Raw genomic sequence first — 133,932 nt, forward strand, 5'->3', positions numbered from 1 at the left:
CGGCATGAGAACAGTCTTTCTGTTGATGAAACAGGACACTATCTTTGGAAATATTAACCAAAAAAACAACATAGAAAGTTGTTTCAGGATGTACTCTTGCAGGAACGTTCAGTACTTTGTTTATGTGCAAACGCCTCCCAAATCAATGGCATTCAGCCTCACCTGCACTTTGTGTTAAGTGCTTTTTGGCAAGTGGTTGTATTTTAAAATGCCAAACATGGCGAGGGACTAACATTATGTCTGCTAATGTTTCACTCAGTTCTATTTGTCATTCAGAGTACTCTAGGAGGTTTTCAGTGATTCGAGCATGTGTGACTTTGAGCTTGATTATCTAAAACTGAAATAACTCCCCCCACAAAACTCATCCCAGTTAGAAGCATAAACTGTAAATAAAAGACGAAAGTAGTCATGATGACATCAGTCATTGGTTTCTGAAAATTGTAAAATTGAACATTTTGAAATAAATAAGCCTCACCATATTTGGACAAGAGGGTTGAGCATATCAGCTAAGGGCAGTGCTATTATGTCCATGTTATTAACTGAAATGCTAGGTCTGTCTAGATCAGGAGTGGGGAACTCCAGGCCTCAACGGCCTGTGTCCTGCAGGTTTTAGATATCACCCTGGGTTAGCACACCTGAATCAAATGATTAGTTCATTACCAGGCCTCTGGAGGACGTCAAGACATGTTGAGGAGGTAATTTAGCCATTTAAATCAGCTGTGTTGGATCATGGACACATCTAGGACCTGCAGGCTCTTGAAGCCTGGAGTTCCCCTACCCCTGGTCTAGATAAAATAGGCTTAAAAAAAGTGTATGCAGCAACCAGCTAACTCAACAGCTGATTAGCTCAAGTATTCCCTGCTCAAAATTATTATTTATTTCAATCTAAGTGGGATCATAATTTATGAAATGCACATCGTGCTATGGGCATTGATGGAGCAGTTATCAAAGTTCTGGGTTCAGAACTCTCCAGAGCTCTTCTTGCACACATGCATATTAGGTTATCTGGTGATTATAGATTGTCTGCAGGAACAATAGTCTATCTCTTTTTTTCTAGGCCTGTGAAAGACTGGTGAATTCTTCTTGGTATGCTCCACTTTTGTTCTGTGTTAGCTAGGATAAGCTCAAGCTATGCTAGTTAGAGAAGCAGTTAAAAATGGTTGGAAATCATAGCGTGTTGACGAAGACCACAAGTAACAAACCCTAAAAATATAATATTGAAGAACTTTCTAGTCTATTACATTAAGACCTTTGTTTGACAATAGATTGAACGCATTAAGGACTTTGATGTAACTGTTGTTGTGATTTGGCACTGTATAAATTAAACTGAATTGAACTGAATTTTAACAATGTACCTACAACGTCTTCCATCTTTTATACACAGTCTTTGATCAGTGGCTTAGTGACTCTGTGACTAATGCCTTGGCTCTGACCATTCAACTTCTCACTCGATGCTCAGATTTCTGTCAAACCAATTCCAGACAATCAGGTCAGTACAACAGAACTGAGCCCTGTGGTGCATGGCACCCAGGCGTGAGGTCTTCCTTTTTTCCACAATGTATGGGAGGATGACAATGAACAACTCTGCTGGTCAAGAGTGCCGCAGGCCTGCATTTAAGTCAGGTTTAGTTTCAAAATAACAGTTCGCAATTGTTTCCTTAAATTCAAGACAAACATGGCCCCTGCAGCTATCAAAAATTCATTGTGAGAGTACAGATCCTGGATACAGTGTCAGTAGAAGTATAAAGTTGAAATAAATATCTGCTCCTCTGTGACTCTCTGGTGTGAGCTACACTCACTTCCTCAATGCCTTTTTAACTTATCGTACATAGTTTTAAAGATATTTTTTTACTTATTATTGTATTGTTAAGGCAGAGCCTTTTATTTGGTCATTTCACTGCTTTCATCTGTCATTTTTATCAGATGCCATCTGTCTTCAGCTTAAAAACTGGTGAACTCAATTCTGCCAGTCTAACTGTCACAGTCGTATTAATTTCTTCCCGTTTCCGCATTCACTAACTCTCCTGTCATTTCAGATCCTACCACTCCCACTTGCCCTGCAGTAACACCAACTTTTCCCACCATTTAGAGTTACCTGATTCCCTAAACCTGGGTGTTCACTGGACTTTAACTTTGGCCTGTCAATTTTTGGTCCTTTGGCTTTTGATTTCTTCCAGTTAATACCTTCCCTGAACTCAGCTCTTCTCCGTTTTCCTTGTTTGTTTCTTTGTTCGTCTTCAGTAAAGATGAACCTGTCTGAACTCCATGACTATGAGTTGCCTATTTACTTAACCATGAAAAAGCGCCAGTTGTCTTCAGTTATACGCATGCCGGTGAAGGGTCCACTATAGTCTACTCGACAATGAAACACAAAACAAATTAACATTAACTAGTCATTTGTCTTTGTCATTTTAGTTGTAAGCCTAAGCAAAGGTCACATCTTAGTTGACACATCCACTGCAAATTTCAAATGTTTGGTTGCTGAAAGAATTAGCTAAAAAAGTTCCACTGTGAATAATAAATAGGTTTATGAGATTTACATATCGTTGCCATCTGTTTCTATTTACGGCTCGATGTTTCTGTCTTTGTCTTCATGTTTTGTTTTGGCAAACGCTTTTCTGTGTATCTTTTGCTTTTACTTCTTTACCGCTTTCACCTCCCTCCTTTCTGATAGCCTTAACTGACTCAAAATGAAAATGAAAGCAGTGTTTGATAGACATGCGCAAATACATCCAATATTTTGGAAAAACGGGATTAGAGTCATACCAAAGACGTGACAGTGAAACTTAGAGAGCGAGGTTTGGACCAGAGTGTCTCTTCTTCTCTGGTTAGCAGAAAAAGAAGCAAAGAAGTTCAGCGAATGGACACCTGTATTTAAGAAATTCATTTTTGTTATGACTCATAACTCCTGTATACAACAATCAAGCTAAATGTATCATTTTGCATGATCACTAACCTTCAAGCCCTTTTGTTCTTGTTTGTTTTTCCTTCACTGGAGAAAGACCCTTAATTTTATATTTTAGATTCTTTAGGATAATTTAAAGACTTATAAAACTTATAAAAACGGGGCTCCGATAACAAACTATGGGAATGACAGGGCATTCATCCTCCCATTCAGGACGGTCACAAAAGCTTGCACTTCTCCTTGATGACTATGATTAAAGGGCACATGTTTGCCACAGGTATGTAACAACCACTTCAAGATGAACTTGGCTCCCCTCACGCTACCAAGAATGTATGGGAGCTGCTTAGAAAGGGGAGAAAACTACCACTGTGTAGAGAAACTACTCCTTCATTTGTGTCCCTCCTACAGGCTTCTCGCTCAACCGCATGCAGCAGGTCCACGATCAGGCTGCATTTTCACCGCTCGTTCAGCCTGAGAATATATGAGCTTGGGAGGACCCTGGGATTGAGAGGGAAGAGGAAAGGGCGCTATTTTGTCTTCTAAGAACTGAATGTGCTGAGAAGTTAAAGAGAGAGCTTTTGATGATATCTGTAATGACTAGGTACAGACTTTTTGTAATAGTTTCAAAGAAACATTTAACAATTTTTTAAAACTGTATTGTCACAGCTTCTGCCAGGTGTATTATCCTTAACACCTGGTGATGATAGTGACCCACACCATATTTCACACCAGGAGTCAAATCATATAATGACTCCTGTGATGATCAGAAAAAGATCTGTATGACCCCCTCCAAAGGAAACCCCCAACATTAAAAACCCACGACTCCCCACCATTTTTTTTTAAACTGAAGAAGTTTTATGGTCTTTGCAACCCTAAAGATGTCCAGTTGCCTTCTTTTGTCAATTTCTCAAAACTTTGGACAGGTAATTGTTTACGGTATTTACTTTAAAACAAAAGACAACATGGAGATGACAAATTCACTCATCTAACCCAGTGTCAGTGAAACACATACCCAGCTATGAGAAAGTGGGGAACCAGTCCTTGACAACATCCTGAAAAGGATCTTGTTGTGGTTGTTTTGGTCCATACCTGAGTGAGACTGGGCTGATTACATCTGCACAAACAAGGAAAGCATTTAATTGGACTAAACAATAATTCAAGGTAGCTCAGAGTAGAGCTGATGGATGGATGGATGGATTTATGCGTGGGTGTGTTCCCGTGATTGCATGTGGCTCATACTGCGTGAATGTGTGAATGGTGTGGTGAGGAACATTAATGAAATGGAGCTGCTAAGCAGAAGGAAACGATGGAGGGTGGGATGGAGGCAGGTGTTGTGACCCAAGTATGACATAAAGTCATCATTCTATCAGACCTATGAAACTGGCAATGTTACCTGTCCCATGACTGAAAGGAGCTCAAGGGTAACAATCTTCAACATTCAGATCGGAAAGCAAGTATCTGATACAATCTTTTCCTAGAATTCTGAAAAAATAGTGGTGTGAATATCATATGTTTGCCTTTGTTGGTGTCAGAAATTGCAGATGCATATCTCTGTTGCCACAATAGGCCGTTCTTCCTGCTCTGCTCAAGGTGACTCTGTTCACCTGAGCATCAGCGCCTCAGCGCTCAAACAGTGACTCAGCATCATTGTGTGTAAACATCAGCTCGGCTCCCTCTTATGAAAGAAGAAGTGTGTGGGGTGGGTGGGAGCAGTCCGTCATAGAACTCTAGAACAGTGTGACCCCGATGCAGTGCCAGTGCGTCACAGGTAAAAAACCCCAAGGAGTTGGATTAGTGACGCAAGCTGCCACGTTCTCTGGCCTCTGTTTCTCTCCCTCTGTCTTTTACTAGGGTCCATTCATTCATAAAAATAGCGTCAAAACTCTAAGAAACACCTGACAGTGAGTGCTCACTGCAGGAAAATAGCTTGAGACATTTTCAATTCTACTTAAAAGAGGAGCATGTGCGCACTAGCGTATGCTCTCACCCTTGGGTTATTTCGTCAACGTGATCAGTGGTTTTCTTTTTCCTCAAAGTTTCTCACTCATGCCAGCAGTGGTTTACACAAGAAACTCGCACTAACCTGAGAACATTTCCATTGTAAACAAAATAGGAGTCACCCAACAGGTTTTGGGAGTAGTACTGCATAAACAAAGGTGGTTTTCTTCTTTCCCACAGGGTTTTTTAAAAAAAATATTTTTGTTTGTGTGTGTGTGTGTGTGTGTGTGTGTGTGTGTGTGTGTGGTGGGGTGGGATGGGGGTCAATTTCATTAATCACAAGGGTAAGGTAACCTGTGCTGCTTCCTCTTTTCTGCCCACTTTCACGGTCCCTCGTCTCGTCTCGTGTTTATCGCTCCATCCTCCTCTTCTGCTCCCTCTTTTTTTTCCCTTTTTCCTTACCTCTACCTGCTTTTCCTCAACTCCCCATCACTCCTCACCCCCCTTCTCCTTGTTTACCGGTAACTCGTAGCTATGGCGATAGCTGCGGTTGTCACGGTGATTGTGTTACAACTAGGACAGCTAGTTCTGAGAAACAGGAAACAAGGGATTCCCAATAATAAGCTGCTATTGTTCCCAAAAGGCTCTCTCAGTGCCACTCTATTCCCACAGTGTGCTCACACACACAAGACCACACACATGCACCAGGAAAGAGACACCAGATACACACCTGCACAAGAAAGGTGCAAATATGTACACACAAGCACATGCACAAACAAACCAGTCATATCACGTCACGCAATCACAGTTTCACACCTGGCATGCACCGTTAAGAGGTCAAAGGAACAGAATTCCAAGGATCCCTTCAGGCAACCTTAACTTCAAACTGTGTCCCATTTTCATACCTAACGCTAACAGTGCATTCACTTGTTCCATGTATGGGCTGGTTTGGGAAGTTTTTAAGAAGGCTTGGATGCTTCCAATGAAATGTTTTTATTTTCCAGAGCATGCAAACAACAGATTTATAGCTATACAAAATACAAGGTAAGAGTGTTTATTAGTCCCACAGTTGGGAAATTGTGTATATATGACACAAAAGATACAGTTTGATAAGTGAATGATCGTTATTAGCAAGAGGGAGTGAAAAACATTGTACAATCTGATTGAAAGATATTGCACATTGAGATATATACTGTACCAGTCAAAAGTTTGGACACACCTTCTCATTTAATGGTTTTTCTTTATTTAAATGACTATTTACATTGTAGGTTCTCATTGAAGTCATCAAAACTATAAATGAACACATATGGAATTATGTAGTAAACAAATAAGTGTCAAATAACTCAAAACATGTTTTATATTTTAGATTCTTCAAAATAGAATTGAAATGGTTCTCCAACAATTTTGAAGGGGTTCCCAGAGATGCTGAGCGCTTGTCGGCCTTTTTGCCTTCAGTCCAATCTCATCCCAAACCATCCTAAACCATCTCCATTGGGTTTAGGTCAGGTGACTGTGGAGGCCAGGCCATCAGGCGCAGCACTCTATCACTCTCCTTCTTGGTCAAATAGCCCTTATACAGCCTGGAAGTGTGTTTGGGGTCATTTTCCTGTTGAAAATAAAATGATGGTTCAATTAAACACAAGCGGATGGGATGGTGCAGGATGCTGTGGTATCCATGCTGGTTCAGTGTGCCTTCAATTTTGAATAAATCTCCTACAGTGTCGCCAGAAAAGCACCCCACACCATCACACCTCCTCCTCCATGCTTCACAGTGGGAACCATACATGCTGAGACCATCCATTCACCTTTTCTCTGTCGCACAAAGACACGGCAGGTGAAACCAAAGATCTCAAATTTGGAATCATCAGACCAAAGCACAGCTTTCCACTGGTCTAATGTCCATTCTTTGTGTTTCTTGGCCCAAACAAATGTCTTCTGTTTGTTGCTTTTCCTTAGTCGTGGTTCATTAGCAGCTATTTGACCATAAAAGGCTGATTTGCTGAGTCTCTTCTGAACAGCTGATGTAAAGGTGTGTCTGCTACTTGAAATCTGTTGTGGCATTTATCTGGGCTCTAATCTGAGGTGCTGTTAACTTGCAATTTCTGAGGATGGTGACTTGGATGAATGTATCCTCAGCAGCAGAGGTGACTCTTTGTTTTCTTTCCTGGTACGGTCCTCATGTGAGCCAGCGTCATCGTAGCCCTTGATGATTTTTGCGACTACACTTTTGAATACATCTAAAGTTTTAGCAATTTTCCGGACTGACTGACCTTCAGTTTTTAAAGTAATGATGGACTAATGATCACCCTGTTCATTGGAGATACTGTTATAACAGTAGACCACACATTAAAAGATGGCTGATGCCATTGCATTGGCACAAGATTTTTTGGGAACGTGAAAGTCCACCAGCAACTGCTTGATTTTCCCAGTGTTGATTTGGAGACGGTTCAACTGGTACCAGTTGACAAAGTCCTTGGTCAGTTCTCTGTACTCCCTGCTGTCCCTGTCAGCGATGAAGCCAACAATTGCTGAGTCATTTAAGAACTGTTGCAGGAAGCAGGAGAGATTTCACCACACAGATGTCTGTGGTGTATATGGTGAATAGAAATGGAGCCATGGAACTGTTCCCTGTGGGGCACTTGCGTATTGCATATGATCCTATCAGACACAGTTCTGGATTCTTACACATATACATTGACAGCTAGCACGGGGTGTTTGTGCTAATATGCTGTGTTTAGTTTTCAACAAACGTGGCACTGTATTTTATAGCCAAACTTTGCAAACCCTTGGCTGCTGCCATGTCCGTTTTTTTCTTTAAGATGTAGCGCTTGGCTTTCTTGCACTTCTTCTGAACATTGCACAGTCCGACCTCAGGGTGAATGTAGCATATCCACTCCTGGGAAGATTGGCAACCACCTTAAATGTTTTGCATTTGTGAATCTTTCTCACTGCCGGTTGATGGACACCGTTTCCATTTGGAAAACTCACACTTGATAAAGATCAGTTGCAAGTCTAGTGCTATCAACTTCATTTGATTAGCATGTGTCTTGCTTTATTTTACTATGTAATATTCATGATTTGTAGGTCTTAGTTTGTTGTACTTTGCCTTGTCTTAGTTTCTTTTAAGACCTGCTAAGATCCAAATTATTTTTATGTCTTGATACCTCAAACCTGAGAATTTAAAGAGGGCATACTTTTTTTCGACCATGACTGCATGCTACCATTGAACAAAACTCAAAACAGTCATTGCATAGACATGTATAGTCTCATTTTATTATTGAATTTTGCTTCTTAGAGCAGGTCAAGATTGCACATTGCTATCACCATGTTTAACTATTTTTGTACTTTCTTCTTGTCATTCTTGGAGACAAGACCTTCAAAACCTTGTAAAAACCGTGTTTGTTTTAAAAGCTCTAATAACCTTCATTTGCTTTGTTCAGGTCTTCATTTTCCTGAATTTGTAAAAAGTTAGTACAGCCCACAGAGCCACAGCAGCCATATTTAGTGCATGGGAAAAATGCTGAGCTGAAATAAACATATGAAGCAAATACAAGGCTACAGAGCTGAGGGTGCTGCTGAGCGGTAGATCTTCACTCACGCTGCTGCGTAAAAGATGCAGCTGCTCCTCGGGCTTCACTGCAGCCTGGCACAAAGTCCCACAGGCTTTTCTCTATAACCCATCCTACCACAGGAAGCTGAGCTGGATCGCAAAGGCTTTTGTTTAATATGAAGTGAGTGAGTGCAATGCAGTATAACCTGCACCAGGGAGCTCAGATGCTGGCCAAGCAGAAGTAGGTCACATCCAGCGTCACAACGGCGAAGTGGAAATATGGTTGAGCAGTGAGGCGACTGATTACGGCCTACTTTCTGTCTCTTTCTGCAATCTTGCTGTTTTCAAAAGTTATATGGCTCACAGAAGAGGTTTGACACAGAATATATAACCCTCATTTAGAGCAGCCTGCTTTTATGCACAAACAATGGCATTCCAGCTTAGAGACAGCCACTTAAGGACTATAGACCTATATTCCAAGGATGGCATGTACATTTGATTCACTAGATGGCTATTTAAGAAGGGTTCTCTTTTTATATCCAGAGGTAAACAACCAAAAGCACAGAGGGGTCAGCGGATCAATGCAGCCTACTTAAAGATGAGGATAGTTTTCTTTTTCATGGGTTTTTTTGTATTCTGTTTGGAGGTCGAGTGAGAGCACATAAACTCAAAATAAATCACCTTGCACTCCTGCTTTCTGCCAAGTATTTGCTAAAAAATAAATAAAAAACACAGAGGAACACAAAGTGTCAGAGTAATACAGGAAAACTCTGTAAGACAGCCAAAGACAAATACTAATGTGGGCGTTTCCGTGTTCAGGTGGATGGCAAAGGTCCCAGGTGACCTTGTTACCTAACAGGCAATGATGCTGCCAGGGCTGTGGACACTTCCAGATCTTTTCTAAGATATTGTTTAGAAAGAGTAGAAAGCTTAAAGGGGATCAGATTAAAAAGAAGAAGAAGAAGATTTAAGTAAGTAAGAGGGGGAAACCAGAATTACAACAGGATCACTGTTTGGAGGGAAATAGTTCAGGTATTGTAGGCTATTCGCTGAAGCATAATTATAATAATTCCAAAGTGAATTTGATTCAGTGATTTTCTATGACTCTGCACTTTGATGTTTCTTTACCCCTTCAGTAATGCATGTGTTTGAATTCTCTGTTTGCTCATCCTGATCTCTGCTGGCTATTTATTGCTGCTTTCTTAACTTGACAGCAGAAAGACTGATGTAACTTCTGCGAACATGAGAGTACCTTAAATCTCTTTTCGTTTAATGGTCAAAAAGGTCACAGAAAAAATGGTGACTTTTCTGTTTGCAAGAAGACTTCCTGTTATAAACACGCTTTTTGGAAAATGGCTTCTGGCTCCCTTTCTGACCTCAGTAATACTTTCCTGATGATTTTATGGGCCCAGTTGCAACTGAGGTAAGCTCATTAGCTAACCACTTGTCACAAGTGGTTGGAAGCCACTAACCAATGGGTGATATCATGGTGGCCATGCCCATCTGTCGTATGGTCCAGTTCAGCTACTTTTCAAGGCTTCTACAGTAAGCTACTTGCAAGTAGGCCTACCCTGCTGCTGCTCATTGACTGTCTAGAGTTAATTACATTGGTTTACAGAGTGCTGCTTTGAAGCCTCTGGTGAAATTGGATGCCTGGAGTAGAGTTGATGAGCTGCCATCTGATGGTAGTGGTGGTCTATTAGCTTACTAGCTATGCACACACAGTGCTGAGAAATTTGATGTTTTTTCTTCAAAGCTTTTTAAAAATATTTAGTTGCATGTTAATTATATTTGTATTAGTTGTATGTTACTTTGCACTAACTATTATCTGTATGCAGCTTGAAAGTGTTAGGCAATAACTTGGTACTTCACCCTTTCATATTTTCCAAATATGGTCATTTCTGGCTCTAATTAACCAATTAAAATTGTGGTAGCTAAAATGCAAATGTTGAGGCTTCACAATTTAATAGATGTTGTTATGGTAGCTTTTGTCATCTTTTATTTACAGCCTATGGATTTTTCCATGTTTAATTTAAACCTACTCTATATATATTGAACTCCTTGTTGACTTATCTGCCTCAATGGCTTACCAACAAAGTGTGTCAGTATAAACGGTTGTGAGGATCGGGTGTTCTACCTGTTTTGTTTTGGATCTATTTTTGGAGGTTTCCATTGTGAATAAACAATGTATTTAACCTGGACTTACGTAAATCTCTGTTGACAGAGATATGTGGTACATGCAACATTTACATAAAGTACAATGCTATTTCTGTGACATTTAGGCTGCAGGCAGAAGAGCCAGACCTCATTCCATGGTGTCGTTACAACATGCATTGACTGCAACTGCCTGGGTTTTTCTTTATGGCTGATAGCACTGCAATAAACTTGGAAAAAGACTTGAAGACAGTATTTAATGCAACGTAAATACATTACTCATAACATTAAGTTCCACTTCTGGGTCTACTTATGGACCCATATTTCATTCTTAGGTCAATATTTATATTCTTACATAAGTACACCTGTAGTCTTACACCATGCAGACAATATATGCCTCTGCAAGAAACCAGTGCCATTCAAATGTTGCAGCTCTTTCTAGAAGGAAAGTGCATCTTGTAGCCAAAAGTTAGACTTAATAAACACGCTGGGGCTTAAAACATCCGGATGACATGCTGTCAAAAACTGTGTCATGAGGATTAACATGATGATAAGTTATCATCTCTAACCACTGCTCAGTCCTTTTATTTGCTTAGCAGTGAGTGAGTGAGTGAGTGACATCACTGCAGGTCAACCGTTGGTGACTTTGGTATGCAAAGACCCACCTGTCAGCACCTGAGTCACGGAGCATACTGATGACATCATGGGGAGGCAAATTTTGCGTGCGTGTATTTCTAAGACACTGGAGTGTGTCAACATCGCCCATTACATTTTCCTACATTCCCTTGTCGCCCTGAAGCACACACCCACCCTTTTCACCACCCGTGCTATATGCTTGAATGTTATATGCACGCATGTATAAGAACACATACATGCTTTGATATTCCACACAAACTCTTGGAAAAAACATTCTTTGCAGGAATATGATAAGACATGATATGACAGATGGATCGTGCTGGTTACTGAAGCGCAGAGGACAAATATGAGGCATGCTTGAATGGGGAGGGGGGGGGGATACCCACAGGTCAGCAACTTTCAAACTGAGCTTCTACTTGTTAAGAGGCCTATATATGTAAAAAGCTTATTCTGAAATACTCAGCAGGCTTTTGGGGTTCATTCGTGGGCCAGAGTACAAACGCACGTCACAAGACGCTTGAAGGGAAAAGAATATCTACTGTGACCATACATGAAAAGTCCTACATGCATGGATATTATCATTGTGACAGTCATTTTTAGCCTGTTACGGTTTAATTTATTTCTCTGAACATATAACATGAAGCGTGAATAAAACCCTGTAACACAGGGCAATATTCGTTTGTGGATAGGAGGGGATAAGAAGCTGCAAAAAACATGGGAAGTGCTGTAGTTTTCAGTTGGATGAAATTACTATTGTTTACAGGAGCATGAGGGCAAGAGTTCAGGCAGCATGCTCTCTTATATTAAAAATGAATTATTTATTCTGTGTTTTATTGTATTGCGTAAATGGACTGCTATTTATGTATCACACTCCCTGCTTTGGACTACAGGACTACTTTTACACTACAAGCCTTTTCTTTATAAAATCGCTTGCAGAAAGTAACAAGTCATGGTTAATACTGGGGCTTGGGTGTTATAGTAATGCAAATATTACTGCAAATTATACTAAAAAAAGGTATTGTTATTTGTAGCTGTGCAATTCTGCAGTTAAAATCCCTCAGTTCATTCCCAGTGCCCTGTGATGGGGACTTGAACATCAGAAATAGATTAGCCCACTTACAATGAAAATTTAAAAAAAAATCTTGTTCATGATGTAGTATGTTAACACTACTGGAAGTAAAAATAACTTGAACTCCAATTTTGAAAACAAAACTTTCTTTTTCTTTTCTTTTTTTATAAAGCTGTGACTTGTATTATGAGTCTGTGGTCTGGGAGAGATTCCTGTAACTCTCTGTCTGCAAAATACAGCATATAATGACCAATGTTGGACAATTAATTATATAGTTACTTCTTCAAAAAAGTAACTGAGATATGCAAACAACAGTTTTTTGCAGCTATTTACCTAAAAATGCAGCCAAGGCGTTTTTTTTTTAAATAAATATTTCAAACTATTTACAGAACAATCAGCTGTTCTGCATCAAATCTGATGCCACACAAATTATTTGTGCCACTCCAAAAAATAATTTCTGTCCACTATGAGATAAAGGAGAACAACAGCCTGATACCTGCAGGCCTGACAACAGGAGATGTATCACTGCTGTAACACCTGTAACATTCAGCAGTCGCCTCATTGTTCTGACACACACAAAACTATTGGCTACACTACACACTAACTACACAAGATTTGCGCTAAACGTTGCAAATCTCTCACGTCTCAAAACACCGCCGTCACTCCTAAAACTTCCCCCCTTCCTAAACAACTAAATGCCATGTTGGTTTATCATTTTTTGATTGGTCGACATGGTACATTTTTCGACCAATAGGAAAGGGTAGGGTGGGTTTTTTGGTGTTGTTTTTGCTCACAGGCGGAGAGTGATTTCGAGCGTTTTCCTTACAAAACACAGTTTTTACCGTTTCTTCCCGCAGTAAATATAAACAACGATAGTATTCAGGAAGAAAACCAAACATTCCATATATTTTTATCATAACTCCGGTTTTACGTGGCCTATCAACACAATTTAAAAACTGGTAGAAACTCCACACTCAGTTGTTCCGTCTGTCCTGCTCACATCTCCAATGGTTGTTCACATTGTCATTAACGTGGCTTCGCTCCACATCAGCCACGCCGCTTTGCTCGCTAAAACACTGGTGTCTGCACATAAGGACGACGTTGATTAGCTGCGTATATACGAATGTGAATCGCATCATTGGCTGGACTATGGGATAAGGTGGCATCGTTCTAGCAGCCAGTCACTTACTGACTCACACTGACTCACTTAATTTCAATTCAGGTTAGATTTTTTTTGGTGCGCAACGCAGATTTTCTGTGTGCAGAGACCTTGTCAGCAGTGCGCGATTGCTTAGAGGGAACATTGCCCATGAGGTTGCTACTTGGCTTTGAAACACATAGGGAAGTAAATTCACACGTACCACCTGCCTAAACATTGTAGAACTCCCAATGGTACTCCCTTTAATTGGGTTAATGCATGACACTGACAACACTGTTCAGTATAAAAACAAGGAGATCAAGATGGTAAAATCACCTCCTAATTCATCAGATCGCAAGCAGATTGAACATTTGTGGAATATGGAACATCCACCTGGCTGCTGCTACAGTAACAGAGGCATGCATATATACAAACTGAGAACAAGCTTAGCTTTCCACGTAGATACTGTATATGCTTGTGCGCTTACTTGCGTGCTTGCATGAGCTCCGCCTCTCATGTTTTAAGTTGTCATGAACAGTCAGCGTTGCTCAGGATGACTAAAAATAGAATTGTAGTTGTCTGCTCAGTGAACTGCTCAGCATTGCTTAATTATTCACGATGTGGAAAAGGCTGAGGACTGCCATTTTCTGCCTCTCTTTCGCTTCCTTCCTCCTGCTGGCTGTGTTTTGTTTCCAGTTACATGAAGTGTTAGATGGATGAAAGCCCCTGCGTCACCACTGAGTGCGTGTCACTGTGTCATTCACTCGCTGCTGGAAGATAATAATATCTTCTAGGCTTTTCCCCTTATCACGCTCTGCGTGCGTATCCGCGTTCACGCTGCTCATGAATAACATCCAACGTCAGAGGAGTAGGCAGTGTGCACTCACATGCTTGTTCCCATTTGGCTTCACTGATGCCGAAAACTGACTATAATATGCACTATTAAATGCCTGAATCTTCACAAAGCATTCATTAAATCATAGTTCTGATTTTATCCAGGCCTTAGTTACAAAATCAGACCCAAAAGATCTCTTGCTGAGATTGGCAGGATATCCTGTCTCACTTAAAATGGAAATGGGCTGCAATTCCCTTGGTTTTAGTAGTGATGGTGATCTCGCTTCTGGGCACAGATTTATATAAGAGTGTGCCTGACATCCCAGTAAAATCAAGCTAGCATTATCAATAAGTGGAAAGGCGAGAATTTGAGTTAGTCCTTAAAGTACTTCTTACGCAACCAACCAGTATTGCATATTGTACCAGCATTATTCTCTAAAAACAGTTAAGCCTCACACTTTTTGTGATTTCAATTTGTGATTTAATTTTTTTCATTACATTATTCCCTCTGACTCAGTCCAACAGTCTGCCTTCAAAGTTTGACCCGATCCAGTTAAAATCTTCAAGAAAACTGAGAAAGGAGAAAAGGAGTCTCGCAGAAAGAGCAATCATACATAACTACTAATGATTGTAAGCCACAGAGAGTATAAGTAAGATGGATACAGCTATCGTGAAGTTATCCACTGGTTTGTGAAGTCCCATTTTAAAGCCTTGAAATCCGCATTACAGCTGTTTGCCTCTTGATTTCATAAAAACAGATGCAATGTGTAAGGGTGCATCTGACTGCAAATAATGCTTCATGGTGTTGGAGCCAATGAGCATTCCACAGATAATTCTCATTTTTATACATAGTATGGCCAAAAAAAGTAGAAAACAGACATTTATTCTTTTACATTTTTAATTTATTGAGAACATAATATGAACAGGAAAGTAGTTAATGAGGTCAAGAAATCTGTTTCCTCATTCACTTTCTTAGCACTGGAAGTCTTTTCGCTACCATGCTATGGTGGCCTTCAGACAGAATGCAGATTTAAAACACTAACACAGTGGCTTCAACATATGTCCATATCCATTGAGTGGATATTTACACCAGAGTGTATAAAAAATATATAAGTCTTCACTTTCTGGAGCTAAAAGCGACATTTAGACAAGGGGGAGCGCAAAGTTAGCAAGGAACCTAGCAATCTTTGCTAGCTAGCCTAGCTGCATCTTTAAACTGTATGGATGTTATTTCCAGATGCCTTTTGATTAAGTTCTGCACTATTGTAGTATAGTAAAATGTACTATTAGTACGTGATTAGTTTGTTACAAACTCCTGGATAATTAGTAAACAGTAGCTAGCTTGGTTAGCATCAAAACCTGTTAACACACTAATTAAATAGTTGAATTTTACTCATCAAGACTGGACCACAAACGTCTTGGGTGCACTGTGGCAAGCCATATTGTTTATTAGAGAAAAGGCTAGCAGTTATCGGCTACATCTACCTGTGTCTGCACAGATCAGTCAAAATTACCACAAATCTGACTAAACCCCAACAAAATACAGTTACCTTGGTATGAAAAGGTCACCTACAGAGACCAAAAACACTTGCACTGGGTTAAAAAGATTTTAACATCAGAGTATAGAAATTAACTTGCTTTGGGAGACAACTTCAAGTGGCTGCTTGAAGAACCAAAACTTTCACTCGCGCGTTATCTTTCAGACTAGAGATTAATGCTTCATGTTTACTGAGGGGTTTGTCAGAGCATCTCAGACTGACAGCTCATTGGATGTTTAGGTCTTGTCATTTTGTTGATAAAATATACTGAATAACATTAGTCAGATTCTTTGGTATTATTGTCAACTATTTATGTTTTTTTATGCTATGTCTTCTAAATGTTGCTTCCACAGAGCTAATCATTTTGTTAAACAGCTGATGTTTAATGATAATAAATGGATTCTGATTCTGAGCTCCAGTGTATCAGAATAATAAAGTTGTTGAAGGAAATTGTGTAACAAGCTCCACACAGTCACACAACCTGAATACTAAAGGACCCTTGAATGACATTGTTTGATGTCACTCGCCCTGTGTGAATAAACCTCGTCATCCATGGAAGCCATCAACGAGAGAAGTCACTGTCTGGCGAACAGATTTTATGCGTGCACACCGTTGCATTATGTCCACCCCCACCATATCACATTTTGTTCTTTAGCTGTCACCTCTTGTAAGGTTAACACGTCTCACCTCTCCATGACTGTTTACTTTCACTTTCTTAGCCTTTTTTTTCCGGATCTCTCCCTTCTGTTGGGTAACGCCCGGTTTCACGTCAGTCTTTGTCATATTAGCTACGGTTATGAATGAGGAAGAGAATGGGAGTTGCAGAAAAATATATTTCTTTCATTCAAGAAGCATTAGCATATGAGAAACAGGTCTAATAAATGCATATTCCCCCATAATTTATGCTGACAGCCTCTGTCTTCCAGCTGCGCAAATTCATTCACATCACAAGCGTCACGTTTTCTTTGTTTATCAGTTCATATACTCAATTAGTACACGTCTTTGTAGTGCACTCGTACTTTGTTGAGTGCTTGCATTTTAGTGCTGTCAGTTCAAACACAGTGAGTTTTTCACTAAGTGGTAATGATGTACTCAATGATCTAAAAATAACAGCGGCAATGGAAGTGATCAAAAGGTGTGTATTCCCCAAGCAGAGAATCTATACTGTAAACATGAAAACGTGGCGTTTCCAGATAACTTTAAACTGAAACTCTGAACATATGATGCTCCTTGTTCTTTGACCTAATTTTAGCATTAGCTCCAGAATACTCTAACATACAGCAGTGTTCGTGGTCAACTTAATGGCTGCAAGGTGAGCAAAATCTCACCTTTTGCTACTCAGATTCTAGTTTTTTTCTGCAATTTTAGGTCAGTTGTGTGAATACAGTATGTCAAAATGACAAATAATGACCGTAAATTCAGACACACGAGGTTGTGCTGAAAAGAATGATACCAAACAAGGCCAGGTTAAGAGTTTTTCAAATGGTGAAGTATAAAGGTAAACTCAAAAGTAGTCAAAAAAGGGCCAATTAGACCCCAGACTCCAGAGGGTTAAATAAATAATCACATGGTCTAATATGTCGTGTTTTGTAGGTCATCTGAGGTTGTATTTATCTAATTTTAAGTCCTGATAAGGTCCAGATTATTTTTATTTTTGCTTTAGAATTTAAAGAGCATTCACTTTTATTATTTATTTATTTTTTACAATGACTCCATATTGATTCATGCTGATTGTGAGTATCCACACAGCTATCATTACCATCAGTAGAAGATGCTCTCTTCAATCTGTTCCCTGTGGCACAAATACAATAGTTACAACAGGAGGTCAAGAGAAAAGCAGAATTCAGCCAGAGAGTTCACTCAGGCCGTTCACTGGCAGCATCCATCCAGCACGTTTGCCCTCAGTCACACAGACACGCACACAAATGAATGAACCCCCCTGAACCTCTGCCACATAAACAGGCAGGCATGTCTGGAATGCCCACGTGCATTTACAGACATGTTTTTTGTGCCACCGGGAGCATTTGTTTGGTTAATCGGTTAGAGCAGGCAGCAGAGTCTTTTGTTATTAGCTGGGGCACTGGGTGGGGCCTGATGGCTGAAAGAACCTATGAGCATCAGCAACATCCTGCTTTTTTCATCAGGGAGTGCAGGATGCATTCTTGTAGCATGGAAGCGCCTGTCACCTGATGTAATACCAGAGAGAGCGGGGAGCAGAAGATGGCCCTCATTTTTTTTTAGCTGTCATGGCTTCTCTTTTCCGTCCAGGCCTCTGTAGTCCATCAGCAAAGGAAATAAAATCAGTGAAAAATCCTTTTTCTTGCCCTGATGGAAGTTTAAATTCAGGAGAAAAAAATCTGCCTTACAGAGTCATCAGCCATATAAAAACCAAATACTACAGATTCAATAACTCCAGCTCATCTAGGCATCTAGCCCTGAGTGGACCCTGTGATGTTGCTAGAAGGGAATCCTTTGGGTCCTGTGGGTTGCAGGGTGGGGCCTTCATGTACCTGTCTTCTTCAGGTTCATCCCATAGGTGCTCAATTGGATTGCCACCTGGGGATTTTGAGGCAAAGCCTCTAGATCTTTGTTGTGTTCTCGAGATGCTGGAAACTGCTCCCTCCGGGAAGTGTTGTTGCTATAAGGAAGGTTTTCTTGGTCGGTAATAATGTTTAGGTGCATGTCAAAGTAACAGCTTAATGAGTGTCAGGACCCAAAGGTTTCCAAACAAAACAATCCATTATAACAAGATATTCAAAGTGTGTCTATGAGTATCCGTCAGTGTGCATCTTTACGATTTCAGCATCAGCTGTGAAATACCATTGCATTCACAGGCTAGTTAGTTGGGGAAAAGTAATACAAAAAGCTTTGTTAAGAAGTATTTTTAGCTGCTGTAAGTAGTTGGTGTCTCGCCTGTTAAATCTTCACTGTGAACATCCTAGCAAAAAATGTTTTCAAAATTGTCCCTGGTGACAAACAAAGCATTAGCAGCGGACTGAAGCTGTCATCAGAATCAGAAAGACTTTATTTATCCCCAAGGTGCAATTAACAAACAACAGAGCAGCATAACGTTGAAGATAAGGACAATAAGAACAGGCAATAAGAGTGAAATAATAAATACACAGAATATACAGTTTTAAAATTACACAGTTTTGAAGGTTTGTGTATGTGTTAGCTGATTAGCATCAGCTGTTTCATTCACAGTTCACAATGACTGGCTCATTCACAGCTGTCAGTCGAAGTCACATTCGTGCAGGCGTACAGCAAAGTGACTCTTCTCACTTTACTCCTTTTGCTGATAAACACTAACCAGTCTGCTGCCTCAGTATCTGCACCAATCAAACGTGAATACACATACAAGCAACTGGGCACCTGTTACTTCTAGGCAATGCTGGCAATAGCAATATATAGATATAGAGATATGTACAATAGAACAAAACAGTAGATACAGTACACTTTACAGTATTGTCATATACAGCATACTAGAGTCTTTAGTGTTCATCAGAGTGATGGGCTGTAGAAAGAAGCTATACATATGTTGCTTGTTTTCATGTCCTTTCTTTCATGTTTTTACCACCTTCTTTTTTGTCCTCTGCTTGTCCAGTTTCCTCAAAAAAGTTTCTTGTGTCTGTTCAGAGAGACCTTACCGTTGTAACGGGCTGGCGCCCGCAACTACACATCCCCGCACATGTATGCACGGACGGAGTAGAGCCGTGGAGACCTGGCTTGTATGGTCTGATGTTGCTAACGTCAAATAAAAGTCTGTTGTTCGATTTAACTGACTGGCTTCGAGTTATCCGGCTAACCTCCGCACCACATGCCCGCTGTACCTGCTAGCCGCTCCTTACTCGCCAGACTGCTGTTACACACTGCACGCTGTGCTGATATGTTACACTTTCATCTAGCAGCTCTTTGGGAATCACTTTGTTGGTGCAAAAATACTAATACTAATGTAATGAATATTAAACTGTCTTATGTTGAAATTTATTAATTGTTAAGTTGTTTTTAAATGTAGACACAACACTGGTTCATCCCTTGGTTAAGGTGCTGTTTTTTATGCTTAAATGAGTCATAGGTCAGTGTTAAGTGACTTATCAAAAAAATGAAATAAAGATTTTCTGAAAATATTCAGCTGTAAGCTGTGGACTGTAACTACATGAAGCACCAGCTGATGTCCAAAGAAAACCTTTGATAGACCTACAGAAAGCCTTGAGAACTATTGCTTAAGATGACGTTAAGAAAATGACAAGAAAGCCTGGCTCTTTGGAAGCAAGATATAAAGAAAATGAGGGTTGGCTCAAGACTTTGACACAGTCCTGCATGATATGGAGAAATTGAGTCTTTTTAATTGACAATACTATTACAAAACAGAGAAATTAGTCAACAAAACCTTTTACTGCTGCAACTTCTGCACAAATTAAATGACTTAATCACTTAATGATACAAATCCCCTTTTAACCTTACTTCACTTCATTTGATGTCTTCACTTAGGATTAGCATACATTTAATTGAAATCAATGAGGAGTATCTGCAGGTCCAGCACAACTAGACTTGAAGCATGGCTCTTATTTTTCACTTATCTGAGAGGTTTCCTCTGCTGACTGTAACACAATCTCAGGCATTTTAACCTCTATGCTCTGCCAAAGCTTTGATGTCACATGAGAGCAACTGAGGTCAGATGGCACTCATGTGAGATTCATCAGAGTGGCAAAATGTCTTTAAGGCCAAACCAACATTTCAAAAGCACAAGCAGGATGCATTTCATTTAGTACCAAAAGACCAAATATGATCCCCATGATCTGCATACAGCTGTAGTAAATTACAGGTTTCATAAAAGAACAACTGTTCAGATTATAGTTTGCATTAGGCTTGAATAACAGCCAGAAACCTTGCATTTCCCTCCAGAGTGAGTTAACAACAAGGTTATTGTCTTACTCTTTATGTAACATATCCCAGGAAAGAGAAGGAAGAGACAGGGAGGGAAAATTCCCCTTCAAACAACCCCTTCCAGTGTTACGCCCTTGACAGCATGGACATTGTTCAACAGGTGCTTGAGTGAAGGTGTGTTACAGTGGAGATGCCAAAAAAGGATAAAGCAGAAATATCATCTAAATTTCGCCTGCACCTCCCAAGATTTATTCTTTGGTTCTCTTTCACATAAATTCAGCTGTATGTCCAGTGGAGGAGGAAGGTGAAACTTGATGTTACCAGGAAAGAAATGTGGGAAGGTTCAGAATTTAAAAAACAAACAAAAATGGAAACAGATGCAGATGATATTGATATAATGCTGTGAGGAAACGTGAGCGAGAGTGAGCAGGATTCAAAGGCCTGAGCATTCTTGTATGTGTGTGTGTGTGTGTTTGTGTGAGGCTTAAGCTACCTCTGTTCTCAGTCACCCTTTTCCTCAATATCTTAAATTGCACTGTGTGGGACAAGGGCCTTGCTGCTTGGGGTGAGATGTGGCAAGATGCGTCCAATTTGGAGGGAAATCTTGATTTCTAACAACTGCTAGTTATGCAACCAAATCGTAGCTATGGGTGATAGCTCGAAAGTCGTGCAAATGCTTTGCTATTACCAGTTTCTGTTTGTTATGCAGCATCCTTACAACCGTACATATATTATTTGAATGCTAAAAAATAATTATGCAGGGAGTTTTGGGTCAGCAGTGTAGGAAGCATCTTTTTTGATACATGATCTATAAGTGGGTTTATGTATATTTTGGTAGTTGACATCACAGAGACTTATATCCAAAGAACAAGGGACAAGCTGTATGTGCTGTATGTGTACGTGATGTGATTAAAAAGGTTCTACTAACAGGCCTATAAAAATCCAAAAACATACCTAAATTAAAATTGGTCTTCTTCAACGTCACCATTTTGGTCATGTCCAGATAAGATGTCAAATTCAAACATTAAGTTCTCAGAGAGCTGGGCCCACAGCTATTACCCACTGCCACCTGCAAGTGCCTAATGTGCTGAAAGGCTATGTCAGGGGGCTGGGTTAAATTCCATCCTAGGACTCTAACACTGTATGGGTTTTTTCCCATTTGCTTTCAAAAAAGGCTAAAAGCCCAAAATTAGAAATCCAGGCATGCATATTGTTTCTTATGATGTTTTGCACAGGCATTGTGTACCTGTGTATAACTTTTATTTGGTGAATACTGCAAACTGCAACACTGTTGACTGTGTACTTCTTTGCTACTGCTCCTGGCAGAATGTAGGTAACCCTTTTGGATGCACAAATCACCTTAATTCAATGAAAAGTAGGCCAAACTAGCCAGATAAATTGCTTCCACTCAGTTTGAGAGCCAGACGGATTATCTGTAGTTATACGCCTCTGCCAACCACTCAAGTTGCAGGTTTCGCCACTGATTGTCTAGACTCATATAATATCCAGTATGTAGTAGAAGACTTAGAGGGAGTTAGCTGAGATTAATGAAACAAAACAAATATGGTCACAATGTTCCCTTCTGTTCCCGAGTTCAATAACGGCCAGAGAAATGTTTTCGAACATCGAGATGTCACATGGAAATTGACTGCATGGTTACACAACTTCATGATGTTATCTGTTTATTGTTTAGTGTGTTAGTATTTTTATTGGTGAACTTTTGTTTTCTAGTGTATGATTTGGTATGTTACAGCCAAACCCTTGTTTTGTGAGACTGCAAATTTAAATCAATTCATCTTTGTAGCTGGGCAGACCGTGCAAAGGCATTTCCCCTCCAACCATCATCATCATCATCATCACCATCATTAAATGCAATTGCATTTTGCCTATTGCATTTCCATATGGACTGTTTACCTCCATCCAATCAAAGTTGGCTAAAAATAAATAAGTCACTACTCCTTGAACTACAAATAGAGTACATTTCTCAGGTGCTCAGTGTCAGCTGTTAATGATAAATGTTTCTTCACGTGGAAGAAAATGTTCTTACTGCTTCTCGCTGTTTAAGTTTAAAGTTTGCCGTTTGAAACAGGCTCATGTTATGTAATCCCTGCTCTGGTAGTAGTCCATCTGGGACTATTGTATTGGCACGTACAAACATGTGCAAGAGTGTGTCAGTGTGTGGGCGACAGCAAGATGGAAAGAGTCAAGTGAGTGAATGTGTGTGTTTTTAGAGTGCTTCTGTGTATGTGTGTGCGCACCAGCTCCCTTCTGCTTTGAGTCCAATCGATTAAATCAAATTCACTTCAGAATCGAATTTAGTTAATTCTAATTTTCCACCTGACGATTTGAATGGCCGAGCATCAGCGTCATCCTTGTTGCCAGCATGCAAATACTCCATCGTGCGCGTGTATGTATTTTTTATGTTTGTGTGTGCGCTTCTGTGTGCGGGGGCAGCAGCAGGCTGGTGAGTGGGCTGTTCACTGCCTTCCATTCTCTTCACAATCACTTCCACTGCGTTTTCTACCAAAGCCATTCACAGCTATCACTAAAGAGCCTCAGAAACAGGATGTAGGCCAAACAGGAGCTGCTATTGGCCGCAGGAGCCAGCCTAGATTCAAGCATTATGTAAACCTGCCAGCTAAAGCTTTGTAGTCACACACCTAATTTAATCGTTTTTTCTTTGTTAATTTTTTTAATCAGTGAATTTCCTTCTAGAAGTACTTCCTCTAGGCAGTACCACACTCCATCTTGGCAATGTATCTGGGCAGGTATTTAGAAGCTCCCATCTAAAATTTTCTAAACTTTAGCTGTCAAAAGTGCACATATAGTATCACCAATCAAACCTAATGAAAAAAAGCTTTATTTTTCCACAAGGTATAATTCAATTGCACATGCTCAGTTCATCTTACAGCTTCATTAACAGCTCAATCCAGTGGTGACAAACTCATCTCACAAGAGACCAGTTGAACGCTCCTTGAAACCACCAGTTGCCAGGAACAAACTGTGTATTCCCTGAAGTGGTTGCTGGCATTCGCTGTGAAATTGACTGTTAAGACCCTAATCGTGTTGGTCTAGAGACCAGTTATTGCCACCAAACACAGGTTGCTAGGGAAAAATGTGTATTCTCCAGCTAAATGGCAAGTGGTTGTCGGAAGTTGCTTGCCCATTGTTGGCTGAAATTGCTTGCAAAGAGGTATACAGTGCAGCTTTGAACCGCTCTGGTGACCATTGCTTTGGTAGCCAGGAGGTTTTTATGGAAGATGCTGACTTCTCTGCAAACATTTGCCAACTCCTTGCTAAGAATCACACAAAAAACAGAAGCAGATATCGTTCCCCTTCAAAGTAAAAGCCACACTTTTTGCAACATGCTGGTAAAGTGGAGCTTTAACTTTGAAAATAAACATTCTCTATTTCCAGTTTCATTATTGATCAGTCGTTATAAGGCAAGTGTTTGCAGAAATGGTTTGCAGCAATCTTCTAGTGACCTTGGAAATCACAAGGAGTGTTTTGATGCAGCACCCACTTTCTGACTGATGTCATCTACCAACAGCCAGCAACCACTAACCAACTGGTTGCAGAATACACATTTTTCCTCTGTTACCAGATAACACTGAAGACCTTTCACCCAAAGCGGCACCTCGTATGCACAGCGTTTTATGCAAGGATCCAGTCATTGCTTCAGTTAGGCCACATCAGACTCCTTACGTGTGCCTCTTTAAACGAGCACAAACTCAAGACTTATCCAACTCAAGATCATTACCCCAAGGGCATGTTCTAACACAAGAGAACATAACAGGAAGTCATGGTGTTCTTGGTGTCCTTTACCAGCGTGTTGTAAACTAAAAAATTCAGGTCCTCAGGCAAAGAAGCTCGTGCAGGCAGCAACACAGAGCAGTAAAGCTGGATGATTTCTGTCTACAGCTGTGTCCAGCCTTTGAATTGCACGTGTGTCCAGATGTTCCCAGCTATTAACTCTGGGCCACAGTGGGACAGCGGACAGTCTGCGTCTTCCAAAAAGGTTGCCCCCTAGTGGTCAGCTCTACAAAGACAGGGGTATTCGGAAAGCACCCTGAGGAAAATCTGCCATTCTCCATTAAAGCAGCGCTCCCCTGATTTTGCACATAAAATTAATTTCGCTCAGTGTACACTCAAATCATGTGTTTTGTGATTCTGATCTATAAGATCATTACACTTGGAACATTTAAAGCTGCTGTGGCTTAGGGGAAGAGCAGCTTTCCCAGAAATCATCAGGGGTTTGGTCCAAATGTACAATATCAGCAATCAAGAGATAAAAATGAGGCAGTTAACATACCTACCATGGGAATTGGACACACTTTGTTAGATTTTATAAGTAATTGCATAATTTCAATATTTTTTCTGTAATATTTTTTTAAAAGAAATAACAAAAAAGAAACAAATAATTCATTTAAGTGAAGTAGGTGCTTCAGCTGATTTAAAGTTAAGGTGTCTTATCTTCTTCTCCAGTCAGTACCCAATTAGCATCATTATGTCCAATAAGTAACATTGCCCTCCATAATAAAGAAAAACTGTAGAGATAGCAGAGTTATCATCAGAGCGATGCGGGAAGTAAGAGACTTTAGCAGAGCAGGCCTAAGTGGGGAATGAGTGGCATGTCGCTGAACCTGCGGCTCTATGTGGCAGATATACGTCTAAAAGTGCTGAGCTGACAGAGAGGTGACAGCCAGCGCTTAGCTGACCCAGCAGTGCTGCCCTGTCTCCGCCTCACTCTGTCTGACTGCAGACTCATCAAGCATAGCCCTCAATACAAAATGCACAAAAGTTAGGTTTCCTGCAAACTGTCTGAGCCACACTTCATAATAAAAAAAAAGACTGAGTGTGATTGGTATTAATAAACCATCAAACCTTCAGCCTAAAGCAGGCACCGTTTCCTTCACAAGAGCTGTAGTCACAAAGCGAGGATTTTTGCTTTTACCCTGAGGTTGTTGACCTGAACGTGAATCACCCATTGCGCTGACCGAAAGTAGCCCTGCCGGTTGCATAACTGCCATCAGTGGGGTGGTCAGCGTGGCTAAGCTGCCTAGCCCTCCTGTGATCGCTGCTCTCTCTTTTCTAGGGTTCCCATCCAGAAAAAACAAAACCATATGAACCGATAACAGCCAGGAAATGAGTTTCATACAGAACGACACAGAAGCCGGGCCTGTTTCATATCCAGGCGATTATAATAAGGGGAAAATGGAATTGATGGCTGTTGCAAAAGGCTGCTGCTTGCTTTCATGTGGCCACGTGGCTTTGAAGATTCATAAGAGACTCTTGTCCTCTCTTATTATGTCGCAATGAGACAAATCCACTAAACTGACCAATAAAACATGGATCAACTTGAGTCACGTTTAGGAAGCTGGATGAAGATGTGACAGTGATTTGGGGACCGACCAGAAGCAGAAGGCCATATTTTGACTCTGCAGCTGTCTGGGGAATTGAGTCCATTTCTGACATTTAAAAAAACTCCACTAATTAGACTTATAAGTGAAGTTATATATACATATGGTCATTCAGCAACCTATTCATCAGCCAAAAAGCCTGCCTCCAGATCAACATGCAAGTCCATCACAGTTTGCAACAAGGAGCCAAGGGTGTTTTCTCACCCTTATATGATTTCTTTAAATCAGCGGTCTCCAACCTTTTTTGCGCCACGGACCGGTTTATGCCCGACAATATTTTCACGGACCGGCCTTTAAGGTGTCGCGGATAAATACAACAAAATAAAACTAGTACCGGTACCGAAAAAAAGAAGATTTATTCATAACACACATGAAAAGACCCAGGGAAACCGAGTTAACGATAAAAACGATAACAAAATGATGCTGAAAACCGATAAAAACCCTGAAAACCATACATTTCACACCTCAACTCTCGCGGCCCGGTACCAAACGACTCACGGACCGGTACCGGTCCGAGGCCCGGGGGTTGGGGACCGCTGCTTTAAATGACACAAATGTCAAAGCTGCATGAATCTAAATATTTTTGAGTAAATCGATCAAACAGCTGCATATGCTATGAGAAGGGTTGCTCATTGGTGGAGGTTCTGGGTCAGTCGCACTGGTCCCATCCTCCTTGTTCCCAGCTTCCTGCCAACTGTCTCTTCACTTCCCTTGTTCTTCCTCCTTGAGTCGTGCTGGCCTGGCAGTGCGTGCCTAAGGTCCTACTGCCTGGCCTCTGTAGGTTGAGTGTGTCCTTTCTGCTTCATCGGGGGCTGGGTGGATGCCCTGTGGTGCCACCAGGGCTGTGCCAGCTGGTGTCCTTCCTGGGTTCTGGTGCTGTGGGATCTGTTTCCTGGTTGTCTGTGCTGCCAGTATGGGTCCAGGATGAGCTGTCTCGCCTCTGCTAGATCTTGGTAGGTGTGTGTTTGGCTCTTGGGGAGGCTTTTCTGCATGATATCTGGTTCTAGATGATGATCTCCATTGCAACTAGATCTTGATCTTCACTGTACGTTAAAGCTGCTTGGGATCTTTGGGTTCATGTGATGTTTGTTTGTTTTCATTTTTTAGATGTCATTGTGGTATATTTTTCCTTTGTAGATAATAGATGGTTGCAGATGTATTTGGTGATGTTGGGATTGGAATAATGGTGAAGCACACTCTTCCACGTCCAAATGAGACATGTTAATGTCACCTTTTCAGTCACGTGTTTCCAAAACCTCAACAACTATCTCCTTAGTATTGTAGTATAATGGGGCGTGCCCACTGGATTTATGACCTTAGTTATGGTCTCAAACTCATTTAGCAAAACATGATGTTCAAGCAAAAAATAGTTGATAAAGCTGTTAGTTGTTATCATATGTTATCTATAGTCAGACTCACAACTTGATTGTGATACACAGTCAATACACACAAGTGAATGGTTCAAAAAGTAAAGCATTTAGCTTAAAATGCAACATAACTCTCTATGGAAATGGTGGAGATAACAACATGATCAAAAGCACAGTGTATGTTAGTTGTTTTATCGAGCCACGTTTTTACCCAAAAGTACCAAGAAATCTTTGTAAAAGGGACTTTTTGCAAGGATCTAAAAGACCCACGAAACTGTCATCATGCAACTATACAACAGATTGCTCCAGTTTAATAAGTCCACATGGCGAAGATTCAAGCCATGCTGTTGCTGATCCTGATTTAATGATCCACAAATGTGGACATTTAAGTCAATGCTGGAAAAGGAACCAGCAGAAATGGCCCAGTTGAGTAATTTTATGAGCTGAATATTGTGTTTAATGCTTGGTGTACTAAATAAAAGCTGGAACTGGTGACTAAGATGATTCGTCTATAAACTCATCAGCAAAATGTTTACAGAGGTCATAACTCATTTTTGAAACCAGAGGTGTTGCTCTCTGTTGGTCATCAGAAAGAAAATAAGGTATTTCAATGATGGCCATCTTTTGTATACATGCTCACCGATTATCAAAGTACAGAAGTATTCACTGTGCATGCTGTTAGAGTTTAACCATAAATCAGTTACATAAGAAAAAAAATGCTTGAAGCTAAACACAGAATCAAACCTGTGACCTTCCAGCCTCGCCCCTCCACCTTAGCGCCCAGACTGTATCGTCTTTTTGACGCCTCCTTACACACCACCACCTTGTTCCTTCTCCTCCCTGTTTACACCCTCCAGTGTCAACACCGGCTCAGCACCATGGCAACACACACCAGTGTGAGGAGAAAGGAACACCAGCCTCCGCCGGTTAAAAAAAAAAGAAACAACTTTGAAGTCGGGTCCAACAGCAAGAGAGAAAAATGCCTTTGATGTGGCTTGCTAGCTCATGTTTTATGTTACTGCAGGTGTTAAAATGGTTAACAGTGCAAAATTCTGCCTACTCATAGCAAAAAGTTTTACAGCCTCAGTGTGAAGCAGGTCGTGCTATCACAGGTGAGTGACATGCCTATTGTCAGGCTTAGGTTTTACCTTTAAACTGATCATTTTGATCAACTAACGGGGAAAGAGCATTCAAATGGTATGCAGCTCCCAGCAATAAGCACATGCCTCACTGTGGAGTCCTGCGTTTATCTAACCAACCAGGTGCTGAACATCTGCTTGGAACTGTCAGCTGGGTTTACTTATGCGAGCTTCTTGTTAGGCTCTGGAGATATCCAAGCACGAGTCATCTTTTCAGCATCAAAATCTGTTCGATTAGTTATGAAGTGATATGGTGGACTTCAACAGAGGGGCCATATGGCTCAGCAAATGCACGATGTCGTTACATTTTAATTTGCTATATTTGCATGCTATGTATTTCATTTTTAAAATAATAGATCTAAACACAGCATTATAACATTAGATTCTTCACCGCGGTCTCCTGGATGATAAACTACAATCCTGATAGGAAATCTAAAATGGATGCAGCGAGACCCGTGGTTATCACTGTGATAACCAATGAATGCTTCAAACAGGACATGTTTATCTTTTAGCCATTCGTCTTTAATGAAGTGAAAGTACATATTTGAACCAAAACTGTGAGTTCCCTCTTAAACCTAGCCATCACATAACCTAATCCCATGCACATCTTTGAAGTGTGGAAGACAACAATGGTCACACCTGGATTTGAACCCAGACTATTCTGGGCATGAGGTTATCGTGCTAACTACTGCACCACTGTGTTTCTATTGTTATAGCCTACATGCATAATTGAATGTCCCTAGTGCCCATACCTAACCAAACGGGGGGGGGGAGAGAATGAGTGACAAGTGGAAGTGCAAAGAAAACATTGGTACATGATAGGAATTGAGTGTTTTAAGGCTAATATTAAGTGACACTTTAAAATGAAACAAAGCAGCCGTTTCAGACCAAGCATCAGAATGTGGCAAGGTGGGAGCGAGAATGTGTCGCACGTGCACATCTGGCCAGCCACTAATCTGAATGTTTGATTTGAGTCAGTGTGAAAAACGAGACAACACACTGCAGGGAGGAGATTCATTCAAGTGCTCGTTCTCTCTTGACTTCTCCGTCTCAGCGATCTCTTTAAAACGAGATCAAAGTCGCCCTTCTGTCTCCTCTCATTCCTGACGGGCGCGAGAGATCAGAGGCCAGACGACCGAGTCGCACGGTGGTGCTGCGCACATACGCACGCAAGCCAAATCTCATCATACTGCTATATGCAGGCGCAGAATACACACAGATACCTGCATGCGCACAAAGACACAAACAGACATGGGCGCTGGCTTCAAGATCAAACAAAGGTGGGTAGTGTCAGTCTGTTCAACCTGTCTGTGAAATCTCTGCACGGCACAGAGTGTTCCTGCTACTGCAGCTCCACTCCCTGTCTTCTCCCACCCTCCCCTCCTCCTCATCCTCCTCCTGCTCGGCTGATAAACGCAGCTCTGAGATGTAGTGAGAAAATGATGAGTCCTAAACTCGTGCTATCATTGTGCTTTTAATAAAAGAAAAGAGCATGGGGTCAAAATGACAGTTATATGTAATCTGTGATAATAAAGCAATTAACTGTGATAAATCAGTGAAAATCGCAAATCTGTTGCCATCTGCTGCAAATCTGCGGTCAGCTACATTCGAAAAAATTCATTTTAACTACTTACAATTGGAGACCAGACAGAACCTGATAGATTTGAAAGAGAAATTCTGAAATTCCTTCACAAATATTGACTTGGTTGATATTCAACTGCAGAAAGATTCACACGCTCTTCAACCTTGGTTTTATACTATTTTAACTAGAAGAAACCTGGGTGGCAATCAACTGAGTTGCAAGGAGGTACGCACTCATCGGTCCAGACTGACTCATATTGATTGTAACATGTTGGAAATCTGTCTGCGTTTATAAATTAGGTTTCTAAATATGAAAAATTGCAATGCATTCAAAGTCAAACACTAATTTTTCCTCATTACAGGGCATTTTCATACTAGTGTGACAGCGCTATAAGGAGTCTCAAGAACATCCATCACCACACGAACATGAAACATCCTGCCAACTGAAACATTCACTTCAAAGCTGAGCTGTCTGTTAAAATAAAAACAAAAAACAAAAACTGATGATTCGTGATGGTAGGGATGATTCATTCATGGCCGTGCCCTGCAGCAGATTGGCGATCTGTCCAGAGGGTACCAAGCCTCTCGCTGTACGACAGCTGGGATAGACTCCAGCCCCAGAATTGGATAAGTGGGAAAAAAATGGATGTACAGATGGATGGATGGGATGATTCATGTCCATGCACATGTATAAACCCTACAAGAAACAGATAACCTGTCCAGGGTTGACCCCTTTTTCCCTATGGCAGCTGGGACACGCCCCAGCAACCCCGAAATCCTGAATTGGAAAAGCAGGAAATGAAAGGATGGCTTTTTGGTACACAAACAAAAGTATTTTGGGGGTGACATTTCAACATTCATCTTTAGACTGGGCTGCAAACGTACCACTAAAATAAATTTAGTGGTAATTTCCCACTTTTTCTCCCTGATATAAACAGATTTTACATTTTTATCATCAGCATTTTAGCGTCTTCCAGTTTAGTGTTTTTGTGTAACGATACAACTTTACACTTCCACACAGGCTCCTCTTAACAGGCAGTTGTAGTAGATGCTATGGATGGCATAGGATGTGCAGTTACAAAGCCCACTGAGCATTTGCACTGGTGCATCTAAGATGAATCTCATTGGAACTCATCCATTCTCAAAATGGTGGGTGTTTTAATTGCATTTTGAGGATTAAGACAAGGTTGTTTCTTACCTGATGCACCACATTCATGTTTGGATGCTTTGAATTCTTTACCAAAATTGCTCCCATGAGCAGTGCGATTAGTGTGACACAGAAGCTGAGGCTAGAGTCTAACTGATTTATCGGCACACTCATGTTATGGACAGACGTCAACTATTTACTGATGTACTGATATCAGCATTTCTAACAGTTGATAAATGAAAATTTTAAAGAGTAAAGAAGAAACACGCTTCAGCCATGTTACAAGTGTTGATGTTGTCTAGTTCGTCCCTGATGACAACACATATTTGGAACAACACAAACACACCAAGCAGCTGATCAGAGCACAGTCACGCAGTGTACATGAGTCAAAAAACAAAGGTTAGGTAAATATTTTTACAGTTCATATGTCTAGAAATAAAAATTGGCCAATGTATTGGAACATTGGAAAGGAACAAATATCGGGTGTTGGTCTTACAAACCATATATTGATCAGGCTCTAGTTTAGGCACACAGTGAAAATCCAATCATCAAGGTGAACAAAAAAGGCAAACTTGAAGGGGAGATTAACCAAAGTATATGAAACAAATAAACATATTCAAATGGGAGCTGTTTAAACTGACTGCTAAATATCACTGTGTGCTGGATTGGTATTGTTGTGTAATATGATAGTCTGCTCCCTACAAATAAGTACATACGAGTGAAAACTAAGTTAATTTCAGATTTATATATTTCATATCAGATGAGCTATCCCAGGAGTCTTTCATGTTGCAGTCTAGATCACCAATATACTTTAAACCATTAAACCTTCTCATCTAAAGCCTTTATTTGGTTACAAAAGTGCACACACTTCCCTGTTTGGAGCCTCGGATACAGACTTTATAATAAACTGCCAAACTGGATTTTTGGTCATTTGTGTTTCAAGGGTCATACAGACTGCAAGTCAGTGCGTTATTTCTCTGTTTCACACAGACCAAATTTCTAATTTCCCCCTCCTTCACCTGAAGCAAACAGCTATAGCTAGGCCCCAGCTGCTTCTCTGTAATCTATCCCATGCTTTCACTTCTCTCCAAAGCCTACATTTTATGAAGCATACTAAAGCAGGAGTGCTGGTTTCTTTCACTCAGGCTCATTGCACATCTTTTGAAGGGTCCTCAAAGTGACCAACCAAGCGGCACCTTGAGGAGTCCTGCATCCAGTTTGGGTCAGCCCTGCAGAGTTTCCACTTTGTCAGGCTTAATTGTTGGCGGCTGAGCATCCAGCTGGGTAAAAGGAAGGCAAACCCAACCGCATCAGAGAGGGAACCAAGTTTAAGGAGTGCCTCACATCAGAGGCGGCGCAGACCACTAACAGACAACAAAAACACATGGTGCCACATCTGGCTTCTAGTTAAGCATGCAGTTTCCCTCAGTGTACCTCAGGACTGTGATTATCGCTGTCCCACTGCCTTACAATGGAACAATGAAGATTGTTGTCTAAGGATAGCTTTTAGAAACAGCAGCCCTGCGATCTAACCGCTGATGAATGAGCAGGAGGAGGAGAATCAGAGATGCCAGGAAATAGAGGGCACAGTGTCCTGGCAGGCTAAAACAAAAAAAGAAAAAGAAAAGGCATTTCTGAGTGTAGAAGATCCTGGTGCCATCAGCTTACTGTCAGTGTATTTTCCTGCTCTGCTTGATGCTAGGCTTTCTCGGTAACCCCGTCAGCGTCCTCGCAGTCACCCCGCTACAGCCGGACCATGTGTTTCACAGCTGAGTTTACTGGCAGGAGAAAAAACCACCACAAAGTCGAGAGAAAATTGAGCAGGGTGCCCCTCCAACCACAGAGGATTGGTCCACATGCATGAGTAGACACATAAACACATCTTGATGCACGTTTTAGTTCTTTTTTTTTCTTGCGTGTGTGTGTGGAGACTGACCAGGGATTCACTACACTGCACGAAAATGAAGGCCAGCATCAGGAATAAACAATACCCTCATTTAAACAGCAGACAAGTGGGCGAGTCCTGTGATCAGAAAGCCTGTATCTGAAAGATCACAAGTGCAAAACACTGAAATGTTGCTCCAATCAAAAAAGTGTTTGGAACAGGTGCTCCTGCCACCAGGTACCAGGTAAAAGTTGAGTGTGAGATTCTGCACACTCCTTAATGTCCGGCTTAGTCAGCTGAGACTGAAGAAGTCACTTGGATGAGTGACGAAACGTTTCTCCCACTGAAAAAGATATGGATTTACTTACCTGGATGATTGAGCATGCATCAAGACCTGAAGTGTTATGTATTATCAGAGGCAGGATCACCTTTATTCTTCAACACAGTCTGAACTCTCTTTTTGCATTTCTTTAAGTAGTTGTGAGCAGGCTTCTTGAAGGACATTCTGAGTTCTTTTTGATGTTGTCTGACTTTTGTTCTGTTCTCCATCAAGATGATCACACACTGATTCAATAATGTTGACTTCAGGGCTCTGGGGAGGCCAATCCATGACTGATAGTGGTTCATTTTATGGTTTTCTATGGTTTTACCACATTGGCAGTGTGTTTGACAGCATTGTCACTCTGAAAAATGAAGCCACTGCCAATCAGGTGTTTTCCAGGTATTATTTTTCTGTGTTTAGAATTCCATCAATTTTGACAAATCCCAACACCACAGGCTGAACTGCAGTACCAAACCATCACAAGCCTTCACTGTGCTTTACAGATGGCCATAGACACTGTTCTACATCACTCTGGACCTCCTACATACATACTGGTGACAATTTGGCAGTGACAACAGGTCTTCACTGAGGCAGTGTTCCTCAGTGTTTTCTTCCCTTTCACCGAAACTATTTCTGATGAGGCTTCGGTGAACAGTAGATTTATCAACTGAACTAATGTTCTATTACTGTACTAGTGTACAAACCTTTTCATAGATTCAACTAAAGAAGTGACAAGAAAACAATGATTTTTTGTAACAGGTTGCTAGTAATAAAGTGCCTAGAGACACTTCTTTTAGCTGCTCCCTTTAGGGGTCACCATAGCGATATATCTGCCTCACCTTATCCCCAATATCTTCCTGTATCATGCCAATCCCGCCTCACTACATCGCACGACCTGATATCGTCGTGTTGGTGTTGTTCCCAGATCATCATACTAAATGGTGTTCCAGGATCAACATTGCAAGTGACCAATCAGAATGTTGTGACGTCAGACTTTTGCAACTTCGAGAAAAACCACCGTAAAACAAAAAAACTGTACTTAAACTGCGAGAAACCGCCTCTGTTCGCCGATCAATGGACCCTGACCCTAACCCTTTAATAAACGGTAAGCAGAATTGATATTGTCCTTGCAACATTGGAATTTCATAAATGCACGAATGGCTTGGTGCGCAAAAGAATAACGTCACAACAATGTGATTGGTCACTTGCAATGTTGAACCTGGAACAACATTTTCATGATGATCTGGGAACAACACCAACACGATGATATCAGATCATCCCACTACATCCATTAACCTTCTCTGTGGTCTTCCCTTTGCTTGGCATCTCCACCTTCAGCATCCTTTGTCCAACATATCCACTATCTCTCCTCTCATTCCAAACCATCTCATCCTTGTCTCTGCAACTTTGTCTCCAAATTGCTCGACCTGAGCTGACCCTCTGATGTACTCATTTCTCATCCTGTCTGTCATGCCCACTCCTAACTAAAACCATAACATCTTCAATTCTGCCACCTCAGTCTTTCAATCTGACCAACATCTCAAAACCATGCATCATAGCAGCTCTCACTACCGTCTTTGTAAATCTGCTATCCTTCAAGCAGTCACCACCCTCCTGGCACTCTCTTACAAAGCCGATCCCTGATATAGTCCCACCCCCAACTCGAATCCATCCATCACTCCTACTGCACACCTTACCACTGTCCTCAAAAATGCCCTGCACTACAGTACTACAGATCCAGAAAGACACAGTGCAACTCGTCACCTCTTCTTAACCTGGAAAACTCTTTCCCATGTCTTCATGGTACAGCTCATCAAAACCTTCTGTAGTCACTACAGCTTTTCAAATCACTCTTGTTCCTGAGACAAGAATGATGCTCACACACCAGTACACTTCTTCTCCATTCCTCAGGTGTCCTCAGACCCTCAACCTAACGTCACTCACTTCGATTTCCAAAGCCCTAAAAACGCAAAGTTCCTGACCATAAGTGAAAAACTAACCAATGGACAAAGAAAACTTTGAAAGACCTTCAGACACCTTTGGAGAGCTATTGCTCAAAGCCACTTTTAAAGTGAGAAGGAGGTCTGGCTCTTTGGAAACAAAATATTTTAAGAAATGATAGGCGGGTTGAGACTTTTGCACAGTATTTAACATGACGTGTAAAACCTACTACAGGAAAGGGTACTAAGAATCTGAAATGAGTCTACAGATGTAATACAAGATAGCCTCAGACCTGTGAAACTTGCTTCTCTGACTTTGTTGAGACACTGATGATTAACTTCCAGGGGAAGTAAAGTGAGCATGAACCACAGAACATTCACAAACTGTGACAACAAGAACCACATTGATAATCGCAGAAAATTATCTCACATTTTGGCATTCAGCTTCAAGAAATACCCCCGACTCCAGAAAGTCAGCAGTCCAAACAGAGTGACTGTGCATCTTAGATAAGTGAAATGAATCCCACTTTGTGCCACAGCCTGATAAGACGGGCGCTGTGAGTGAATCACAAAATCTCTGCTGCGCCACTGCCTCGGAGTGCAATAAATAAGAAAAGCCCTGTGCGTCAGAGAAAAAAAAAAAAAAAACAGGTGAATTTACAGTGATTACTCATGGTGCCTGGTCACTCTGCATCAGCTCGCCGCGACATGATGATCCCCGCTTGAGCTGGTCTGCGGCTGAGGCGGCGGTGGAAGCATCATAACAAATACAGTGTACATCTCATAACAGCTAAACTCACCTAGATGGGTGTTGTAGCATCAATAATAGGTACACTGACTCATGTATTAGTCAGTACGCTGACTCATACTGGTGCTCTCCTAAAGAAAAAACAGTCTTGCTAGAGCTATAAGTCATGAATTTTAAAGAAGGACAAGTTTGCTCATTTTTTTCCTTCTACTAATTTTCTGCTTTGGCAATTATCTATCTATCTATATATATATATATATATATATCTATATGTTTGGTGAACCCCATATTCCTATGCCTCCAGAAAACCCCTTTCCATATGGTGGAGTTAACAGTAGGCAGAGAGGTGGGCTCTCTGCTGCCTCACTGCTAGATTAGACAGGCCTTTACTTGCCCTTTCTTATGTCTTAGAGGGCCTTGCAGTCAAAACAGCTGACATCATCACAGAGGAAGCTGGGAAGATTTACCGCAAGGTGAGACTTAGGTTAGAAAAATGTGTTTTGATCCCCACAGGGCCAGAGGAAGGGCCTTTCCAAAAAGCATGCCAATCAAGGGTAGGTGATGGTTCGGGTTTGCAAGACCAAGCAGACGTCATGTAGAACCGGGCCGTGTGGTATAAGTGAGGGTTAATGTTGGTGGAAATAAGAATGATGTTGATATTGAATATAATGGACAATACACAGCTGTGATCTGGCCTAGCTTCAAAATATTTATGCGATATCAGGGCAAGAGAAGCACCGTCTAGTCCTGTCCAGATGGTTTAAAGCTGGAGCGTCTTTATTTCATAAGACTATACTGCCATCCTGTGGTAATGCATGATTGCTGCAACATACACAAAAACTCCCAAAGCTGAAAGCGTCCGCATTCCGATGACGTCGGTCAGTTTTTGATAAACTTCACATAATGAATCTTTATTGAAACATCGTTGCTTTTTAAAACCATATAAGACAAAGACAACGAGTCTGAGCACACTGGAGAAAAGCAACACCCAGCATGGTGAGAGCGTAAAAGGTGTGTGTTTTTTTTTCCTCTGTTAATCATCCTCCGCTGGAAATCGACGTCCTCTCGGCTCTCGTTGTTTCGTTAAGTGCATGTGGTTGACAGTTTTATGAAGGAGGGGCTTCGAATGTGCAGCAATGTCAACAGTTTGTTCTTCCTGGTCCCCGTTTGTGACATCAAAGCTCTCCGTGTGGACTCGCGGTTGCCTCAGATGCTTCCGACTCCTCGGCTGTATCTAACATAGGAAAACTTATAGAATTAATCACACTGCAGTCAGTGAAGCACACAAAGTAAACATGTTGCTTAAATAACATCCTCACATCCTACATTACTACTGAAAACTTGTTAGAATGGGTATTGTGCTACCTCATGCCAACACTCATCCTCACCTGGCTGTTGTGTTTGCACACACTCCCCATCTTGCTCCTCGTAGCCTTCAAAGCAGATGCACGTGTAGCTGCCTTGATTGTTGACACACTCCTGGTGCTCTTTTGTGCACACTGGCTCTGACTGCGAACACTCATCCACATCTGGCAAAGATTTAAATAAATACATTAAAAATAAATAAATAAAAATCGAATATATAGATAAAATGTATAGAGAAGTTTTTCATGGGTGCAACCCAAAAATGCATTATCCTTACAAATGTGACATCAGTTAAGGGGAACTAAAACAGACTTTCCAAGGGTAGAATTAAGAGGTTCTGTCCATCCACAGCAGTCTGGAGCTCACAATATCTTTTTTTATTACAACAATTAAAGACACATAAAGGGAAGATGTAAATATGCAAATATAAAGTGATCTAAAGTTAAGCCTGCATCCTACTGTGATGAGAGACTCATGCTTACAGTATGCACATCAATGACATGTCATAGGGCGAGAGGCAGGGTCCACCCTGGACAGGTTGCCAGCATGGAAGCACTAAGAATTTACTTCCAAGGACTGCTTCTTTTGGCTTCATTTGTATTAAACTCAAAGTGGAGACTGATACTTTAACGTAGTGTCAGAAATCTTTCAAATAGTGAATAATACCTGTGCAGGTTCCCTCTGTGTCTTGGTACCCGCTGGCACAAGCCTGGCAGTTATCGGGACCGGCTCCAGTGCAGCCGGAGCAAACTTTATCACAGGCTTTGAGGAACAAACATACCGAATAAAGTTAGATAGGTCTCACAAAACTGTCAGTAAATGGATAACAATCAGACATTGTAATATGAAACACCTAACAGCGATAAGTTCACTGGAAGCAAATTTCCACACTGCTCCAAAAGCTACTGTTTGGCATATGACCTCTTACCCTTGCAAGAGTAGGAACCTTCTGTGTTGAGGCAGTACTGATCTTCTTTGCATGGAACAGGGTCTTTGGAACACTCATTTACATCTGCAACACATCAGACAGAGAGCCATCAAACAGGCTGGCAACCACACAGCGCCATCTGCTGATCATTCTTTGTGTGCTTTACCACAGAGTGAAAACACAAAAAAATGTGAGTGTCTGCAGATTAGATCTCAGGGGCAAAACTGGATGTTAATGGTGGAGGTCAGAGGGGAATGGTTTGACAAAATTAAAACCTTGGCTGGACATAATAAGTATTACCTCTGTGGTTATCAACTTTCCCTGTTAAGCCAGGCGTTTTGATTCAGGCTCTGTGTGTACATATGCTATACTGTATTCCCAAAAAGATAGGAAATTAATTTTGATTGAGTGAATGCAAAATGAATCATACTATATAACTATTTAAAAATGGCAGTTTATAAAACTGTCACGTAGGTTTTCATTTTGACCGACCTGAGTTTTGTTTATAGGAAATGCTTCCTATATAACACTTAGAGGGACTGAACTAGCATTAAATCCACCTATTAATAATGATGAACTGATGATCATCACAGTCAATAGGTAATGCTAAGTCTTCACATGGGTGTGTTTGGGGCAGCCCATCAGTGCCAATATGAAATTGCGATCATATTCAGTATCAGTATTTTCCAAGGTTTTCTGAACATTGTGGATACTGAGGACTTATCATTTTACGACACCAAGTTATGACCCCAACATCTGAATGTTGCCGCAGAAATTGAGACTCGTCAGACCAGGAAACATCTTTCCAAACTCCTAGTTTCCAACTTCTGGTGAGCCGGTGAGAACTCAGATTCCTGTTCTTAGGTCACAGGGGTAGCACACGGTGTGGTTTTCTGCTGCTGTAGCCCACCTGCTTCAAACTTCAATGTGTTGTGCGTTCAGAAATGCTCTTATGCATATCTTGGTTATAACAAGCGGGTATTTGAGTTACTGTTGCCTTTCCACTCGCTCAAAGCAGTCTGGCCATTCTCTTCTGAACTTTGGCATTTTCATCAAGAGAACTGCAGCTCACTGGACATTTTCTATGTTTCAGACCGTTCTCTGTAAACCTCAAAGAGTTCTTATATGCATCATATATATGATATAGATCATTATATTTTAATTGTGTTCAAAAACATTTTTCTTCTGGCTTTATCTATTGTGGGTGCAGAATGAGGGTGAAAGCAAAAATGTTTGACTATTACACTGCCTCAAGATTCACCTGTGACCATTCAAAGAGCAGTTGGTGCCCGTCTCCAGGGGAACCTGATCAAATGGACATCAGTCACTCTCCTGACAGTGTCAAGGTCCCGTTTTGGTGGAGGCTTTGCTTACAGAAGGCAACTTTGTTTTGTAACCAAATGCCACAACACAATGTGTGACTATCAAATACAGCAAGAATCACCATGAAACTTTTGTAAACAGGTAAAATGTGACATTTCCATCCTGGAGAAGTTGAAACGCTTGGATCCAGACACTTCCAATGTTGTAAAGTGAGACGGCTTTTTCCTTTGACATTGAGCAATGTATATTCTTAAATTATGAACTCCGGGAATAAAACCCGTTTGACCTATCCCACTTGAGTTCTATGAGAATCATACGTGCTGCCTGCAAACCTGATAACATAATGGTTGTGGACCACTATCAGTGTCCCATCAAAGTCAAAGTTATGGACTTTGGCCTATCATGTCATGTGTCCGCAGTAGTTCCTCGTGTCTGTGCACAGGCTCTTTGGTACAGGCCACCAGAGGATATGCTTCAGATTCCATTTAATTATTGAAACGTGGTCTCTGGGCTAAATAGCTTTGGAGCGTGCTACGAGGCTGCTGCTTTACCCGGGTAATCCGGTTCATCATACACACTCAGGGCCAGCCACCAGGCTATCCTTGAGACTGTCCTTGAGAAAAAGAAGAAAGCTGCAGTGTTCACTGCTGAATATATTTAAAACAAAAGAATAATTTGAATATCAGACAGGACTCACCCACAAGAAACCCGACACTTAAAGCTTAAGTGTCTTGTTGACCTGATTGAAAATGAGAACAGGATGCCACAGTGATCAGCATTTGTTGGTAAGCCTGATTAAACTAATGCTGGACTTGGATGCTAACCGGCGGATCGAACCCTTGGATGTTCTTGGGCATGCCTTCTTTGACCCCAGCCAAAAGGTCAACATTCATTTTCACACCACACATAGCAGCGGTAAGTTTCACACCCTGACCTCTTGCAACCCACTACAGGTCCCCAACAGGTGGGTTGGGGACCGCTGACGTATAGGATCTGGTTAAGGCAACTTAACACACACCTCATTTGATTGTAATTACACTAGTGTAGCATTTTAACGAAGTATTGATTATGAAATTGTTCAAATATGATTTTGGTGTTTTTTTCCCCTTTCATTCCATTTCTGTGGTATTTATTCACTTCTGTCATCCTGTATTTAATGTATATAAGATTTAGATGATTCTGATCATAATTAAACCAATCAATCAAGGCTTTATTCGACACGTGCAGGTTGCCCTGCAGTGAAATGGGACACCCCCCCCCCGACCTTACACACACACAACACAGACATCACATGGGGATACAGGTCGGAGATCGGTAGCGTTACAGAAAAAAAAAACAAAAGAAACACTGAAATATACACTACAATGGGAAAGTACAAGAGGAAAAAAAAAAAAAAAAAAAAAAGAGAGACCTCTACTCATGCTGGGCTCCTGGGAGGACAGCATAAGAACGGGAAACTAAAAAACTCCTCTGCACAAAAAGCACATACATGTCCACAGCACAACATTATGGAACACGTGACAAGCCACAGGGTCGGGTGGGGGGTGAGGAGTAATCCGAAGCAAACACAGCAGCCATCCTGCCCAGCGCTACCATTCCAGCGCGGGCTCAGACCCGCCGTGTTCCCAGGAGGGAACAAGCATCGAAGGCGTTTGCAAAGGGAGGGGCGATGAGTGTGTGCATATCAGTGTATATGTATGTGTGTGCGAGACAGTGTCCTTCGCCCTGCTAGGCTAAGTAAACAGTCTTCCAGCCAACCCAGGTGGCCTTGCATGGAATGGGAAGGAACAGTCTAAACACAGTCGTTATCAGGGTGTTTTTGTTCGGCTCCAGCCTTGCGACCGCAGCTGGCGCTGAAAGGGTATCCACATGAAGTGATGGTGCTTTTTACTTTAGTGCGAACAGCTCATATGAATTTCAAAGCAATTCTAACAGTCCAACACTGGTCTCTAAATCTCCCGTTGGAGAGCCGTTAGCTTCTCCATGATGTTATCAAACTTGCGCCCTGTAATGTTGTCATTCTTGTGCTCAACCAAACCTACTTATTATGGCGTACGCCCCCATAATTTGTGTACACAGCCAAAAGAGTGTGTGTGAGACACTGGAAAATGTACATAAAGGAACGAATCAAGCAGGGGTTGGCAGAGGTACGGGTGAAGGCGCGTCACCCTGCTTTAAAGTAGACATGAAACACCACGTTTTAGTTTTAGTCTCATTTTTCCACTGAGTTATGATTTTAAACTCTTAATTCTTAAATCCAGGCTAATAGACAATGTTAAACCTATGACAGTTCTTTAAAGTAGGACTCCATGGTGTATAAATTGGCCTTTATACATGTAGCCTTTTAGTCCACTTTTAGCTTGACATGGCCATTAATCTCACTTCATAATATACCCCTCAGACTGCTTCAAGCCTTCAAGAAGGCAAGATTAACTCAAACAAACAACCAAGGTATGCAGAAGAGCATCTCTAAAACAGCAGATCAAACCTCGGAGAAGCAGAAGACCACACCGGGTATTAGCCAAGAACAGAAAACTGAGGCTAAATTGGACGAACCTGTGCTAGCATTCTGACTTGTGCTACTAGCATCAAGTTTTAAAATGAACATAAATGTACTTAAAAATAACATTTTCAAGAATTTACGAGGTCTGGTACTGTTCTGAGTTTAAAATATAACTAACCCGTCCATTATTGGTTGATTTCGCAACAATTTGTGTAGTCAATAAATTGTTATGAAACAGCAAAAAGATCGGAGATTTGCAGGTTTATCCAACCAGTGGTATAATAATCAAAGTTGGAACAATGATGGAACCCAAACAGCAAGAACAATAGCTCAGATGACCTCTTTATCTGAGTACTTTTGTTAAGAGAATGTCATGTAGCATGGAGAGCCAGTACACGTTGTCTTACCTACACAAGTTTCCTGGTCGTCTTCCTCCCAGCCTTCCTTGCACTCATCACAGTCCTGATTGTTTGCTCCAGTGCAGGTCTTGCAAGAGAAGTGACATTCTGCAGAAGTGAAGACCAAATTTCCATCAGTACGTTCATGTTGGTGATGAGTTTCTGGTGCAACAGCAGGTAACTTATTTAGTAGGGGTGGGGGAAAAAAATCGATACTGTGTAGTATCGTGATATTTTGTTTGCTAATAATGTATCATTACAGGGACAGCAGAAATTGATATTTTGTTACAAAAAAAGTTTTTGTGGACTGGGACATGCTCTGACTTCAGAGCATGTTGATCAGCTCCTTTTTCTGAGCAAGAACCCTGACATTCCTTCACTGTCCAAATGTGTTTAACTTTTTTTTGGCACCAACATGACAGTTTACTTATTTTAATTTAAGACATGTTTTATTTTAATTAAGTTTAAAACTTTTTTATTTAACGTAAAATTATATTTTGTTTTAATTTACTTTCAAATTCTTCAGTTGCTGAATGGGCTGCATAGTTTTCATAAATTGCATAGTTCAGAATAGCTATAATTGTACCAGATGGTTGCATTCAGTTAAGTTGGACTAGACTGTAATACAAACCGTTCAGTTTGTCAACAATAAAACTGACTGAAATGAGAGAAAGACTGAGAGTGAGACTTTGATATTAGATAAAATGAATATTGATAAAGTTTACCTTTATGTACAGAATCTGAATATCACAAAATATTTAAAAAAAAAATTTTTTTATATCGTATCGTGCGTTAAGTATTGTGATAATATCGTATCGTGGGATGTATGGTGATCCCCACCTCTATTATTTAGGTAAACTGAGTTTTTTATTATTTATTTTTTTTACCTGTGCACAGAGAAAAGCTGTCGTTCCTCACTTCGTTGAAGTAGCCGTCGAGGCAGTCTAGGCAGAACTCGCCCGTATAACCGTGGTGGCAGCTGCACTTCCCGTTTCCCCCACGGGTCCCGTCTCCATCGCACGCACCATTCCCGTGACAGGGTCGCTCAGAACCCCCCACACAGGCTTAAAAATGAAGACAGACAAATTATTTTTGTGCTTTTAAACCAAATTTTACAACTCGCTCTTGGGATCTCTCTTTTTCTGTGCACGGTAGCTTCTGCAGCTTTTTTGGTAGATTTTTTTCTTTTAAAAAAAACAAAAAAAAACAAAAACACTCAATGCCACTGTTTTTCTATACATAGTAATACAGAGACCACTGATGTTTGAACTATATAGTTCAGTAATGGTAATGTTTATGTCAAAAACTCTCACTAAATATAAAAGCATCTTTCTTTAAAGGTCCTGTGGCACAACAAATAGAAGATCGGTAATGTGTGAAATCATAAATTTGTATTACATCCTTTTTCCTCATGTGTTGCACTTCTGTAGGTGGTTGCCAAGTAGTCGTTGTCCATGTTAATTTGGTTTGAAAGGAGGCTCAAATACGGCTGATAAGTTGCAAATATGGCCCCCCACTCTATACTGTCCCTGACTCCTCATCTCACATCTTAGTGAGCCTCATTTTAAAGTGATGTCAGTATAATAAGATGTGTGCCACAGATGCATCGTAAACTGTTTTGTTAAACTGCCTTTAAGATGTCAGGTGTAACATTGCTCATGACATAGCTCATGTTTAGGGCCACTTGCTCTGTGTGTACATATGCTATACTGTATTCCCAAAAAGATAGGAAATTAATTTTGATTGAGTGAATGCAAAATGAATCATACTATATAACTATTTAAAAATGGCAGTTTATAAAACTGTCACGTAGGTTTTCATTTTGACCGACCTGAGTTTTGTTTATAGGAAATGCTTCCTATATAACACTTAGAGGGACTGAACTAGCATTAAATCCACCTATTAATAATGATGAACTGATGATCATCACAGTCAATAGGTAATGCTAAGTCTTCACATGGGTGTGTTTGGGGCAGCCCATCAGTGCCAATATGAAATTGCGATCATATTCAGTATCAGTATTTTCCAAGGTTTTCTGAACATTGTGGATACTGAGGACTTATCATTTTACGACACCAAGTTATGACCCCAACATCTGAATGTTGCCGCAGAAATTGAGACTCGTCAGACCAGGAAACATCTTTCCAAACTCCTAGTTTCCAACTTCTGGTGAGCCGGTGAGAACTCAGATTCCTGTTCTTAGGTCACAGGGGTAGCACACGGTGTGGTTTTCTGCTGCTGTAGCCCACCTGCTTCAAACTTCAATGTGTTGTGCGTTCAGAAATGCTCTTATGCATATCTTGGTTATAACAAGCGGGTATTTGAGTTACTGTTGCCTTTCCACTCGCTCAAAGCAGTCTGGCCATTCTCTTCTGAACTTTGGCATTTTCATCAAGAGAACTGCAGCTCACTGGACATTTTCTATGTTTCAGACCGTTCTCTGTAAACCTCAAAGAGTTCTTATATGCATCATATATATGATATAGATCATTATATTTTAATTGTGTTCAAAAACATTTTTCTTCTGGCTTTATCTATTGTGGGTGCAGAATGAGGGTGAAAGCAAAAATGTTTGACTATTACACTGCCTCAAGATTCACCTGTGACCATTCAAAGAGCAGTTGGTGCCCGTCTCCAGGGGAACCTGATCAAATGGACATCAGTCACTCTCCTGACAGTGTCAAGGTCCCGTTTTGGTGGAGGCTTTGCTTACAGAAGGCAACTTTGTTTTGTAACCAAATGCCACAACACAATGTGTGACTATCAAATACAGCAAGAATCACCATGAAACTTTTGTAAACAGGTAAAATGTGACATTTCCATCCTGGAGAAGTTGAAACGCTTGGATCCAGACACTTCCAATGTTGTAAAGTGAGACGGCTTTTTCCTTTGACATTGAGCAATGTATATTCTTAAATTATGAACTCCGGGAATAAAACCCGTTTGACCTATCCCACTTGAGTTCTATGAGAATCATACGTGCTGCCTGCAAACCTGATAGCACACACACCGACATTTATTCCTGAGTGACAGTTGGGTGAAGACAGGAGGCGCAAATTAGAAATGGACTGTTTGCAAGTAGATGTTTTACAGATCTGACGACTTGGGACAGCATTGGAAAAATGCAAAAGTTGTATGACACAAGCAACCTGTTTTCATAATAACATTGGAAGCCCTAAAATTAAGATGAAACACGGGGGGGGGGGGAATAACTGGAGCACTGGGGGGTGTATCTGTAAATTCTCACCATTGCAGTCGGGTCCAAATGTTCCCTTTGGACAGCACACTTTGATGGTCTCTATGCAGAACCACTTGTGCAGATCGGGATGTTTCGTTTTCCTGTGTTGCAACAGGAAAACAAGGCAGGAAGAGACGAGGTTTAACAGCAGGTTAACAACGCAAACAACCCTGATCAGCATCTGCCAGCCTGCCTGACCATGTGTCCATCACTCATTAGGTCCCCTTTAAAATCCAACCACATCATTTGCATCAACCCACCTCTTGAACCACCAAGTCTCGAAATGCTCCTCGTGCTCCTCAACCATGTGGTTGCACTCAAAGCTGCTGCTGTCGCACAGCCCCTCCACGATCTCCATCAGCCGAATCTCGCTGGGGTGGAAGGAAAGCAGCAGACGAGACAAGTGCACAAGTTAGTTTGAGATTGTAAACATACATCTCAAAATGTACAAGAAGATTTATATTTGCATGAAAAGAAAAGAAAACAACTTCATTTGATGGAAAGCAGGTCTGGTGAAAAGTAAACAAGTAAACAGCTCAGATCACAGGACCTGTGGCAGGGTGACCTGTAGGCTGGGCTCTTGGCTGTCTCACCTCGTCTCATATTTAGACAATTTCCTCTCCTCCCAGGCTGTGTTTCCTCCTCCAAAGTTCTGGTTTGCTGTTCTCTCGAAGCCCTGACATACAACGCAGACATTTTAATTTTTGAGCCCAGAAATAAGAAGGACCCTGCACTGAGTAAAGGACACCCAGGCATCTTACATTAGACTGACGTATGTTCATGTCAACACAATGAAAAACAACACAAAGGAAGAAGGTCTGCAAACGCTCACTGACCTTGTTGAAGTTCTCGGTGATTTGCCGGCAGGTGTTGCAGGCGCTTTTTAAATCCTTCTTGGCGTCAGTAACTTGACAAAGTAAGACAAGAGTTAAGCAAGACAAAAGGCGCAGCAGCCGCAGCTCTGGACCGGTGGACAGCATCTCAGCAGATCAATTCACACAATTTCATATCAGGAGACGAGCGCTCCAGCCACTAGCACGCAAGCTTTTCACTGATGTTAAAGTGCTGCAGCGGTCGGACACATCTATGCGAGGTGTTCCTAACATTAGATGAAAAATAGCGTTATCTATGCAAAGCGTGACAAAATGGTATTTACATGCCGGTTACATGGGAAAAAAAACAACAACCCTGAAGCGGTTCTAGTTTTCCGCGTCAGCGTCTTAATCGAATTGTGGCTTGTGGTGATTGGCTGTAACCGCCTGTCAATAAAATGGAAAACCAATCGTGAGTCGCCACGCGCGGGACAATAGAAAAAAAACCCATCCCCACGTGGAAAATTCAGGAAGCTCGCAGGTAAATTCAAAATAATTTTTTTTCATTTTTTTAAAATTAGGTTTCAATAATATTTCTCAAAAGCCCTACTAATAAAAACCCCTCAACGTCTTAGCCAAAGTAAAAGTTGCATCGTTCACTTCCTGTGACTGCCGGAAGTGAAAACTAGCCTTTTCTCTTTTTTTTCAGCTGTCATGGCTGAAAAGAGGACTGTTTTGGGGCTACCACTGTTGTTTTTATTAGCTTCCGTGGCTCTCTTGCATTTATTTATTTGCCCGTTCACTAAGGTTGAGGAGAGCTTCAACTTACAGGCGGCACACGACCTTCTGTATCACAGACTTGACTTTGACAAGGTAAGCATGCAGCCATTTGATGTGTTAATAAGCTAAGTGGACACAGAAAGCACCCGTGGATGTAAATAAAACATTCGTAATATTCAATTTCCCTTTTTGTCATTTTAAAAAATAGAATACCATTCTTACGGCCCTAAAGATGTTAAATATAAGGTACATTATGAAAAAAAAATGTGACAGCTGCGGGTACAGTTTAAATCCTACTTTTGATGTAATGCTACGTCCCAAACATTCTGCTTGCTATTGATGCTTGCTATAAAAATCATACACACCAGTAGTTTGACAGCTATACTGCGGTGTGGACTGTTCCATCGTAAACCTATAGCTACAAGAAAAAAATAAATGTGGTCTTATCCTCACCCATTCACGTCACAATATTAGAAAAATACATTCATTCACAATAAAACAAGAGAACATAACAGGAGCTCTGTTGAAACATGGGGAAAAATATGACCAAAACTGAGGGACAGGGTGGCTGAACATAGGTATACTGTTCCTATTTAACCTGATTTATTGTAAGGCAAAACGCACTACACATAAGCACATCATGGGAGTAACTCGACCCTACTGGGAACTATGAGCTTTGATGCCAGGGTTGGGGATAAAATCAAAGCCTCAAACAAAGAGAGACCTATTGGATTTATGCCATGGAGGCCACCAATAACTGTGGTCCTAATGAGGACTAATATTAGGGTCACTAAATTTTGTAACTGACTAGACTTGACCTACAGTGTTGGCTTTCAGCATTAACATTGCTTTGCAGTTCTTTTCTGCCTTCATTGTAGTGCTCTGATATATCACTATCAAGATTTATAAGAAATTTAAAATTTAAAAAATCCAAAGAAGAGACTGGAGAATCACCTTTCGGAGTATTGATGTTGCATTGCATGTACACCAGAGGGCACTCTGAAGCTAGCCTGGCAAAACCTGTTTGAAATGCCACAAACTCAACAACCAGCTGATCTTGTTATGACAATAAAACATTTTTAAACAGAAATGTCTTATAACCTTCGTAAAGACTCATAAACAACTACACATAAACAGATTTCCCTGACATTTATTATGTTTTGTGTGCCTGAAAGAAAAACAATAAGTTGATATATCGGAATTTTTAAATTACTCAATATCAGTATCTATTGGGCTTTATTCTGTTCTGTTGTGGCATCAATGCTTTTGTTCTATTTTATTGTTTACTACAATGTTGCTTATCACAATATATTACAACTTGATAACATGCAGGACTGTTGTGTTCCCTGTGATGAGGGTGTCCTGAAAAATAACAAGTCAAGAGCACAGTAAGCAGTCCTGAAACTTAGGACTGGACTAGGGCTTAGGAAACTTGGACCCCCCAAAAAGGAAAAACAAAAACGAACCCAATAGACAGCAAAAATATTTGCAGCAGTCTTTACAGCTTGTGATATTTTTAATTAGGTGTTCACTACAAGATGAACTACACTACATGGTACAGAGCTGTCAGTAGTATCCTTCCACAGATGACAGAGTAACTGTGAGAATGACTTAAAAATACATTGCAACACATCTCAAATTTGCATGAGAATGCCTGAATGTTGCTCAATTTTACTAGATAAATCTTCTCTGGGAAGATTAGACAAAGGTTTACCTTTATAAGAAGCATGCACTGTACAGTGTAGGGGGTGAAACAATGCTGTGAAGACATTGTAAAGCACGGTGGAGGGAGGATCATGGTTTGGCTTTTTATTTTTGTTTTTTTATGGTCTGGATATCTGGACATGCAGAGAGTAATAAATTCAAAATTCAGTCAAAAACATACATACAGTAAAATACTGGGGCATCACTCCATGATTTGAAGCTTAGAAGAGTCAAGACAATGAAAAACCAACTATAGGATGATTAGAAAGAAGAAATCCATGTTTTAGAACAGCCAAGAGAGTCCTGACTTTAACATAACAGAGATGCTTTAGACAGTTTACTTGTTTGTTCTGATAAAAAGGGAGAAAAAAATCCATGACATCTGGGTAAATTCCAGGTCTTGCTTAGGGTCATGTGATTTGATTGAAAGCGAGAGATTAGATTGTTTTATCTACTCTTGTTTTTGAGCTCCTTTAAATCACTTATACGGTGATTTAAAGGATTTTAAATCACTTATAAATCACATTTATAAATTTTAAATCACTTTAAATCACAGTGATTTGTGGCTGTATAAGTCTTAGAAAGTACCTTTTTTTTTTTTTTTTCTTTTCAGTATGACCATCATGAGTTCCCCGGTGTGGTGCCGCGGACTTTCCTTGGCCCCCTCTTCCTCTCCACGCTCTCCTCCCCTGTTGTTTTTCTTTCTTCCCTGCTGGATGCACCAAAATTCTACACACAGCTTATAGGTAGCGTACCATCTCACTTTTTGTTGTTTAGTATCCAAACCACTGAGATGTAAAGGTAATTAAAAGCTCTAAAGAGATGTTTAATGTGCTGTTCTTTCTGCACAGTCCGAGCTTCCCTGGGAGTGTGCGTCATCGGTGCACTGTGGCACATGCAGAGAGAAGCAAGGAGGCAGTTTGGCTCCACAGTTGCAGACCTTTTCTGCCTTATATGTGCATCTCAGTTTCATTTAATGTTCTACAGCACAAGGACACTGCCCAATGTATTCGCCCTGCCATTAGGTAACCCATCAGCTCTCATTTGAGTTCTAGTTTCTTTCTTTGTTATTTTTGGAACTTAAATAATCGAGCATTATAATGATGAGTAAAATTCTCGGCCCAGTTCTTATAGCATTCACATCATGGATGGCTCAGAGATATGGCCGGTTCATCTCCCTGTCTGCTTTGGTCATCATTGTGTTCCGGTCAGAGTTGTGCATCTTTATGGGCCTCATGTTACTGATGTCGCTCCTGAGCAGGAAGCTGGGGCTGCTGCAGCTGCTGAAATATACTGTTCCTGCTGGGATATTGTCATTAGGTTAGTGGTTCATCTATAATAAATACAGTGTATGTCTAACAATATTAAAAACGTGCTGATCACTGTTTGTGTTTGCTTTCCTTTGTCTCCTGCAGCTCTGACAGTGGCTGTTGATACCTTCTTCTGGAGGAAGCTCCTGTGGCCTGAAGGCCAGGTTTTGTGGTACAACACCATTCTCAACAAAAGTTCCAACTGGGGAATATCCTTTGATTTATTCCAGCACATCCTGTTTGCTTAGCTGTTTGATAGTTGGGAAACTATGGGGGGGAAATGACAACCACAAGAAAAACACAATGTATTAGAAAATGTGACATTTCACTTTATGGAAATAGTAGGAGAGGATAACTGTTAGAGTTAGGACTTTGTTGACTGTGGAAAAATTACTTTCCTTGTTGGACTGAATATTTCAGTCATTTTATTTGTATTGCACAATTTCACAGCAACAGATTTCTTAGTTTATAACTGTTAATTTAATAAATGTTTTAGTTTCATGGTATCTTAAAAGCGTGTTGATGAACAGCATGTTGATGCCCTTTGTTAAAATATTCCTGTATGAGTCCAGTCTCCTTTAGCATTCTAGCTCAGTTAAAATTCAGGTAATTTTATGACATTGTTGTTGGTTTATTGTTGGTTGGTTTATTGTTGGTTGGTTATAGCAGTCCTTGACTATTCTCCCCAGTAAACCTCTCCATTTCTCTGGTACTTCTACTCTGCTGTACCTCGCGCCCTGGGCTGCACGCTGTTCTTTGTCCCCCTTGGCCTCCTTGACAGGCGAATGAGAGCACTGCTGCTGCCCACAGTGGGCTTCATTCTGCTCTACTCACTGTTGCCCCACAAAGAGCTGCGTTTCATCATATACACTTTTCCCGTGCTCAGTTTGGTGGCTGCGCGTGGTTGCTCTTTCATGTAAGCTGAAACGTACGGCACCTGTCCTTATATTGAAAGAGTGAATGATCCTAAAAAGTTTCCTTTCTCTTAAAATTGACATTGAAATTTGGAGAGCTGAAGCTGTTTGTCATGCTTTTTACTGTTTTGTTTGTTTTTTCCTCCTTCTATGTGATTTAGTTTGTGCAACTACCAGAAATCCTGGATATACAAACTGGGTTCTGCATTTGTGGTTGGCCAGCTGTTGGCAAACACGGCATACTCTGGTATTTGCCTCTATGTTTCTCACCACAACTACCCTGGAGGCAGAGGAATGCAGGAACTACACCGGCTGTTGCCAGCCTCAGCAGGTTGGAATCACATCAAGCTTTTTTTTTTCTTTCTGAAGGGAGCGCTCACACAGTTACATATTTAAAAGTCTGTCAGAAATGCAGGAGATAAAGAATCGTGGTTTTCTAGTGAACTCTCATTGTTGCTGTCTTTCCTCAGATGTATTTGTTCACATTGACACCTACACTGCTGAGACTGGAGTTTCACGCTTCCTACAACTAAACAAAAACTGGAGGTTGGTGTTTTATTTTGATCTGAAATCTGTCCACCAATCTTTTTTTTTTTTTTTATATACAGTTTTAAATTTTCTATTTTTTTGTGTGTGTTTTGAGTTAAGCTTAGAATTCAGAAAAAAATTTGGCCTCACTTCAGTTTTCAGTATCTGTATTGTCAGTTTTAGCTTTTTTCAAATATTATAACATGGGTAACATTTGGAAATGGGGAAATTGTTACAATCTCAGAATAGGTACTGCAGTACAAATACTTTGGAAAGGCAGGTCAGACATGCTGGACCTCAATAAACATGTCTGTGAAAGCCTTATGAAGCAGGTTACATCATCAAAGTGACAAAAATAAATACAGCTTTATTTTTTTATCTTAGCTTTTTAAGTAAACTTAAAATATTATTTTAAACATTTTTAACACTTTACTTCCCGTTTTCAACAGATATGACAAACGTGAGGACTTGAGCCCCACGAGCCCAGCTATGCAGATGTACTCGCACCTATTGATGGAGGCTAATGCGACCAAGATAGAATTACTCCAGGACACCCATCAGCCTCTGACCTTCATAGAAGGTTACCGCAACATTGCCTTCAGTGTGTTTCACTTCCCTCCTGTCAGAGTGCACTTGGAGAGAAAAACTGTGCTGATGGAGAGAAAGGCCATCAAAACAGTGACTTAAACAAGTGTTGGATTTTTTTCTTTAAATTTGCTGACCACTACTGTGAAACCAGTGCTTTTACAGAATAATAAAAAGTATCTCTCCAGGTATCACATTTCCACTACAAAAGATTATCAGTGTTGCATTAACATAGTCATGAATCTAAATCTTATCTGCTCTCATGCAAGGAAACGAGCTACCACACGTTCTCCGTGAAATTATTTTGTCTTCTGAATAAATCTTTGTATTATTATTTTTTAGCTCAGAGGATAACAAAAAAAATAAAGTTCACTGAACACTGGAGATGCTTAAAATGAAGTGAAAACATTGAATTCTTGTACTCGTGTGCCTTAAGGCTCCACACTAAACACCAGCTTTTCGGTCTCATTGATAAGAACAAGACTACGATATTGTGTAAGGAAAACCTTTATTTACAAATGACTAAAATTTGCATGTTTCCAGTCTCAATGCTAAAACATTTATGAAATTAGGTTCAGAAGTCATTTAATATAAAAATGTACAGTACATTGTTTTACTCAATAATAAACCCATAATTTAAACCCCTGGACATAAACTTAAATTGTGCTTGAGAGACAAATTGTATATTCCAAACAAACCCCATTATTCAGAAAATACAGCAATATTATACATGATCTCAAAAACATATCAGCAAGTTAAAAAAAAAAAAAAAAACTAATTCTAAATGACAGTACCGTGAGCCACAAATTCACAATGGAAATTAAATAATATAAACTTAAAATATCTTTCAGTCACAGCATTTATTTATTTTTTGGGGGCCATGTTTTCATTCAGAAAACAACTCTTATCTTTAATCATAATATTTAAAAAAAAGCATCCTGACGTGATCTGCGCAATTTCAACAATATTTACAGCGTTTTTGACCTGAAGTAGTTTTGGATAAGGCACAAGGAGAGAGTAGACAAAGGAAAAACATTGATTTAGAAGCAAACACATTATCACCAACCCCTACAGCTAGAAAAACCTTCCCTCCCTGATACACTTCTGAGACTTTTCATCACAACAGCTCCAAAGTGTTTTAACAGTAGTACAGAGAATACAATAAAGCCTCGATCTGGCCTTTGCATTGAAAATCAGTGTATTCAATGATATTTTACATTTTGCCCGACAGAACCCCACCCCCCATTTCACAGCTATGCAACTTGGTCCTTAAATAAAGGGTTTTCAAGTTAATGCTCAACAAAATAATTATGATCAGTACTGAAAATAAATCAAGGGGAGGTTGACCTTGAGGAACAGCAGACCCTCCATGTTTTCTAGCAAAGGCCTGGGCTGATTCAGGGCACAGTTGACACTAGCTGTGCTGAACAGTGTCTCTGCTGGGACAATGCTCGGAGGGCAACCCACGTAGCGGGCGGCTACTTTGGCAAGATCAGGCCATAGGAACTTTTTCAGGTTCCAGTAGTCAAGGGGGTCACAGCTTTGATCAAGTATGTCTTCCTCAAGATACTCCAGCACTGCCAGCTCTGAGGACTTTGGCTTCTCCTCGTTTTTTATCTTTTGCCTGATGTCAGCCATCAAGGACCAGAGGTTGTCCTTGTTTGAATTTGCGGTGCTGGATGAAACGTTGGCCTCATTGCAGCCGTTGTGCAGCAGAGGCTTGACTGCAACTGAGGTAGAACAGGACATGTCCAGCTCCCGGATCAGGTCTTGTTTACATCTTTCAGCTTCTTCCTCTGTGAACAATGACGTTTTGTATCGTGGGTCCAGCATGGTTGCCCATATGTACTGAGGGTCGTGAAGAGTTGCAGACATCCTGCTCACCATCGCTTCCTTTAGAGACTTGAGCATGTTGTCTATTCCCACGGTCTCGTCAAACAGCAAGTCTATTTTTCTGTTGAGAATATGAATGAGTGGTATCACTTGTCCCAGAGTGGCAGTGCGGTTGCTCATCTCCCTGCAGGCAACTTCAAAAGGTTTCAGTGCATTGCAGACTGACAACATTACTTCCCACTGATCGCAGCTGATCATTTCCCTGAAATTGCACTCGATCGACATCTCGTCGATGGCTTTCTTTTGCTCAACCAGTCGCTCCAGCATGAAAAAGGAGGTCATCCATTTGGAAGGGACGTCCTGAATGAGCTGGTTCTCTGGCAGCTGATGGACCCTCTGGAGCTCAGCCAGCTTCTCCTTGGCCTTTGCTGAGCGGTGCACACGCTCACAGATCTTTCGTGCAATACTCAGAAGGTTCTGAACCATTCGCTGGCTCTTTATGGCTTCACTAACAATGAGGTCGATGGTGTGTCCAAAACACTGCATGGTGAAGTGACCGTGGTCCTCCAAAGTGTTTTTGATGGTGGTGTTGTCTGTTACAGTGAACCCCTTTTTCAGCCCTGATGAGTTGATCCAAGAATCCCACAGATACTCGAGCTGCTTTGGGATGTCATGCATATCGTGATCAGAGTCTATTTGTGAGACACTTAGGAGAGCAGAACAGTGAAAGTCTTGACCTTGGGGTCTGACACTTGACTCGTACGTCGCCCAGTGGGCGGTAAGGGTTAGGTATTCCCTTGTCTGGCTACTGACCCAAATACTAGTTGTGAAGTGGACAACACCACCTTCAGCTTCTTTCAGGTGGGTCAACACAACCTCCTTCACCCTTTCGTACATATCTGGTATGGCAGTGCTGGTAAAGTAAGAAGAGGGTGGTAGAGAATACTGAGGCTGGAGGTACTCTAGCAGTCGATTCAGTCCAGCATTCTCCACCATAGCTGATGGCTGAAGATCCAGTGCGAGCATTTCTGCAATAAGTTTGGTGATTTTTTTGGCAACCGGGTGGTGTTCATCAAATCTCTCACGATTCTGTTCCGTTTCATAAACAGAAGTGTCCATGAGCTCTTGTTTAACATGAATTTCAGCAGACGGCACATCACCTGAGATAGTATTGTTACTTTCAAGAACATGTCCGTGAAACCTCTGCATGTGCCTGAAAAGGCAGCTTGTGCCGAGGTTTGTAGTCTTTTTGCCTCTGCTAATTGTGCGGCTACAGTGCAAACAAACCACCTTTGTAGGGTCAGCAGGCGAAATGGAAAAATGATTCCACAGTTTTGACGTCTTTTTACTGAAAACAGGCATGGTTTGTGTTTTTTTCTCACTAAGGGGATTCTCAGTTTCTTTGGCTGAAACTGGATCTGTTGCAGTGAGATTGGTGTAGGGATGAGGGGAAGATTCCTTATCATCTGTGCTTTTTTGGTTTTTGAGGACATCTGGGTGACGTCTCATTAGATGTCTCATTAAGCAGCTTGTACCAAAATCGCCCCGTTTCCCCCGACTGATGACACACGGACAGTAACGGCACAGTGCTTTTAACTGGTCAACAGGTGACACTATGAAATGGTGCCACACTTCTGATTTAACCCGTTTCATGATCTTTTTGTTTTGCTGAAAAACTGAATGATCCTGATTGAGGCTGGGGCCTTCAGAGAGGTCACATGGTGATGAAGTCAGGGGTGTGTCCTCCCCATGAGTTTTGAAGGAGAGGTTGAGTGTGGTCTCCTGCCCTGAGAGATGCATCACCTCATCAGATTCTTCCTTTATATCCATGCTTTCCTCCATGCTTTGGGGTAGTTCATCTGATATGGTTTCTGGTGATGATGGAAGAAGGGGTGATTCTTTTTTGAGTTCCAGTGGATCCTGTAGTTGAGTGCGGGACAGCAGCGAGGGCGGGTTAGTATAGGGTGGCGGAATGTGATTTCCCTGTCCATTCTCCTCAATTACAACCTCTTTGTGGGCTCTCCACATATGCCGGATAAGACAGCTTGTCCCCAGATCCTTTCCATTTTTACCCCTACTGAATTCATTCATGCAATGAATGCATACTGCTTTGGAATTATCAGCAGGCGACAGGTAGAAATGTTTCCATACAGCTGACCTGCGACGGGAGCTAGAGCTTTTTGGGGTCCCTGGAAGGCGCTCAGGCCCTCCGTCTGACATGTCTTCGGCATTGTTTTCATTGGAATGTGAGGATGGGAGGGTGCTGCAAACAGCGTCGGCATTGGCATACGGTTCTAGTTTTGGTTCGACTTTGGGTAACACTTCTTTGGATGACAGGTCTGAATTTTCAGCTGAGGAGGTGGACGGTGAAGTGTTTTTTGAGGCAGAGCTAACAATGCTATTTGTCAAGTCTCCGTTTTTTGGTGAGTTTGGGGAGGGAGGTATCAAAGATGAGGCAAGAGGGCTAGTCAGATTATTTGAGGATGCGTCGGCTCCGTCTTGCAAAAGCACAGTGGGGTGAGCCCTTCGTACGTGCCTCATTAAACAACTCGTGCTGAGGTCTTTTTCGTTCTTACCCCGACTGAACTCTTTCATGCAGTATAAACAGATTGCTTTGGTACTGTCTCGTGGTGATATGCAGAAATGATTCCATGCTGGAGATTTTTTCCGTGGGTTGGTCTGACTCCTCATAGATGACAAAAGACTCTGAGTGACAGCGTCCATGGCAACATCATAAAGGGTGCTTGTGTATCCACTTAGTAAATTGCTATAGTCATCGCCATCTTTAGTTACAAAAGGGCCAACTGAGCTGCCAAAGGGTAGTCTGTCATCATCCTGGGTTTCTTCCTCCATTCCATTAGCATCCTGGATCTCCCCTTTGCCATGTTCACTCAATTCGCTGCCATTTTCATACTTTTCACTCTCTCCATTTCCCTCGGTGTCAATGTTTAGGCATTTGTCTGAAAGAGTGGGAGAAGCTGCAGCACTCTTATTTGCCATGTCTGTCTCAAACAGTCCGTCACCCTGAGAAGAAAAGTTGAAACAAGGAAGAGAGTCTTTATCCAGTGTTATTGAGGAGCAAGCAGGTGACTTTGCATCAGCAGTTTCACGGGGGCTAATGCTGTAGGATTTGAACACATAGCCATCCTGCCCTTCAATTTTCAGGCAGGTCCCCTTTGCCTCTCTTTTTCTGCGTTCTATGGAGCCATTAGGTTCACTGACCATTTCCTCGCCCATATGTGAGACCTCTTCCTCCCCATCCATGGCAGCAGCCCAAGTGTTTCTGTAGAATAGTCAGGTCTGCGGTGTCAAATGCAATCGCTTTTTTCAACTGTGGTCATCGATACAGCAGCTCTCAAGCAGGTGTTGGGATGTGGGTGTTGCCGTCCAGGACACAGAGCGTGTGCTCGTCCCTCTCCATTTATGACTGGAGTAGCTCCACTCCTCCCTACAAGACCTAGAGAAAGATAGGAAGCGAGAGAAAAATAGATCAGATAAGGGTATTCTAAAAATAAACACGACTCCAAAAACCAGTAACACAACATGTTGTGCCATAAACAGCAGATTGTACTTTCATTTAGCCACACACAGCCACAAGAAAGTACAGAGATTGAAAAACAAAAGCACTTAAGTAAAATCAGGTTTCATTAAACGTACAATTTACAAGAAGGACTGCTAATTGATTTGACTCTGCAAGCACAGTTTTAGTAAACATAGAAATTTTGATTTTGTAAGGGGTAAACCATTCTGTCGGAATAGACAGACGGGTTGAGGCTTAGTCTTGCAGTATTCAGGTGCAGCTTGCACTTTTAAGGATCATTGTGATGCTCAAGTATTGCATCATAGCTTTTAAATGCACTTGGCTACCTAGGAAATTCATGAGCAGAGCACTGCTCAAAGTGTATTCCGTTGAATTGCTGCTTCACGCGATCATTGTTCCAAGTTGCAAAATCCCGTATTTCCACAGCGCAAGACTTGATAAAAAAATCTTTTGACACATGTAATAATTTGAACAGTTTCCTCATCGTCGCCCCGTATCTGGCTTATACGGGGCGGTCGTGGCTCAAGAGTTGGCAGTTCGTCTTGTAATCGGAAGGTTGCCGGTTTGAGCCCCAGCTCGGACGGTCTCAGTCGATGTGTCCTTGAACAAGACACTTCACCCGTTGCCTACTGGTGGTGGTCAGAGGGCCCGGTGGCGCCAGTGTCTGGCAGCCTCACCTCTGTCAGTGGCTACAATGTAGCTTGCCATCACCAGTGTGTAAATGTGTGTGTGAATGGGTGAATGAATGTAGTGTAAAGCGCTTTGGGGTCCTTAGGGACTAAGTAAAGCGCTATACAAATATAGGCCATTTACCATTTGTCTGATTGTATTAAGTAACACATCACATTTATGTACCACTAAAAATATGCTGCACAACAGCCAAGCTGTTTAAAACTTTACTCAAGTACATTCTTGAGTATGTAGATTGAATTGTATTGAAATCCTTGAGCAGTTTATGAGCAAAAACAAACCTGTACAACTGCAAGCAAAACACTTTTGAGAGTATTAACCAACAATGTAATAACCTTTTTTGGTATAAAAGTATGATAATCTGATATAATACAATTTTATATACCCAGGTGCAACAAGCAAGTGAAAAATTAAAGGAAAAACACAGAAAAATTCTTATTATTGTCTTGTCCAATATGTGCTGCCATTTGGTGTTTTCATAACAGTAGCTTTCTATCACATCAGCACAAAATCTCCCTCGAGTGTTATATTCTGTTACTAGGAAAGCCATAGCATAGGATTCATTCATACTTTCAATATTCAAATCATTCCTGTGAGCCTCTTGAGCCTTATTGGTGGAGGCATTTTCATTCTGAAAGGTGTTAAAAAAATATAATTCAACCTAACTGCAGACACATAATAGGCCATGGGGTCAGGTCTAATGTGGTCCATTAAGAATGACAAATTAATGTTATGCCTCTGTTCCATAATTTGGCAGTAATATTTACTGCCAAATTTACAATAACATATAATAACATAGTGCCTCTATGTGCCAGCTAACTGAGAGAATGCTGTGTAAACCAAATAAAAGAAACTAGGGTCAGTGTTGAAGCAATTTTTCCTTAACTACAAAACTCACTCAGTGTTAACACCCAAATGTGTGCAACTAAAAAAAATACATCAGCTCTGAGAACATTAGCTTAAGTACTCGCTCAAATGTAAATCTGGTTATTTTAAATATGAGCTTTCTAATACAAAGTAAAACAAACAAAAAAAAGAGAAAAATATATCTAAAATTCAAATTTAGATTAGACATAAATCACACATTAAAATGTGTCCAAAAACAACCAACTTTAAAACGAAATACTAGTACGAGATGGGGCTTTTAAATGTAACCAAGTAATTTTCTACGTGAGCAGTGGCAAACCAGTTTTCCGGGTTTGGCTAAAGCGCTAGTCAGGAAGATGCGAGAGGACAGCAGAAATAGCCAACGCTAACTAGCCTGCATCTTCTCTTAGCAGAGAACTTGTGAATAGGTATTTACACACCGGCGTTCGACTCGACCCCTAACGAACAAAAAGTCACACTTACCATTAAACTTGCACCACCAATATATGCCAATACGTTCTATAATAAACATTACTGGCAGTTACGCTACATCATCAGCAAACACCACGGTGGCTATCCTGGTGCTAACTGTCTTAGCCGCAAGGCTAATAACAGACAAAAAACCACGCAGACACAACACTTGTGTGGCGTGGATTTGTATCACAAAAAATAACAGCATTTACAACTATCTTATTAGCCTTGCATTACCCCGAGGAACACGTTCAGCACATTTCGGACCACACCATGACTGCTAGCTGGTTAGCTGCCAGCTAGGCCACACACAGGACACACTAGCTAACCTGGCGAGGCAGAACCCAGCCGTGGCGACACACGAACCACACGGGATCCGAATCAGACCTAGACTCACCGCGACGTCCTCACCACATTCAGCCCCTTTCACACACACATACGAGTTCAGTATACTTACTGTTGAGTACGACGACTTGTTCACTGGGTTTCGGTTCCTAAACGGTTAAATATGACACATTTGATTGATCCGGAGGGGGGTTCACTTTTGTTGCTTTTGTCTCCTGGTTTGCTAGCAGTTCGCGTTCGGCCGAAGCAGCTCCACACAGCGACGGACGGAAGGAACAGGTTTTAATGATGTCACCGGGCACTGGGTCTCCAGTATGGCGAAGGGGGTAATAAATTTTAGTATTAAGTTGCATAAAACGGTGTTTTACTTTGACGTTTCACTAATTATAAACAGAAATGTTTAACTAGTCCGTTCTAATGATAGATTCAATTACTTCATTTGCATATTCAGTTAACTTGTCGACCCGTTTACACGACCTAATAACCTATTTTCACAGAAATTAAAATAATTAGATTTTTTTTAGAAATTTACGCATGCTGCCGGTGTAACAGGACCAAAAACTAACACATCCATTTGTTATTGCGAAATAATACATCAGTTAATAAATAACTTTTCGCGTGTGTTGCGTTCACGGTCTGGAGTGCCACGTTGGGGTCCAAAAAAAGTAAATGCAAAATATTTTAATCAATGCAAATTATAACTGCGCTAAACCGAGGGGGGTTCTTGCCCTTAAAAAAGACGTCTGGGCCCAGCGGACCGGTCACTGGGGTGTGGCATGTTCTGCTTGTGTCCTCCAACCTGTCCTCTATTACTACAAGAGCAAATAATAACGCCAGAGCATGACACTCTGAAAGTCGTCTTATCCGCTGCTCTTATGACTTGATAGCCACGGCCCCCAGAGTCAAAACAGACATGTCTCAGCGTTCCTTACATAGCGCTACTGTCCGTATTCGCGCTTTGTTAGGTTTGCAGCTTTGTCTTTGCAATGCTAGTATGGTTATTACAAAAGGCAACGCACTGATTGTGTGACAGATGGGCTTTTGTGTGAAATCTACGACTCACCACAGACATGACCTCCAGCGTCACACGTAGACCGGTGCGTACGGGTGGGAGTTGTCTGCTGAAACGCATTGTTGTGTTGGGGGATGATCCGTTCGTGCGGCTGCTGCTCTTACTGCTATTTGCCTCTGCTCGACTGTGGCTAACGAGTGACTCTAGCCAGTAAATGGCCCACACAGCAAATACTTGTGTGCTTTGTGTAGAGTTTAATATCGAAACTTCAAGGTACAAAGCGGCCTCTTCCTCTTTTATTAGCAACTGAAAAGAGCCCCGTATCGCCCGTTGGATGAGAACATTGTGCCCGGAATTAGCGCCACTTAGTAGGCCGTATTGCCATTGCTTTGTAGGACTGCTGGCTAGCAAAACTGCTCGTGAATTTGAGGTATGTGCTGGGTTTTATTTGCTATGCTGTGGTCGGTGCGTTGGCGAAAAGGGGACATGCTGTGCAAATGCAAAAAGAAAAAAATATGTATAGGCTTAACTAGCTATAGTGCGGCCTTTTAAGGGCTACTGTTTTTTATTGTTTTTGTTTTTTACGCGATTCGCTCCGTTTTAGCAGACGGTTAGCTCCGTCTGCTAGTTAGCTGGCTAGCTAATGTTATTGTTAGCACCTTGGTCACTTTGGCTGCGAGTCCTTGCTGAAAAGGCGTTATACCTCTGCAGCAAATGGGCAAGTGCTAACTCCTGCGCTCCCATATTGCCCCGTGTAACCGCCTCCCTCCCCCATTTAAATGCATGGGCTCATTGACAAAATTGTAACGTAAAAACTGGCTGCTATGTTCTAATTTACAACAGCTAATCTGTGTTTTTTTTTTTGGGGGGGGGGGGGGGGGGGGCATCGGTGAAAACTAAGTTTCTTTTGCCCTCTTAGTCACCAAAACTCTGTTACTTTCTAATACATTTAACCCGCAGAGTGTTTAACTCCCCCCTCCCGTTCTCATTTAAAAGACATCAGTTGGAATAAGAAGATGTTGCTTGTCAGTTAAACAGGTACACTGATTTTTACCAGACGTCTTATTTGCGTATTAACACTTTATTTTCGTCGCAATGTTGAGCATAAAAGAAGTTGTATCAGAGAATTAAGTCTGTCTTTAAGTTTGCAGTGAAATTATTGTATTTTACTGTGATTAGGTAAATAACCTAATTTTCTAATGTAACTGTTATTACCTTTATTTGAAAATTCAACTGGGATGCTTCCAGGCATCCCATACACATGTCTAACCGCTATCCCTGTCGTGTGTCTCCACAGCAACACGGAGCGTCAAGATGAAGAAGAAGGCTCGGCAGCACCGGGTTGCGGTGCAGAGGCCGCCATCTCCTATCAAGCCCTCGCCCAACAAGCAGATCTTGACCTATGCCCAGGCGCAGCGCATGGTAGAGTTCGAACTCGATGGCCGCATCCACCGGCTCAGCATATATGACAAGCTGGACGTGATCTCGGATGATGACCCCATGGTGCAAGAGATAATGGAATGCACCAGCAATAAGGAGAATGCGGAAAAATCGAAACAGCAGGTCCTCCTGAGGTCAGTGAGACTGAAAAACAAGGAGAAGAAGAATGCCGCACTTGCCATCGCAGGCCATGTAGAGGGAGGAGGACACCACGCTGGTAGCCACGCTAGCCCAAAACTTCCAGAGCCTAAATTCCGAACTGTAGAATATAATCTTCCAGCTGTTCCTAAACGCCCATCTGCCTTTTATAAATATATAGATAAGACGGAGGAAGAACTAGATGAGGAAACAGAGTATGACATGGATGAAGAAGATTACGCCTGGCTGGATTTGGTCAATGAAAAACGACGAAGCGAAGGGGTTAGTCAGGTGTCTCACAATGTTTTTGAGTTCCTTATTGATCGCTTTGAGAAAGAATTGTACCTGGAGAGTCTGGACAAAGGGAGCGAAAGGCAAGCTCCTATCGATGATGATGCTGTCTGCTGCATCTGCATGGACGGAGAGTGTCACAACAGCAACGCGATCCTGTTTTGTGACATGTGCAACGTGGCCGTACACCAAGAGTGTTACGGAGTGCCCTACATTCCCGAGGGTCAGTGGCACTGCAGACACTGCCTTCAGTTGCCGACTCAGCCAGCAGAGTGCATCCTTTGCCCTAATAAGGGCGGAGCAGTAAAAAAGACTGATGATGACCGCTGGGGCCATGTAGTCTGTGCCCTCTGGGTCCCAGAGGTGGGCTTCTCCAATACCACCTTCATTGAGCCCATCGACGGCATCAGCCACATTCCTCCAGCACGCTGGAAGCTCACGTGCTACCTCTGCAAGGAGAAAGGGGTCGGCGCTTGCATCCAGTGCCACAAAGCCAACTGTTACACTGCCTTCCATGTCAGCTGTGCCCAAAAGGCTGGTCTATTCATGAGGATGGAGCCAATCAAAGAGGTGACAGAAACAGGAGAGCCCACCTTCTCTGTGAAAAAGACGGCCTATTGTGGCGCCCACACACCTAACGGGTGTGTGAGGAGACCTCTTGCCATGTATGATGAAGCCAAACTCAGAAATGGACTTTGTAAGAAAGGGGACAAGGGCAAAGGACAGTCCAAAGGAAAACAGAAACGGAAGAGTAAGAGCAAGAAGCCCGAGCCTGATGTGGAAAGTGAAGCTGTACCGCCTGCTACTGTGCCTACTTTTCCTGCTCACAGGTATATTTTTCTACAACCTTCTACTTAAGTGGGAAATGGCTTTGGTTTTCTAAAATCCCTCATTTTCATCCCTCTAGGTTACAAACCATTCTGAATCAAGTATCAATACAGAAGAAGAAAGTCTTTGTAGAGCTGGTCCTCAGTTACTGGAGACTGAAACGGCAGTCCAGGAATGGGTTGCCCCTCATCAGACGCCTTCAGACAAGACTGCAGTCACAGAAGAATGTGCAACCGGTTTGTTCCTCTGTCAGTTAAGCGCACAAGACTTGTAGCCTTCATTTATCTTTTTCCCAAGGTTTTCAAATATGTTGTCTCATTATTTGCACAGTCATAAATTATGCTTTTGTTACAATTTAATGTTTTCGTTCAACACTTTATTGCTTGTGTTAATGAGATTTTTGACCATGCTGTGTGAATCAATAGCAGTTTGCTGTGAAATGGGCATCTTATGTGCCAAATGAAAGAAGTTGCTGTTGCATTTGTTTGTTGAGAATTTGTGCAAGTTGATAATTTTCTGGTGTTCAGTTCTTTTATGTGCCTTTATATTTTTTTTATTTCCATGCGTTCCCCAGAGGCAGAGTGAAGAGGAAAGCAGGGCACTTAAGGAACAGCTGAAGGAATGGCACCGCCTCCGACATGACCTAGAGAGAGCCAGACTGCTGCTGGAACTAATTCGCAAGAGGGAGAAGCTCAAGCGGGAAGAGGTAAGGACAGGGGAGTGATGCATGGTTGGACAGAGTTGTGCTTGTCTTAATATCTTAAGAAAAAGTTCAAACAAAACAAAAATGTGATGATGCTCACTGTTATCTTTTGTTTGTTTGTTTGTTTGTAGATTAAACTGCAGGAGACTCTTCTAGAGATGCAGTTAACACCCTTTAGCATTTTGCTCAGAGCCCTCTTGGACCAGCTCCAGGCAAAAGATCAGGCCAGGATCTTCACCCAGCCTGTCGATGTCACTGAGGTGATGCAGCAAATATTCAAACACTTTCCATCTATTCTATCCATGATTGTACTTTGATTCACTCTGTAGTACTGTCAATTATTCTGTGCAGAAGTTTAAAACTGTAAGCTTCTTTCTGGCTCTGCCTTGTTTCTGCCAAGTCCCTTGCTGTGTTTTCACTAATGACACATACAATTCAAACACTGATTAACACATGGGATGTGCCATGTATCATTATGCCAGCTCCTCGAAGAAGAATAGTGGATAAGAAAAAGTGCTGACATGCTTGTAGGAACAACTGTAATATCTGGCAACAGATAGATAGTTAAGGTGTGTGCTGGTTGGGATTTATATAGCACGAAATCACAAAAACTGCTGCCTCAAGGCATTTTGTATTGTAGGATGAAGATCCTACAATGTCAGAGGGAAACCACAACAATCTGACAACTCCTTATGAGCAAGCACTTGGTGACAGTGGGAAGGAAAAACTCCTTTTTAAAAGGAAGAAACCTCTGACAGAACCAGGCTCAGGGAGGGGCAGCCATCTGCTGCAACTTGTTGAAGCTGAAGGGGAAAAAAAAGAGAACAGAGGGAGTTAAGATGCCAGAAGACTATTGGTCAAAAGAACTGTAAAATTTGGCTATAAAGAGGGCTTATTGGTTCAGATTTCTACACTTTCCCTTGTGTTTTGCCTTTAGTTCTTTTTCCTGACTGTCAGATGAGTGTACCAGAAATGGTACATTGACATAAATTATTTGTGGAAGTCAATTTGATCACTTTTGTACTCTGGGAAAGTACATTTTATGTCTGTGAACATCTTGACTATAAATCGTCGGCACACAAAATAAGACTTTTTAAAATTACTAAAGAATTTTCTATTCTGCATTTTCTCAAACATTTGTTAGAAGCTTCACGCAAGCAACCAGCGCTCAACTGCTTGCTCCAGTCACATGTTCTGATCTCTGTGACTCATGTTAGACATTACTCCACCCCACCCCCCATTCTGCAAAAGTGTTAAGCAATGTGACTTCCTGTTAGGGTGAATGTGTAACAAGAGCTCATGGTCTGCTGCATGGTCGGGAGGCCTTAGAGGTGAAGGGTGCTCTTCCTCATAAGCCCGGCTAGCTCAGTCGGTAGAGCATGAGACTCTTAATCTCAGGGTCGTGGGTTCGAGCCCCACGTTGGGCGCAGCTTTTGATCTTGGATCTGTTTGAGTAGGTTCCTGATTCTTGGAATAGACTCTGTTATTGGGTGGGTGGAATTTCTATATGGTTGAATTGCTGTCAAGAATCTTTAATTTAAAAAGCCAAGTTCAAACATTGCTTACTTTTTTTTTAAACATTATTAAAAGTAATTTACAAAATATTCATATTTCTGATGCTTTCTCGTAGGTGCCTGATTATCTCGACCACATCAAACACCCGATGGACTTTTCCACCATGCGGAAACGCATCGATGCCCAAGGCTACAACAACTTTGATCAATTTGAGGATGACTTTAACCTCATTATTGAAAATTGTATGAAATATAACTCAAAGGACACCTACTTCTATCGGGCTGCTGTGCGACTCCGAGACCAGGGTGGGGCCTTGCTCAGAAAGGCCCGTCGAGATGCAGAGAAAATTGGCTTTGACACGGAGAGCGGCATGCATTTTGCAGATGCTCCGGAAGTCAAAGCACCACCATCGTTTTCTTGGGAGGATGGTAAGGGAAGAGCACGCCTCTCTGAATAACTAGTTATAAAGTAGTTATGGTCAATCTATCTTCTAATGATTCCTTGTTTGTTTTTTGTTTTAATTATCTTCTTAGTGGACCGTTTACTAGTACCAGCTAATCGGGAGCAGCTGCCTCTGGACAAGCAGCTGCAGCAGCTACTTGAGAAGTTTGATCTCACCTGTGCCATGAAGTCCAGCCCCTCCCGCAGCAAGCGGCTCAAGTTGCTGAAAAAGACCATCAATGATGTACGCAACGAAATGAGCCTGAAGAGAGTTCTACCCTCTCACCACCACTGTTCTTCCTCGTCATCTCCAACAACTTCAGCATCGTCTTCAACAGCTCTCTCCCTCCCAGAGCTGGTTACAGCTAAGGAAGAAAGACTGAAGCCCAATGGGCATTTCTCCGAGGATGACGGTATGTGTGAATGCTTTATTTTGAAGTTGGTTTTCTGCTTGACCCACTGGTCGTCACAGTCTCTGCGATTGTAAAGAGAATCACGAGTATAGGTCAAAGGTCAGACCTAAGTCTTAACCTAGCCTAACCACAACCAGAAAGTCCCATGATGTTCTCTCTATAAAGCATGTCGGGAGGACGGGAAAATCACAATATCACAGTTTAGTTTTAAGAATGATTATGAAACCTGCTCTGTTTATACGGAAGTGAGCATTACTTTCAGATATGGTGATGTTTGTAAATTGTATACTATGTTGATGAGGTGAAAACTCTTAGAGCATTTTGATTATTATATTATTTTCTAACAAGTAGCTACTTTATATTAATGTTTAACACAAGTTTAGAGTAAAATTTGGTAATTTTTCCACCCAGGAAGCTTTTTCAAATTCATAAATGGACAGATAAATAGATATACTTCTAGTAGAGAGGTTACAATACAGGTGTAGTAATCAGTATCAAAATAAGTAGTAATTACTCGTGTTAAATCACTGACATGTTGGTGACAGACTATTTAATTAATATTGGATGTGATGCAACCACAAAGGTAAAACGTGCATTCCCTGACTGGTTGGTGGGTTCCTGGAGGATGCTGTCTGCTGCTGGGTAGAATTGGAGAATGTTTACACATCCCCAAACATACAATCATCCTCCATGTGGTTGCTTTGTTCCAGTCACCTGTAGGAAGATGAGCCTTTGTCTGCAAACATTCTCTAACTACTAGCTGAGAGATACTAAAAAATGTCACACAAACCAGAAAGGAAGAAAACTCAGTTACAAAGTAAAAGTTGCACGTGTTGGCTGCAGCCCCGAGACACAGCTTTTACTTTGAAGTCAAACTTTTTTTTTTTTTTTTTTTTTACAGCTTCACTATCACTCAGAGTGTGTGACAAGCGTTCTCAGACAAGTCTGCATATTTCCTGCTAGTGGCAGGTAAATGCAGATATCTGTAAGTGAGCAAAACAATCCCAGGGAGGCTTTCTCCCATTTGGTCAGAGAGTACATGTTTTTCCTAGCGACCAGTAGCTGCCAGATGGTCATGCACCAGACTACTCTGTGTAACAGACACTTTATTCTCTGTCACTACACTGTCACACTCATCGAAATGGCAGACAATTGAACATCACATGGCTCACGGTCACTTGGCTGCAAAGAACCCAACAAAAACTATTGTTAGGCATTGCAAACATTCTAGCCTATGGAACAAAGCAGATTTCACAATAACAAACAAAATGGACAACAAGAAAAATATTTTCGTACTGTCTTTGTTATCAGCAAATTGGAGTGGAGCTATTGTGGTATCTACACTATTTGTGGTGTCCCCCTCCCTCTTAATTTTGTGAGGCTAGATTAGACTCCTTAAAGGTGTAGGTGGCCCCTGTCATTTCCTAGGAGAACTGCAGGCTCAATACATACGCTGCTACCTATAATACTAAAACACATGTGTTGTTGCATTTATCTGAATTTTGATCCCAAAAACAGTCTGTCATCCAGCAAGATGATGGCTAACTATGTATGTTTACAGCCACAGGAGACCAATATTCCCTACTCATTTAATAATAACATTTGTATGTGCTTTGTATAATCACAGGTATCCATAATAAAACATTCAAATTAGAGCTGGGCGATATGAGATTTTTTCATATCACGATATGTTTTTTTCATTTCAGGCGATAACGATATCTATCACGATATAAGCCAAATAACTATATTTGTAAGATTTAAATGTGCCGTTGCTCACAAGTAAAATGTGAAATAATCAGCAGCTTGTTTTTATTTAAATATTTATTTCCCATAATAAGTTCAACAGGGTAGATGTACTTAAGGAACATGAGACTTTTTCAGATAAATAAAGGCAAATATTGCAAACTACACAAAAGGCAGCCGCTAAAGCGTTTAAGTTTCAAAATAGAACAAATGAAACAGACTAAATTGTCAATTCCACTTAGAAACAAAATATTAATTCTAAAAATAAATCTTAGTTTGTTTTACAGAAGAACAGACAAAACTGACTAACTTTTGTCAGTATCAAATAAACTGAGAACTAAAAGGAAATTCTCAATCTCTCCTTATTGTATAGCTTAGCTTTTCAAACAGTTACTTTAGTCTGACAAAAGCCGAATGACGAATTAGCGCTTCCAGTCAGAGACTGAGGCTACGTCCACACGTACACGGGTATTTTTGAAAACTGAGATTTTCCGTTTTCGTTTTAAAAAATAATCCCGTCCACACATAAAGGCAGAAATGAAGGAAAACGGTGCTATGAACATGCCAAAGCAGCAGGTGGCGCTAGATTCCTAACCGTGCAGAAATGTTGGCCAATCAGAAGTCTAGAAGCCTCGGTGGGAAAAAGTAAACAAAGCTGCGGCATAGAAGCAGAACTGAGTCGTATGTGTGGAGGGACAGTAACTGTGTGTATATGTAAGCATTTAAACACTGCAGAGAGTAGAAGTAACAGTAACAGTATTGTAGAAATTCATTTCACCGAAACAATAACGTGGCGCACAGTGTGACGCATGCACCAGTTTATTGTATTTCCAGACTTGCTTTCGGCACAATTTACAGTGCACGCTACTCTGTTTTTTGTCAGACTTGAAATAGCCGAAATACCTTCACACTACGGAACTTCTATGGCTCTTCCGTTCGACAATCTCTCCGGCGTTGGAACCATCATCTGTTTTCTCTTCGGTCACGCTCATTTCCTCCATTATGCGCTGGCTCCATTACCCGCTGGCTGCTTCCCAAACAAACACGTGCGGCTTGGCACTTGCGCTGTACGTAACAAGTCACGCGACGTGACGCTGCGGCTGTGATTGGTTCGGCTCTGCGGTACTGAATTTGGATCGGCTGACCCTTTTTTTTTATTTTTTATAAGAGGACAAGAGCGGCGAGGTCTATCGCGATAGCTTAATTTCTCTATCGAGTAAAAGTTATATCGCGATACATATCGTTATCGTTCTATCGCCCAGCTCTAATTCAAATACAACAAAGCTATCTATTAGGTGATATTTTTCAAACTTGGATTGGTTCCTTCCTTATTTGCTCATTAATTGTAAAATAATAGTTTGACTAACATATCTGAAACATGTGATTAGGATTTTGTTACTATGCTAAACGTCTTTGAACATGAGCAGCAATCTCGAAGAAACCAATACAAGCTATTAAAGTCCAGGGTTTTGGAACATGTGACCAAAAAGACTGCAGCAGAAAAGCCACAAATTGGTGCATAAAAATTGACCTGAATGTAAGGGGAGAAAAAAGATGCTCAGACCTTTGCACCCTCTCCCCTCTAATTTCAGTCACAGAAATGTTCCTTGCTTTAAGGACACCATGAGTGTATATTTTGATAAATAAATAATATGAAATAAAACACTAAATAGTTACTGCAGACTCCCACGAGTCTGACTGTAGAAACAAAATGTATAAAAATACAGTATTGTTTCATTTTTATTCAGGAAGAGTTTCACAGGTGGTTAAAAAAAACTGTAGATGTGTGAAAAACAAAACTCACTAGCTTTGATCTATACTCTGTAAAGGATGGCTAAACTTTAAAACTAGAATTGTTCAAAGTGCTTTCTGATACACAAAGCGATTTGCGAAGTCTTTATTCCGACTCGCTGAACCAAATCGGAACAACTCGAGGTTTACTTGTCAGTGGTGGTTGTGCTTTAGCATCAGATAAATGGTGTTATTGCTAAATCCCGAAAACAAGCGTGTTCCCTCTTGGAACTCAAACCCCTAATGGGTCTGAGGAAGTGACATTGTCCACATGGGTCTGAGGAAGTGACATTGTCCACATCTATGGAAAAATAACCTTCCAGCATTTTGACATGATCACTCTCTCTCTCACACACTCTCTCTCACACACACTCTCTCACACACACACTCTCTCACACACACACTCTCTCACACACACACACACACACACACACACACACACACACACACACACAGAGTGTGACTGCAGTGGCTTTCTCAAGCTTAAAGCCACTTATTGAAATTAAGAGTTTGCAATTCAAAGATGGCATTACATCCTTTGCTAGTGCAAAGGAAAAATTCATTGTTCATTTTTTTTATAAAGATCACCCTGTTTATGCTAAACACTGCTTGTTTTACTTGTATGATAAACAAAAGGTCATATAATAATGTGCAACATCAGCATTTGTGCAAACACAAGGAGAAAGTGTGGGCACTGCAGCAAATTATTGTTAGTGAAAGGTCTCCGTCATGGACACTTTAGGATGTAAGTTGAACTCATTGTGTCAGTGGTTAGTAATTTAACATTCCTTTACATTAAATACAATGTATAAAACTTAGATGTTTAAAATCATTTTTCCACAAGGAATACTGTTAGACCCGTCTGCTGCTGCAGCACTGGGAAGCGCTAGTGGTTCATATATAGTTTAATTTTGTATTTGACTCATGTGCAGCCCTCCATCACTGTAATGCTAATTGGTAATTGTGCAGTGCCTCAACCAGAACAGTCCTGCACCCAGGAGGAGAGACACAGAGAGACCTATACAATAGCTAACTAAATAGTAGTTGCTTTGGTCTTTAAAAAATATCCACTGTGCTTAGTGGTTCACTTAAGCCTGGCAGGCGACTGAGCTACCACTACACTGTTAGAACCCTGTGTGATGATAAAGCTCACCACTGTTTATTGTTTCATTGTTCTCTGCCCCACAGGAGATAAGTCTCTTCCTCCAAAACTGGAGCCATCGGATACCATTCCTCCCCTCATCCACTCAGACACAGATCCCGAACCCCCAACCCTAAAACCAATAGATGCCGCCCCTGACTGTGAAGACAAGGTTCATGGCAAGCGAGCCAAGCTGGATGGGGAAATACCAGACCTGCTCTCCTCTCCCGCATGTCTCAATGGCCACGCACACAACAGCCTCCAGGACCCTTTGTTAGAAGGTGATGTGAGCGTGGTGGCAACGTCGACCCTCGCAGAGCCCACAGGCGCAGTTAACCGCAGAACCGCCGTTCTCTTCCGCAAGTCGAAGGCAGCCAGCCCGCAGAAGCTACCCAGGAGCGGAGACGAAGAGTCCGACAGGACTGACGGAAAAGAGGGCGAGGAGGAGCAAGATGAAGATGACGCACAGCTAGGTTCCAAGTCCTTCCTGTCAGTGGTCATACCCAGGCTGGAGACTCTGCTTCATGGCAAGAAGAGGAAGCACAGCGGCAGCAGGGATGCAGAGGAGGAGGGTGGAGAGGAAGAGCGTGAAGAGTCAGGCGAGTCTCCAGTTAAACGACTCGACACTGGTGAGAAGTTTACTGAGGAAGTCCTCTGAAAACACAAGATTTTAAATAAACATTGATTGATTCTGCATATGGTCTCTTGTTTTAACGTTCTTACATGGGGTAAATTCTGCTTTTGTGTTCTGGTATTTAACAAATAGAAAGGTTCTGATTAAATTACTACATTAATATTGAGCTATACCTCCAACCTCTTAATCTATCATCACAAACAATGCAGAGAGTTGTCATAAAAGTCATCTCAGTCAGTCCTAATTAACTTCCCTTGTTTACTCCTTTTTATCTGTTGGCTTTAATCAGAGAATGGCTTAACAATCTGTAGCTTGATCATCGTCATTTGATTGTGGCCTTTAGATCTCAGTCTAATATTTTTGGAATTCGCTGCTCTGCTTCTTTTAGGCCTGCCAAGTGGTGCTCTTCAGGTTGAGGAGCAGAAAAAAGTAGAAGAAACCAGCAGAACTAGTAGACCTGCGGAGCCTCGAAGACGCTGCGCCTCTGAGTCATCCATATCCTCATGTAGCAGTCTGCAAGGAAACACCAGGTAAAAATTTTTGTTCCCCTCCCCATTGATAATCTGCAGCTGAATACAAATGAAGAAGGAGCAGATAATGTAACACAGGCCTGCTGCAGGCAGTTTGCCTGTTTAGGCAGCTGTGTATCTGATCTATATTATCAAAGCATGCGTGCCACCAGATATTTTTGAAAGTTGACTTTGTGTTGTGTTTTTCTTGTGTTTTTCCTTTAGCACCATTCTCAGTCTTCCAAAATGTGGGAAGGGAAAACCCGCCTTAGTCCGGAGAAACACTGTGGATGACAAGAGCGAATTAATCGCCTGCATCGAAACTGGGAATTTTGCAAAAGCTGCACGAATCGCTGCTGGTAACGTGACCAGATTGTCAAAATAATTTTTATGCATGTGTGGGGAGTGGGTAGACATCTTTCACAGAAATACAAATATTAACTATTTTAAATTGTAATATACTTTATTAACTTACTCAGTCCTGCAAACAAAATCTATTAAAACCATAGTGAAACTGGGTTTTTGAGGTAAATGCAAGGTTAACAACAGAGAGGAAACTTTTTTTTTTTAAAACAACTTTAGGGTGTAAACAGATTTTACGAGTAGTCTTTAAACTTGGTTATTATCAGTCTTTTCAGTTCTGTTCACTTTTATTTATATATCCAAAATCATAGCAATAGTCACCTCAAGGTGATTTATTGTAAGATAAATATCCTCTAAGTCAGGGGTCATCAGGGGCCAGTGTAGATGGCACCCTGGGTCAACACACCTGAATCAAATGATTAGGTCGTTACCAGGCCTCTGGAGAACTTCAAGACATGTTGAGGAGGTAATGTAGGCATTTAAATCGGCTGTGTTGGATCAAGGACACATCTTAAACCTGCAGGACACCGGCCCTTGAAGCCTGGATTTCCCCAACCTCTGCTCTAAGTTATACAAAGAAAACTCCAAGAATCAGACTGCCCCCTGTGAGCAAAGCACTTGGTGACAGTGGGAAGAAAAAAAACTTTAACAGGAAGAAGCCTCTGGCAGGTCCAGGCTGCTGTGAACGGTTGGTGGTGAGGGGAGGGAGACGGGGAAAAAGACGCACTGTAGAATAGAGCCAAAGATTAATATTGCTGAAAACAATGCCGAGCAGGTCATTTACCTTAAAAGCAGAAAATAAGATCCCTTTAGAGAAGTTTATTTTTGACGAAGCTGGTGTTTGGGGATCCTAGTATTCATTTCAAATATTAAAGACCGCTTTTATTGTTAAACTGCAACCAGATGGGATTAAAGCAAACAAACTAATCGGATGAGAATCAACATGGTTTTGAAAAAGTGGCGATAAAATTCCTGTTTTTATTGGATTAAAACGTTACCCTTAACTAAACAGGCGACCGTGGCTCAGGGGGTTGGGAAGCGTATCTGTACCCGGAAGGTCGCCGGTTCGATCCCCGGGCTCTCTGTCCTGGTCGTTGTGTCCTTGGGCAAGACACTTTACCCTACCGCCTACTGGTGTTGGCCAGAGGGGCCGATGGCACGATATGGCAGCCTCGCTTCTGTCAGTCTGCCCCAGGGCAGCTGTGGCTACAACCGTAGCTTGCCTCCACCAGTGTGTGAATGAATAGTGGAATTGTAAAGCGCTTTGGGTGCCTTGAAAAGCGCTATATAAATCCAATCCATTATTATTATTATTATTATTATTATAAACATATGACAGACAATGGCAGGTTAACTGTCCACGTTATTTTGACAGCCTACATTTAGGGAATTTCTTATATTTGCTCTTGTCGGCCATGCCTCCTGGCTATTAACCGTTTCTTAATAAGGCAGGTGCAAAAAAAATACTGAATAACAATGGATTTTTTTTCTTTTTCAAAAGGCATTCAAAATGAGTCGTTGACATGGTTGATTATATGTGAACGTGTGAATTTGCAGCCTTCTCAGGAAAAATAATTACCCTGATGATATAGATGTCCCAAAGTTTCACAAAAAAACTGCATAAAATATGATTAACTTAGTATTAAAGGGTTAAAAGGCTCCAATTTCTTCTTGACCAAAATATACAGTGTGTATCGTGACAATCCAGAGTAAATATGTGAAAATGGGATTATATTAACAACATTAACAAAATATGTATTGTAGTCTGTTTGAATTGGTACGACTAATAAGTAACATCGTTATGTATACTCCCAGTTGTCTGCTGGTCCCGTACGTTTCAAAACGTCTCTGAAATTAAATAATGTGGCTGAACTGTGTTTTTGTGCTACTGTGTGTCAAAGCACTCTCAGAGGTTTAACTTGATTTAACCAGCAGACACCTGGTATTCATACATACATATAAAATCAGGGTTGGAAATTAACTGCAGCTACCAGCCAAGTTCTTGTGAATTTTGGCACTGACTGGCTAGTCTTTATACGCTGCTGCCACCGTGGCATCTAACCAGTCAGCATCTGGAGACTCGGCCCTCATCTGAAATTCCCTTTTGGTTAATTAACAGCTGAGGGTGGCTGGTAAATTTTAATATCTGTCTCTCACCGTGGCTCCCAAAGTTAATTTCCCACCCTGATTTGGTGCCCCTGCACTTGCAGCATGGCTTTATTTTTTTGAAATGTGTTTCTGTGTGCATTTAAACTCTCACACATAACTTGTCTGGTGTTGTTCCCACTTCCATAGAGGTTGGCAACAGCAATATTTGGATGCCTGCTAGTGCTGCAACTGTTGCATTGGAACCCCTAAAGCTAGTTTGGGCCAAATGTAGTGGATACCCTTCCTACCCTGCCTTGGTGAGTGCTTGTGGGAGAGAAAGCATGACAGTCGCTGACTGTAATCTTTTTATTCTGACGTTTTCTTGCCTCCTTCCCAGTCTGAGGACACACTGATAGCAAATTTATGACACTTTTATCCACAGGACGAAGCAATCCTTTCACTACAGCTGTTGTTTTCAGCAGCAACGTGGCTAGATTGCTGCTTGTAAAAATATTCAGTTTTTGCTCTAGGTGGCAGCATTTCTCTGTAAACCAGCAATTTGAGCTTTGCATGAAGGGACAAATGAGGAAGCAAAATTTTAGTGGCACAAGCTGGTAGTGGAGGTGCATGTGTGTGTAAATTGCAAACGTCTCTCTGCTATATCTTTGCATGTTTTATAAGTGTGTGTGTTTGTAACGTCCCTTTTTACCTCCCCTACTGCAAATAGATCATCGACCCCCACATGCCACGTGTGGGCTGCCAGCACAATGGGGTCTCCATCCCCATGCCTCCCCTGGACGTGCTGCGCATTGGAGAACAGATGCAGTACAAAGCAGAAGAGAAACTCTACCTCGTCCTCTTCTTCGACAACAAGCGCAGTTGGTGAGTGCCAGTGTCTGTATTTATCAGTCAGTAAAGTGGGTAGTTGGATCATTTAAATAGTGTACAAAAAACCCTCCAAAACCTCACACCTTCCTAAACACACATTTATTTTGGCATGACTCCCGTCACCGTGCAGAAAACCTTTTAGCTTTCCTGTATGTACACTTGGGATGCACTGATTGCAAAATGTATTTTTTTGTGCTTTCTTACAAGAACATTTTCTATATTAGACAGAACTGACCTGTGTTAGTCTTTCAGCTGTTCATCACATCTTTTTCTTTCTTTTTCTTTTTTTTTTTTTTTTTAAACCAAGCACAAAGTTGATATGACACAACAGCTTAGTCTCCACTGATGCTGGTAAATACCAAGATATTTGCTGATACGTCGCAGGGCCAGTGTAGACATTAACATTTCTAATAATGATAAAACGGTCATAATTAAAGCTGTTTGTGAAGGGAAAAATAATTATAGATGCTTATTGTATTCCATAAATATTAAACTTTTTTTTTAAAGAGTTTTTTGTGGTCAGTTACTTTAAAATAAATCAACAAAACCCAGAATATATATGGTTGTTGTCATGTTAAGGTTGTGTTTTTAGCTTTTCTTCTGCTTTTTCCTGTGAGCAGGGTGCTATTTTCCTGTCAAGAATCATAGGAAATATTGACCTCTAGCTGCTTTTCCAATGATGTGACACTAGTGTTGCTTTCCCCTTCAGGCAATGGCTTCCTAGATCCAAGATGGTTCCTCTGGGGATAGACAAGACCATAGACAAGATTAAAATGATGGAAGGACGCACATCCAGCATCCGTAAGGCTGTCCAGATCGCCTTCAGCCGTGCCATGAACCACCTGAGCATAGTGCAGGACGAGCCAGTCAGCGACCTCAGCGACGTAGACTGACTCTGACTCTCTGCCACACACACAGATTTGTACCTCTCCTGTACCAAATAGCTTGTGACTACCCTCACACCCATCCCGGACCCCCTCTGTCTCTGCAGGAGACTGAAATGTTTACTGGGCACCTGCTGTAACAGGTGGTGTCTCTTCCTTATCCATTCCTGTCTGTACACGCTCCTACCACGTTCCGACGGGATACGGCTGCTGCTGAAATGAATGTGTCGATCTCTCCTCACCACCTCCATGCTTAGAGACTGCTAGTCACTCTAGTCACCCATGACTGTCGTTTTATCATTTCAAGGCAAAAAAAAAAAGTGTCAGTGATTAATTTCATACGTTTTTGGTAGCCTTTTACCAAATCAGTCTGTGGTGTCAAGACTCGGAGTAAAACGAAAACTGTCACACTGACTTAAACTTTAAACCGTTAATTTGGCATCCAGCCACAGTCGTCCTCATGCTAAAAGTGGGCCGCAAAACTTCTCAAGCGGTCGAGATCGTACATTTCATGCTTTCACAGAGGCTTTTTACTGGCATCAAATTTGTGGCCAAAGCCTGTGTTGATGTTATGCTTATCTTTACATTCTCAAGTCAGCTCCATTTGTATTGTAAATGTAAATACTGTGTACAGTTGGCTGACATTAACTTATTTTGTAGGTTTGACAGGAATCAGTACTGTACAGGTGTTTTCTTAGTATTTATACTTGACGCATTCTTGGCACTAGGGGGAGTGCTGTTTTGCCAGTGCTGTGTGAACAAGAATTTAAAAAGTAAAACAAACGCAAAAACCTTTGTAATAAGGAGATTAGGGCTAAATTGTCATGTTTCTGAAAAGTATCAACCTATTCATTTTTTTTAAGTTATTGAAGTTTCTATCGTAAGCTTCCATTTGGCATTAAATCATTTTGTATTACAAATAGTTTTAGTATATTTTTGTTCATATATATATACACACACATATATATATATATACATATATATATATTATATTATATATTTATATGATTTGAATACATAGTATACAGTTTGTAAGCCTCTGAAACTCATACAGGCAGTGTGTGATGTTGTGGACACAACATATGTTCTCAAGAAACCAAAAGAAGAAAAGAAAAACAAGAAAATAACATAAAACAAAAACATTGCTACCCAGAAGTCTTAGATTGATTTCTCTGTGTGATGTGTTGAAACTGTTGCCAAAAACAAAACAAAAAAGGAGAAAAAAAAGTGTATTTCCATGTGATACATTAGACTGTTTTGCTGTAGTCATAGGGAGATGCGCCTGCGTTAACTTATTGTAAAGTATTTGCATTACTTTATATTCGAGGAAAGATGTGCAAGCTGATTGTGGTAAAGTGGCACATTTTGTGGTGGATACTTGCCTTCTTTTTAAGTAATGTTTTTCTAACTTTTTTTTGTAGTTGTAGACTTCCAGATATTTTATTTTATACTCTTGCCTGTTTTTGTTTCTTTCTTTCTGGGTAGCATTGGGTAGTTTTGGTATATTTCATTTTGTATTTAACTGTAGTAGTTTTTTGTTTGTTTTGTTTTTTTAATCAGATGATGCAAAAAATATTGCTGGGACTGTTTTTTGTTTTTGTTTTTTGTAGTAAAGCAAAAAATAAAAAATACAAATAAGAACTCATTTAGCCTTTTTTTTCTTTTTTTAGGTATACTGTCAAGCTAGTGCACATTTATTTTATTTTTTTAAAGCCTCATTCAGTTTTTTCTAATTGATCTGCAACTGAAAAAAAATCCGTTGCTGTACAAAATTGCATTCAAGAAGTTTTATCAATTTAATTTTTATGCAGCTTCTGGATGTATATTAGTACATACTGTACAGTCATATAGGTAATAAACCTGTTTAATAATCTAAAGCTACTTGAACAAGCCTTTTATTATGCTCTCTCTAGTAAAATTAATTATTTGTTACACTTAAAGTGCTTGTGAAAAATGTTGCCCATCGTGGATATGGTTATTAGATTGTTGCTAATACATCAGTGTGTAAGTGGTGTTTTACTGCTGGTCCACATGAAGCTCTCAGCTCTCTTGGAGTGCATTTATACTGTTAGATCCATAATTTGCTGAATAAAGACACAATCTTTGTAGTTTTGCCTCTGAATCACCGTAGTAGATTTTAAATCAAAGATTGATGTGCAGACTTTAAAGACTTGAATTCAAGGGATTAAGAATAATTTGTATTGACTGTCAACTAATTACAACCTTTTAATACATCAGAGGCTTAGACTAGCATAATTTCATAATGGCTGTTTTCAATTGTTGAATGAAATCCTTTTGCATTTTCTGATCTTGAACCTCACCAAATGTTGCGTTTCTTCCTTTGAATTCTTTAAGGCCTTTACTGCGTCAGGTGGATTGAAATTGTGGCTTAACTTGGGCATTGAAAAATATCCCATTTCTTTGCCATGAGAAACTGGGACTACTTCTGCTTCCACCAGCAGTCAAATCATTAATAAACACTAGTGACCCGATTTCACTGGCAGACATACATGCCCATGGCATAATAATGCCCCGCACAATGTTAGCTGTTGTGTTTTTCTTAACCATAGAAATAATTTCCACATCAATAATTGCCGTGTGTAAGTGGGGTGGACTGGAAGCTGCCTCTTCTGCCAGTGCAAAGAATTTTAACTAATGTATTATCCCTGAGATGTCTTAATATAAGAAACAGAAGATTGTGCAGACTGTCCTGTATTTATAAAGCAAAAGATTTTCATTAATCCACAACAAAGGTCCTTTTTTGGAAGCTTTCTGTCATTTAATTGTTTACTTTGGTGTACTACAAACGGCCACAAATGAAACCTACAAAAATACAGATGAAATTTCAAAATCCATTTTCCACATGCCGTCAGATTTGGCAAACCTGTCCAGTAGGCCAGCTTGGAATCGATTCGGGGGCCAGGGGCCAATTGGGCCTTATGTTTGATATACCTGTCCTAAGCAGTTAATTTAAATATACAAATTAAAGCTTAAAGTCTGCACTTCACTCACGCCTTAACTGATTTAAAATACATTGTGGTGATATACAAAGGAAAAAACGACAAAAACTGCTTCGCCTTCTAACAAATTATGGCCCCAACAGTTAAAAATCAAGCGCACTTATGTACTCGTCCTTAATGTGTCACAATTCTCTATCCTAAGCTACCTGTTTTAGCTTCTGTCTCTTTTCAAGTCCCACACTGTATCTCCTCTCCTTGGTGGAGTTAAACATGGGACTTAAAAATAACATAAAAGTAACGCTCAAGATAAATAAATGTAATAAAAGTTATATAATTACCTATGAAACGTACTAAAGTACTATTTACAAAAAGTTAAATTACAGTCGGAGTCCCTAGCAGTTAAGCTAACTAGTGGATACAAGTTTTGCATCTGTTCTGATTAAGGCAGCCACTTTCCACAGGGAGGCGCTGTTGCTCCACACACACACACATCCGAACACCCTCCGCCGTGACAACACCCGGCGTAGCCGAGTGTCCACCTGCTTTGCTCAGCTCCGGTCGTTTCTCCTCTCGGGTAGGCATCTGTATTCAGCATACAAACAGTTTTTTATTACTGTGTTCAAATGGTGAATGCGGCCGATTAGAAGACTGTCAATTAACGCTAAATCACTTCGAAGACATGGGTTTGGCGCTTCTCTCCAACAGCTCAGATAAAAAGTCTGCTAATGCCAATCCTTGTCCATCTCTACCATTAACTCCATTCTCCTTTTTTTTCCACAGCGAGTGGGCAGACAATTTCTATCTTAAGTGTTTTATTTGTTCATATGCTAATAGTGCGATGAAGTTAGCTCACAGAGAGGGGGGCATGTAAACTGCTTTGTGTGGGCTGGAGTTGAACCTGCACCGTCACGCTTGTGGAGTTTTGCTCTGTGGGTTCTTTTTTCCTAAGTGCATCTTAAAAGGCCAAAGCGAGGCACGTCTTCGATGCAAATTTAGCAGAAAAACTGTTGAAATATGCATTTTACTTAAGCCAATACAGTTTCTGATATTTCAGGCTCCTGACATTCAGAGAGGTAAAGCAGTTTTATGGGGATTAAATGAGCTAGTAATGGCCCTGTGATATAGAAGGCCACCTTCAAGCCGCTGTTGAAAGACATCTCCCATCTTCATAAACAATTGGAGCTAATGCAGTCGCACAGCAGAGTCTGACTCCATCCCTCGCTCCTCTCTTTTGTCTGTCTGTCTTCACCAGATACTAATTGCGCGGGGAGGTAAACACGGCAGTCAAGTGGAGAGGACGGCGAGTCAAGCGTGAATATCAATCTCCCCACATCAGTGTCATCAGATGACTTTGACTGAGTTGAAGGCAGGCCTCATTAGAGATGTGGTTCAGGCAGGGGTGCTGCGGGTGGCAATAACATCCAGGCGTAGGGCTCTGATGTTCTGGAAGTCTGCAGAGCTCACCAGGTAACAGGCCTGCGGATGTATAATCCAAGCTCCACTCCCCAAACCCAGCCCTCACAGAAGTGTCAACAGGGTTCAGGGAGGAAATGTCACATTCCCCACATAGGCGTGCTCCTCTGCATGAAGGCGTGAGGAACAGCACAAGTTCGTAGGTGTAAATGTGCATCCCGTAGTCATGCAGCCGATTGTTATGAGCTTGTGCCACCAGCTTTATTTATTTTTTTCTTTTGCCCTTTTTTCCTGGCTCCATGTCAGCAAGTGACAGCAAGAATTGCCTGCGTTGCACACAGGTGTCAGACCTGGCAACTAACTTTTCCCACCCTGCCGCCAAGATTTTCTTGGGGAGGGGGGGTAGAATATGGCGCCTGGCATTTTTGACTTCTTTCACCAGATCAAGAAGGAAGAATGTCAAGCAGATGCATCTTGTATCTGAGCTGGTGTCGCACGTTCTCTGTCAGCAAACCCACAGCAGAGATGTTGTTATTTGGCATTTGCCTTTTTATGGCTTTGAAGATATTTTTATTGTTTTTTGTTCATGAAGTTAAGGTAAAGCAAGCAGAGGAAAAAGAAAAAAACAACGGCTAATTGATAATTGGCTAATCATATCAGATTTTACCCCTTGGCTGTAAAGCTTTAAGTCTGCACTTCACTCACACTTTAATTGTTTTAAAAAAAGCCGATGAGGCATTGTGATCACCCAGGTGTGCGGCGCGGATACAAAGAGCAGTGAACACGGTAACTGGAGAAAGAGGCAACGTAGGATTTTCAAATTCATACCGTAGGCCCATCTGCAAAAATTTTTGGATGACTTAAAATCCCGGTGACCATGATCTCAAGGTTAAGGTCAAAGGTCAAGCTTTCTGAAAATCTTGTGAACATGATAACTTGGGAAAGATGTTACCTGGGATTTTCAGATTGGCATCTACTAAAAACTAGGGGTGGGGGAAAAAATCGATACTGCGTAGTATCGTGATATTTTATTTGCTAATAATGTATCGATACAGGGACAGCAGAAATTGATATTTTGTTACAAAAAAAGTTTTTGTGGACTGGAACATGCTCTGACTTCAGAGGATGTTGATCCTTTTTCTGAGCAAGAATCCTGACATTCCTTCACTGTCCAAATGTGTTTAACTTTTTTTTGGCAGCAATAAACATGACAGTTTACTTATTTTAATTTAAGACATGTTTTATTTTAATTAACTTTAAAACTTTTTTATTTAATGTAAAATTATATTTTGTTTTAATTTACTTTCAAATTCTTCAGTTGCTGAATGGGCTACATAGTTTTCATAAATTTCATAGTTCAGAATAGCTATAATTGTACCAGATGGTTGCATTCAGTTAAGTTGGACTAGACTGTAATACAAACCGTTCAGTTTGTCAACAATAAAACTGACTGAAATGAGAGAAAGACTGAGAGTGAGACTTTGATATTAGATAAAATGAATACTGATAAAGTTTACCTTTATGTACAGAATCTGAATATTGCAAAATATTTTAAAAAATTGCAATAATATCGTATCGTGGGATGTATGGTGATTCCCACCTCTACTAAAAACCTCTGACAAGTTCAAACCTCAGTGACCTTGACCTCAAAGTCCTAGGTGATTTTCAGAAAACTTGACCTGTGACCTTGATTGTGACCTCAAGAAGGAAGTCAACGAGGACTTACAAATTAGCTGCATCTGCTAGAATGCTGAGGGGTATCACTGGCAGCCATGAGTATTTTTATAACAGTAAAGAACATAACACAGAGGCCCCTGATCAACTTGATCTGTGAGGAGTTGTTGTTTGTTTGTTGTTTATATTTTATATTCTAAACGATGGGAGAAATGGTGAATGTTTGCCTATAAAGTAAAAGCTGCTGAAACCAACATAGTTCATTTGGCACCACTGGCACAAGCACAATGGAATGATCTAGTTTAGCAAAGGTGAGGCACGGCAGACACATAGAAGCTACAGCTGCTAATGTTAGGACACCGGTCAATCAGTGCAGCCATGCCTTCCATGCCAGAATCCAGGTGTTGAGGTATTAAAAAAGAATTCAACTTACTCAGAGTTGTTATGAAAACGTAAACTATCTATAGATGCCCATACTGTTTTTGCCCCAGGATGCTAACATACTTTTCAGTTCTGTGAATTCAAGACATGGGGGTACATAACATGGGAGTCTATGGAGATTGAGTCTGTACTTTATCATTAATTCTTCTCCAAAGAAAGTTCACTATAATGAAAACAAAAACAATCCTGCATTATCATGAGCTCTGTGGGGAATTTGAACCACGGGGACAGTGCGGCAGTACTCACTGCTAACTACCAGATGTGGCGTGTTAAAGCATGTGTGATGAGGTTAGATGCTACTTAGTAAAAGGAGAAGCACAGCCATGACTACTGTGACTCCTCTAAAAACTAAGCAAAGATGAAGTCCAGTGTAAATTCTACTAGTTAAGCTTTTTTGAAATTGATATTTGGTGACTTAAAAATCCTTTTTCCTTTCATACAAATGAAACAAAAAACCTCTAATATTTGTTATGTGTAGCTAACATTTGTTATGTGTATGTACAGTCAGCTGGTTGTTGTTTGGGACGTTTCAAACGTGTTGCAGTCGCAGATGTTCCCCCTAGTGAATAAAGTGCAATGTCAACACTCTTAACATTGTGTAGGGTGTTTTGCCCATTTCTTATTTGCTTTTCAGGTTTTCATTTAACAGCAGTTATGAATGCTGATAAAAATGGCTAATATCAGGCAATACCATCAGTCTGCCAAGAAATTGGTTAGGTTCCAGCCAGCATGCCACATGTCACACAGTTCTTTGAGTGCAGTTTTTGAAGAGTAGCTGATTAATTTTCAGCAAAAGTAGTAATAATTGTATTTTTGCATGAAATTTTAATTTCGAGTTTAATAGCTTTTGTTCATTTTCATCACATTTGTGTAGCTGTGAAACTAAGCAGGAGTGACTTTCTTTTGAGATGTTTTCATGTCACTCTGACCGCTTCCTAAAATGTTATAGCGTTTATGCACTGCCCAACATAGTGCTCCCATCACAAGCTGATTTCCAATCCTCTGCTGGGATTTTAGTTTCCAAATCTTCATTCCATGCGTATTTACCCTTTAAATGAATCTTTGATAATATTCCTTTTCTTAAACGGCGCTTTGTGATTGTTCTTTAAACAGAAGATGTTTAATAAGTGCTCTGGTCTGCTCTTAAATACCTGGCAAAATGGATATGTCAGCACGGGCATGCTTCAGTGTTGGCTCAAAATGACATTCGATTCAAAAGTCACGCTTTAAAGTTCTTTTGAATCACATTGCCAGACATGCCGGAGAGGTTAAAAATCTTGGGTTTTACTGTGAATTTGTGGCAAAAATATTTCTCCAACCAGCACAAAAGCCTCAAAAATGCAGATGAGAATCATCTTGTTTGTGACTGAAAGTTCAGAGGTGTGTGAGGTGACTCGTAAAGGAAACACTATGAACTGTGCCCCGATCCTCCTGCATTAAACATTGCGCAAACTATCCACTTTCCATTTTGGAACACACACAAATATTATCCTCCACCGCTCCCTCCCTGCTTCTTTCCTTCTCTCTCTCTCGGTCTCTCTCAGCAGGTCCCTGATAGGCCCAGTCTCCAGTGGCTATGTTCAAAACACTGGGCCAGAATAGCACGGGCCCTAGGTAGATAAATATTTATGGGGTGCGTTTACTTCTTACCACAGAGGAGAAGTAGAAATAGTGTTTCCAAGGTGAGCAAAACAAACAACTTCAAAGGAATTTAAATGCAGTTCATGTAAATTTTCTCCCACAGTCACATGTTTCTGCAAAGATTATCGTTATATTGTTAATGAAGGATTTTGCGCCTGATGCCAGATGACCTGATTATTGTCTGTTTGCTGGAGCTGGAGCCCAGAGGCACTGGCGAAGATGAAGCTAATGAAAGCATGCACACACAAACATGCGCCGTACATTCCTAGCCATAAGGTTATGTCATTAAGTCATGGCTTCTGGGCAGCAGTCAAACCAGCAGCTGCATTATTCATTGATCAGAGTGGACTGTGATCAGAAACAGCAGTGCTAATGGATGAGATGAAAGAGATGCTCAGCACGGAATAAACCAAAGAGAGTAAAAAAAAAGAAAAGAAGAAAAAAATCAACGATCCTCTGGGATGTCATTTATTTACTGCTAATCTGTAAAATGCTATGCAGGCTTTTCACTGAGGCTGCAGCTTAACATCTGAGATCTAATAGCTACGGTTAAATCTGGGGGATAATATCTCTCTGGAATCCCGTTCAATAATTCAGCTCGCAGACGGCTGCTCGTCACATGTGCCCCCATCAAACGCAGTCAGGCGATCGTCTAATTATCTGCTAATGTCATGATTCAGCTGGCTCCGGAAACGTGCCGATGATGGCGCGCGTCTGGGGCGGGCTGGCTGGTTGGTGAGTTGCGGGGGAGGGAAGGTGGGAGGTGGGGGATCAGCAGGCCTCGGAGCACAGCCCTTTGATGTGAAAGATAATTACTTGTGTAGTTAAGATAATTAGCACAAGTCCAGAATAAAAGTAAATAGGCTAACTGTCGCTTCCACTCTAGCCTGAATGAACTCAAGCTGCGAGGCAAACAGCGTGTGATTTTCCTCACAGCTGAAAGTGAAATAAGATTCGGAACGAGCACTCGGACTTTGTGCGGTGTGTATTGTATTGTATTTGCATTTTGGATGCGTGCTTTGAAACTGCATAAAAGTTGTAGAAGGTGATGTTATTTAGAGTCACCTCAGCTGGGGCAGAATCTGTAAATTCAACAAATTGATTGTTGGCCATTATTGGCACATCTGATGGTTATATGGGGAATAGGGTTGCAGGGTGGGTCATGCATTATCCGTGTTTTAACATTTGAGGGATAAACAATAAAAAAAGAAGACGCCATGTCAGGATTAGGATCGAGAACAGTTTTCAGATCATCCAATCCATTGAAATTCTATGCCCTCCAGGCTCCTGAGCTACTTTATCAATGCTGTTACTCCTTTATGACACTTGCTCATCGCAAAGCAGCTTTTCCCTAATCTATCAGTGGAGCCTTTGCACCCAGGATTTATGTGCATATGTTTTTTCAACCGTATTCCTACCCTGTGTGCAAACTTTGAGATGATTAAAAAAAAAGTTGCCTTTTTTTCTCCTCTGCTCCCAAACAGAAAAATTGATTGGGAATCAACAAGGGAATCGACTATGAATCTGACCTTTAAGTCGACTCGATAATCTCACTGGTATCAATACACGAGCTGCATCACAGGCTCTGCTCTTTTTGGGTGTTGTTCCTTAGCTTTCCATCCTATGCAAAGTATGGACAGCAACGCTGAGTTTTTGTCTGTGAAATTTTCATCCATTTTTAGGGAGTAAAACAAAAGCGGTATTGATTTATGGGCCAATATTCACACGACCTTCTCGGCTGCGATTTTGTGCCTGCTGCATATGAAGCAGTACGTGCTGAAGGTATTGTAAAATTCAGAGTCGAAGCCCGCTGCTGGACGAGCTACGTGCTGTAGCCATTTGTAAATTACCAGCAGGCAGGATTACAGTGTTAGTGTCACTGCTCGTGCTGTGGATGAGGTAAAGCCTGTTATACTTTCCTGCTGTCAAAACATTACTTTCTGCTAAAATTAGGCTGCTACCTACTCAGCTCTATTGATGCTTTTAAAGGAGCCAGTTGACTATTGTCGCCACTGTATTAAGAGTCTAAATAGAGCATTTGGTTTTCTTTATCCATCAGAAGAAATGTTAAGGTCACAAACTTTGTTTCACAGAGTGTTACAAACCCTTTAGAAACAAGAACCCTTACAAGGTGATGCAGGATCTTGGATGTGCCTGCACACATTTAAGCAGGTTCATCCTGGCTCTTATGGAAAACAGAGCCCCCCACTGCTGGGATCACCATCCTGCCACATTCCAAGGACACTGTTGTGATAGACAGGGCTTAATGTGTATCTTGCCAGAATTGGATCTGATCCTGGGGACTCTGCCACGAGGCCCCCCTATGTTAGATTTACTCCCCACTCTCACCCCCAACACACTTCTATCTCCCCCCTCTCTTTTTCCGTGTCAAACAAACAGAAGCAGAATTGCCTCTTCTGGAGCTCCCGCCTGTTCGATTGCTGCATTGTGACAAGATCATGTACGGATCTGTGTCGCCGAGTGCTTTGTGTGTTTTTCCCAACAATGGAGGAGAAGGGGAGGATTTGTGTGTGGAAACAGGCAAGCAAGAAAACAAAGAGCAGGTGTGACTCTGTGAGCTTGTTTTGACGCCTGCGACACCTGTACATATATTTTATGTACAGGTGTGTGTTGTAGAATATGTGCCTCCCTGTACTCGTTTGCATGCCTGTTTACACTTGGGGACAAGAGTGGGGGGAATCGTAGATGCACCTGCTGCCACAAAGCTGTAATTTCCCTCGCAGAATTTAGCCGAATAATCGTGCTTTCCCTGCTGGCGCATCGTGCTTCAAAGCACCGATGAAATGGAAAAAAGCGTCGATTTGGGGCGTGATTGTCGGAAACGCCACACCTTCCCACTCTGTCTAGGGTGAGTTGGCATGGCAACTGGTTGCATAACCAGCCAAAAACTTTTCCCTACTCTTTATACCTAAAGGCCTAATCATATCCATAAAAGGCAGCACGTATGTGAAATAAAGCCATGCTTGAGTCTGAGGCATCTGAACTGTCTCCACATTCACATTAGCTGTCAGCATATGTGTAAATAATCTACATTTTATACCAAGCTATCATTAATCCAGAAGACGGCGAGAATAAAGATACCTCGGGCTTGTTGTCACTGTGATACCGCTTAGATACACAATAGTAGCATCAGTTCATGAGGTCTCCATGTTGTGAAGCTGTGAGCAAACCAGCGGGGCCCCATTCTCCCCGGCTTTTAGATAGCTGACTCTTGTCTCCCGCAGATCTGTGGTGGTAACATCCTTATCTGCAGCAAAAAGCCTGCCATCCAGGTTTATCCATTTGGCTGAAGACTGACATTACTGCAATAGTGTCCCTTCTTATCTGTTTCTGAGGCTGAGGAAGAAAATGCAGAACAAGACAGACTACTATTTCATCTGGGGGAAAAAAAGAAAAGAAACAATGGTTTCATGTGTAGGCACTGCTGAAGCGCCATCTTTTATCCATTCTCATGTATGAAGGCACAGTGTGATGAGCTGTTTTTAATCTGTGTTTGCATCCTAGCATAGCAAACACACACACACATACATACATACATTGATTGGTCTTTTGGAATTTCCATGTAAACAATGTAACTAGAAAGTTCTAGGAGCCTGGATGTTTTTTAAATACCTGCAATTTGGCACAAAAAAAGGTCAAACTAGGTATAGCCCCACATTTCTCTGCATTAGCCTAAAGCTCATATTAAGGGAGGCAAAATCCAATCACCACCTCCTCGCGGTGCCTCCTGGATAACCAACCAATGGTGATGGTCTTCGATGTCAGGCGGTGTGACAAGTTGATCAAAGCTTCAAATTGTCGCATCAAATGGCAATGGAATGTCAAAATTCGGGAAATGCTAGGGCGTCCCCCACAGGCGTCGCCCAAACGACATGGGAAATCAGCGAGGGCTACCCACTCATTGACGGAGTGGGCTAAAGAGACGAGTCCATCTTCGTTTTGGAACAATCAATATCGGAACCATGACTGGAAGAAGTCGTGAATTGACTGCTGCCCTGAAGACCCGCTGCATCGACATTGCCTGTGTCCAAGAGACAAAATGGAGCAGAGCAAAAGCCAAGGAAACTGGTGAAGGGTACAAGCTTTATTACAATGGAGAAACAAAAATCCAAAATGGTGTGGGTATCGCGATTGCTGCAAAACTCAAAGGCAGCGTCGTGACCGTCAACCGATTGTGTGATCGTCTCATGTCTCATTGAAATAGACTCTGGAAAGACAACTCTGCGAGTGGTCTGCTGCTACGCCCCACAAGTGCGGTGCTCAGATGAGTCCAAAGATGAATTTTGGGTACAACTTAAAGATCATCTTTGCTCAGTCCGGCCAGAAGAATGCTTGGTCATAGGCGGTGACCTGAATGGTCATGTGGGACCAGAAGAGATGGTTATGAACAACACCATGGTGGACAAGGACACGGTATGCGAAACGAAGAAGGCTGCAGAATCCTGGATTTTGCCAAAGCCCACAACCTCATCGTAGCGAACACCTACTTCAAAAAGCGGCTATCTCACCTGATAACTTACGCCAGTGGAGGACGGTTCACACAGATTGATTATTGAAAATCTACAAAACGGTGGTCTACCCAGTAGCCCTATATGGCTCCGCATGTTTTCCCGCATTGACCACACATGAACAGGCCCTAAACACCATGGAGATGCACATGCTCAGATGGAGCCTGGGAATTACAAGACGGGACCGTGTTACAATCAAAGACATACAGAAGCGACTAGGTGTAGCTCCAATTAAGGAAAATATACTCGAGTCCCGTCTGAGGTGGTATGGACACGTAATTCGAAGCTATGAGAACTCTGTAGCAAAAACGGCTATGGTGATCGACCCAGAAGGATGCCAGCCTCGAGGCAGACCACAGAAACGGTGGATGGACAAAATTAAGGAAGACATTAAGACTGTCAACGCATCACCTGAGGACGCCTTGGACAGAACCAAATGGAGAAACCTTTGCGGAAGAGCGGACCCTGTATCAGCGAGAACAACGGCAGGATGAAGAAGAAGCCTAAAGCTCATATTAAAACTGAACCTGGCATTCTTTGAAGAATTTGGTTGGACTTTGTTTTTTATTACTCACCAAGATCTTATTTTCTTTTTTCTATGTTATTACATTAAATCTGCTGCTACTGTGTATATTAGCTTTTAAGATATTATTATTTTGAATTATTTAACTAAGAAAATAATTGGATTGTTCATAACACTACACAGTGTGGTCTAAGGACCAAGGTTGACTTAGACCACAGCCACGCAGGCCTAGAGCCTGGTCAACAACTATCTAGCAACTAGCTGTGAGAGAAAAAATGTCTGATTGGTGAGTCTTACTGGCATTTGCTACATGCAAACAGCAATTTGCTAACAACCAAAGCAATCAAAAGGAGGTTCTTGGTGCAGCATCCCCCTTGTGACTGATTTCACCAAACAACCTCCAGCAACCACTTACCAACTAGTTTGAGAATACAAACCTTTCCCTAGAAACCAACGGTTGTTAGCGGTTGCTGAGTGTTCTCTAGGTTTGTGTGATGCAAATACACCTGTTGGAACATGCTAATAGTAAGTTGTGTTTCTTCCTTTAGCTGGAACAGTTTTTTTGCACTTTTTACTGAATCATCATCAGAGACTTGTTTGTACAATTGAGGAAACGCAATGATATAAAATTTTTGAACAATATTATCACTTTTCGTATTATGATTTGTAATGCAACGGGCCTAGTTAATGGCTACTAAGAACTTTGACCCAAAAGTATTATTGAGACAATCTAACAGTAGACAAAAAAAAATTGGTTTTCTTTTTTAATAAAAGCTACTGCAGGACTTGGGCCATGAAAATCAGAAAACAACTCTGCATTCTACATGGAAGGCATTTAGAGAGGGCTACGCTGTGAGGTTTTATACTTTGGATAGGCTATAAGTTGAATGTCCACTGGTTTTCAATCCTCAGGGTGCCGCTTCAGGGGAATGCAGTGCTCAGGTCAGAGATTGTTAAAAAATAAAGGATGGTCTGTCGGACACGTTAGAGAAGGACCAGCGATGTGCTTTCTTTCATGCTCTGCTTGTTGTTTTTTTATCACTGGATCTGGCACCGTTCTCCTGTCAAATAAGCGCACTAAGTTATCTTGCTAGATGGTAACAATAAAGCCACTGCGGTTTCTTTTCCCACAGATTGCTGGATTAAGTCAAAGTGATTCATTCTCTTTTTGTAGCCCTCTTCAGCTCTTTTATTGTACCCCTCCTCCAGCCAATCCTTTTGCAGAGTGTACTACCTGTTTTTCCTGTAGGGACCTGTTAACGCCGCTAGATATTTCCCCGTTGCACCTGACTCCTTAAGTGTTTGTGTACTACTGTGTTTTAACACTCCCAGCAGCCCACACTCATACTGTTAAATGATTAATACTTAATATAAGGACCTACCAACTTTCTCACTCAACACGTTCCCCACCTCTTCCTCCCTGTCCACGTTCCTTGCTTGCCACCCTCCTTCGTGGCTATTGATTGTAGAACAAAGGGGAGGGACTTGGGCTGACCCCCGCATTACAAGTGTGCAGAGTATAATTACCTGCAGTGCTTTGTCCTCACTCTTTATTCACATCCTTTCACCAGCCCTCTCTCCACAAGCCAAACAGATGATGCGGGGGGGCTGGGTTAAATGAAACATGCCAGGTTTTTAATGGAGTTTATTTACTTTGTTGTGTTTACATATTAATGTCAGTTATGATTCCATCTGCATACTGGGCCGCTGTGTCTATACATCTGTGGTGGAGGCTTAATCCTACTCTATATAATGCATTAGGAGCTGAAAGTGAAGCCCTTGTCACTAGAACCCACATGTGAAACAGGTTGTACTCTCCAGCAAGGAAGTTGTTTGGGCGTAAGATTTTGTCTTTAAAAAACCCCAAAAATAATAAAGGCTCATTAAACTGTTGCAAGTAATTTACACAGAAAGGAATAAAAGAACTTTTGGCTTAGAGGTATCTTTGCCTGAGCATTTAAAGCATTTTGTGTTGTATGAATTGGCTTGGAAGGTTTTTAAGGTAGCGTGGAGGAGGATGCTATTGGGCTTAACATCAATGTCCAGTTGCTTAGCTGAAGGAAGGCCATCTCACTGAGGTAATAAGAATATATGATCACAGCCTGCAATTTCAGATTGATTTACCAAAGCGTCAAAATGGATTTTGTGTACTTTCAGACATTTGTGAGGTATTTGCACTACACTATTTTTCTTTTTCATGGAGCACATAATTGCAATTTGTCCGCTCTGATGTCTGATTCAGATTCTCCGAAGGGAAACTTTTGATTTGATATTACAGTCATTCGCAGCAACTCGCTCTACAGGGGGTGGCTCTTTAGTTGTTAGAGGGTGCTTGGAAACATTGCAGAACTGCCCTGCAATAGAGGATTTAGAATTTCATTCAGCAAATCCAAATATTTTCAGGAGAAAACTAAACTCAAATAGAACATTCCAAATATATGTGCTGTAGACAGTGCTGAGAGTACTGATAACAAAAGACAAACTCTGTAACGGCACTGTTTTAGGTTTTTAAGAAAAGATATTGACATGACAAAGCTTCATCCTGGACTCCTCCACTGTGCCCCTTCCTAAAAAAAAATGTAACTGATGATTCCCCAATTAAGTGGAATGTTTGCTATGGTAATCCCTCCTCACCACCTACTTGGTGAGGAGGCTGTTGGAGAGGGAATAGGCGGGCATTTGCATCCACACTGATCATTAGTTTATGGAAATGTTAAAATACAGGCTTAGCAAATGACTTGAGCTTAATTATTACTCTTGGTGTTTGTTTCGCTCAATTACTCTGTGCTGCGTGTTAAATGTATTTCAGAAATGGAACTATCCGAATCACGGCGGTGGTATCACACATACAGACCAGGAAGCACTGACAGTATGAAAAGGTCTGTCAGCAGATCCCAGATGTTCATTTCTGCTACACACTGTTCCTCTACTAACACGGACGCTACCGCAGATTTTACACTGGAAAATCCAAAGTCTGAACATTTTGTTCTATGCCAGCTCTCAGGGCAGAGGTCATTTGGGTGATGTGTACTATGACAAGCCACTGTTCGTGCAGGTCAAACATTCCAGGCTCAGAGGCTGTACAGATATTTAATAATGAAAATACAAGACCGTATTTGGAGATACATTCAGATTTGCCCTGTATACAAAAAAAAAAGAGTTTAAGTCAATAGAAGCAGTACATGTTTAACGAGACACTGAACCGGAGAGTTAAAGGCACATGATTGGACCTGCATGTACGTCATTGCTTACAAGACTACACAAAGGACTTCAGTGTTTCACAGTAAGTTTGCTGTTCATCACTCTATCTATTAACTTATATCTTATGTACATTAGTGTACTGCTTAGGCAAGCTTGATTAATTAGGTAAGTGATGAACAGCTATTGCAAGGGCACAAAACTGAATTTTTAGCTGCATCAGTAGTTGGTAGATTCATTAATTCGCCAGACACTTTAATTAGTCTACCAGCTAAATTGCATTTTAAGAGAGTCTGGTTGTTTACCTGCCAAAGTGTGAAAATAGAGTATATAAACAGCCCTGGAGAAGCTTAACAGCGTATGTCTGGTAATGGCTCCCACACTATAGCTATCGAAAGCTGCAATTCTTGTTTCCTTATAACATAAGTTGATCGTGTTGCTTTATGTGTGTGATGGCATTTATTTAAGTCTAACATTAATTTGAGGTAGAATGTCAGAGCTGAGATGTGTTGACTGTATGACTAATGTCTGAATCTTTTTTTAATACCAGGAATGTCTGCAGTTACTTGACCTGAGAAATATGAGTTTAGTCTCAAAAGACAGACCCAGTGTTAGCTGGAAGTTTTTGAGTTGCTCCAGCAGGAACATGCAGAGGCGTTCGGAGGTGCTCAGCTGTATGTGTGTGCTCGAGAGCTGTGGGCTGCATGTGCTCCACATAGCTGGAGAAAGTGCTCAAAGCATTGCGTGCAATCTTCCTTAATACCCCTGCTAGTGGACAAGATTTTGTGCACTTTGTTCAAGAAATTTTTGATTCTTCAACTGCTTTTTGAGAATAACTGAATAGAAAACGTGGCCCTTATCAGCAAGGAAGTAGATCATGCTTTTGCCTGCCATGTCGATGTACAGTGCAAGAGTCTTGACCACTTTTATCTTTCAGCAAAGCCTAAAGTCTCTTGCGCAAGTTTTCTTATCATTTCTTTAAATATTGTTCTCAAAGGTTGTTCAAAGCTTCTCTTTGGATTTTGGCTTTCTTTTATTTTTTTCTCTGATCCCACACTGCTTTAGTGATGTTCAGGTCCAAGCTCTAGGGAGGTCAATCCCAGACTGTTAGTGTTCCACTGTGTGTTTTTAATGATTTGGCAGTGTGCTTAGGGTCATTGTCATGCTGAAAATAGTGCAGAGAACTATTGCACAACTTAAAAAAAGTACAAGAAAGTCTTGCACCTTGGAAGCAAAATATTTAGCAGCAAACGAGGGTTGGCTGAAGACTTTTACAGAGTGCTGTACAAATCCTAGAACATATTGCTTGAAGAGGCATGAGTTGGCCCTCTTCTTTATGGCATCTCCAGGACAGATGAGCCTGTAATGATATTCATCAGTAAAGACCTGTCTCTGCTCAAGAAGGTAATGAATAACTCACCATGGATATAAAGTACATTTCCATTTCAATAACTGTCAACGGTGATTTCGGGGGAAATATCCAACTGCAGTTTTTTTCAGACAGGTAATGCAAAGTCACAGTTCGGTAATCACAGCGAAGTTGATTTAAAATGTGATGAAACATTGCAACATGAGAAACCATTATAATATTAATAGATTTACATTCAAATGTAGATGATCAAGCTGGACAAAAACGAGTAAAAGCCAAATGTTCACCTGAAATATTTAAAATCCTTAAAGGGATTGTGGAGAAAGATCACACAATTGCTTGTGTACAGAAAATCCAAGCTTTTTTTCTTGTGTTTGAGTTTAGAAGAGACTGTGTGGACTGTTTCGCTAACATCGTCCAGAAAATGCAAGACAAGCACCATGAGCACACCATTGTCAGGCAGATGGCATGTTTGGACCCAGCAAACATGTCCTCAGACCCAGACTTGTGCCAGGAAAGAATGAAATGACTTGTGGAGCTCTCTGCAATCTGTCAGGAGGTGTCTCTGCTGGTTCTCATGTTTTCAGAAGTCTCGCCGAGAATGTACATTGCACTTACCTGAAGGTTATTCATTGTCACACACAATACAGCAGTGACAGGATTCTCATCCTAGTAAATGCTTTCATTACATTTGATGGATTGTCTCAGTAGAAAAAAGCTGAATCATTTTCTTTTTCCCCCCATTGATTTGGAAAGCATGGGCTTTCTGCAGGAATCTTCTGCTCCCGTCGGGCAACCAAACAAAGGTTTGCGAACGGACACGTGGAGATTTATGCATATGCATCGGGACACAGCTGTAGCTCCGTGTTTGATGTGTCTGTGGAAGAGCTCTCAAAGTAACTTGACAAAGGAGCCTATAGCAGCTCCATCTTCAGAAAGTCCTCCGTCTGTTCTACAACTGCGTCAGGAAAAAAAGACAGAGCAATGCACAGAAAAAAAGAAATTGCTTTGAGCCATCTTGAGATTCTCAGAAATGGGCCTGGGGGGTGACCTGAAAACACAAAACCGGAAGAGGTGGCTGAATGTAAATCACACCCTTATGGCCCTGCTAATCAACAGGCCCAGCAGATGGGAGATGTTACAGTCATATCCAGGGGTGGCTTTGTTAGCCTTTTGTTAGCTTCAGTGTTCAACTCTTTCTGGCTTTATCTGACGATCTACTGTCGGTTGGCTCTTCTAAAATATCTGTCTAAAAAGTTTGGACCTCATCTTCCAAACAAACTTTGATTTGTGATACAAGCCATCAGGCCCAGAGTCTGGTGGTTAGTATCATATGACTGTTTATGTAAATATGTGAGTTAAATTTAGTGGGAACTATGTGTAGTAAATCTTTTTACTGGGATTGTTTTCAGAGGTTGAAGCTCCAGCCACAATTACAGTATATAGAACAGTTTTATCATAAGACCAGCATGTCTCGGTCTTCATCAGGTTCATTGAGAATTAAATTGCATTATATACAGGACTTTCATTAACATAAAGGGGGAAAAAATCCTAATAGGAAAGATTTGAATAAACCCATCATGTGTGTGCAGTTTACCTGTCCACCAATCCACCCAGTCTAATTCCACAGTTGTCTACATCCAGTAAATTTACCAATGGACCAGTGTAACACCAGCATGGATTGGCTGGGCATGTCGTCATCTGATACAAGGCCTACTAGGGAGTGTCTAGTGGTAACCCTAAGTAAGTTAGGCACCTAAACAAGAAGAGTATACAATTTATTTTTTTCTCCTCCCATTATACAGACATCCACTATAAAGGACAACGAACTGCTTAATGAAGAATTTGTCAAACAAATAAATTTGTCGTAAATTATTGAAAATTGGTTTAAAGCCATAAAAAGAGGAAACAGGCAAAATATATACTATAAAAAGTAGCGATGTTTCTGTTCCTGGCTAGTCTAAAAGTAAGAAAGACTCAGATATTAAGTTACATTTGAGAACCGTTTAGTGGAAAATGTCAAAAACTAATAACAAAGGCTTTTTAAACCATTTATCACATTCTTCAGTAAATCATAGTAAACCGTGGCACTTCACTCTGTGGCACCTCACATCTTGTGTATTAAAATTCCTCGTTATGCTCTAGACAGACAAAGACGAAAAACACTTCAAAAAATATATGATGTTACGTATGATAGGAAAACCCGCTACTACAAAGATGTTCAGGTATTACTTCACAAATTACCATCAGAAAAACTTGCGACTGAAAAGTGTGGTGCTGTTCGCAATTTCACAACAACCACTTCAGTAGAAGTTAAAACCTAAAATAACAAAACAATAAATTATCCATCCATTTTCTTCCGCTTAACTGAAGTTGGGCAGCAGCAGCAGGGAAACCTAGACCTGCCGCTCGTCACAGCTTCAGCTTATCTGGGGAATCATCGAGCCTTTTCCTGTCCACCCGACAGATGTAATCTGTCCCAGTCTACACCGGGGCCTGCTCCCGATAAGACATACATGGCCGGAAAACCTTGCCCAGGAGATGAAAGCCTGAACCATCTCCTTTCGGAGGAGTGGCGGCTCTAGTCTGAGCCCCTCCCGAAGGACTGAACTCCTCACCCTGTCGCTAAGAGAGAACCCATCCGCTTTTTGGAGAAAGTTCATTTGAGCCTGCAGTGTCTGTGATCTCATCTAATAATGTTAACAAAAAGATGGGGCCTACATTAAAGGCGTTTCTCAACAATGATGCACCACCCACCACCTGGTGGCATAACATGTAGGACACAATAATGTGCTAACATTGGGCTTAATTTAAAATTTTAACAGTGACAACAGCGACGAATTGTTGGCTAGTGGGCTAGTCGCACATATCCCTAATAAAAATGCATGGATTTAGAACTGTTTTTCAGCAGTTTTTTTTTGTTTTTGTTTGTTTGTTTTAGCTTTGGTTAATCCCGAAGTCGATGTGATATCCAAGTCCATGTATGGATACATTTTCCTGCTTTATTAATTTGGATGATTCAGTTGGAAATACCACTATGACAATGCGATGAAGAAATATGTAAATAAACCTGACAAACCTACACCTGCCTACAGTATATTTCCATTAAACCTTGTCTTTGCAGTGAAATTAACAGAAAGTGGCTCAAGACAGAGTTCAGGAGTTCAGGAGCAGAGCAGCTATGGAAACATCATCCGGCTCAAAAGGTAAGATTGAGGCCTTTACAGTAAAATAACACAATTAAACTTTTACTTCCATCATATGATGCTTGTTTTTTTAGTTTCAAGATTCAAAACTTGTTGCAAACTGTTGGCAGTCGGCTTTGATATCCAGTCCAACAAACACGTCTGCCGTGTCACACACACTTTTGAAAAGCCACCGCTCGCCATGTTTTGAAACTCTGCAAACCCGTGAAACTCATCACAGCCAGGGACAGCTTTATTGTTCAGTGTGCAATTCTATAAATGCCACTTACAAAAAAAATGAGGAAAAACACCAACAATTCATTTAGCGGGCTCTCCAAAGCAATCACAATTACAGAATTGTTTTCCTTCCCTTATCAGCACTTCTCACAAACAACAGCATGGGATTTAGCACAGTGGTTAGCACTACATAATGCCATACACGTCACCGGTGATGAAATATATTTGGAAATATAATTAGAGCCGTGTGATATTAAGACCACAGTCCTGTTATTGAGCCGCGTCACCCAATTTTAACAAATTATGTCTCGGTTGTCTCGGAGCCTGAAACCTTTGTTCCTTCTCCCTCCTGCTTCATACTTCATGTTAGTGTGTGTATTTAGTGGAAACACCAGGAGGCTCCAACAGTTTCTACTCTCTTTTTTCCACATTGATTATTGTTTTGCAATCATGAAAGCAACAATATGAATGCTCATGAGCATCTCAAGATTGCAGCCTGAAATTACTTCTTTTTCAATTCATTAACACCTATTCATGGCTTATTAATTAATATAGGGCACTAAGTATTCCCCACCACAGCAGAGGGGCACATTTTTCCCTTGGAGTGATTTTAATCTTATGATATTAGCATCTCACTTTACTCATGGGCCTGTTTGCCCCACTTAGCCTCGCTGCTGCTCCCAAATAGGCCAGTCCAGTCTAGACCAGGGCAGGAACCCTGTGTGTGTGTGCAGGTGCAGCTGGTGAATCCATCCAGCTGCTATTTGTCACGCACTGGCTCACTCCCAACCCTTTTACCACCAACCACCAACACGATGCCGCATATATGCCTTGTCGAGATGCCGTTGCATGTCTGTGTGTGGCGAGGGCGCAGGCCCAAGTGTAATGGGTTGATAAATCACCCACTAGCTGCAAATTAATGAACAGCATATGAGAGCGAGTGCAAATACACCGCCAAAACGAAACAGTCGCACCAGATTGCTTTATCTATGGAATAACCCCCACCTCCAACCAAGGAAAATGAAAAAAATCAATTAAAGCACCGATATACACCTCATGCTGCTACAGTGCTCGTGTTGCTAAGGAGAACTGAGCAAAGCATGTATTTTTTGTTTATTTGCATTAGAAGAAGGGGAGGGTCTGCTGAAGGTCAGCGTAAATGGAGAAAAGGATGGGGGGAAAAAACTTTGTGTTTGCCTAGAAAACAACTTAAATCAACAAGCTGGAGTGGATAGAAATTGGATAAAACCTTCAGGGCTGCCCCTCAAGAGTATGAATTCCATATTCATTATGCTTGAATGTTGTAATTTCAAGCCCTTACCACCTTTAAAAACAGAAAAAAAAGGAGAGAAGTTAGAGTGGTGCTGTTTCTCATTTTTCAGCAGAGGACACCTTCAGTGTGACAGCAGTGCGTATGTGTTGAGATGGGAAGGGACAGGCGAGCGGAGGAGGGACGGCCAAGAATAAAGCGAAAAGAGTTAGGTGGTCAAGTCGCCACCTGTGATCCGCAGTAAAACTAAACCCTCTCATTCCCCATCCTCTCCTCCTTCGCCTCATCCCTTTGTTTTTTCTGTTTTTTTTTAAAGGTCCTCAGAGGATATTGCCGCCATATTCTTTCAGTGGTAAAACGTCCCCAGGCACAAAGCTATTTCAGATGCTTTACCGGCGAGCCTGCGGTGATAGAAAAGGCGTAATTTGTTTTGACTTTGCCTCTCACACAAACCAATCTCCCAGTGTTATTTAAGTCCCAGCTCTTCTCTCGCTCTCAGCAGCATGTGACGGCAAACAACAAATCTCAGGTTGCCATGGATCTCTGCTATTTATAGATTGTTTGCGTGTCTTTGTGTGGGTTTGTTTCTTGTAAGCGTGTGTGCGTGTGTTTAATTGTTGGAAGTTGTGTACGTGTTTGCATACACGCCTTTTTTTTGTTCCCCCCTCTCTTGTTTGTTTCCGTCGCGCAGTCGAAATACTGTCAAAGCCAAACTATTGCAGTGCGGATTCAGTCACAATGCATTGTCGCCAGACAGGAAAAAAAAATCTCTCTAACTTTGAATTAGAGTTTAAAAAAAAAAAGAGTATTCATGCTGTATTCCCAGTGCAGTCATATCTGGGCTGGTGTTATCTGAGGATACAGAGAAGAGGAAAGTGAGCCTAGATGTAGCGACAAGAAGCCTAAAAAAGAAAAAAAAAGAAAAACACCTGATATTCCTGAAATAGAGCGCTTCATTATGCCGGAGCAGAGAAGGATCCAGCCCCTGCCTGTTGATAATCAATTCCCTCTGGTGACTTCTGAACTGCAGTCTAAAGCCACGATGCAGGAAAACAGAGGATAAAAGAACATCCTCCAACTTTCCGGAGTGAGCTGCAGTCACAGCTCGCTTTGCATAAACAGATGTCAGATTTTTAGTTTGGTTGTTTTTCGTTGCCTCCCTTCTTCTCCTTTAACTGTACTTGACGGCCTCGACTAGAAGAGCCTTTTCTTGTCGAGAAGTAATTCCGTATCCACCCTAAAACAAACAGCCAAAAAAGACATTTGATTTGATACCACTTCCCACATTACCGCATCCCTGTCACACTCGCTTTTTTCCCTGCCACCAAGAACAACTTTCATCAGTTTCCCCTGTATCATGTAAAACAGTGGTTCCTATTTTTTGTATTTAACATATCCCTATAGCGGTATCAGATGCACTTGGGTGCCCACACATCCATCACCTACCACACTTCAAGTATATTAAAAATAAATTTTCAAAAATGTTAAAACAATTGTAATCTTTTATCAAGAACTTTTAGAACACACTCCATATTAGGCATGTCACCAGAACCGATACTTACATTTTCTTAAACTACCGCAGGTGTTGCAAGCAATGCATGGAAACTTTATGAAACTTAAAGCATGCAGCCAGGACAGCACATCAAGGCACAGAAGCCAGGAGGGGATCAGTCAACATGACTTTGACAGGGACTTCTCCACTATATCAGCAGATGACTGCCCCTCCCTATACCTGCTTCTGTCAGAGGTTTCTTCCTGTTAAAAGTGAGTTTGTTCTCTGTGTTACTGTGGAGTCTTTAGCTTCCAATGTAAAGTGCCTTCAGGTGACTGCTGTTGTGAAAAATTGAATTGATTTATATGTTTAAGTCTTGGTTCTATTTTCTGAACCAAAACCTAGTTTTTTATGCAGTATATATATATTTTACTTGGTCATTTTCGACTCCATTGATTAAAATAGGCACCTTTTCTGAAAAGTTTTGATGATGTAGGGGCATGCTGGGAAATATATTACTTATACTTTCTGACCTGGCTCCTTCTTTCTTGCAAGGTTCAATCTGTTCTGGGCTTGTGGGGCCTAGCTTAAGAAGATAACATGAATTTGTAGCATAGGCTTATTCAAATGTGTCCATGCTCCCAGTCTCAGACTGCAGTTGCTGTCCATGGTGCTGATCAAAAGCTGGATACTTTCGATATTACTGATTTCTGCTGTGTGCTATTTTTGCATTTACAGTGTTTGTTTGTGTGTGTGTGTGTGTGTGTGTGTGTGTGTGTGTGTGTGTGTGTGTGTGTGTGAGAGAGAGAGAGAGATGCTGCTGGTACACCGTGGCAATAACGGCCCAAAGAGTTGTCTGCCCCGGAGCCTATCACAGAGTTGTTGCGCCTGTGCTTCCTAATGAGGCTTCTTCAAAACAGATCATCGCAGCGAGCGCGTCATCACACTGATGCCAAAGAACACCTTTTGTGTGATGCCTGCAGCTTCTGTCAACATGCCAGTATTTGATGTCCTAATCAGAGAGTGCACTGAAAAAAACATGAAGTAAAACAAATTCATCAGTTTGCGATTGTAGCTTTGGTTTGAAATCGCACGCATTTGCAAATTTGTGATTTGCCGCCCCATCTCAGCGTGTATTCTGGGATATGAGGTGCCACAGAGAAAAAAGGGAGGTGATGATGTACATAGAACCCATCATATATCCAGGGCTCTAATTACGTCCATGCCCCTCCCCCTGTGTCTTAGATGGAGGAAGTGGAGGATCAGCACTTTCCATCCCTCCTACCTGCTCTATGTTCTTTTTCTCCTTTGCCACAGCAGGGCTCGTGTTATTAACCTTCTGTCTGCTCAAGCACATAGGACGCTATGGTCCTTTCTCTCTTGCTGGAAGTTAATTTTAGACAGTTGAGCTTCCTTTTGAAAATTTCCATGTCTCTCCTGCAGCATTCCCTGCCAGGATCCAGATCAGGAGATGAGGCAAATGGAAGAGGAACACATCAAAAGAGACAGATTGACTGGACAGTGTGAAACGGTTCTTGTTACATTCAAGTTGATAGTAAAGAAGAAATATGAAGAGAAGAGGAAGATGGAGTGTTGAGAGGACAGATTGAGGAAAAATTAAATGGCCTTCTTGATGAAGAGCAAGTTTGACATTGAGTGCTTGCACGTCCATGCATGTATGCACGTTTGACTGAAAGCGTGCTGCACAACACCAAGGGGCTGGGGGTCTACTTAGATTTGATGGCTAGAGTCCTTCACTCCCACGGCCTGCTCTCTGTCCTCTTATTGCGGCACTCTGTCAGCCTCGTCGTTAGAGCCGCTAAGCACCTCTCAAGGTGGTTATTGTACCTCTCATTAGCGCAGTGTGCCGACTACGCAGCGACTGTGGACGAGAGCCAGGCAGAGACGGGAATACTCATTAGATGTGAATCATGCGTGAACACAGAGGACCCTCCCTGCTGATAAACTGACAGTTTCCCCTATACGACAGGCTCAGATACCACCCCTGTGATGACCAGCAACTGGAACTCATGGTGTAGCACATATAAAAGCTGAATTCATGCTCTATTCTTTAAGGGGATGTGAAAATGATTGCTGCGTTTTAAAGTGTTGCTGTGTAGCTTTTAATTGCAGCCACAACGAGATACACAGTAGTTAAATACTTCTAATCTGGCAGTTATGAGAATAGGAATGCCACATAAGTGGATTGTGAATGTGTCTGCTGATTCTCTGACCAAATGTCAATTTTTCTGTCTGCAAACCTTCTCTGCATTTCCTGTCAATAGTTTGGTATTTCAGTCTGTTAGCAGTGCGGCCTCTCTGTTGGTCACTGTATTGGCCTTCTGCTTGTAATCTTTGGAATACTTCTAAACTTAAATGACCACACTGGTGCGTTTGCATGTTTTATCCAGATTTGAAACATGCAGTAAACAGTGTTTTCTTTACAGTCGCAGTATTAAATGTGAATACGTTTGTTCTGCTGTTGGTTCTGTGATTTTCATGCTGAGGACTGGGCTTTGTGCTCCATGTGGTTCCAGTATTTTTCTGTTTCCACATTAACCCACAGAGTGGTACGGTGGTTAGCACCTCAAAACAAGAAAGACCTGGGTTTGAATCCAAGATGGGGCTTATCTGAGCGGGCTCTCTCCAGGTACTCTGGCTTGCTGCATACAGATGATAAAATTATTAGCACTAAACATGGCAGCTTACTTTAGAAAATTTTTCTAAATACTAGTTTTGTGTGGTCATTTTGTCTCCGTGTGCAAAGTAAATAACGCAAACATCCAAAATAAAATTAGGATGTTTAGAAAACCTTTTTTTTTTTTTTTTTTCCAAATTCCTCATTCTGTTTAACAGCGATTTAATAAATGCTTAAATGAAATGTTCATGGGGGGCTAATAATTTTACTTTCATCTGTATATGTTATATTATAAATTGATTGGAAGTTCTTTGTCTCTATGTGTGCCGTAGCTCCCACTTCATGACAGCTGTGATAGGCTCCTGCTTCTCTTGCTGGAATGGGCAAAATTAATAAATATGATAATAATAATATTTATTATTATTCATAAATACGAATTGATGGGTATTAACACCTTATTACAAAGCTTCACATTCTGTTCCCACTTGGGGTCTGAAGCCGACCCAATCATTCCTGCTGAAAACAGAGTACTTTGTTTATGCGTGTTTGGTTTAGCGCGAGGTAAATGGAAGTCACGGTTGTACTTGTGTAGTTAGAACATTGTGCATTGTGAGAACGCAGCAAAGAAAATGAAAGTGGCAACATGACACAGCTGTAATAAGATGTTTTCTTCAAAACTTTCCGCCATTGTTGCGTCGATTCAAAACTGCTCTCTCTCTCTGTTCACCTCATCGATATGTTAATTGCTTGTTTTGGGGACATGACAATGATTTCATGCGATCCTGGGCTCCCAGGGAACATTGCAACATTGTTAAAAGTGTATTAGAAGCCTTAAACCGATTACCTCTTGGTTTGGACTATTTTAAGTTGAGAAATTTCAAGACATCGCTTTAGTCTTTGATGCTTCTAAATGACAGCGATCTGTTAAAAGAAAAAAGGAATTTCTCAGTTCAAACATTAAAAAATGATCCACATGCACATATTGCATTGTCTGTGGGGATGTGACTTCCTCATCCACAGGACACTTTTGGCTGGTTTGATGAAGATGTAAACAAAACACATTCAGTGCAGCGGTTATCTTTCTCACCAGACCTCCACTCATTTGAACACGAGTTGCTTTATTAGTGTTTTTGTATGATCAACAAAGCAAAATCCTTTCTTCCTTTCATACACACTCCTTCTCCAAATCTCTCTCTCTCTCTCTCTCTCTCTCTCTCTCTCTCTCTCACTCACACACACACACACACACACACACACACACACACACACACACACACACACACACACACACACACACACACACACAGTGAGTTTAGCCATTTTTACAGGAAACAACAGAATCCATCACATGTTCCATGAAATTGCCCTTGACTAAGACGCTTACATCTCACTTCCTCCTGCACTCTTATCAGTCTGGATGGGAATGTTGGTGAAAAACAAGATGCTAAAGAGTTGATTTTTAGAGAGTGCTACAGTATCATAGCCTTTCAAATGCAAGTTGACACATCTGTTTCTGTACTAAGCAATGCTGAAATAGCTGTTGTGATCCGGTACTCCATTAGGGAAATCTGCCCTGTTAATTTACAGTCTTGCCTTTTTCAGTGAGCTGATTAAGCCCAGATACTTATGTCAGACCTAAAAGACTTAAATTAGTGTTTCATATTTGTGAAAATTAGAAATTTTCTGTGTCAAACTTGATGTGCTTTTTTTTCATAATTCTGTGGTGAAAAATATAGAAGATTTGAACATTGGTAATTGTGCGTTGAATTTTGGGATGATATTGGAGAATGAGCTGCTTGCCCTCAAACTGCTGATTAAAAAAACCCATCTTGGACACAAAGGCGGTCAGTCAAAAAAGGTGGAACGGAAAGGTCTAGTCGTGAGGACTCGGGAGATATTTGTTTCATAACCCAGTTCAAAAGAGTTCAACAAAAATTTCAACTGTGTACCTACTTGAAAACGATACAAAAAGAGAACCTCAAATTCTGAAACTGAGAAATAATACAGTTTCCCAACAGAAGGATTAAAGTATCCATTGCAGTTTCTCTGGACATCCCAGAAAATTTATCTTACAGGGAGTGCAGAATTATTAGGCAAGTTGTATTTTTGAGGAATAATTTTATTATTGAACAACAACCATGTTCTCAATGAACCCAAAAAACTCATTAATATCAAAGCTGAATGTTCTTGGAAGTAGTTTTCAGTTTGTTTTTAGTTTTAGCTATTTTAGGGGGATATCTGTGTGTGCAGGTGACTATTACTGTGCATAATTATTAGGCAACTTAACAAAAAACAAATATATACCCATTTCAATTATTTATTTTTACCAGTGAAACCAATATAACATCTCCACATTCACAAATATACATTTCTGACATTCAAAAACAAAACAAAAACAAATCAGCGACCAATATAGCCACCTTTCTTTGCAAGGACACTCAAAAGCCTGCCATCCATGGATTCTGTCAGTGTTTTGATCTGTTCACCATCAACATTGCGTGCAGCAGCAACCACAGCCTCCCAGACACTGTTCAGAGAGGTGTACTGTTTTCCCTCCTTGTAAATCTCACATTTGATGATGGACCACAGGTTCTCAATGGGGTTCAAGATCAGGTGAACAAGGAGGCCATGTCATTAGTTTTTCTTCGTTTATACCCTTTCTTGCCAGCCACGCTGTGGAGTACTTGGACGCGTGTGATGGAGCATTGTCCTGCATGAAAATCATGTTTTTCTTGAAGGATGCAGACTTCTTCCTGTACCACTGCTTGAAGAAGGTGTCTTCCAGAAACTGGCAGTAGGACTGGGAGTTGAGCTTGACTCCATCCTCAACCCGAAAAGGCCCCACAAGCTCATCTTTGATGATACCAGCCCAAACCAGTACTCCACCTCCACCTTGCTGGCGTCTGAGTCGGACTGGAGCTCTCTGCCCTTTACCAATCCAGCCACGGGCCCATCCATCTGGCCCATCAAGACTCACTCTCATTTCATCAGTCCATAAAACCTTAGAAAAATCAGTCTTGAGATATTTCTTGGCCCAGTCTTGACGTTTCAGCTTGTGTGTCTTGTTCAGTGGTGGTCGTCTTTCAGCCTTTCTTACCTTGGCCATGTCTCTGAGTATTGCACACCTTGTGCTTTTGGGCACTCCAGTGATGTTGCAGCTCTGAAATATGGCCAAACTGGTGGCAAGTGGCATCTTGGCAGCTGCATGCTTGACTTTTCTCAGTTCATGGGCAGTTATTTTGCACATTGGTTTTTCCACACGCTTCTTGCGACCCTGTTGACTATTTTGAATGAAACGCTTGATTGTTCGATGATCACGCTTCAGAAGCTTTGCAATTTTGAGACTGCTGCATCCCTCTGCAAGATATCTCACTATTTTTGACTTTTCTGAGCCTGTCAAGTCCTTCTTTTGACCCATTTTGCCAAAGGAAAGGAAGTTGCCTAATAATTATGCACACCTGATATAGGGTGTTGATGTCATTAGACCACACCCCTTCTCATTACAGGGATGCACATCACCTAATATGCTTAATTGGTAGTAGGCTTTCGAGCCTATACAGCTTGGAGTAAGACAACATGCATGAAGAGGATGATGTGGACAAAATACTCATTTGCCTAATAATTCTGCACTCCCTGTATAGTGGATTTTCTGGGATTTCAACTCCTGGGAGAGTTTGGCATTGTGTTAACACACTCCTAGTTTAAAGAAGTTTAAAAAAAACACCATCTGCGCAGATGGGCAGCTTGGACACATCATCAGTGAAGATCCCAGGGTTATCAGGTGTTTTAGGTCTTTGATCTTCAGACACCCTCACCTGGGTGACCCAACCAGAGTTGATCAGGTCCCGGCTTGAGTCCAAGTAGCGTTCTACACCATGGTTCCCCTCTCTTTTGATCCACAGCTACCTGGAAGCTCTCTCTGCAGCTTTGATGTTTTTGGCTTTCATGCAACCCTCTGGTACCAAGTGTGCAGCGTAGAAACTGCCCGGGAACACCCTGCAGCCTAACTCAGTGGGTTCACAGTGGGCCGTCCACTCATTCCCCCTGCAGATCTCAACAAGCTCCTGGTATTTTGCCTTCTTTCTCATTCATGGGCTTCCTGAAACCAGTCTTCCAAGAGCATTGTGAGTCCCAAGAGCAACACTTGCTTGGGAGAGACAGATGATAAAAACAAGACTGATCTAAGTGTTGCTGTGGTGATATACTCCAAAAACTTTTGTTAGTTCCCCAGGTCCACTTGTAGCTTCCAATCACCAGCCAAGGCTAGTAAGCCTGTTCAGCACTTGAGCTGATATGGAGGTTTGGACCCTGCCTCGATAAAGGCATCACCCAGCTGTGATCTCATCTGGTGCTTGGCCTGTTGGATCCCTGTGCAGATGACGTTAGCTACTGCATTCAAGACCAGGTTGTAGGGACGTGTAGCCGTGTGTACTGTGGTAGATTAGGGCTGCGGCTCCAAGGAACTTCTTGGCTGTAATAATGGACATGCTAGGGTTTCTGCAAGACCTACAAACTGCAGATACCTCTCCTTTTATAGAGGTGCTCACACTTCCTGTTGATCAGTTAATCAAGTGCATTTGATTAGCAATATATTTCTGCTACCTCTTAATTCCTATGGCAACAGTAAGGGTGAACTTCCTGTAGAAACTTTCTTTTTCACGTATGGCATGGCTTCATCTGTTTTAGGTAAGAAAAACATGACTTTTGTGACCACATGACATGTTAAGGTGAATAAGTGTAGTTTGTTTTTTATCTTCACTTCAAAGTAGAAGTTATGTGCCGGATGGCTTTCAAGATCTGTTTTTGTTTTGCACCACAGAAACCTGGACAGCCTGAAGCTACCCAAACATGAAATACAAAATGAAATTGAACTCCTTTTGTGTGCTGTTTCTTTCTTTCCTTTTTTAAGCTCTGACTTAGCAGTCCTGTAATCACACTTTTATTGTTTACCCTGTTTCTTTTTTACCCCCCCCCCCCCCCCCCGGAAAACACCACTTAGAGGCATTTCTCTGCACATGTACAGGGAGACAGCAGAGTTTCGGTAGGTTTGAACATTTTCATGCAGATAATAAGTGTGGTTTTGTTTCCCTTGTTGCTTAAGCATTGTTGCTATGGTTTCAGCCCTGACTTGTGTTTTAAAATATATGGCAGCGAGCAATGCAGCAAAGCTTGCGATTAGCCAACAGATCTTGCTTGTAGCTGGCAGTAGTTCGCACAAAGTGGATGTTCTTTTTCCTCATTGTTTGATGCTTATTTTCTTATTATGTGTACTTGTTTTGGGGAAAATAATCAAAATCAGGACACTGCAAATGTGAGTGCACATCCAGAGGCGAGCGGGCATGTGGGCAGCAGACACACATAGTGGATTATAGCTGTCCCCAGGGGCTGAGTAAGGAGATGAATACACACAACTGGAGCAAAGGATACTGAGCTCTCCCTTTGTCCCATACCAGTGAAGAGTACAGTAGACAAAGGTTCACTATAGAATCTTATACACCCCGAGGTGCTGTCAGCTCCCGATGGGCAGATTGATGGGTTGTCATAGGAACATACTCTGTTGAATGTATGTGTGTGTAAATTGCTATGGGAGAAAAAGAGAGGCAGAAAGAGAGAATGTTAACCACTCGATAGAGTAAGTGAGCCCTTCATGGTTAAATACAACTTTTTTTTTCTTCTCGCCTTTCAAAGCGATCAATATCCCATTTGTGGGTTTTAGGGCCTGTGTGTTCCCCAGGCTTTGGGCTCCTCGGCCCCACACTGCATCAATAAATTACATTTGGTTTCTGTGTCCAATTGCTCTCATAGCTTTAGCAACCATAACAGAGGATTTCTCTATTTCTTGTACTCCAAAGGCATTGATGCCAACTCAATAGCATCCTCTTGTTGAGATTTAATTCAAACAACGCGTTATTTCATCAGCTGTAAAAGTAAAGAAAATATCTCCATGTATAGTGATGCATCAGTATACCAGAAACCACTGTAAGGCAAAAGAAACCAATGTATGAATCCAGAATTATGACAGATTGATAATTCAACAAAAAAATTAACATTGTTAGTACACTTTGCTATCAGACAGGGCAGCTGGATGTTTTACTAAAACTGAAGCATTTCAGACCAGAAACAAGCTAGCATACCAGTCAAACCAACTCATATTCAGATATTTTGGCGTGATTTTCAGATACACCATGTATGTGTCCCCACATACACAGTATAACAGTTCTTGGGAACCTCCATCCATCCATCCATCCATCCATCTTCATCCGCTTATCCGAGGTCGGGTCGCGGGGGTAGCAGCCTAAGCAAAGAGGTCCAGACCTCCCTCTCCCCAGCCACCTCCTCCAGCTTGTCCGGGGGAATACCAAGGCGTTCCCAGGCCAGCCGAGAGATATAATCTCTCCAGCGTGTCCTGGGTCTGCCCCGGGGCCTCCTCCCGGTGGGACATGCCTGGAACACCTCGCCCAGGAGGCGCCCAGGGGGCATCCTTGCCAGATGCCCGAACCACCTCAGCTGGCTCCTTTCGATGTGGAGCAGCAGCTGCTCTACTCTAAGCCCCTCCCGGATGGCCGAACTTCTCACCCTATCTCTAAGGGAGAGGCCAGCCACCCTTCGGAGGAAGCTCATTTCCGCCGCTTGTATCCGCGATCTCGTTCTTTCGGTCACTACCCACAGCTCGTGGCCATAGGTGAGGGTAGGGACGTAGATCGACCGGTAAATTGAGAGCTTCGCTTTTACACTCAGCTCCCTCTTCACCACGACTGACCGGTGCAGCGTCCGCATTACTGCAGCCGCAGCCCCAATCCGTCTGTCGATCTCCAGCTCCCTTCTCCCATCACTCGCGAACAAGACCCCGAGATACTTGAACTCCTCCACTTGGGGCAGGAACTCATCCCCGACCCGGAGTGGGCACTCCACCCTTTTCCGGCTGAGAACCATGGCCTCAGATTTGGAGGTGCTGATCCTCATTCCCGCTGCGTTACACTCGGCTGCGAACCGCTCCAGTGCGAGCTGGAGGCCCTCACCCGATGAAGCCAACAGAACCACATCATCCGCAAAAATCAGAGATGAGATTCTGAGGCCACCAAAGCGAAAGCCCTCCGCCACTTGGCTGCGCCTAGAAATCCTGTCCATAAAAATTATGAACAGAACCGGAGACAAAGGGCAGCCCTGGCGGAGCCCATCACCCACCGGGAACGAGTCCGACTTAATGCCGGCAATGCGAACCAAGCTCTTGCAACGGTTGTATAGGGATTGAATGGCCCGTAGCAATGGGCCAGACACCCCATACTCGCGCAACACCTCCCACAGGACGCCCCGAGGGACACGGTCGAATGCCTTCTCCAGGTCCACAAAACACATGTAGACTGGTTGGGCAAACTCCCATGCACCCTCAAGTATCCTCGAGAGGACAAAGAGCTGGTCCAGTGTTCCGCGACCAGGACGAAAACCGCATTGTTCCTCCTGTATCCGAGGTTCGACTAGCGGACGAACCCTCCTCTCCAGCACCCTGGCATAGACTTTCCCGGGGAGGCTGAGGAGTGTGATCCCCCTGTAGTTGGAACACACCCTCCGGTCCCCCTTCTTGAAGATGGGGACCACCACCCCGGTCTGCCAGTCCACAGGTACTGCCCCTGATCTCCACGCAACATTGCAGAGACGTGTCAACCAAGACAGCCCTACAACGTCCAGAGCCTTCAGGAACTCGGGGCGGACCTCATCGACACCAGGGGCTCTGCCACCAAGGAGTTGTTTAACTGCCTCAGTGACCTCGCCCCCGGAAATTGGTGGGTCACACCCCTCATCCCCAGACTCTGCTTCCTCCCCGGAAGACGTGTCAGTGGGATTAAGGAGGTCCTCGAAGTATTCCTTCCACCGCCCGACAATTTTCTCAGTCGACGTCAACAGCGCTCCGCCAGCACTATACACAGTGCAGGTAGAGCACCGCTTTCCCCTCCTGAGACGCCTGACGGTTTGCCAGAATCTCTTCGAGGCAGTCCGAAAGTCTTTTTCCATGGCCTCTCCGAACTCCTCCCACACCCGAGTTTTTGCTTCAGCCACTGCCCGAGCCGCATTCCGCTTGGCCTGTCGATACCTGTCGGCTGCCTCCGGAGTCCCACAGGCTAACCAAGCCCGATAGGCCTCCTTCTTCAGCCTGGTGGCTCCCTTCACCTCTGGTGTCCACCATTTGGTTCGGGGATTACCACCACGGCAGGCACCAACCACCTTGCGGCCGCAGCTCAATGCAGCAGCTTCGGCAATGGAGACGCTGAACATGGTCCATTCGGACTCAATGTCCCCAGTCTCCCTCGGAATGCTGTTGAAGCTCTGCCGGAGGTGTGCGTTGAAGATCTCGCGGACTGGGGCCTCTGCTAGACGTTCCCAGCACACCCTCACTACGCGTTTAGGTGCACCAGGTCTGTCCAGCGTCCTCCCCCGCCACCTGATCCAACTCACCACCAGGTGGTGATCAGTTGACAGCTCAGCCCCTCTCTTTACCCGAGTGTCCAGAACATATGGTCGCAGGTCTGGTGATACGATTACAAAATCGATCATCGACCTACGGCCTAGAGCATCCTGGTGCCACGTGCACTTATGGACACTCTTATGTTCGAACAGGGTGTTCGTTATGGCCAAACTGTGATTAGCACAGAAGTCCAATAACAAAGCACCGCTCGGGTTCAGATCAGGGAGGCCGTTCCTCCCAATCACGCCCCTCCAGGTCTCGCTGTCGTTACCCACGTGAGCATTGAAGTCTCCCAGCAGGACAACAGAGTCTCCAGGTGGAGCACCTTCCAGCACCCCCCCCAGGGACTCTAAGAAGGCTGGGTACTCCGAACTGCCACTCGGCGCATAAGCGCAGATGACAGTCAGGACCCGTTCCCCGACCCTAAGGCGCAGGGAACAAACCCTCTCGTCCACCGGGAAAAACCCCAACGTACCGGCAGCAAGCCGAGGGGATATAAGAATACCCACCCCAGCCCGCCGCCTCTCACCAGGGGCAACTCCAGACTGAGACAGAGTCCAGCCCCTCTCCAGGAGACTGGTTCCAGAGCCCAGACAATGCGTAGAGGTGAGCCCAACTATATCTAGCCGGTACCTCTCAACCTCACGCACCAACTCAGGCTCCTTCCCCACCAGAGAGGTGACATTCCATGTCCCTATTGCCAGTCTTGGCAGCCGGGGGTCGGTCCGCCAGGGCCTCCGCTCCTGGCCGCCACCCGGCTCACAATGCACCCGACCCCTATGGCGCCTCCTGCGGGTGGTGGGCCTGCGGGAGGATGGGCCCATGTCTCCTCTTCGGGCTGTGCCCGGCCGGGCCCCATGGACTAAGGCCCGGCCACCAGACGCTCGCCCTCGGGCACCCTCCCCGGGCCTGGCTCCAGGGCGGGGCCCCGGTAACCCTATCCCGGGCAGGGTAAACTGTTCCCTCGATATTCTTTTCATCTTGGGAACCTTCAAATCAAATTCAAATTCAAATTTTATTTGTCACACACACACAACCATACACAGTATGACATGGGGGTGAAATGCTTGTAGCTGTACAATGCCCGACCATTAAATGACAGAAGAAAAAGCTTTACAAGTTTTACAATATTTACAATTTACAGTTTACTACAGAATTTACAAATTAACTTAGGAATTTACAGTAAAGAATGTGCAAATAGCAGAAGAGATTATAAAGATTATAAATTATAGGAATTATAGGATTATAGGAAATGTGTGGTGGTGCGTGTGGTGACGTGTGTGAGAGTCCAGTCTTATAGTGACGTGTTTGGGAGAGTCCAGTCCTACACCTGGTTCAGGGCCCGAATAGCCTGGGGGAAGAAGCTCCTCCTCATTCTCTCTGTTTTGGCCTTAAGGGAGCGGAAGTGCTTCCCAGACCTCAACAGTGAGAAGAGTCCATTGTTGGGATGGGAGAGGTCCATCATAATCTTCCTAGCTTTGGACTTGCACCGCTTGGTGTAGATGGACAGCAGGTCAGGGAGCTCTGATTGAATGATGCGTTCGGCTGAGCGCACCACTCTTTGCTAATCTCGTCTGTCCTGCTTGGTGCTGTTCCCAAACCAGGTGCAGATGTTTGCCGTCAGGACGCTCTCGATGGTGCAGGAGCAGAAGTTCTTGAGCACCTTCAGTGGCAGATGGAAGTCTCTAAGTCTTCTGAGGAAGAAGAGACGCTGACGGGCTTTCTTAACCAGGGTGTTGATGTGGCAGGACCATGACAGGTCCTGAGTGATGTGGACACCCAGGTATCGGAAACTGTCCACTCTCTCCACTGGCAGGCCACTGATGATGAGGGGTTTGTAATTCCTCGCCTGCTTTGTAGTGAAGTCCACGATTAGCTCCTCAGTCTTGCTGATGTTTAGGAGGAGGTTATTCTCCTGGCACCAGGTCTTTTAGTGCTCTTACTGGGTTGCTTTCACCTTTTGTCCACTTCATCTGTGTGCATCTTTTATCTCCATGATACATTCATTGCAGAGCAGTAGAGAGGTGTGGTGCAATAGGGAGCAGAGGCAAATAGGCAAAAACTTTCAAATTGAACTGAAATGAACCAAAAGCAGATAAAATTAGTTTAAAAAAATTCTTATATTTTTAACACTTTAGATTTTATGGGCAACTGGTTAAAAAAACTGTATAGGTCTTCTTTTCACTACATAAATGCAGGGAGTGATACAGTGATACCTGAATTATGCTTCAGTGGTAAACCGACATCATAACTTACGACGTAAGAATTAACTCCTTTTAACACTACGCGTAACCTTTCACGTAACCTGACGTGCATCTCAAGAGAAATGTAACTACACGTCAGGTCAATGCAGCCCACGATTTGAAGAAAAAGAGCGAACATGTGTAGATTGAGTCCAGGCGGTTCTCATATGTCGTCATTTTCCCGAGGTCGTCATTTAGGAACGTGGTGGGTAGCCGAAAACGTAATATGTTGACAATTTGTCACCTAGCGTAAAATGTTACGCTTTGGGAGTGAGAACGTGTTGTGTGTAACTGATGGCACCACTAAAGCTGCAGCAGTGAATAGACCTGCTTTTACAGTTTGCATGCTGATGCTGGTGCATGACTTTCCAAGGGGTAAATAATATCCCTCTTCGAAGTACATAAAAGCACATGTAAGCAGATGATAACTGGTGTTGAGTGAACCAAAGAAGAATAATTGCCATATCATGCAGCAAATGTGAGGGTGGCTCACCCAGCGGTAAACTGAGTGGGCAAGAAATAAACAGTTTTCCCTGTTCATGGGGAAGTGCGTGTGATTGGTGGTTTATAGTAGTCATGATGCAGAGGGGCTAATGGACTGCAGCCAGCTAGTTTCCGTCTTGAACTTTCACGGATCATCACAGATGTGTACAACTATGTTATGATTACCAGTGGCAGTGACATTACCAGCAGTGCTACACAGACTTCTTACTCTGCATCACTTGATTCATCAGTAAGAAGCTTTAGCAAGTAAGGCAGATGTGTTCTATAAACATTTTCAGTGTCTTAAAGATTATATATCTGAAAAGAAATATATGTTCTTGTGCACTTGTTCTTCTCTGACCTTACACAGGCACACATGTTGTTATTCTGTAACACTCTCAGCTTCAGCAGCAGCAGTCAAGATGTATCAGATATCATTTGGATCAGACGGTGCATCCATTTCTACCATGGCCATTGAGAACAAACAGCTCGTCTCCTTGACAAACACTGGTCCTCCCTGCCACATGCACCCCTACTCTTGATTACCAGAAAGATGCAGCGTAGAGCCAGGCCTATTATTTCCAATTTCTCCTGGAGAAAGTTAATCTAATGAGCATTATCGGCAGCTAATGGGAATTATAATTAGTCAGATGCAGCAGATTATCTGCGCATAATTAGCTGTGTCTGTCAGCTCCAATTAGCATGACAGGAATTAGGAGACTTTGGAGTTCGTAGCAGGAAGGGAGGAGAGGGGGAGAGTGAAGGAGGAGGGCAAGGAGACGGAGAGATAGTAGAGGTGGGGAAGGAGAGAGGGAGATGAGAACAGCAGGGCGAGGGGAGGTGGGGGTCTTTTTGGGAGAGGCAGGTTTTTGGCTCTGAACTCAGCCATGTGTTAACTAGAGGAAATCTGTACAGAAAGTAGGATGAAAAAATAATAATTTTTGCGTGCATAAAGGAATGGTGTTGATGGGTTTCAGACAGAGAGGGGACTGCGGCAAAGACAAGGAAGACATGGACATGCGGAAGGGCGTTGTGGTAGTTAAAAACTATCCTGTTACGCAGTACGTATCCATCAGCAGCCATGGATGTTGTCAGATTGCCCTTGAGCAACACATTGAACCTCAATCAATAAAAATCTTTCAGGATGACTATGACAGTTAATGAAAATTAAAAATAGTGCAAACTAAACGAATCACTACATGTATAGAGGTTACTTTAGAAAACTGCTCTACAGAACCACTACCACTTAGGGTTAAAGCCGTATCATCACGATCAAATGTTTATTGAATAAAAACACCAAATCCATAACAGCTATGAGCAATATGTTAAAAACAGAATAGCTTTTCATTGACTTTAGCTGATTAAATCACACGCTGTTGTTAATGAAAATATCACAAGGCATGAGGCAGCTTTATTATGCATTAGTCCAGCAGTATTCATATGCCATATGGGACTAAACAGTGATCTTTTTCTAATTTAGGTCCAGCGTAAGAGATGACGGACAGGCCTAATATCCCAAGTCAGTTGTATGTATTTAAAAATTCTTTTTAAATCCAGAGTTCCTCTTCATTTTTCATTTGGAAGAGAGAAAACACTACTAACAGGCCTATATGCTATTTCTGTGAAAAGGATACCTAAGGTAGTCTTTCTATGTTACATATTAACCAATTATAATCTTTACTATATCCTCCATTGTACCTGACAAGGGTTCCTTCATGGCCAGCACTGAAAACAGGGACAGCTACTATGTCTTTCAACCTGCACATTGCATGTAAGAGTGAAATACAAATTTGTCCTCTTCAAAATGCATCTGTTGATTTGTGGAGACCCATGAGCAATTAAACAAGCTGTAAAGCTGCTCTATAGCACTGAACACCTTTTAAAGCGGTGCTTTTACAGCTAATGTGTTACCAGACAGCCATCTACTGAAGTGCATGGGCATTTTATCATTTATTTGTCATTGTGGTCCAGGTGGTTTGATAAATATGTCTAAAGCCATTACTCTTTTTACTCTGTTTTGGTCTCACGTAATCCATAGGAAAATGATCTGGCACTTTAGGAGCTAAATGCTTCAATGTGTTCATCGTCTACTTGCTGACTTACTTATTGGGATTATTAGACCTGCTTACACTTGGAAGTAAAAAACCAAAATCAAGCTCAGAGCCCGTCTGTAACACTGTGTAACTTTAAGACCAGTTTGAATGCCTGCTTTCAAAGCTGCTGGAAACATTCCTCAGAATTCCCCAAAGGTTCAAGACACCAGTTTGAGATGATTCGAGTTTTGTGACATCCTCCTGTGTTCATAAAAGGATGGGCATCGTCAGCAACAATACTCAGGTAGGCTGTGGTGTTTCAACATTGCTCAGTTGGTACTAAAAGGCCTAAAATGTGTCTAGAAATTACACCACGTGCAACAACCTAAACCAAGAAAGCAGTCTGGATTCATGCTTTTTATTTTGTTTATGCCAAATGATGAATATGAAATCTACCATGTGAATGTCCCCAGCAGAAATTAAACTCCAGATCAGACGCTGTTTTTCCGGTCTTCTATTGTCCAATTTTAGCGAGGCAATGTGAACTATAGCCTCAGCTTCCTGCTCATAGGTGATAGGGGTGGCACCAGTGTGGTCTTCTGCTGCTGTAGCCCATCTGCTACAAGGTTTGATGTGTTCATCATTCAGAAATTCTCTTACTGTGTGCATACCTTAGTTGTAACGAGTGGTTTACTATTAGGTTCTTAAAAGCAGGAAGCTCATCTGATCTCTGAACACCAGCAACGCATTTTCACCCAGAGAGATGGTTGTGTGGGGAAATCCCTTAAGATCAGCAGTTTCTGAAGTACTTTTTTACACATTCAGTTTTAACTTCAGCAGGTTGGCTGATTAAATATTTGCGTTAATGAGAAACAAACATAATAAGGTGGCTGATAAGTGTTTTCGACAGTTTTTTTTTTTTTTTTTTGGCCTGTCCCGTTTGGCTCTTTTGCCATCAGAATTGTTGTCTAAAGGCAAAGAAAGATGCCCAACGGATTTACTTTACCAAATTGACCATCCCAGCCTTGCCATAATGGTCCATTTGATTCACCTTTTATTGTTTATTTTATTTTCACTTACTGAATACGGGACAGACTTGACTGGGGGAAAGAAGGGGAGAAAGAAAGAGGGAAAGAGAAACAGCTGAGAAGAGGGACGGGGGAGAAGGGCAAAAGACAAAAACCAACAGAATGAGCAGAAAAAAAAAATAAAAAATAAAAAATGCATATATCAATCACCTGGATCACCTGCTGAGAAAAAAAAAAGAAAACAAGCAGAAGAGAACAAGAGTAATAGAATAAACAACATCACAATGATATATGGGAATATGACAGTAAATACTAAATATTAAACATTATTGTGCAGCACATAAGATCAACAGAACACAGTGTGCTTTGAGGTAGGAGCCAAAAAGGGTGTAGTTTGTGGGTGTGATCACCCGTGTGTACACCTGTGAGCATGGACACGCTTGTTTTTTGTTTTTTAAAAGGTTCCTTCATGTAATGATCTGCTGGAGGGTGTGGGGGGGCCACAGCCCCGTCCTCCAGGGCATGAAGCAGGTATGGAGGAGATCAAAACTCCAGACATCCAGAGGCCCCCAGAACACAAGAGACCAAGGAAGACCAACAGAGGGGCAGCTGCGCCACTGTCCCAGAAAGAGCAGAGGAGAGTCCCAGATGAGGGTTCACTCAGCAGCCGCGGAGCAGAAGCCAGGGGGAGTTGCAGTGACGCGCCCGTGAGCTCCGCCGGCAGCCAGCCGTGCCTGAGTGACCAAGCCCCAGGCCGAGAGGCCGGGGACACCCCACCTCCGAAGTGGCCCGAGCGAGCCCCAGGCTCCAGGCCCCGATAAGCGGCCGCCAAGGAGTGAGCCGGTGTGTACCTGGACGCCCACCCCCGGACACAAAGAACCACCAACGCACCGATGTCTGAGGGAGTCCGCCACTGGCAGGGGAAGTGGTGGTAGGGGGAGATAGGCCTCCAAACCTTGGAGGGCCTAAGATGTCCCCAGAGAGGTGGCGCCTGACACCCAACCTGACATATAGACACAGACATACAGGCACACACATATACAAACATCCATTCCCACCCTCATGCTCTCATATGCACTTACTCCACACTCAACCAACGTGGAGACAGACATAAAGAGACGCTGTACACACGATCACACTCCCCAAGCGTACTCTACAAACCGGGTCTAGGTACCCTTGCCCCTGGAGGGGGAACTGCACCCAGACCCAGGTGGTGTTACCCTTTTCCCTGCGGTGGGGGGAGGCAGACCGCCCCGACTCCGCAGCAGCAGGGAGGCCCCACACTCCAGACCGCAGTCGGACGGCCAACTCCTCCTCTGTCGAAAGTGTTTTCGACAGTTAACAAGGTGTTTCTATAAAAGAGCAGGTATGCAAAGCAAGCCTGCTGGTTAAAATGGGCTGCAAAGCTGTCGAATTATCTATGGATTTGTCACTTTAAGCAACACTTTTTGCCTTACACAAAGTCCCCCATACAGAACTGTTGACTACAGCATCTATTTGACTGTTTTACTCTGCCTACCTGGGATCCTTTTTGCTTTTGCAGGTACACATTCTGTGACTCACAACAACAACATGAAAAAAAAACAGCTTGTGACATTAAAAGAACACCAATTTGTCTGGCGTTCCTGCAACTAAACAAACCAATTTGTAATGTTTTTAATCAGCCTCATATTACCAAACCAGCTTCACTAGAAGCCCTCTGGGAACTGTTCTCAATGAACACGTACAGGAAGATACACAGGCAGCTAAATAGCTTTTGATTGAGAAAAGACTGTGTTACATTTGCATAGATTATCTCCATCTATTTGACCAGGCTGTATGTGTCAGTAAAGTGCAGTCTGTAAATAGCTGTATTCAACAGCAGGGAGCGGGCGAAAGCCTGAAACGCACACAGCCTCACCCAACGCGTGTTAAACAACGTAAACAACGGCGCACACAAACACAGTTAAGCTAACACGCCTTGCCTGTAAGCAAACACGCCTGCACACATCCTCACACAGACATGTTTGCGGACATAAAATATGCGAGCAGGCACACCGGAACACAAGGGAGGCACAGGATTTCAACTGGGCAAAGTTAATAAAGTAAAGCCTTAAGCTTTTCTTCGGTTGAGGTTATTGATCAGACACGGCTCATATTTACTGATGGATACACAACACTGTGAACTGTAGGTGATATATGTGCTCGCACAGATAAATACCCCCTACAGCCAGTCCGGCACAACTGAAACCACATCAATGCTTGCACACGAGCTCCTTTAATACACAAACACACACGCTTCTCCAATCGTCGCTCAAGGCTACTTCCCTCCCCATTGACTCATACTGTGTCAGTGTGTTTCCTGTCGTCCCCGTCTGGCTGTGTTGATGTCTTGCTTCTTTGACAGGCGCACTGAAACTGACAGCATGATTTGTACTCCAGCACAAACATGCCTGGCAACATCAATTCCCGTGATATGACTGGGAAGCGCCTGGGATTGCCCGTGACTGTGTGTTTTACATTTTTAGGTTAAACTGTAGCACAATGCGCAGCTGGTGAGCCGCTGCGAGTTCAACGCCTCACTCAAGTGCACTTTGTTTAGTGCTGATTATGACTGTCATCCATTCCCCTGTGGATTATATAAGTTCCTGGTACTTTAATGTGGTTTGTGTTTGCCTAGGTAACCACAAATCAAAGTCTTTGCAAAAGTTTTCTCTAATTTTCAGTCCAGAGGTTCTATCTGACCATTTTCAATAAAATGTTTGTGTTGTTTTTCTAAGCGAATTAGCAATAACCTTTGTATCATTAAAGCATTAAAAAGGAATCTAAGTCACGGGATGAATCAGTGTTGTATCTAACATAACAGAGAACTTAGCAAAAAAGCTGTTTAAAGTTGTATCTTAAGGGATTGAGAGTAAAAATGAATCGCTTAATTTGTTCCCATTCTTTAAAAAAATGCCAACTACCACACAGTTTGGCATAAAATTGTATTTTTACAACTGAAAAGGGATTTCCAGAGAGCTATCTCGGAACGGTGTGCAGTGTGTACTTAAAAAAATTTGAGGAAACTGGACAAGTGGAAGACCAAAGAAGTGACAGGTCTAAAAAACTATCTATAGCAGATAAATGATATTTTTAAGTAATATGCTTAAGAAATAGGAAAGAAATCAGCAAAGACATGGCACAGGAACTAAGAGATGAATCTGACCCTCCAGCTGATCCATCTACTGTTCACTGACGCCTAATCAGAAATGGACTCATTGGTCGCTGTCAAGAAGCCATTCTTAAGGAAGGGAAACTGTATCGTTTCTGGGATGCTTAGGACTCAAATTGCACTGCTGGAAATAGTTTATTTTGATGCATATGCTGTTTTTTTTGCAAATTTGCATTATAATATTTATTTTCGTTTTTCCTGCAGTATATAAAAATTGGTGTATTTCAAAAATAAAAATATGAAGACACTCAAAATTAATTTCCTGTGGTGGGAAACTATTTTGTGCAACTTTTTTGTATTTACAGTTTTGAGGGATAAGCCTCTTAAATTTCTCTAATTAGAAATATATGTTAAAAAAACAAAAACGATTTTCAATTTTTTGGTAGTTTATTGCACTTTTTTGCAATTTATGTAATTACTATACACTTAATGCATACATATTATTACAATTTGGGCTATAATGCTTGTATTGATGTATCAACTTGAAATGCTCCCAAAAATGGCTCCACAACATGTAAAAATATAATATAAGCTCTGGCGGACTTGGTTCTATGGTAGGTCTTAAAGGGTTAATACCACTTCTAAAAGTGTCTGATTGAAACATCAATTTTTTAGCATGACAATGATCACACATATCTTCCCAGTGCTTGCTGAAAAATACACAGTGGAACACTATCAGTCTATCAGAGCCTGGAACTTATCATTATTGAAGCAGTGTGGGATCATCTCGACAGAAAATGCAACAAAAGGCAGCCAACATCCAAATAAGAGTTTTCAATGTCTTTGCAGAAGCCTGGAGAACTACTGCTGAAGACAAATTAAAGAAATGAAAAGAAAGCTTGTCTTGGAATGTTGAAGAATAAAGGTGGTGGTTCAAAAAATGTACATTTACCCTTGTTAGAACTGAACAAACTCTGTTTTGACTTATACACTGTATTTCCATGTTTCAATAAATTGCTGCATCTGTCTCCCATTTTTTCAGCAAAGTAAGTAAAGAAATGACTCGAGACTTTTGGGCAGTACTGTATTCTTGTTTAAATTGGTTTTGCGCATCATTGTTGTACAGTAAGCAGTACTCTACTACTGGTTTTGTCTGGCACGCCTGTGTAAGCAGAGATTAGCTCTAGCACTGGACATCAGTACAATGTAATTTCAGTTGATTTTTAACATGCGTTGCATTTAACCTCACAAAGATGGATATTTGTACAAAGAATTATGTTGTGTGATTGAGATTGGAGGTAGAAAAAACTGGAAAAACATTTGATAAAACTGAATGAAAAGAGCATAACAAAGGCTGTGTGCAGGCAGTAAATTCTAAAGAAAAATTAAAGCCCCAATTTTAGTGGCCCAAACAGGGAAAGTAAACTTGGGGAATTCAAAGGGGCAAGCAGGGAGTGGTGAAAGACAGTGTGACAGACAACAAGGAGAAAGACTAAATGTATGCAATGAATTAATCAAACACAGCAAGGAGAGGTAGGAGGTAAATCAAGCTAAATGATAAATGAAATAGGAAACAACACAAGAGATAACTGAAAGTTAACTTAAAAGTATTTACTGAAAATATTTGAGGATGCTCATTTTGTATTAATTAACATTAAAAGATGTATGTGTGCGGTTTTTGCACAGTCTGCAATAATATATTTGAATGTTACATAAGGACTTCAAAGTCTTTTAGCCTTTGTAACAGATTTTCTAAATGAGCCTCCAGACACCATAAGGGGGGAATTTACATCTCCAGTCACAATGTTTGGTCATTTTGATTGGAAGGCAGGAGAAGCCTCGCCGCAAATCGATTCGTGCCTGCGAGGGTGGGCATGGTTCAAGCTGCACTGAGCCTCCCAGAGTTGAGTGTGTGTCTTCTGGGCAAAATCTGTGGATTAAGGGAGGCCTGAACTTGAAACAGGAAAGGACAGAGCAGTCAATAACACACTGATTAATGATAATGGCATTCAAGCCAGGGGGATAATCTTTCTAAGCTCTTTTTATCTAAAGACCGATTGACTGAAAACATGGAGGACAGAAAGAAAATGCACCAATTCCCAAGCAAACCAGGGGCTTCCAAAGAGGGTAAATGTTTGTTTGTGTCTTCAGTTTTTATAAGAGGGATTAAAAATGCATCAGCTGTCATTGCAAGCCACAATTATGAGTTGGCTAAAAACGATGTGGATTTTGTGCTCAAGTTATTTGCGTGCCTTAGATTTTTTTTAGCTTGGATATTTTTTTTCTCTTTGGGGAATATTTAAACGAAAACAATCATTGTATTGCCTTTTTTTGCCAGCAGAAATTCTTGGAACTTTCCGGATGTGAATATATGCTTGATGCCTTCACACAGCACTTCGGGATACCATTTATTTTGATAAGCGCCAATATTTTCTTCCACCGAGTGTCCGTATTACCCCACAAATGCATCATCTATCTGTGCATCCATCAGTGCAATCTTCTGTCACCTTGCTACAAGATATGATCATAAAAGCCTCACTCATTATAATAACAAATACCCTCCTCCTGTTTTACCCCCTTTATCAAATGCTTATTGACAGGGATGAAATGGAAATGATTGCTTATCCTGGTATTTAGTGTCAATCTGGCATATCTGAGCCTTGAAGGCTCAGAAATTTGTGGTCCTTGTGGTCAGGCCTTTTCCACTCACCTATGGTGGTGCCTAATTTATGCAGCATCATGAATGCAATTATTCTGTATGTCCACAGCTCTGAAGAGCCTCGGGGACGCTGACAGTCTCAAGAAGGATTGGTTGCCACTCGTAGTGTTTATCTGAGGAGCTTGTCATCAGTGTGTGGATTGGAGATGGATGTTCTGCTTTCAATTTGGTGGAAGAGGACTGCTGAGCTTTCTGAACTTAGGGGCCCTGTGGGTTGGGATGCTGCCTTCCATCCCTTTATCCGTTATCCTATACTTCTTCAATTTCCACCCTTTTTTGTGCCATTTCTCTGATCTCAGAAGGGAGGCAGTTCATCCCTTCATCCTTGTCTCTTCACCTCTCCTGCCCTCCGCTTCATCTCTCTATCCCCACCTTCATTTCTTCCTCTCACCTTCCTCTCAGTCTCTCATTCAAGGGGCCAAGCACCGACTCTCTTGGCCCCTTGCTTCCCGTTCGATTGGCCCAATAGTTTATTCACTTCACCCAGACACAAAAGACATCAAGCTGACTGATCAGCGGGCAGGAGCCAGGGCACGACTGATCAATGAGGCCTTGGGCAGAGAGGAGGAGGAGGAGTTAGGAGGATGGATGGAGGAGAGAGGCCAGCGGGGGAGAAGGTGGGAGGGAGGAGTGGACAGGTAGGCTGACAGACGCACAATCAGCGGGCCAATCGATGGGAACTTTTGCTGAGCTCAGATAAGAGTGTGCTGCTCGTTCAGGACATACAAACAGATCCTCACTGACAGGAGCTTTTGTTTCCTCATTCTCATGAGCTTTATGCTTCTCTAGGTGACACAAGTACAAAACCCCCACAAAACTGAAGGAAAAATTTGGTGCAGTACATAAAACAGAAAGATAGCATCTGATAGATTTGTTTATTTAAGCCCTGTCTCTTCCAAATCCTGTACTCTGCTCTACAGATGTACAAAAAAACATAACAGAAAATGTGCTAATGTGGTGTGATGAATGCCCTCTCCATAATCAAGTTGTGTGTGTGTGTGTGTGTGTGTGTGTGTGTGTGTGTATTTGGGAGGGAGCATTGATTGGACTCCATTCATGCCTTTGTTTGTCTGTCCATCACAGTAATAGTGCAGGCATTGGTTTAATATATAGGAAAACAGTGCAAACACCTGAGTGTTTGCTATTGTCTTTTTTTTACTACTTTCAAATGCAAATGCATTTGTTAGGAGAGTTTTTCAAGTAACTGTGCCTTGAAATAAACCTTGTAATTTCATTTGCATTACAGATGGGTATTGCAGCGAGGCACCTTTTGCTGCTGGAATGAAATCAAAGACAAAGCAGTGGTTGTCATGATCCTGGGTCCTTTTGACCCAGCGTTTTGTGTTTTCTCTTCGCGATTTTGGTTCTGTTCTCTAATTGGTGTTTACCCTGTTCCCCCCGTGGGTTCCTGTTTTATTGTGAAGGTCTGCGTCTTATGTGAGTGTTTTCAGTTTGCCTCCCTGGTCTCGTCATGTTAATCACTCCCAGCTGTGTCTCCCACCTGTGTGTAATCTCCCTGTGTTCTGAGTGTATTTAAGTTGTATTTTCTGTCTTAGTAATCGCTGGTTCGTCTGTGTTGTTTCCCCTCGGTCTCCCTGCGTCTCTTCTTGTGTATTTCCCCGGACCTCCCTGCATCCTCGTTTCTGGTTTGTGTTATTAGCTTATCCAGTTTAGGTTTCCGGTTTCTTGTTTTTCCACCAGTGCTGTTTTGTGCCCACCATTGTAAATAAATATTCACCTGCACCAGAGCTGCCGGCTTTTGGGTCCTTTTCTACAACTCCACACGGCTTGCCCCGCAAACCGTGACAGTGGTAGTAAAAACCTAAGCACTGAAAATCAACAGTGAAACTGTTCCTTATAGTATCACTAAAATCAAATAAAGTTAAACCTTTTGATATTAGCAGTGACATAAAGTGATTGTGTAACGTGAGGAGAGCTGCTAGAATTTCACTGAATTGTTAAACACCTAATTACAATCTGGTGACTCAAATTCTGTGTCCTAAACCCATTTATTGTGTCAGTGAACCAAAGTCTTACATTAGTTTATTTAGTAGGAAAAACTAATGTTGTGTCATGAAAAGTTTTCCTTATTCCTCGTTGTCAGCATATTAGACATGTTACCCTCCGATCATGAGTTGGCTAAATAGCAACAAAAGCCGTTTGCCAGCTAAGTCTCCAAAAATCCCACTGATAAACCGCTTGATTATATTCTCACATCATGTGAGAGTTTATCTACTACGTGATGTTTGATCCGCTTAAAGAAAGTTTCACTAACAGCAGCTAACAGAGACTAACAGCAGCTAAGAGCGACAAAAACAGCAACGCTTATCAACAGAAAAGTTCAGCACATACTCAACAGCTCTCCTGACTGTGCTGTCTACCAACAGAAGACGTGGCTGCCAGCTGAGGTAGGCAGTGGACTGACAGTCTACACTCACAACAGACGAACGGCAGCCAGTGTTTTTTGTCCTACAGCAGCTACTGTAGCTAGGATTACGCACTTGATTTGGGATGGGTAAGAAACAGTCAGTACAGTTGACTGTAATCTGCCATCCAATGAGTGATACGATTTTACACACTTTACCTTTAAGCAAGCATTGCCTCATTTTCAGAATGTTTTAAAATTATAATCAAATATGAGTGCAGAACGAAAACTTTTAAGCAACTGTGACCATTACAGCCTGGCCTATTTAGAAATCAAATATTGAAAAAATCTGAATTTAATAAATGTTTACATTTTATTTAGAAGGCTTAAAAAAACCTTTATATCTCATGAACTGTTTTTTGTTGGCTTTTACTTATATAACATGCGTGTTTAATTTCTAGTTAATTATTTATACCTCTTTTGCTTGAGAAAATGAAAAGAGTCTCATGAGACTTGCACCTACCACATAACAACTTACAACAATTTCTTTTTCAACCATCACGGATCTCCAAACTTTAGTGTTAGAGCTTCATTTGGCTCTTTTGACCAACTCTTTGCCCATTAAGACTTAATTTTTTTTTTTTTTTTTTATCAATGCTTTAAGTAATTCCTGGATTTCTTCACTTTTAAAAGTGAAATTTTTCGAAGTGCACTGCCTGTACCTCCAAGTCCTCACCTTGTCGATGTAAAAAGTCAGATGTTTACAGCTGGCCACTTCCTTGTGCCTCCATCAATGCTCCAGTTCCACAGCCCAAAAACAGGACACCTAAATGTGAAGTTGCTGAGGAAATGTAGAATTTAACTGTATGCAGGCAGATTTGTTTGCCTCAAACACTAATACCTCATTCGTGTGCTCGACCTGCAGCTGGTCCTTAGCCAAAATTACAGCAAATGCTTTTTTCTTCTATTTTTAAAGCTGTTAGATGTTACCTGGAAAATAGATTCATTTATGCAAACTGACCTGTTGACAGCAGATTCATTTGCAAAAAAAAAAGCTATTCAGTTTTGAAGTAGTCCTACACATGCGAATATTTTTTGGTAAATGTTGCCTTTTTAGTGTATATAAACTAATTTAAAAATTAAAGTATAATCATACAATATAATCTTACCAAAAACATGTATCACTGTAATAAAAATTGCATAATCATATACGGGACACTGCAGGGATTTGCTTGTTAAAAGATTCAATATAGGGTCAAGTATGTTTTGTTGCTTCCATAGTGATACAAAATGCCTTTTTGACAGTAAAGGCTGCTGGGAATGAGGTACATGGGACACACAACAATGTGAGCATGCCTCAGACGAGCTGGGTTACAAATGTTGCAGTAAATCACTTTGGCCATATACAGACGCCAGGCTGTGAAAAATAACTTCTATCAGTCACTGTTTTTAATTTTGTAGATTTACAAGTTGACTGTTTTCTTTTTGATGCAGTGTGTGTAATGAATTCCCAGCAGTGTTGTCACTTGTACCACTGAAAATGTTGTTTGGTTTTGATAAAGCTGGTTTGATGTGATTGTTTGATTTTGCCAGGAGCGACTGAGGGTGTGTGAATGCAGTTTGGAAAGTGGTTTATGGTTTTGAGAAATTAAAACAAAAAAGCAAAAATAAACCCAGATGAACCACAGAGAATTATCACCAGACTCTGCTGCCCGAGCTTTATAATCATCATAATTTCATATTGTCTTTCATTTGTTTTGGTTTTACTGTTTTGGTTCACGCGGCTCTCTCATCAGCCCCGTTTTCATTCAGTGCAAAGATGCTGATAAACTCATTTTACACTTTTTACCCAGTGCTAAATGTCAGACAGAATTAGTGGCTGGCTGGTGAGGAAAGATTTGTGTTTTTTTGAGGCTGGCGTGTCAGGTATTTCTGCCAGATTTGGTGGAGATTGAAGCCTGAAGTAGATTGAAAACTGAACTAGAGTTTGTCAGCTGTCCAGAAACACTTGAAACTCCAAATTATTGCTCATGTTGCTGTGTGTGATCAGTAAATGCTGCTGGCTAACATAGTTCCTGTTTATAACACCACGCTATGCACTTTCTGAGGGGTTCACAGCTTGTGCCAATGCAACAAGATGGCCAGAAATGTAACTGATGCTGAGTTCTATATAAAGTTGTTTATCAACAGTGAACAATCTCTCTGCTGCTGGGTAATGGACTGTGCAGATAGAGAAAGGCAGCAGATTAAAGAGAGATATCTCCAGCACTGTCATATTTTTGTTTTTGATCACTAGGACTTTAACCCTCCCTTCCTCTTATACATCACTCATGGGCTCTGAGTCACATATACACAGTCATTTTGGGAGCTGATCAGTAATTGTGCTGAACAGTTATGATGAAATACTCAGTTATTTTAACTATGAGAAATGGCTCCTCAGATGCAAATAATAAAAAGCACGTGCTGCCCTACATATGTGAATACTTTATATAAAGAAGCATCCTCACATCATGCAGCGTGTTCAACCTTGAGTAACCTTGTTATTATTCCAGGAAAAGTACATCTGGGATTATTTTTAAAGAGCTGCTTTTTTTTATTGGTAAAATGATTGCTTGCTCTGCCCAACTTTCATTATAAAGGCAGGTAGAAATGGATAAAAGCAACGTCAGAGCTTCTCCATGTTATACTGGCATAACCTGGACAGTTTGTCGGGCGAGCTTGCCTGTTCACCTTCACTGTGTGGTGAAATCCACCCACAAGTTGGATAGAAAGTGGCTTCGAGCCCAGTCAGTGAAAGGCACAGTGCGTCAAGGGGCTTGCAAGCTGATCGATACCGAGCTAATTGGAAAATAGCGGCAGGAAATGTGATAATGTGGCTGTTCACTCTGCTCTTACTCTAACTGCACTCGTCATCCTCTCTCGCCATCTTTTCCCGCTCTCCAGGGTCAGGTCTGGGTTCTTCAATCTAGTGGGCTTCTAATAAGGCTGGAGCCACTGGTCGGCCGAACCGTGATGTCTGTGGATGTAGGAGGGCCGCCGCATGCTTACGAGTATTTTCACGTCCATGCACGAGATGAGAACGCAGCAAGAGAACTGAGTAAATTCATGCTCAATGTGTCAGCGCCTGCTGTTTAACGTATCACTGACTATATTTATTTTCTTTTAACTTAACTGGAACTGCCTTGTTTATTTTATAGTTAACTTTCTTTTTTCGATGTGAAGATAATGATAAAATGGTGCAATGATAAGCACAGTTTAATGCAAGCTGTCAAAAATGCATAAAAGTTTATTAGTCCCACTGATCTGCACAATCTGCATGTTTTTCTCCCTTACAACACAGATGAGTCCTCCTCTTCCTTTGCGTGTCACAGTTCTTTGCATTTTTTGGTTCCTGCTAGTCCGTCACTTTATTGTCTCCCCAAGAAAGGTTGTTGTGTGATTTTGTTTTTCCTACTTTCATTGTGCTTTATTAACTTCTGTTTTTTCTGCTTTTGGAGCCTTTTTCAATGATATTGTTTTCTTAAGTTTGACCTCTCCCGGCCACCGTACAATAACCACTGAGTTGAGAGCTCATCTTGTTTCAGAAACCATTACGTAGTTACAATACAAAAAACAGTCAGGTTTTACTTTAGACTGTTAAATGTAATTGTAATTTCATCATATACTCCTTGTTATATAATAAGAACTTTTGTTGTATTGAGTTTTTTGATTCCTGGTAGATCAACTGACAACAGTTGAACCCAGTACCAGCCCATATTACCATCTGCATCCAGTTAGGAAATCTCATACAGCCATACTGTTTAAGGAGTTTGCACCTGCAAGCTACCTTGCAACCCACCTCTACCCCGGGTCCTCCCGGTTGAGTCATTGTCTGACTCAATCGATGCCATATCTATTGCCACTGATGCCTGTGCTATTCAGTAGTGGGGGTCTTGCTGTGGCTCTTCCTGCTTCAGGCTTTCCAGGACATCCTAGACATGCTGCCAAATGAAGCCTATACGTAAGCTCAATAAAAAAGATCTGTAATCACTCATCCGCCTGCTTCCTGGGTGTTCAGGTGCTAGTCTGTTCTTCACATCACTTACATTTTCTGATGCTGTCAAACTCAGTCCTGACATAATTTCTCTTGTCTAGTCATTTTCTTGCCAGACTTCATTTGATCTTTCACACTTTCAATCGTGCAACCCTCATCCTCCCCATCTCCTCCTCACCCTGGTCACTCAGAGCCTCATCCAAGCCTCTGTCTTCATCTTCATTAACACTAGCATCGAGACTTCAGGGCGTCCTGTCCTAATCCTGTTGAAATTCTGTTCTGCTATGTTGGGTCATTGAAATCTAATCACCGAGCAGCTTGAAATGAATTCTGTATATCCATAAATCATGTGCAGTTTTTCCAAATGATCTCTCCCTATTGAAATATAAGGTGCAGCTCCAGATGGAAATAATAATCTTCTTTTGACTAAAGTGGTCCTGACTAAAACTAAACTTTGAACAGAAATTCCCAATCTGTAGTAAGTGCACCTAAGAACTAAAGCTGAGTCAAAGATGTTCTGCCTATCGGTGCTGATATTGTAAGTGTTGAAGTGAGCAGGTGCATAAGAAAAAGGGGTTAAATCAAGTTGAAAATACGTAGGAGAGGAATGCGAGATGGAGGACTTAGAAAAGGATGAGGGTGACTGGAAGTATTGTGAAGGAAGGGGAAGAAAAGAAAGGGTCTCTTGTCCATTTCAGACTCAGGGGAACTGTGTATGTCACCAGAATGCGTTGTACTGCCAGACATGAGTGACAGTGATGGGCACGGTGGGCCTGGTATCCCGCGTCTACCACTCCTCCCAATTCCCCCAGCCAGGCCTTTCTATCCCCGTGACAAGATGAGGAGACGTCGTGTCAGCTCATGTGCGACAGTCTTACTCTCACTCATTCACTCACTCGTTCTTTGCCTCTTAAGCCAACCTTTTTGCTCAAGTTTTATGTATCTTTCTTCCCATTTTTACACCTTATTTCCCTCTCCTCTCTCTCTTTCCCCCCATCGCTCTTGTCTTTTTGCTTACTGATTTGCTCTTTGTCGCCTCTCCTCTGTTTCATCCCCCCCCCCTTCCTGTCCTTCCTTTCATACGGTGCTCTTTCTTCAGTCCTTGGAATGGCAGCTCTGAAGTGGCTGGCACAAAAATAGAGCAGGTGGTCAACACCTGCCTGGTTTCCCAGATTATGGACCATCTCTTTGATAAGCCACCATTTGTCTGCATCAAAGACACCGTTTTAGGACATGCTTCAGAAAGGCAGAGGACACCCCGCAGAGTACTGCTGTCACCTTTCCTTTTCACTGTCTACACCTTGGATTTCAGCATTAACTCTGGGTCATGACAGCTCTAGAGGTTCTCAGGTGGCACCTTTTTGTTGAATCTATGTGTAAAGGTAAAATGAAGGGGTTTTAGGCTTGGTGGTGAGTAGGTTGGGTGATATGATGAATAATACCAACAACTGGTCACTTAATAAGATATTTACAACAAGGAAAACACAGATAAAGAAACTAAGTAACATTTTTTTCTTGTTCCTGGGTAATATTTGCCTATTCCTGACAGCCAAGTCTTCAAAGGTAGAGATAATTCATATTATTATTTTCAAACTTTGCTTTTGTGACTGTTAAGTTAATTTTTTCCGATAATCTTATTTCCAAACATTCATCTTAAGTGATATATTAATTGGAAAAAAAAAACTGTCTCTACCTTTGTTATTAAAAAAATAAAGTTAGAAGCATTCTGTAACAAATTAATAGGCATTTTATTAGGGGAAATATCTATTTGATCCCTTTGATTTGGTGTTATGTGGAGTAGCTGTTGTCAGATGTTCTCTACAGTCGATCGCCAGGTTTTGACATATCTAAGAAGGGAATTTCAACCTGCCATTTTTGCAAGTCATCTCCAAATTAAAGGTTCCACGAATGTTACTTGGATACACAACATTTCAGCTATTTTTACTAGTTTTCTGTTGGATTAGGGCTAGCTCAATCCCTGATCTCAATGCGCTTTTTTTGAGCCCCTCCTTTGCACTTGGTCATTGTTTTCATTGCCAGGAGACTCGCCCACAGTACACTTTCAATGCTATGGTTGTATGAAGGAGGCTCTCATCCAAGATTTTTCTATCTGTATCTTTCCTCATTGCAGTCAAACCAGAAAAAAACATCCATCCATCTGGTGGTAAAGGGTGACATGTCGACTCTAAGTCTGGAACAATTGCTGCCCTAAGTGGAGGCGTTTAAGTATCTCAGGGTCTTGTTCACAAATAAGGGGAGAGTGGAGTGTGAGATTGACAAACAGATTGGGGTCGTGTCCGTAGTGATGTGGACGCTGTACTGGCCTGACCTGTTCTGGCAAAGAGAGAGCATAAAACCGCTGATTTATCTACATTCCTACCGTAACCTATGGATATGATCTCTGCGTAGTGACCGGAAGAATGAGGCAGAGGATACAAGCAAAGGAAATTTGTTTTCCTCCAAAGTGTGACTGGGCTCTACCTCAGAGATGAGTGAGTACCTTTGTTATTCGAGAGGGACTCAGAGTAGAGCTGTTGTTGGTCTGCACTGAAAACAGCCACTTGAGGTGGTTTAGGCATCTGACTAGGATACTTACCGGACGGCTCCTGGGCAGAGTGTTTTGGGCATGTTGTACTAGGAGGAGGCTCCAGGGCAGACCCAGGACTTGCTGGAGAGTATTAATTGATTTGGGAATGACTCAGTGTTCCCCCTGATGAGCTTAAAGAGGTGGCCGTGTGAGTCTGGCATCTCTGCTTAGACTCACACCCCTCTGACCCAAAAGACCCACCCAGCAAACATAATTCTTCCACCAGCATTCTTTCACACTCCACATACGAAGAGCGGCCTGAGTTCAGTTTCAGTTTCAGGTTCATGTAATCACATTAAATACTCTCATCCGAATTGTGCAGATGTTCTCTGCCAAACTTCAGAAAGGCCTGAACAAGGACCTTCCTGAAGCATTGCAAGCACTAGAAGATTTCAAACCTTTATGATGTAACATATAGCCCATGGCTTTCTTGGTGACTGTATTCCCGGCTGCTTTGAGGTCATTAGAAAGCTCCTCCCATTTATTTTATTATGTAGCTTTTACTCTCACTAATGTTGCACAAAACAACAAAAACTATTTTGCACGTCATCCCAGACTGAGTATGACTGGCAGTGATTTTTGTCTTTCTTCCAGTAATCACACCAACACTGATTATTTTCTCAACATTTTCTCACCAAGCTGCTTACTGATGTTCTCTTTCCAGTCATGTGCAGGGCAGCTTTCTTGTCCCTGATGTCCTGAGACAAATATTTGGTCTTTCAAATGGTGGTGAGGTTGGAGATACAGACAGCTTAGGTGATCAGGCATACCATTCGTTAAAGTGGTATGCCTTTCTGAAGCATGTCCTAAAAAGATCTCTTTGTGGTTGCTAGCTTTTTTACATGTTAATCTTTAAGTTGCTGCCAATTAAACTATTGTTGCATAGTATAACTGATGCAAATTCTTGCTGGTCTGTAGGGACTTAATTAGTTATTACACTCATTAAAAAGACTGTTATTTTGTGACTTTTACAGAATGCTTTTTAAGCTCAAATTGCCATTGAATGGGTTTTTGTCATTTTTGTGGTTCACCAGAGGAAGCTAATAATATTTCAGTGGGGGCGGTACCACCCTATGCCCTACCGTCAGGATAAGCCCCTCGTCTAGTCAATACATTGCTCAC

At 41.7% G+C, this 133,932-nt stretch overlaps 4 protein-coding genes, 1 long non-coding RNA gene and 1 other non-coding gene across 16 annotated transcripts; 4 read left to right on the forward strand and 2 right to left on the reverse strand.

Annotated features, from left to right (window-relative positions):
- Nucleotides 1-36,921: 36,921 nt before the first annotated feature.
- creld2 (CRELD disulfide isomerase 2) lies at nucleotides 36,922-47,193 on the reverse strand. The gene is made up of 10 exons (XM_086269728.1): nucleotides 46,790-47,193; nucleotides 46,547-46,629; nucleotides 46,214-46,324; nucleotides 45,963-46,054; nucleotides 43,603-43,779; nucleotides 42,725-42,823; nucleotides 38,492-38,575; nucleotides 38,230-38,325; nucleotides 37,587-37,727; nucleotides 36,922-37,432 (listed from the first exon to the last, which is right to left on the reverse strand). Exons 1-10 carry the CDS (start codon nucleotides 46,931-46,933, stop codon nucleotides 37,374-37,376), a joined length of 1,086 nt encoding a protein of 361 aa, XP_086125854.1. The 5' UTR covers nucleotides 46,934-47,193; the 3' UTR covers nucleotides 36,922-37,373.
- A 245-nt stretch (nucleotides 47,194-47,438) lies between these two features.
- On the forward strand, nucleotides 47,439-52,765 carry alg12 (ALG12 alpha-1,6-mannosyltransferase). The gene is made up of 9 exons (XM_086269727.1): nucleotides 47,439-47,638; nucleotides 49,863-49,995; nucleotides 50,101-50,274; nucleotides 50,375-50,569; nucleotides 50,665-50,767; nucleotides 51,251-51,475; nucleotides 51,635-51,804; nucleotides 51,944-52,019; nucleotides 52,451-52,765. The coding sequence occupies exons 1-9, from the start codon at nucleotides 47,480-47,482 to the stop codon at nucleotides 52,686-52,688; spliced, it is 1,473 nt and encodes a 490-aa protein (XP_086125853.1). The 5' UTR covers nucleotides 47,439-47,479; the 3' UTR covers nucleotides 52,689-52,765.
- Nucleotides 52,766-52,801: 36 nt separating this feature from the next.
- zbed4 (zinc finger, BED-type containing 4) lies at nucleotides 52,802-61,500 on the reverse strand. 2 transcript variants are annotated; one of them, XM_086269715.1, is made up of 2 exons: nucleotides 61,397-61,500; nucleotides 52,802-57,876 (listed from the first exon to the last, which is right to left on the reverse strand). In XM_086269715.1, exon 2 carries the CDS (start codon nucleotides 57,681-57,683, stop codon nucleotides 53,901-53,903), a length of 3,783 nt encoding a protein of 1,260 aa, XP_086125841.1. In that variant the 5' UTR covers nucleotides 57,684-57,876; nucleotides 61,397-61,500; the 3' UTR covers nucleotides 52,802-53,900. The 2 variants fall into 2 exon arrangements, with proteins under 2 accessions (XP_086125841.1, XP_086125840.1); XM_086269714.1 differs by lacking the exon at nucleotides 61,397-61,500 and adding an exon at nucleotides 60,446-60,601.
- Nucleotides 60,551-78,800, forward strand: brd1a (bromodomain containing 1a). 10 transcript variants are annotated; one of them, XM_086269718.1, is made up of 14 exons: nucleotides 60,642-60,659; nucleotides 62,306-62,383; nucleotides 62,643-64,044; nucleotides 64,122-64,290; nucleotides 64,617-64,748; nucleotides 64,877-65,005; nucleotides 66,376-66,688; nucleotides 66,794-67,114; nucleotides 71,837-72,418; nucleotides 72,812-72,953; nucleotides 73,158-73,291; nucleotides 75,591-75,700; nucleotides 76,111-76,265; nucleotides 76,981-78,800. In XM_086269718.1, the coding sequence occupies exons 3-14, from the start codon at nucleotides 62,660-62,662 to the stop codon at nucleotides 77,162-77,164; spliced, it is 3,756 nt and encodes a 1,251-aa protein (XP_086125844.1). In that variant the 5' UTR covers nucleotides 60,642-60,659; nucleotides 62,306-62,383; nucleotides 62,643-62,659; the 3' UTR covers nucleotides 77,165-78,800. The 10 variants fall into 10 exon arrangements, with proteins under 10 accessions (XP_086125848.1, XP_086125844.1, XP_086125846.1 ...); XM_086269722.1 differs by lacking the exon at nucleotides 62,306-62,383 and having other exon boundaries at nucleotides 60,551-60,659; XM_086269720.1 differs by lacking the exons at nucleotides 60,642-60,659; nucleotides 62,306-62,383 and adding an exon at nucleotides 61,179-61,430.
- Nucleotides 66,100-66,172, forward strand: trnak-cuu (transfer RNA lysine (anticodon CUU)). The gene has a single exon. It is a non-coding gene; the product is annotated as a tRNA-Lys (tRNA).
- A 1,773-nt stretch (nucleotides 78,801-80,573) lies between the features above and the next one.
- LOC147310524 (uncharacterized) lies at nucleotides 80,574-103,361 on the forward strand. Its single transcript, XR_015125808.1, has 5 exons — nucleotides 80,574-80,689; nucleotides 81,368-81,582; nucleotides 98,028-98,109; nucleotides 101,178-101,359; nucleotides 102,531-103,361. It is a non-coding gene; the product is annotated as an uncharacterized LOC147310524 (long non-coding RNA).
- Nucleotides 103,362-133,932: the final 30,571 nt, after the last annotated feature.

The sequence above is a fragment of the Aulonocara sp. 'chitande type north' Nkhata Bay genome, linkage group LG17 (assembly GCF_057382095.1).
Source record: "Aulonocara sp. 'chitande type north' Nkhata Bay isolate Kocher_YH1m ecotype deep benthic linkage group LG17, A_spYH_male_GT1.1, whole genome shotgun sequence".
Classification (NCBI taxonomy): Eukaryota; Metazoa; Chordata; class Actinopteri; order Cichliformes; family Cichlidae; genus Aulonocara; species Aulonocara sp. 'chitande type north' Nkhata Bay.

What these genes read in the sequence shown, in the direction of transcription:
- brd1a (XM_086269722.1), top strand. Translation starts at nt 62,660, where the DNA reads ATGAAGAAGAAGGCTCGGCAGCACCGGGTTGCGGTGCAGAGGCCGCCA. An exon ending in CCTACTTTTCCTGCTCACAG is followed by an intron (nt 64,045 to 64,121) that starts GTATATTTTTCT and finishes TCATCCCTCTAG; the next exon opens with GTTACAAACCATTCTGAATC. An exon ending in AGCCTGTCGATGTCACTGAG is followed by an intron (nt 65,006 to 66,375) that starts GTGATGCAGCAA and finishes GCTTTCTCGTAG; the next exon opens with GTGCCTGATTATCTCGACCA.
- creld2 (XM_086269728.1), bottom strand. Translation starts at nt 46,933, where the DNA reads ATGCTGTCCACCGGTCCAGAGCTGCGGCTGCTGCGCCTTTTGTCTTGC. An exon ending in TCACCGAGAACTTCAACAAG is followed by an intron (nt 46,630 to 46,789) that starts GTCAGTGAGCGT and finishes GTTGTATGTCAG; the next exon opens with GGCTTCGAGAGAACAGCAAA. An exon ending in AGGTTCCTACTCTTGCAAGG is followed by an intron (nt 38,326 to 38,491) that starts GTAAGAGGTCAT and finishes TGTTCCTCAAAG; the next exon opens with CCTGTGATAAAGTTTGCTCC.
- zbed4 (XM_086269715.1), bottom strand. Translation starts at nt 57,683, where the DNA reads ATGGATGGGGAGGAAGAGGTCTCACATATGGGCGAGGAAATGGTCAGT.
- alg12 (XM_086269727.1), top strand. Translation starts at nt 47,480, where the DNA reads ATGGCTGAAAAGAGGACTGTTTTGGGGCTACCACTGTTGTTTTTATTA. An exon ending in TGTATTCGCCCTGCCATTAG is followed by an intron (nt 50,275 to 50,374) that starts GTAACCCATCAG and finishes TTCTCGGCCCAG; the next exon opens with TTCTTATAGCATTCACATCA. An exon ending in GCGCGTGGTTGCTCTTTCAT is followed by an intron (nt 51,476 to 51,634) that starts GTAAGCTGAAAC and finishes TATGTGATTTAG; the next exon opens with TTTGTGCAACTACCAGAAAT.